Source organism: Martes martes, assembly GCF_963455335.1.
Source record: "Martes martes genome assembly, chromosome: 3".
In the NCBI taxonomy this organism is placed as follows: Eukaryota; Metazoa; Chordata; class Mammalia; order Carnivora; family Mustelidae; genus Martes; species Martes martes.
In genome coordinates this window covers 60,690,491-60,831,271 of record NC_137890.1, presented here as the reverse complement: position 1 = coordinate 60,831,271, position 140,781 = coordinate 60,690,491, and the positions used below count along the sequence as shown (strand labels likewise).

The following is a 140,781-nucleotide window of genomic DNA, read 5'->3' as shown; positions in this document are numbered from 1 at the left end:
TATAAACAATAAAAGAAAAAAATTATCTTTAGCATTCAAAAATACCCCAAAATTCAAATGGAATGACAAGAGGTATGCATCATTATATGTGATGCTTGCAAAGATCATGAAGCAACCTGCAAACTTTTATGACAAAACAAAGTCCAAAAGACCAGAAATGAAAAAATAACAACAACAACAAAAAAGACATGAACTTAACATAGTTACTAGCTAGATCACATTGATGAAGAAAAGGGAAAGACCAAACTAGTGATGACTAGTAACTAAACTAGAAAGATGAAGTGCTAAATGACTTTTTCCCCTAATATCTATTTCCCAAATTTCCTCTATTTTTTTAATGGCTTTTATAATGTCAAAACAGTTTAAAATGCTTAGCGCAAACTTACCCTCACTCCTTCCTATTCCCATTTTGCAAATAAGCTAATTAGAGTTGGGGGTGCAGGGGACTTGCGATCATAGGGCTAAATTAGGAGGAGGCAGGCAGGACCCAGAGCCCCGGGGTCCCTACTCCACGCCGTGCACAGTGGTCAACTGCTCACATGTCCTTTTCTGGACACTGACCCTTTTCTGGAAAGGCAGCCCCAGGCCATTTCCACAGCATCTCTAGGGTAATTTTCTTAAAAGCACCACAGGTTTGGGTGGGAACAAGTACCTCTGGCTTCACAGAGGCAAAGAATACTCATTTCTAAATATTTTAAGGAGAAATGCTGAATTGTGATCAGAGAAAATTTGGACTAGTGGGTGCTTGAGAGATCATCTGGCCCCGAGCATCTCATTTTACAGATGAGAAAACTGCAGCCCAGAAGAGCTAAGGGACCTGCTAAAGAGTGCACAGCAAGTAGGCAATAAGGCCAGGGTATGGTGTCCTGACCCTGTCTTGAAGGGCCCCTTTCCAACCCCCTAGGCTGCCTGGGAGAGAAGCATTTGAAGACTCCGAGACTGTCTCTCAAAATTGCTATTATATTGTAAAGAGTAAACTCAGCAAGACAGGAAGGAAAAGAATAGTCTTATCTTAGGCACTTACTTTGGGCCAGGCCCCCTCCATAATGACCTTATTACAGCGGGATGCTGGCAAGGCAAGTTACTGTCTCTGTGAAGAGTAGGGCAGGATCCAGTAACTGAATAAGCCGTCTGGCCTGGGTGATTCAATCATCTAGGAACACTACGTCTATACCTGGAACTTGGGATTAGTGAGGGAAACTGGATCCCTTTGCTCTGTCACAAACTAGAGGAGCAGGTCAGCCTGCCCAAGGGCTAGTGGCCCCTACCAGGGGGCGGTCAGTCTTAGGAGGAAGAGGAGGAGGGTGGGTGTGGGCGGACCTACAGGGTGGGTGGGGAACCAGCTTGAGAAAGTGGGTACGCACACTGTGAGAAGTCCCCGGATGTGGCTGCGAAGCCCTAGGAAGTCATAGTTGGTTGACTCTGGAGCTACAGGCCTTAGGGCTGAAGCCCAGCTGCCTCCCCTCTAGTCCATGGGACCCTGGGTGCGTCCCTTAACTGCACTGTGACCCAGGTGTTTCAGCAATAAACAAGGACCTAGAAGTCGCTAAGCGATAGGGGCTGTTGCAAGCATTCACCGAGACAGGGCAAACGAGATGCTCAGAAAAAATGTCTGTGTAGTAAGCACTCCACCAATGTGAGGTGTGTGATTGAACGTGAGGGCTGTTGTTGGCTTATTTTCGAGATGTGCGCCCTCGGCTGGGTGGGGGAGAGGGGGAGAGCTGTAGGGTGTGCACTCACACGCCTGCACTGGAGTCCTGGCTCTGGGTTTGGGACTGTGTGTTCTCAAGGAGGCTGTATACCTCTAAAGCTGCTTCCTCATTGAGAGAAGGGGAATAAGGCACCCGTGTTCCAGAGTTCAGAGAGGACTGAGTGGAAACATCGATCCCCAAGTACACAGTAGGTACTCAGTAAGTGCTGTTTCCTCTCAAATATGCAGGTGCAACACTAGAATTAGACCACATTCGACATTAATAGGCATTACTTCGGGGCTGGTCAGGTAGCTATGCCTTCTGTCCTGAAGAGATGATGCTCCTTTAAGATGCTCGCTGTGCCCAGAGAAGGAGACCTGGTGTTCTAATATTAGCATCACTTGGTGGATGGCTTTGACTCTGTTCTTTTTTCAGACTGGTCTCCCCAGCCGCCAGTGTGGGGCACTGTCCAGCCCTGTCTTGGGACCCCCATAAATACTAGTGACCAGCTCATAAGAGAGAAAGGGGGATTGACTTTTGGTGATTGATTTTTGACCCATGATGCTTCTATCATCTCAATTCCTGGTTAGAACTTTTAGCCTCAGCTTATCAGGTGGCCCAGTAGAGTCTGTCCTGCCCAGGAGAAAGGCCAGGGCTCTAGAAATAACTGGAAATAATCTGATAGAGCAGGAGCACTAAGACATGTGTGGAGGTAAGACAATAAATGTGTTCAGTCCGTAGCCGGTGGCCGGCTGAGAGGCGTTGTTCACAGAAGGCTGCTTGTGTGCCCCCACATTATGGAGCAGATGCACCGGGACTAGCTGTGGGAACCCTGATTGGTTAAGATGGTCAGCGTATCTTTGTGAATCCAGGAAAAAATAGGTTTCCATGTGTGAGTAGAGAAAGTGATTTCTTCCTTTTCAGATCCTGCGTGTGCCCTCACTGTGGGAATGATACGTAGATTTCTCTTCCTGCCTGCGAGGAGCGTTTCTCACAGCATAGCCCATCAGGAAGCCCGGCAAGCACAGGAACTCCAGGATGATAGGACACTGGGAGCAGGGGTCCGAAAGAGCACAAGAGAATCAGAGAGAGAGAGATGTCCAGGAACAGAGACCCCAGGGAGGCCATATCTGCAGCTAGGCTTTTACCCCTTTCACTCTTGAAGAACCAACCCTGTGCTTAATTGAGTCTCCAAGGGTATGTTTGCATACACAGCACTAGACACGTACATGACTGCACTGGAAATGCGACCTTAAACCAAAAGCAAAGCCTACCTAACCAGCTCAACCAGCAACAAAAATCGCATCATACTAGAACTCATTAAAAAAAAAAAAACTATAGTGCAGAAAACTCAGCTTATAAAATGCAAATTAAGGCAAGATCATTTGCTGTGCAAAAGGATTTGCCTCAGGCGGCATTTAAATAACAAGTTCCCTGGTGCTTTTAAAATAGAATTTTAGCTGAAAAAGAAAAACCCATCAATTCCTACACAAATTTTTAAGAAGGAATGATTAGGTAAAATGAAGTATGTCTCCAGACTTTATGACAAATTTTATATGAAATAATCAGAAACAGATGTTTCTCCTCCTTTGCTTGCATTGTTTATTTCTCTCTCATATAACCTAGATTTATAGATTTCTAATTATGAACCATTCTTTTATAACCTTCTGGCTAAAATCTTTATCAGGACTTAACAATGAGACACAGCTAATAGGTTGGGAGGAGTAAAGCCTCTGGAATCAGATCAGCCTTTACATTTTGCCTGTATCATTTACTAGCTGTTTGACATGGGCAAGTTTACTTATTCAACAAGTATTTATTTAGCTCCTAGTATGTGCCAAACAGAATTCCTGGCACTGGGAACAGTGGTGAAGGGAACAGATGAGGGTTCTGTTCTCTTGGAATGTGTATTCTAGTGTGGGGTTGGGGGGCAGAAAAAAAGCAAGTATCATGCTAAATGCTGTAAAAATATAGGGTACTTGATAGTGACCAAGGGTGGAAGATGTCAGTTTCTCTGAGATGGTCAGAAAAAGCCTCTCTACCAAGGTGATATTTGAGCTGAGAGGCAGGAAGGAGCCAACTTTGAATTAGGAAAGCATGTGTATTCTAGGCAAAGAGAAGAGCCAGTGCAAAGGTACTGAGGTGGGACTCGGTTTGGTAAACTTGAGACCCAGAAGAAAACTTAGTGTGACTGGAGTATCATGATTGAGATACTGGTAGGAGATGAAAGTGGAGACATGGTTAAGGATCAGAATATATAGGTGGCTAGAGATGGAAAGAAGTGGGAATTTTATTCTGATTGCAATGGGTAACTGAGGTCTCTGAGTCTTGGTGTCCTCACTTTTAAATGGAGATGATAATGGTAGTCACCTCATCCACTTGTGAAGATTAGCATGACTGACACAAGTGAAGCATCTGGAACTTAATGCAGGACATTGCTCACAAGGATCAGCAATTCACTCTGTGAGCTAAAGTTTAAGGAAGTTAGTAAGAGTCAGAGGGAGGCATTAGTAGGATTCACAGAGCTCGACTGCAGAAAGCACAGAGAGACCACTCAGGACATGGAAGCTCCGTGCGCCTCTTTCCATCTCTGTGCCTTTTTTCATGTTCACTCCATTTTCCTGGCTGTCTCTGCACGTTTCTTAGTTTCTGTTTCTTCCGGTTTTTTCTATGTGCCCTTTCAATTTAAGAGATCACAATCACTTGATATAGGCTCAGTTTCTCAGTGTCTCAATACCAGACACCTGAGATAGAGGATTTGCTGGCTGCCTTTGGTCATGTGCCCATACCTAGACCCATCAGGTGGACTTTGGACGGTAGGTCCCTGAGAAGAGGTTCTGGGTAGAGTCACTGTGAATGGTTCTCCACTGTGTAAACAAGCGTGTGGGGGAAGGGATGGAGAGCTGCATGATTTATGTATCCATGAATGGAAGAGGAATAAATGAAGAGTAAATGGAGAGGCTCTGAGAATGTCTGAGATCATCTTTGAAAAGGTGTACACATGTCTGCGTGTATTTTCTGGGCAAAGGGTAGGTGCTATTTCATCAGAATCCCTAAGAGCTCTAGGACCTAAAAATTTCAAGGGCCCCTGCCTCTCCTTTTCTGGGATTTTCTTCTTCCTAAATAAGAAGAGCTCCATGATCTCAAATACACTGAAAACTGAGCCAGAAACAATCGGGAGGGCTCCCATTCACCCTCCTTCTGCTCTGCCTCCTCCATTCCAGCCACTCGCTAAGCCTCGCCCACTCCCTCCATCTTCTCTGCTTTTCCCATAAATATGGTCTCGTTAAAAAGTAGCTGAAAGCAGACAGCTTCTATTTTTTAACTTTTATCAAGGAATGCTGCCTGTCTCCTCACTCCCACTCCTTGAGCCATGAGCACGGTTGCTGATTTATCTGGCTGCCTAAAATCGCGTCATCAGAACCACAAGGGCCTTGAGAAATCAAGTTGGTTAGTAAGTCTCAGTGGGGCGACTTACTCTCCAAAAGATCATACTGGAATATGCAAGGGCTTAGAACATTAAAAAAATATTTAATATTGTGATATTACTATACATACAAAAGAGAAAACTGTTTTTCTAATAAAGGCTGTTGCAAGTCAAGCTTGAGAAACATTTTTGTTTAGCAGGACTACATGGAAGGTAAATTTAGCAAGAGTAGAAAAGATATTATAAGGCCTCAAACTTATGTAATTTGGAGATCCTCTTTTAAAAAATAATATAAAATTACAAATAAAAATTTAGCTACAAAAGTGAGTACTTATTTAGAATGAGGAAAAGTTAAAAGCTGACAGATACCAATAACATCAAAGGTCCAAAAGGTAACGTGTATCCATTATCATTAATTATTGACCCACTTTTATATTTTTCCCTGCTTGTTTGGCTGCTTGTGGCTTGCCTGTTCATGTGACAATGGTGTAATGAGATCATTCTCCATCAAGAGAATGAATAAAAGTTCCTCTAACATGGTTGGCTGAAAATTGTTTTTACTGTGTTTTATTTTTATTGATAGGGACAAATGTCTTTCTGTACATCTATAACTTCCTAGGCAGTTTCTTACAAGGTGTGCCTCTTTGCTGGTGTCAAGTTCTAGGAGAATCCTGGCCCTTCACCTACTTGTGCATGGCTCATCCCTCTGCCCCCAGTTGCCCGCTGCTGGCACTTCTCTGCCAGAAGGTGGCCCCTAGTCAGGGAGTTGCAGCCTCTCCTTCAGATGCCTACTGTGGGGGTCACATGAAGGTCTAGATGCTTTTGAGTCTACCAAGGGGAGGTGGCTCTGGGGGCTGGGTGGCCTGCAGTTCCTCCCAGAGGCACCCAAGACCATCATCAGGGCATATAGGGAGGTCCTTCCACTACCTTCCCAGGCTGGGGTGGCTCCAAACCAGGGAGGCTGGGCAGGGCTGCTGCTTTCCCAGAAGCCTCAGCTTCTTTAGCTCCCAAAGCAAATCTGGTTCACCCTGGGTTTAAGTTAGATGTTCTCAAACAGTTTGGCCTTAGGAAGACTTTTTAATCTTAAAAACAATTGAAGACCCAGAGAGCTTTTATCTATTGGCATTTACTTTACTGGAAATTAAACCAGAGAAATTTTAGTAGATGGTTATTTTTTGACTCGCCTAAAATGGCAATAATAAGTCTATTACATGTGAGTGTCAATAGCCCATTTTTATGAAAAATAACTATCAGCCAAATAAAACAATTAGTGAAAGGAGAGACATTGCTTTATATTTTTTGCAAATTGCTTCCATGTCTGACTTGGTAGAAGATAGCTGGGTTCCATTTTCTGTACTCTATCTGTTGTTATCTGTGGCTTCTGATGAAATTTATGAAGAAAATGTAGAAGGAGGAAGCACTTTCAGGCTCTTTTCAGATCCCTGTGGAGGTTCTTTTAAACCTCACGAAAAGCTCCACTAGTGGTAGTTTCTCCAAGATCAGTGACAATGTTGAGGGCAAATCCTTTGGCCTCTGTTGCACCTTGGAATATCTTTTGCCATTGTTTTGAACAATGGTGCATCAGTCATTTGGAAAATATTAGCGGACTGAGTTATGCAGATCCTATGAATATTGCCATAGTGCATTATACAAGATCAAAATCACATTTGTCAATATCACGACGCTCTCATCAAAGCCTCTAAGAATTGGGAAGCTAATGAGCTCACAGTAGCAGGTGCAAGTTTTCCAAAATTCCAATTCTCGCTTGAGAGCTTGAGCTGTATCATTGGCAACAGATTCTGTCAGTTATTTTCCTTGAAGTGACAAGTTAACTCTGTTCTTTTTTTTAAGAAAATGTCTGCCAAATATCCAATTCTGAATAACCGTTGTCCGTCTGTCAGTGGTTCTTTCAAGTAGAAATGGTGTTCCATGAAAAAAGGGGCAATCATAAATGTGCTTTTCCTTGAGCTGACCATCCTCCTTGTGTAGGCAGTGGAAGTGCTTTTCTGTACTTCCTGCTTCGTCCTGCTGAATGTTCGAAAGATGTAATGAAATCGATCAGTGTTATTGCTTCATTAAGGACGATTTGAAGTGAAACCGGCTTTGTTTTTCTTTACCACGTGTGTGGCCGCGAAGAATGTCATTACTTGGTACAGGTTAGTGCCGCTGCCTGGATTCGTGCCAAGACCCTAACAGGTCTACCTACCAATGCTTTTGAGCCATTAGAACACATTTTAACCAGGAAAAAGAGCAAATAATGTCTTAATTTTATTATGAAAATAGTGTTGACCCCACGGACCCTGAAAAGCTTCCTAGGGTGCCCCCAGGGGTTCCATGGAACACACCTTGAGAACTGCTGGTTTAGGAGCCAGAGTCATTCTCAAGTGAATCACATCGTGTGTTGGCTGGGGAGGGTGGTACATCAAATTCTCTATGGAAATGTTGACCTAACCTGACACTGTCACTGCAAAGATGAAGAAAGGGGGCACAGGGAGATTTGTTTCAAGTCATCCAGATCGACTGTGGTAGGGTCGAGATTTGTTCCCAGGTCTGCTGACTCACATACGGTGGAAACGTACGCCTCTATCAAGCTAGGTCTCTCACCCTTTGTAAACTTCTTATAACTCCCTGTCAGGCTGCTATTGTGTGCCAGATACGATGCTAAGTATTGAAGACGGGAAATCAAATGGTATTTGCCTGCTCTTTGGGGCCCATCATCCAGGAAGCCTGGGGACAGGTACATCAAAGGTTACAGGTACAGCCGGCATTAAGACAGGTAAATAGTGGGGACTCAGGAGCTCAGAGGAGGGGGTGCTGGAATCTGACAGCAGCTCATAATGACCAGAGTAAGTGGGGAAGGAGGAACACAAGTTGGCCAGACTGTTCTTCTGTGGGAAGGAATGGGCCTGGCTGGTCACAGGGTCCTGGAGCACCGTGAGGAATGAGTAGGGGAGGTGGCTGGAGGTGAGGGGGAGGGGGCAGGGGCTAGGTGGCATGTGTTAAACCAACAAGTCTGGACTTGGTCACAAAGGCCTTCGGGAGCTGGAGCAGCTGGCTGGAGACTTGGTTAGAAGGGCAAGCTGGGACTTCTAAATACCATGTGGTCATGAGACCGGGACACCAGGTCATGACGCCGTGTAACTCCTAGGGCCTCTTCTTCTCCAACTACACCTTCAGTCACATGGTTACACACAAGTTTGTAACAGGAATTCCCTACCTACCAGAAAGGAGCTCTTGAAGGAACAATTTCCCATGGCTTAGAATTGATCCCATTTTCTTGGCCTGAAACTTGCTACGACGTGCTATTTATTTTTCCTGTGGGCTTTATGGCTCACTCTGGACTCTTAGAAACCATTACCTCAGTTTTGTAACGCCGAACAATGTAAGATCTATAATTTGTCATGTGTGGCCTTGCCAGACTGAATCCTAGAAAGTGTTTCTGAGCGGTGGTTTCCAAACCTGGAGAGTCCTCTGAGACAAGTGGTTAAATAAATATGGATTTCCAGGCACCACCTCCAGGGCCCAGGAATCTGTATGTTTATTTTGATCCCCAAGTTATTCTGGAATAGGCAGCCTGGCCCTGGTTTCCTGCCCAGTTATTTTGGGTATCTCTAGTTAAAACTAACTAAAAAGTAATATACATTTAATGGCTGACTATTCTAGTTAAATTCTGATTTGTCAGAGCCCCTGAATATGTGTCTATATGGTCACCTCTGTGGTTGGTATTTTTCACCTGATATGAAATGTGCTCCTCTTTGTGTGAGTTGGAAACATCAACTTTATTCCTTTCCCACAATGCTACTCTAACCCCCAATCTCTTCAGAATGTTTTTTTTTTCCCTTTCCTTTCCTTCCCTTCCCTTTCTTTTCTTTTCTTTCTTTCTTTCCTTTTTTGTTTTCTTTTCTTTTTCTCTTCTTTTCTTTTCTTTCTTTTTCTTTCTTTCTTTCTTTCTTGAGAGAGAGAGTGAGAAAGAATGCAAGCAGGGTCAGGGAGGGAGAGGGGTACAGTGAGAGGAAGAAAGAGAATCACAGACAGACTCCCCACTGAGCGTGTGAGCCTGATGACTTGGGCTCAGTCTCACACCCCTGAGATCACGACATGAGACAAAATCTGGAGTGGGTGCTTAACCAACTGAGCCACCCAGGTGCCCCTTCAAAATGTTTTCTGATGGCCATTTTTCTCTTCTTCCCTTCTTATCAGAGGTATTGCCATCTCCCTGGGAAGTCATCACTTGGTTTACTTATTTATTTTTTATTCTTGGTGAACATATTGTCTCACTAGAGCAGTTTGAATGACTGCATATTGCAAATGTACACCAACTCTCTGGGAAGTGTTATACGCAAGATCACGGAGATCAGTAAACAAGGCTAACAATTCCTGTGTGATCATAACAGTCTGGGCACGTCTGGCATCCCAGAAATGTGCAACATATATACAAACCAAATCAATATTTGATGCTAAAGTATTATCAGTTCAGCCTATAGGAAAGAAGAGGTTGCCAGACCCAGGCAGGGAGGAATGGGTTACCCCACCAGAAGCCTGGGAGGTGGCACAGAACTTGTTAACATTTCCAAGGTTCTTGGAGATGACATAATCCCTTCCGGGACCTTCTGAATACATTGTGATACCATGTCAGGCTTCAATTTGGATCTTGCTCATTGTGTTTCTATTTGACTCATAGGCACTGAAGCAAGGTCCACATTTTCACAGAGGCCCAGAGGCCCTGGGGGAGTGGACAGAGGGTGATGACAACATGGCAGAGATCATTGCAAGGGATGGTGGGTAACAGCATCCTTTGTCTGCCCTGGGCCCAGCATTCAGCTTCTCTGAACATCTGATGATGCTTAGAGACCACTGTACAGACAGGGACCCAAATAGAAATCTTGTTGGTAGAGAGAAGCCCAGAGAGCTTCTAGTTCAGTGATGGTCAAGTGCAGGGCAAAGCCCCTATAGGGCCGTTTGAGAAGCTCTAGCAAATGTGTGTGGGGCAGGAAGGGAGCACGGATTAAAAAAAAAAAAAGTTAAAAAACACTGATCTTACCAACTACTTCCCTTACTTTACTGATAAGGAAATCAAGGCCCAAAGAGAGAAAGTAATGTTCCCTCAGAGCTCATTTGTATTAAGGGTAGATTTGGAATCAGGGTGTCTTGGCTCCCGGCTGGGTGGCCCCCGGCACAGCTTGTCATCTCTGTGCTCTCACTACTACATACACTCCCCGCTGCCTCTGTGCGGTGTTTCTCTTTCTTTCTTCTCACTCCCATTATTCTCTTTTATCCTCATCAATACTCCTGTTGGAAGTGTGGGACAAGTGTCACTCTCCCACTTAACAGTGAGGAGGATGAAGTCCAGGGAGATAAAGGAGTAGCTAGCTCAGAGGGGGAAAAAAAGATTTAGGAATGAATAAGGATCTTCAGGTATTAGAGGGCTGGTATCTGGAGGTAGAAGCAGCCCTGTCTGCATGTGCCCAGGGGGCAGATCCAGAACCCGGGAGTGAGATGGCAGGTGGCAAGGTGCTGGAGCTGTGTAGGCTTCAGAGCTCAGAACCCAGGTCCCTCACATGTCAGCGGGGCATCCTGGCCAGACAACCTCTCTGAGCTTCCATTTCCTCCACAGTAAGAGGGATGATCACAAATGATTTGTCATCTCCATGGCCAAAAGCAGATGCCCAATAAATAGAAGGTATTATAAGGGTCTAGAGGTAGGTTTTGGTTCAACATAAGAAAAAAACTTTCTGGGCGCATGGATGGCTCAGTGGGTTAAGCCCCTGCCTTCGGCTCAGGTCATGATCCCAGGGTCCTGGAATCGAGCCCTGCATCGGGCTCTCTGCTCCGCAGGGAGCCTGCTTCCCTCTCTCCCTCTGCTTGCCTCTCTGCCTACTTGTGATCTCTCTCTATTTGTCAAATAAATAAATAAAATCTTTAAAAAAACCCCCAACTTTCTATCAAAGAGAGCAGTCCATAAATGGAATGAGCTGTCTTGCAGAGGAGTGAGCTTCCTGTCACTGGAAACATTTAAGAATAAACTATAAGATTAGCAGTCAGAGGTAGTAAAGAATGGGGAATTGGACAATTAGGAAATGTCATACTTCTACCAATTCTGAGATTCTGTAAAGTGAGCAGGGATAAACTCAAATGTTTTGTATTTTTCTTCGTTCTTCAAACATTCTCTTTGCCACCTTGGAGCCTCTTCGCTCTGTCCAGAATGTTCGTCTTTGCCCATCCATCCTTCAGTCTCAGCAGAACCTCCCTTTCCCAGGAAGCACTCCCTGCCCAGCCTCCTGACCCCTGACTTGCCGGAATTGGTAACTGCAGTTGAATGGTTCATACAAGGAACGAGCCAAGAGGGTGACTCCCAGTTTAAGTCACTTTTTATCAGGTTTGGCTAATCGCTAGAAGACTAAAGTCCATCCATAACTCCTAAAACATAGCTAACCACGTTTTGAAACAGTGAGACTCTCAAGCAGCTGCTCTAGTTGCTTCAGAGAATGAGGCTCCGGGACCGCCGAGCTCCATGTTCACTAGCGTGTACTGGGTTCTTAACGTGTGCCCAGTACAGCACCTCCTGCTGGGGGTTCAAAGATCAATGTAAGTCACAAGCCCATGCTCAAGGAGCACAGTCCAGAGGAGAGACTTGACACCAACTAGGGAAACATCTAGTCTACTGTGGATCCTTGAGAAGAGAGCTCTTGGCCCAAACTGGGGTCCGGGAAGACTTCTTCCACGGCCTCCCATTCCTGGTGATCAAGGGTGTTCTTGCTCTCTCATATCTTCCTCGGTCAGTGGGTATATGCTTGAGGCAGAGCTCCAGCTGCTGGGTTTTCATCGCCCCTTGATTTCTCTTTCAGAGCCTCTGCCGAGGTGCAAGACGCCTTCATGACTTACACGGTGTATGATGACATCATCACCATCAAACTCATCCAAGAGGCCTGCAGAGTTCTGGGTAAGGAGCAAGAGGGCTTGTCGGGGTTTCCTAGGGCTGCCGTCACACAGTACAACTAGTTCTCATCCTCCATCCTGCTCTGTTAAGACCCGGCGAACACCGAGTTAGCAATCTTGAGCCATCGCTCAGGTTCTAACTATAGATCCTTGTTTTGTGTGTTTCTGTTTCAAGATCCCTTATTTCATATATATCGTTAGTATTGGACCCGTGGGCAGGAGCACCATGACTCACACCTGAACGAAGCTTCTCTAACACACATCTTTTGTCTGAAAGGCACATCACACCCTTCTCGTACTTAGAGCACGAGGCAGCCCTTCAATGCTGTTCTTGGGGCATTTTCAGCAGCACACCACCAGCAAAAAAAAGCACAAACATGTAAAAACAGCATGCAAAATGGATTGCAAAAAGGACACTTAATGTACAGTATGAGAAAGGAGACAAGGACGCAGAGCACTGCCTCATCCTTAGCTAGGAACATGCATGCTAGGGGATGAAGAGTTTTTGCTTCTCTGCACCTGCTCCTGAATGACTGCAAACGCCCGGTGGTAGTGATTTTGGGGTTACAGACATGTTTTAGCGAGTGGAAAATGTGCAGTGTTCTGGTGGTCCAGGTCCTCCCTGGAGCAGTGTAACTCCGCTCTCTGCTTCCATCCTCCCGTGCGATCTTCCCCACCGCGTGTCTATGTCTCTATGTCCAAATCTTCCTCTTCTTCTTGCATTGGATTTAGGGCCTGCCCTCATCCTGTCACCTACCCTTTCCATTTGAGTAACCTTGAGCTTCTTACAGACAAAAATCGTGAGGGTCCCTCTCAATGTCAGCATCTGTATCAGCACTCTCATGCCTGGCCTTGATGATGGCCTTGACAGAGATAGTCATACCTTTGAAATGTATCACCATGACGACCTCTGGGTGTCGGGGGGTGGGGGGAACAGCTCTGGGAATCCTCTTAGGCCAACCATGCTTGTGTTTATCTGGAAACAGAGCAGGTGTGTTTTGTGGTGGGGGGGGAGATGCTGAGGGCCTTCTTCCCCATCTGCTCTACCATGGGTCATAATGGGGGGCCCATTGTGGATGGTTCCACTTACAATGTACTTGTACTTCCCAGATGATTCCTCACTGGACATATCAGCAAGGGATGGCTTATTGTATTAACCTGCTCGCTCCCCAGGCCCGGATGGGGAGGGGTTCAGGGCAGAGAGAAAATACAGTCCTGCCTCTTTCTAGTTTAATGACTGAAGACAAGTTACTTACTTGGTTACAGTTTTCTCATTGATCTATGAGAATAATAATATCTACCTGCCAGAGTTATTTTGAGATGAGATGACATATATGAAAATGTCAGAGGTGCTATCTGGCATAATAATAAGCTATCAAAATATATTTCTTTTCTTCCTTCCTTCTCTCTATATTAATTTCCTGTTTCTAAATAAGGTTACATTTGGAGGTTGCAAGGAGATGTGGGTTTTGGGGGACACTTCAAACCAGTACACCCTCCTTTCCTTTACCGTTCCTTCTCACCAGCACGGAGGTGGGGCCTGGAGAGGAAGGAATTTCTACTGTCCCAGGCTCCAGGAGGCTGGGTGCCGGAAGCCGAGAGAGTCCCCTGGTGCTTCCGGGTTCTTAGACAACATCTTCTTCTTGTCCCAGTTGAACTTCCTTAGGCTACTCCTACAGGCACTGTGGCCTTGGGTCGTGGTGAGATGGCATCTAGGGATTACTGCAGGCAGACCCCGTGTCAGCTTCCTCGCCTGGCACCTAGACCCTGGGACAGAATTGTTGAAAGCATGGCTGAGGGCTGGATCCCATGCAGCCCCCAGAGGCTCAGGCAGCCAGGGCTGTGGTTTCCAGCTGTTTGTCATGGAGTCTCTGAGAGTCTTGCAAGTTGGCCTTCTGTCCTTGGGACCTCCTCCAGGGGTGGTCGCAGGTAAAAGTCTGCCTCAGGCACACAGTGACCAGCCCAGCACCGGTGCTGAGGAACACGCCGGGGTGGTTAGTTAACGTGAAGCCTGCAGAGACAGGCGGCTTCCCCAGAACGTGGATGCGTAAAGTGCTGGTGTTGGGTGAGGTCCTGAGTTTATTTCTCTTTCCTCTGACTATTAGGGAAATTCTCTGATTAAAAAAATTGTGCCAGCTTTAACCCCATGCACATGTTTTCCCTTTGTTTCCACACGGCAGTTTGATTGACATCTGTGTCTCTGCTCATGCTCCTGGTCATTCCCCAGATGCAGAAAACCGTTCTTCAGGTATCTGCAGCGGGGAGAAGCCCCAAGTGTTCTCGAAGCTGGGAAGGGGAAGCTCGTGAGGCTCAGGGAGCTGAGCTCCTGGTCACCTGCCAGCCACACCTCTTAACGGAACGAGACAAGATTGTGTCCGAGCCCAGACATCAGGTACCGAAATGAAACATTCACTGGCTCCTGCAGTTCCTGGAGCTTGGGCTCCAGGAGCAGCCAGCATGGCCTGCCTTGCTCTCTAGCGGTCCTTGGAGGCAGGCAGAGGAGGCGGACAGACAGGGCCCACATGGTATCTCAGAATCACAGCTGAGTGCCCACCACCCCTCCCCCTTCCAAAGAGGTTCACAGAGAGAGTTTCTAGGAAGAAGACCCGCCAGGATCTGGGGAACATCAGTGGCACCTGTGAACCTCAGCTCTACCCCGTCTGACCTGTTTAGGGAGCCCCAACTCCTCTGCCTCCCCAACAGCTGATGCCAGGGGAAATGGATGTTGGGCTTGGGCTATCCAACAGTGGGTAGAGTCAGGATTTCAGGAGGAGTCTGACCCCAGTGTGTGTACTCTTCCCAGTGCTGGGCCGCCCACCCTGGGCTGGGAGCCTGGAGACGAACCTTCGAGCCCCAGCTCACCTCCTAGGCAGCAGCCTTCTTGCCGTCACACCACAGCTCGCCCGCACCAGGGTGAGCCTCTCGGCCTTCTTGTTTAACACACTGCCAAAGAGATTGTTGCCTTAAACATTGCTTTTTAATATTTTAGAACATGCGATTATGACATTACAAATGCTTTTCAAACCGTGCGGGCAGACGTCTTCCTTATTCTGATCCGCTCATAGGCGAAGCCCAGCCCTCACCCAGTTTGGCAGGCCGGCGGCCCTGATTCTGAGTGGGGGCTGCTGGGGCTCTGGGGCAAATCTCAGTGTTTACAGTGGCCGCCCTTTTCCCAGCTAAGTCGGGGGAGTGTCCGGTTCCTTTTCTCCCACAGAAGGAATAAAAATCCCCAGGTGAGAGGTGACTCTAGACTTGACCCAAAAGCCGGAGTGTTGACAGAGCTTAGGAAATAGAAGAGCAGCAGAGCTTGAGCTGCGTGGTGGGATGAAGCTCTCCTTCGTCCTTTCTTTGATTTTCTTTCAAGGCTTCCCAGAAGCAGGAGACAGTAGTGGCTACACCAAGCAGGCTCCGTTTGGTTCCGAGCCCTCTGCCAAGAGGGCGTCTAGGCCACATTCTAGGAGTGCCAGGGGTTGGTTTCTGGTGTGACCTTGGGCCAGGGATAGAAATTCATGGAGCGTTGATCTCCTCCTCGAAAAGAAATCATACTGACTTCAAATGGTAATGGAAAGGAAGGGATGAAAGAGACAAGAACGTGAGGCCCTCTGCAACATCCGGGACCCAAAGGAGGTACTCAGAGAATGTCAACTGCATTTGAAGGGGGGCGGGCAGGGACATTTCGAGGTTTGGTGTCTCTGGCTGTTGTCCCTTAAAAGTAGGGCTGAGCTTTGGTGTTTGCCTTAAATGGCTATAGTATAACGTTCTGGGCCCATTCTGAGCAGTGCTTGGTAAACCATACACAGCCCCTGGGCCAAATCTGGCTCCCTGCCTATTTCTGTAAGCAAAATTTTATTGGAACTCAGCTGGGCCCCTGTGTTGACATCTTGTCTCTGGCTGTTTTGAGCTATCGTGGCAGAGTTGAAGCATTGCAGCAGAGACCTGCAAAACTGAAAATACTATCTACCCTTTACAAAACCAGTTCTGTCACCTAAGGCTCTAGAGAATGGATCTGTGTCAAGATTTCTTAAATCCCTTTTTACTTGAGAACTACTATTTATCAAATTATGTTCAACCCCCACCAAATTCATATGTTGAAGCCCGAACCCCCGATGTGGCAGTATCTGGAGAAGGGGCTTTTGGGAGATAATGAGGTTCCCCTGAGGTCACAAAGGTGGAACCTTATGATGGGATTAGTGCCCTCGTAGGAAGAAGTCTCAGACAGCACTCTCTCTCAGGAAGCACGGGCATGTGCTTCCTCTCTCTTTCACACACACATCCCCAGCCCTAATCATGTGAGGACATGTGAGAAGCCAGAAAGAGAACTCTCTAGAACCTGACCACACTGGCACTTGAATCTTGCACTTCAGGCTTCCAGAATTTGGAATAACTGAATTTCTGTGGTTAAGCTGCCAGCTCATAGTATATTGTGACAGCAGCCCGAGCAGAGAAGCAGGAACTTGAGAAAGTTTTCACATCTCCAGAAAGAACTATTTCCTGTGTCTGATATCATGCCCAGGCCATTCTGTAACTGTGTGTGATTATGAACACCACTGGGGGTGGCAGTTCTGTTCGCAGAGAGATGTCTTCCCATGCCTGCCCCTCAGGCTTTCATAGTTCCATACCAACCGATACTTTTGGGAGCAGCAATGATTTTATAGATGTTTGTCGATTTTATAATGTGTGGGGCTTTCTACCAAAAGCCAGAGTCTTTCACTGTGATTCCTCTCTAACTTCTTGTTGCTTATCTCAGTAACATCTCCTGGCCTATACCAAGGTGCATATAAGTATAGTGAGTGTGTTTTCAAATGAAAAGTTGGGATGTGGGATGCCTGGGTGGCTCAGGTCATGATCTAGAGATCCTGGGATCAAGCCCCGCATCAGGCTCCTTGCTCAGTGGGAGCCTGCTTTTCCTTCTGCTTTCTGCTCCCCCTGCTTGTGCTCTCTAACACAAAAATAAATAAAATCTTTAAAAGAAAAAGGTGGGATGCAAATTGAGTAAATAACATGCAGGCGTCTTGGAATCAGGAGGCTCTGGGAAACATGGATTGTAGGTTTCTCTCTCTCTCTCTCTCTCCCGATATATACGTGCACATAAATACACAGACACACTGGTGTATATATTCCATGAATCAGAGAGAGCATGGCCTGCCAGAAGGTAGTCCACAGGAAGGACATTTTTTTTTTTTTAAAGATTTATTTATTTGAGAAACAGAGCACAAGCAGGGGGAGAGGCAGAGGGAGAGGGAGGAGCAGACTCCCTGCTGAGCTGGGAGCCCAAGGTGGGGCTCAATCCCAGGATCTGGAGACCATGACCTGAGCTGAAGGCAGATGCTTAACCATCTGAGGCACCCAGGTGCCCCCAAAGGAAGGACATTTAACTGTTTAACAAAATACACTGGTCAGTTGAGACAAACTCTTCCCTCAGACAAAGGAAAAAAGCACGCTCATTTACCACTGGTCAATGCTTTGCTTTCCAAGTGAGCTCCAGAATGCAATTTCTCTACCTTTAAGCAAATTGTTGGGACTTTTCCAGACCACTCTGCCACTGCATAGCTCTGTGCTTTCAATGAGCAGAATTCGGGATGGGACCAGATGGCAGGTTAAGCATTGCATAAGGAATTGTTCTGGGTATGAATAAGTACCTACTTAGTGTGTAAGTGGGTTATTAGTGATCTGAAGTGACAAAATGCAAAACAGTACACAACAGCCATTTGGCACAGCTGTGTCAGTCTAGACTCTGCTTGCTAAGAGACCGATAGTCAAACACGTTTCAACAGTTAGCAAGCGGCAAATGCCAACAAGCCTTCTCGGCGCTTGCCTCTTTTAAGATAAGAACAACAATGTAAAATTTACAAAGTCCCAAAATCCGGCATTACGATGTTTGATCTTTACCATGACCCTCTGAGGGGGAACCAGTTGCCCCGGAAAGGTGATCCCCCGCCAGGCCCCCAAGGCTGAGGGCTTGACCTCTGGCATGTGGGTTCTGAGGCCAGTTTCCAAGCGCACAGCTCCAAGCAGCTGATGACTGGTGGGCACAGGCTCTCTAGCAAGGACTTTGGGATCAGACGGACTGGGGTGAACCCCCAGCTGTACCATACCCTAATGACTAACGTAACCCGGGCCAAACTCCCCATCGGTAAGCAGCCATGACACCCACGGCCCCTACGTCAGAGGGCCCGTCCTAAAGATGAAGTACAATACCGCAAGCCAACTGCCTCACCCAGAGCAGATACTCCACAGAGCAGACCCTCGCCCTGTCCCCTCCCCCGGCCCTACCTGGGAGGTCCCTGGCTGGGCCAAGGCTCTGCTCCATCCAAAGTTTGCTCGTGATCTGCTGCGGAGGGCCTCCCGCCTGATCTGGTGTCATCTATGGCCCAGCTGGTCTTCCTCTGTGGGCTGGTGAACAGTCCTGCTGCCTCTGGACCCCCACCCTCCGAGTTTAAAGTCTGTTTCCTCCTTGCAACCTGTGGTACTCACATGGGTAGCTGTTTTCTGCTTTTCTTTTCTTTTTTTTTTTTTTTTTAATGATTTTATTTATTTATTTGAGAGAGAGAGAGAGAGAGCACCCTAACAAGAGTGTGAGCTTGACAAGGTGGGTGGGTGGGGGAGGGACAAAAGGAGAGGGAGAAGCAGGCTGGGGGGCTGGATCCCAGAGCCCTGGGATCACGACCTGAGCCACGGAGGGTAGACACTTAGTCCACTGAGCCACCCAGGCGCCCCTCCTGCTTTTCTTAAGCTCCTTCCTCCTACTCACACAAGATTTCTCCTATTATCTCAGGCCTGGCTTTGGTGATGTTATTTGAGAAGGAGAATATTCTAGGTGAATGGCTCTTTCCAGATATCAGAAGCTTATTAGCCTTGGGGAAAAAATTACCCATTTTCGATGGAAAATTTTCTAAAATGTACTGCATACACGTCCCCATCTTGTGGGAGAGCACATGCTTCTCTGGGCCCCTCGGGTGGGTCACTATGAGGAATAGCTCTTGTTCCTGTATCCAGGTGATGGGAGGTGGGCAGGGGTCTTGGGGGTGCGGCCCTGAGTGGGCCCTGTGTCCAGAAGGCCCAGCACAGGCAGCTGTGGCTCTGTGGCCCTTCCTCTGCCCGTCAGCGCTCACCCAGGGTTTGGCAGGTATCATGTCCTCCACCCCGGACAGCCCGCCTCTGCTCTTTCTAGTCCCTTGATCCATCACCCAGGAAGAAGTAACATTTCCTGGTGATGCCGAAGAGCCAGGCTTGTTAAGTCAGAAAATTTGAGTTTAGACATCATTCTAGTTGAAAACCTACTTCAAAGGCTCCATATCTCTTCTGGGGAGCCAAGCATCTAGAAAATGGATACTTCCTGACAGTGATTTTCCTGCCAGCAAAGAAGCCTTCCATTAAAACAACAACAACAAACAACCCTTTTAGCCTCTCTCTCTCTCTCACACACACACAGAACTGTATTCTCAAGCACGTGTGTCCCTCACCCAGCTTCGATAATTATTAATATTTCACCAATCTTGTTCCATCTCTCTGGTCCCTCCACCCTTTTTCTGGTTTTGTTTTTGCTGGAATGTTTTAAAGCAAATCTCAGGTTTCCCATAATTCTACCCATAAATATTTCAGTATGAGTCTCTAACAAGATAAAGACATTTTAAAAACATAATCATAATGCCTTGATTATACCTAACAAAATTCATAATATTACAGAGGCCCAGAATCCAGCTGTATCTCAGCTGGCCCTGGATAAATGTGGTCTTTGTGGTCTTTTTGTATTAGATTTACTAAGGTCTTTTTAGGACAATCAGCAAAAACTTCTACTTTGACATAATTTCAAACTCACAGGAGGTTTGCAAGAATAGCACAAAGAATTCCCATATACTTTTCATCCCTATTCCCCAAATGTTAACATTTTACTATATTGGATCCATCCTTCTCTATCTGTAATTTTTTTTCCCTGAATCGTTATTATGTTGCAGATATGATATCTCGTTAGCCCTAAAAATTCTCTTATGTAACTGTAATACAACTACCAAACTGAGGAAATGAACGTGTATGTAGGGCTATTACATAACCTACAGACATTATTGAGATTTTTCCAGTTGTCTCCGTGGCATCCTTTAGAACAAAGGAAACCTTGGATTGCGGAAGTTGTCACATCTCTTCCGTCTTCTGACATCTGGAGCAGTCCCTGGATCTTTCTTTGGGTTTTGTAACACTGCTATCTTTGGCAAATTCTGGTCAGCTATTTTGTAGGATGCCCTCAACTCAGGCTTATCTGATATTTCCTCTTGATTCAATTCACATTGTGCTTTCTTGGTGGGAAGATCACAGAAGGGATGTTTTGTCCTTCCCAGGTCATCGTAGCAGGGGGCATAGGACATCCTTTTGTTCCATTGTCCCGTTATTGGTGTTAACTTTGATTGCTTGGTTAAGGAGGGATCCGCCAGGTTTCTCTACCACATTGGTCCTGTCTTTTCCTTTGTAATCAGTAGTTTGTGAGAAGATACTTTAAGACTATGCAAATATCTAGTTGCTTCTCAAACTCCTCCCTCCCCAGTTTTAGTACTGATTGGTGATTCTTGCCTGAAATCATTATTACGGTGGTGACCAAATGGTATATCGTTCCTTTTATGTTTATTAGTTGGATTTCTACTGGGAAAGAAAGGATTTTCCCCTCTTCCCCATTTATTTATATCAATATGAACCCTTGACTATTATTTTTTAAATAGGTTATGATCCTTTGATTTCATTATTTCTTTTGATGCTCAAATTCTCCAAGATTGAACCAGTGGGAGCCCCTTTAAGCTGGACTCTTTGTCCTTTTGATTCTTTGGTTATTTCTTTACTTTCTGGGATGACTAGATGTTATAGGCTTGTCTTAGCCCTTCCCTGCCCCAGCTCTGAAATCTACTGTTTCTCCAAGGAGCTCTGACCACACACACACACACACACACACACACACACACACACCGATCAACTGATCAATAGATCTATCCATCCTTCCATCCATCCATCTAATACCATGATGAGTCTTACTGTCTTATTACGGTAGATTTGCTAATCTACCTCACAGACTTATTCTGTTCTTTTCCCTTCCATAACTGTTACTGACTTCTCATACAGTGAGGAACTTGTTCCCCACTTTTCACAATATATTTACTTACACCCTTAATCCTCAAATGTTCAGAAAGTCATTTCAGAATTGCTTACCAACACCATTGTGGGAAGGAAACCTACTAACTACAGTTAAATATTTGTTTACAGTTTTTTGTTCGTTTGTTTGGTTTTGGGTTTAGCCTAAAGACGGAGCAGTGTAAATACTGTGTTCAGATGTTACAGGGTTTTTTTTTCCCCTGGGTAATTAGATTATTCAAAACTGTTCTGTTAATCTGTTTCTTTATGGATTATATCTCGGAGCTTTCCCTATCCTTATTTATACTGTATTTATTTTCTTTATTTTCAGTATATGAGTCATTAACATGATTCCCCAAACCAGAATTGTCGAAATTCTCAGAGCACTGTCAGTCCCCCACCCTCCACAGTTTTTCTAACCTCTCTACCTCATTCCCACCAATGCCCTGTAGGTAAGCAATCCCAAAAGTCCCTGGTTTATCCTTCTGGTGTTTCATTTTGCACAAATAAACAGATAAATGCATATTTCCGTATTTCCCCTCTTCTGTTACACAAAAGATAAAATACTAAGCATACTACAGATTCTCCTTTGCACCATCAAAAAATATGTTAAGGCACCTATGGCTCTTTCAGTTTTCTCATTTTCTTGCCATTTCCTATTTTTCCCCGACTCCCTGTGACTTAGGGAACTCATGGAATCCTAAATTCACTGAGCTGAAACTGTGTAACAACACAACATAATGTTTTAAAAACACTGGTTTTTAAAAGTGACCTGTGCTCTGCTAGACAAGCTCTCTCAGCCAGAAATCTGAGAAGAAGCCCCAGGCCCAGCACGGATGGAAGAGGCCGCACTGAAACTCGAGATCTGTGTTCAAGCACCATTAGTCTCTGAACCAGCCGGCCTCTCCTATGAATAGAGCTGGGTGCCCAGGAACAAAATAATCAGGGTCTGGAACAAGCATCTTCATGGATTTTTAGAGGTTTACAGATTTAAGAGAAAAGTCAGATAGTCTTTCTACACAAGGATGCCACTGTCACTTTGCTCTACCTTGCTTGGTTTGCCGACAGCCCCGTCCTCCTGAGCATGGTTCCCGGGAGAAGGAGGTCTCTGGGATTTGTGCTTTCCTGGCTGGTAACAGGATGCACCTGCTCAGCACTCCAGCCCATGGGACACACAGCACAGTTGCTTTTTCTCAGCTTGCATCAGCCAGATTTAGCAGGAAGGGAGGGGGAAGGGGGAAAGAGGAAAGAATGATTCCACACCTGTCCATGCACTTTTCAGTTCTTCTCCCAGGGGCTCATAAGCAATGGAAAGGACTTGAGTGGAATTTATTTCAGTTGTTTGCGGCTTAGCAGGTGGCCCTTGATTGCTCTTATAGACAAGTCTGCCTGCATCCAGTTCAGGATGGACCCAGAAGCAGAGAACCTAAAAGAGGCAATTAACACAAGCCATTCCCACCTTCTACCCTCCTGTCCCAAGCTTTGTCTTGATTCAAAAGACCTGGGTAATATATTTTTGGAATGTATGTGTAACTCACCCTTGGTAAGACCAGACCAATTCAGAACAGGGCTCTCTCCTGCTCAGATTACAAAACAATTATCTGCCCAAGAGTCTGGGTGTGAACAATGAGCCATAGGGAATCTGCTTCTCTGATCATCTCAAGAAGCAAACAGAGGCTGGGAAGTGCCCAGGCCTCCTCTGAGCCCCTGACACCCCTGCAGGAATTGTCCTTAAGCTCAAGAGACCTGGAAAGCCCCTTGCTGGGAATTCCAGATTCAGCCAGAGCACCACAGAGCCCTGCGAGGATCCAGCCAGGGATTGTGGTGATTGTAAATTCCGCAGGTCTCCAGTGAGCCTGGACATTCCAGACCTTGTCCCAGCCCCCAAGACCTCCCAGAGTCACAGGAAATAAGAGAATGTTCTTTCACAGACACACCAGGCCACCAGCATCAAGGGATGTCCTGTCTCCTGTGTCAGTGATGACAACCCATAAGCAGTCCTTACTCTTGAGAACTCTCGTTTTTTTTTTGCTGCTCTAGAGACTGGGGGATGTGGTATAGAAATCACTGAATGCAGAGCACCTGGCAGGCTCAGTGGGTTAAGTGTCTGCCTTTGGCTTAGGTCATGATCCCGGGGTCCTAGGATGGAGTCCTGCATCGGGCTCCCTGCTCAGTGGAGAGCCTGCTTCTCCCTCTTCTTCTGCCTGCTGCTCCCCCTGCTTGCACTCTCTCTCTCTCTGTCAAATAAATAAGTAAAATCTTAAAAAAAAAAAGGAAAAAGAAATCACCGAATTTAGAGTTAGAGCTTCTGCCTCTGGTTTAGGTCCATTTACAAAGACAACTCTCAATTTCAAAAAGGGGACACCTCACCTGTAAAAAAGGGGACATGATAATAAGATTAGCTAGCTTACAAGGTTTCAGCATGTGCTGAGAAAAATAATTGATGAGTTTGATTAATGAGTACTTAATGATTAATGAGTGTTTCAGGAACTATAAAATTTCTTTAATGAAGACTTCTGCTTCTATAAAGCAAACAATCACATTCTGTCTATTGCAACGGGGCAGACAGTGGCAGCAGCCCCAGCAAAGGCCACCAATCTACCTCTGGGTTTTTATCAAGCCCCTACCTTGTGCCCGGCACAGAAAATGTGTAGAATGAGGTCAGTGCCTCTCAGGAATTTCATAGTTGGGAAGAAGTACCTTAGGAAGAGTACCCAGTGTGACGTGGGCTATTCAGAGAAATCTTTATGGAGGATGCAGTATGCAAACTACACCCCACGGGGAAACCGGGATGGGGAGAGGACAAGAGGAAAAGGGGAGATCGTTGCAAGCATTCGGCATCATTTTCTGGGTAAATCGAGATAGGTTCATCCATATTGTTTCTTAGCTGTGGTATTAGTTCTTTCTCAGAGATAGCTTTTCATTTCATTTACAAGCCGTCGTCTTTAAAGATGTCTAGCGGTGGTAGGGGTGACTGGGGGGGGCATACACAGCCCTGCCCAGAGTGAACTTGGCTCTGGAAGCCAGAGTCAGCCAGTATAGGGATGGGAAGCTGTCGCTTCTGGACTGTAGAGGAATTTATGCCTTGGGGACCGCAGAGAAGACTGGGGTAGGGTTAGAAGAATCTCATGTTCCTGTGTCAGGACTCATGGGCTTTCTCATGGTGGAAGGTGAACCCTTTGGAAGCTGCTCAGTAACGTGTCCCATGGGCAGGATGTGAACGCTTTGGAGCTCAAGGAAGACTGCCCGAATGAGAATGAACACTTTGCAGGTGCTTTTATTTTGGGGCTATGCTTTGGGTTCCACAGGCGTGTCCATGGAAGCCATTCTGAAACTCTTTGGAGAATACTTCTTTAAATTCTGTAAGATGTCTGGCTACGACAGGATGTTACGGACACTGGGTGGAAACCTCACAGAGTTTATTGAAAACCTTGATGCCCTCCACAGTTACCTCGCGCTGTCTTATCAGGTAAGACTATCTGAGGCCGGTCTTGGTGGCTCTAAGGGGGAGCAAATGCCTGAGGCAGTCCTCGGTCATCGTCGCCCTTCCCCCAGGAGGGGTGCAGGTGCAGGGGCGGGCAGAATCCTTGGTACGCGGTGTCTGGAAGGACGGGACAATGAATGCCTGTTGGCCACTTTGATCAGCTGGCTGGCGACAGTCAAAGAAGGACAAGCTGAAGAGGTCAGCTTGGTGACAGAGGCTGGCTTCTTCCAACAGTTGCTGGTGTGGCTTTGGAATGAAATCTGGAAGACTGATCCCAGCAGGAACAAAGGCTGGGAAACAATCAGGTTTCAGTGGATTTGCAAGATCGCTCCTCAGGTTCCCTGGCCTGGATGAAGCTGATAAATAGCTTCTGTAGCCAGATTCATTTTCTCACGTATCAGAAGGAAGGGCTTGACAGGGCCCAGAGCCGAGTCGGAAACCATCCCGCGCTGAGTGACCTGCGGGGTGGCCGCTTGCAGTGTTGAGAAACTAATGTCCCTATTGGGATCTATCCTTCTGGAGTTCTTCCCTTGGTTTTCTTCCTTGTAGACATCATTGGAAATTCAAACGCCTAGACCTCCTTTCCTTTTTTAAGAACAGAAAATGTTCCATTAAATAGGCAAGATGGCACTTAGATGTTTTTTGATAATAGCTTATTTTATATAAAATTACTTATATTTCTTTTTAGGACTCTTGGTAGTTGACCAAGATTTTTCTTCCCTATTTTTATATTTGAGGGCTCATAACTGCCTTTGAAGGGTTGTCATAGGGATAAAATGGGAATATCTAAGCTAAATGCCCCCTCAACCATAAGGCACCCTCCTGCGTGTTCAATGGGAAAGTGATTATTTTCTCTGTTGCTCACTTAAAGAATAAGGAGCTTGGAAGCCTTAACTGACTTCAAGTAGGATGAGTAGGTGGGCTGTCCTGTTGCTATCTTGTGAACTACTCAAGGACAGAGGGAACAGAAGGAGCTCTGACTATGGGGTCATATGGGCCTACCACACTGTCTGACCAGCTGACTAGCTGTGTGGTATCTTCAATGGACCTCTAGCTTCTCACTTATTCGTTTAGTAAGTATGTATTGAGCATCTACTCTGTGCCAAGCCCTTTTTGTAGGCATTGGACAAACACAGAGACAAAAAGCAATGAATAGTTAAAAAAAAAAAAATCCACCCCCATATTATTGTGTGAATTATAAGAGAGCACATGTGGAAGTCCCCCGCATCATGCTCAGTCTAGAAAAGGCATTTCACAAATAATAATAACTTCCTTCTTTTCCCTTTTCTCTCTGTTCCATATGGCCAGTTAAAAAAATGATAATAATTCATATGGCAACTTCCTTTACAATTTCTTAGCTAAAGCACCACAGTTAGGATACAAAGAAATACAGTTGGGCCCCTTCAATAATGTCCCATATTTTAATATAGCATCTTTCACCAGCAAATTTGGCTAATATCTCAAATCACAGTTCTGGAGAATGTTAATGTTCTCCCATTCATTCATTAAACCAAAAAAAAAAAAAAAAATGAAACATCTTTTATGCTCCAGACACTGTGCCCACCATTTACTCCCGCTTTAATGAATAAGGGTGGATGGCACTGAGGGTCTGAAGTCCCAGCCCGTTGTTTGTACACCCAACTCCTAATAATACCTTTCCTCTGGGGTAGCCATCTGGCATTCCTTCACGTGTGCAAACCAATGCTAAAGAATAGAACTTCTGAGGGGTGCCTAGGTGGCTCAGTCAGTTAATTGTCTGACTCTTGGTTTCAGCTCAGGTCATGATCTCAGGATGGTGAGATCGAGCCCCGTGTCAGGCTCTGTGCTCAGCGGGGAGTCTGCTTGAGATTCTCTTTCTCCCTTTGCCTGTGCCTCTCACCCTCTCTCTCTCTCTTTCTCTCTCTCTCAAAATAAATACATAAAATCTTAAAAGAATAGAACTTCTCAGGGTGTAAGTGAGGGTATTTTGCACATGATGACATGAATAAAATATATAAATGTTTTAATATGCAAGTTGTAATTAAACACAGGCAGTGATACCTGATAGCTATTGAGCTTCATACTGGGCAGAACATTCTAGATTGCCTCTCTAGGCACAAGTAAAATAAGATAATGCTGACTTTTCTTTATGTCTGCCTCTAGTCATCTGTCAAAGCCTTAAGGTATACATTTCTGATTATAACTGTGCCTTTAATCTTGTTTTTTTTTTTAGCTAACTTTCATTGGGTGCTAATTATGAGGCAGACGTTGGGCTAAGTAATTTATAATCATTGAATTATCCTCCTTACACTCCTAAGATTAGGTATTCTTATTTTTTCTCATGATATAGATGAGAAAACAGGTCCAGAAAGGTCAAATAATTGCCCCAGTTGCCAGGTTATGGTGGCTGAGCTGAGACGCAACCCCACATAAGCCTGTCTCCCAAAGATCATGCTCTGTCTGCTTCTCATTATTTTCCCTTTGTCCTGATTCTCCACTTCCATAAAACTCTATTTTAATCAAAAAAAACAAAAGTATAATCTTACTATTCAGAGAGTTGGATAGAATTAAAAGCACAGACTTGGAGCAGTGTCTCTGGGAAGTGGCTTAGGCTGGGGGTGAGGACTGAAGGTGGAAGTGGTAGCAAGGGGCTGTGAATTCTCCTTCTAGCCCTTCCGGACTCTGTTATTTTTTTCACTATGCAGGACGTGGGCAAAGTTTTTTAAATAACTTTCAATTTCCTATTTTATTACATGCTTTTTATATGTGTTGCCTCAAATCCTCTTTATATATACATATATATATATTTATTTATTTAATATTCTTAAATTTTTAAAAAAATTCTTTTAAAATTCTTTAAATTTTAAAAAATTCTTTAAATTATACATTTATTTAAATTATTAAAAATTATATATATACACACATATGTGTGTATATATATACATAAATTTTTTAAAAGAAACTCATTTTAACTAGAAACCCTCCCACCATAGAAGAAAGCAAGTATCATGGTAGGAACCCACCTCACTAAGTCTCCTCCCTCACTTGGACCACAGGCTGTAAGCCTGGGTGTTGAACTGCCTGCTAATCAAGGCGGTGGGGGGAGGCTGTTTCTTTTCAGGGACTCCCCCAGGCAACGTCTCCATCTTTATTTCTTGACATACATCTACCATGAGATGGTGCATACTTGAATGTCAACATTTGTTCCCAAAAAAAGATGATCTCTTCCAATGTATTTTGATTTTCCAAATGTGCAATGTTACACTGCAGACAGCATTTTACTTCCAGGATGAGAAATGAACTCTTCTCCAAGTCGCTCTGAGCGCCTGATCTTTCGGAGGGTAAAGATGCCCATGGTCACCTGCTCACAGGCCAAGTGGCTGGCCCGCCCTGGAGTGTGGCTAGCAGCAGCGCGCAGGGTGGGAAGGCTCACTGGGGTCCATATTTGTTGCACCCTTACTTCAGCCTTGACTCCACTGAACTTGTTTATTCCTCTTTAAAAGAGAGCTAATACTTGCCATATAGAGTGGGTTAAGGAATTAGGGATAATATCAAATTCCTGACATGCAGGGGCCAAAACCATGGTGGATTTTATATGATTGGAGGGGGGCTGGAGATACAGCTTTCTGTGTTGTCATGGGTAAGTACTGTTGTTGCACAAAGCCTCAAAAGTATAATCTAAAAAACTTGGGTTTACTGGGAGAAACATGTCATGTCTTTCGAATAGGAGATGAACGCACCATCGTTCCGCGTGGAGAAAGCAGCAGATGGGAAAATGCTTCTCCATTACTACTCTGATAGGAGTGGTCTGTGCCACATCGTACCAGGTATGGGAACACCCTCACCAGCCCCACAGTTACGACGTCTCTGGAGTTGTCCTCACAGACTCTCCAGGATGGCTAATAGCCTGGCCAGCTCTTCCATAATCTGATTCTTTGTCATCTTGATCATTACTCCCAAAGCCTCTGGGCCATTAAAATAAGTTCCCAAGGTGCCAAAAGAAGGAACAGTTTCCATTTTTTATTTTAACATTTTGAACTACATGTTTACATAGTTATGATGACTCTGCGTATATTTTGTATCAACCTTTCTTTGTGTATTCAGCATTATGGAGACAAAGCATCCTTCTATGTTTTCACATGGTCCTTTAAACTCATTTTCAACTGCCGAGTGATAATTCATATTGTAAATAATGAGTCCCCTGTTGTTGAATTTTTAGTTGATACCACTCTTTTGTTATTGCTTTGGTGAACATTTTCATGCACGATTTTCCCATGCTTATATTATAACTCTGGGATAGATTTCCAGAGCACCTCTTTTTAAAACATGGTCCTTAATGCTTTTATAACTAGATTTTGTTTACATTATTTCTAGAGTTGGTTTAGTGAGTTAAATGCCTTCCTGAAATAAACAAACAAATGAATAGATGTTAAACTAGAAATTAGAGTGGCAGGGCTATATTTGTTATGCAGACATATATAATTTTAACCTCTACCCGGAAGTTATTTTATTTTTAATTTTATTAATCTGTCCTCTGTTGCCTGTCTTGATGCAGGGCCTGGGCTTAGTGAACTCTGGGATATTCATCTGAAGTCTAACTTGATTATAACTTTTGGTGACAAAACTGCCTCTTGCCATCCCTCACCGTAAAGTGTCCTTCTGCCGTAGGTATCATTGAGGCTGTGGCCAAAGACTTCTTTGACACTGATGTGACCATGGATATCCTCGACATGCGTAAGGAAGAGGAGAGGACAGGAAAGAAGGAGCATGTTGTGTTTCTGGTTGTGCAGAAGTCTCACAGAGAGATGAGAAGGGCAAAACCAAACCAGAAACAAGACAATCAGGACATCCTGAGAGACCAAGAGGTACTGGGTTTGCTATGTCTTTGGGAAGCACAGATCCTCCTAGTGGTAATGCCAGTCTCAGAACAATCGATGCAAAGAACAGAACCCAATGGACCTTCTAATTGTGGATTTAAGGCAGAGCTTCTCAGCCTCAACACTATTGACATTTTGGGCCAGATAATTCTTTGTTATGATGGGCTGTCTTGTGCACGTCTAGTAGCATTCCTAGCTCACCTACCAGATGCGAGTAGGACCCTGCTTCCCCACTCCTTAGCTGTGGGAATTAAAAATGTCCAGGGCAGTGGTAGGGACAAAATCATTATGGGTTGAGAGCGTCTGGGTTAAGAAAACTTGGATAAACACGGGGACGTTTTCAGGGATGAACTTCAGCCTGGAACATTTTCACCTCTAAAAACACCAATATGAAGGCCAGACATTTGGGTTTGTGGCTTATTTTGCAATCCTTCTAAAATAAATTGACCTTTCAAGCCCTTAGCGCCCACTTCTAGAGCTGGGACCAGTTGGGAGTCTGGAGTCAATTCCTGATCCTGTGATGGCTGCCTCAATTCCAACTTGTAGAGTAAACGTTTTCTACTTAGGTCCTACATATATCCACACAGCTTATGCAAGCATCCCGATGATTCTGTGTCTCCTGGAGCACCCAGTGTTTATGTCTTAGGGCATTCAAAGCCCCCCTCAGAGTCTGTCGGCTATAGAACCTACAACCACAAGAAGAGAAGATGTTCCTATGTGATTTTCCTGCCAGCCCTATCGTGAGATTTGTAAGAAGTCCTTGCTGCCTTTGGCAGAGAAACAACAGGATGATTAACTAGATACAAATCTTAGGGATAAAGAAGTCTTGCTAAGACTGACCTTGCATGACCTTGCTGTTCCACTGGTCCCGATTACAGCGGAATGGGGCTTGTGCACCTCTAGGCACATGACCAGTCCCATGACCAGACACACGTGTTTCTCTTTTTGTCACCTACAGGCCATGGAGGCGGCTTTCCTTAGGATGAAAGAGAAATATTTGAGTGTCTCTGTCTGTCCTGTGAAGAAATCACACTGGGAAATTGTGAGAAGCATAGTCATGTTTGGAAAAGGTGAGTAGGCTGTTTTCCTGACTGTGGCTCTCGGAGCAGAGTAATGGCTTGGTGCACACAAATGGGTCAAGTCTTCCATGATTATGATGTCACTGATTTCTGCAGAGCTTGGATTTGGAGGCAGGATTTTTAACTTTAAAACATCAGACTCTTAACTTTGTCCTTTGTCCCTTTTGTGCTGGGTGACACAGAGACACAGTCTCCCTGATAATCAGGGAAAGCCACTGGAGGGAGGATGGGAATCAGTCCTAGTTGGGAACTGTGTTGAAAGCAAGGAGGATGAGCACTGACATAGTCTCAAAACAATGCATTTTCTGCAGCTTCTCGGGCCTTTGGGACTGGGATGCACTTCTGATCTAGAAGTCTGCAGTTAATAACCATGGTGTCCAGTAGTGCAAAGCACACTGGATCAGGAGCCAAGAAAGCAGATTTCTGGCTCTGTCCCTGAGGCGCTGTATGGCCCTGAACAAGGTCCTCCATCTTCTGCATGAAAAATGAAGGCGTCAGGCTCTGAAGGTGCCCTTGTTGACACCGAGCCCATCCCAGGATCAGCACTAATGACTGAGCCAGAATGGGAGCCCCGCCCCACTGGGAGCCCGGAGCTAGAGCCCTCCCCGTCTTGCCCCATAGGTCCTGGTGACATGCATCTGGGAGGAGGTCTGCAGGGCTCAAAAGGCTGCATTCTGAGTCCCTCAAGCCATGGCAAGCGAGTCAAACACGCAATTGACATCCTTTGTCTGGGAGATTTTCATATCAAAAAGGCTCCATTTCGAATCTCTACCCCCTGCCAAATAGGGCTGTTGGTTAAATTTTCATGTGCCACCCAAAACTGTCAGTCTAAAAAGCTCCATGGCAAATGTCCCTGACGCTGGGCCGGGCACACACGCTCTGCTCTGCTAGCTCATTGTCTGGCTGTCACCGTTTCAATACCGGCTCTGTTTGCATGGCGAGACATACTCAATTGGCCCAGAAACTCTTCAGCGTCGGGCAGAAACTTGGCAGGGGGTAGGGGGGTGCTTCTCAACCCGGTAGCAAGTTTTCTGTTTGTTTTAATTTGGAAGAATTGCTGTGGCCATCTGGAGACGCTAAGGAAGCCTGTGATAGAGAGTGGGGACTGCTCTTTGCCCATGAACGTTTAAGACGCTATCCCGAGCGAGCTCTGCTCTGTGCCAGGTTGGTGGCGTGAGCTGCCTACGAGCAGACCTCTCTTTTTCTACACCCAGGGCATCTCGTGAATACCTTCGTGCCAGTTTATCCTGAGCAGCTCTGGATTGAACAGAAGACGTTCTGCAATGCTTTTCCTTTCCACATTGTGTTTGATGAATCAGTAAGAGGCCCCTTCCCTCTGTCGCTTGGATTAGGGATAAGCTGGGAAGGGAATATGTTGTATAGTCTTTCATGGCTGGTGGGGACTTTCAAGTCCCTGAGGAGTCCCCAGGGTTTGGGAGACGAGGATTTAGCCTGGTGTGACCGACCATTGACTTCTTTTTCATTTTGGCGTCCTCCAGAAACCAGAGTGCAGGATCTTCTCCATACGTATGGGTTGGGGACAGCACCAAGGAGACTAGACTAGGGAGTGCATGGGGTAAAGTTTGTCGTTAGAGAAAAAAGACATGACACCAAAGTTCACGACACTGAGAGATGAAAGAACACAGTAATGACAGGATGATATTTTAGATCAGGGTCCTTGCCGTCCTGTGGCCATTGTGGAAGGCTCAATCCCACCAAGCTTCTCTTTCTACATCTTGAAAGCAGGGGAGAGGTCTGTGCCAACTCATGCCACTGTTTTGTGGGAGCTGTAAGGATGACCGTTAATGGGAAATGTTTGGTTGTTGTCAATTTCCTTGGCTAAAATTATGTCAACTGAATTGATTACAAGCTCATTTAAAGGGCAATGAGGCAAAATAAATTTGGTCAAAAATATCAGTTAAAATGCCTTCAGGTAGTTGTGATTTTCTTTGATACTTATTTGAATGCAGAGACCTGTTGGAATCATCACTTCCAGTGGACTGCTGGATAAGGGTTCAATGAAATTTACTCATTTGAGGGTCTTCTCTGCTTGCAAAGAATTGATCTAACTGAGGAAATCAAACACTCCTGTAAGAAACAACTAGGGAATGATAAAGCAATATGCTTTGGCATTTCCCCGGTGCTATGAGGATATTATTATGGCTACTATTAATGTTTTAAATTCTGATGTATTTGAAAACTCCTTTTTCTTTTTAAGAATCACAGAAAATTTAATGATAGTGATTCTTTTTACGAATCACAGAAAACTTAATGATAGTTATTCTACAATGTTAAGTCAATTTCTGTAGCCTAACAGACAGCCTGGGGTTAGTGATGTTAAGTATTATGGGCAGCTTATGTAGACATTGGACATTTTATGTACAGGAGACTCATTTTGCTTCTTCCTTCTGTGTGTTCCCTGGAGGCAGCAGTGGAAGATATCTCCTCACGTCTGTGATGGACTCCTTCACCTGGGGCCTGGGTGTCAGATCTAAGCTACAGAATTTGCTAGTTTCTTTATTAGTGAATTCTAAAGGGAGGGAAGGCAGAGAGAGTCAAAGACCGGGAGAGACAGAAAGAGACAGAAACAGAGAAATCCCACAGAGTTAGGGAAGAACTGTTAACCCAGTTGAGACTTTGAACATCTGTTTCTTGTTAGTAAGAAATATGCTTTTGAGCACCCTATACTATCCTTCCCTCTTTCAGAGATTAGCTGCAGATTTGATTTTTAAAATAATATTTATTACTTCTATGGTATCTATTCCATTAGTGACCCCTTCTCCTCCTTAGTGAGTCAGAGAGGATACCGAGTGGTATTTCCAAGGGGAAGTGCATGGTGCAGGTTGCTTTCTGTTTCCTGGTCTCACATCTGTCCTCTGTGGATAGCTGAGGGTCAAGCAAGCTGGAGTGAATATTCAGAAGTATGTCCCGGGACTCCAAACCCAGAAGATTCGATTAGATGAGTATTTCTCCATCATTCATCCCCAAGTTACCTTCAACATTTTCAGCATCTGCAAATTTATCAACAGTCAATTTGTCCTGAAGGCACGAAGAGAAAGGATGCCTGAGGCATGGAAAAGTCAGCCCGCACTCAAACTCCGAGGTAAGGAACTGCCCCCTCCCCCCATCGCTCTCTGCCATATGGGCCATTGCTCAGACAGGCACAAGGCAGAGTTTTCGGTTTTTTCAAAAAGTTGCATAGAAAGCGGGAGGCTGCCATGGGAGAGTTGGTGAGAAGCTTTAAAGCCCCACAGGACCCAAGCGGTGGTGCTGGGGTGGTACATGAGGAACAGATTCAGGAAAGAATTAAGGTAGAAGTTGGCAATTGGATGTAGAGGTTGCAAAAGAGAGAGAATACTGAGGCTAATGATAGCTTTCTTGCTTGGGTAACTGAGTGATAAAACTAGGTAACTTGGGTAACTAGCTGAAAAGACATGCTGTGAACTTCTTGGGGTCAGGGACTTGGCCAGTTTGAGTCACTGCTGACTCCTTAATACCTAGAACAGTGTGCCCGGCTCATAGCAGGGGTGAGGGGCAAGGAAATAAGCAGATCTGCAGAGGGGACTGAAGGTGAGTTCAGCTGTAACCATGTGTAAATACTGGTGAGTAGTTTAAAAAAAATCACTGCTGTTGGGAGTATAAATTGTCGCGATCATTTTAGAGGGCATTTTAGCAATATGCATCCAAACACATTAAAAGTGAGCATATTGTTTGTCTCAGTAATTCAGTTTCTAAGATTACATCCTTAACAGAATAGGCATGATTATACACAATGACTTACCTTAAGCTTGGCCATTGCCATGCTGTTTATAGACTGATAAAAGGGACGTAACATAATCAGCGCTAGCTAGTTGCTTGAATAAAACATGGTATAATCAATGCAGCCAGCAAAAAAAGTATGATACATATCTGTATTTATGCTATGGAAGGATATATCTATTATAAATTTAAAATGAAAAATTCAGATTACAAAAAGAAGATGGCAGAAAACCCGCTTTTGGTAATTACCTGAGTGGTGTGATTATGGGCGACTTTTGTTGTTTTCTTTGACTTCTTCATTTTCTACAATAATGCATATTGCTTTTGTAGTGAAATAATAAACGTATCTCTTTTTAAGGAAATATGCAGTTGAGTCCAGGAAGCAAGGTTTCTCTGGGAATTCAGATTCCTCGTCGGCATGATGTAGGGTGCCGCTGTGGTATCCTAAGGGAATACCAAGACAGAACTCTGGGGAACACCAGCATTGAAGGAATGAGCAAAAAAAGACCCTAAAGGGAAAATTGAAAGAAGTCGGGGGGAATCTCAGAGACAAAGCAGTGTCAGGGAAGTCTCTGGAAGTGAGGTTTCAGGGAGGGGGTTTCTGCATGACACTACCCAACAGCCAGGGGGCTCAGGAGGTGAGGGAGACAGACTTGTGTTGGAGTAAGTGGCTTGGAAGCAGGGATGGGGCCACCTCCGAGTAAAAAAGGGCACCCGTGAGACAGGGAAGATGAGTAAGTGGAGACAGGAAGTATGGATAGAGCCCTCAAGAAATGGGGCTGACAGGGAAGGCGTGAGACTGTGCAGGGGATGAAAGGGCGTATTGTGTGGGTGGCGATCTGGTGAGCTGTGTCCCCTGTCGGTGACGTGCTCGGTTGTCGCGTTTTTCTCGGTGACGGGCAGGCCAGATGATCTGGATGGAGGCCGTGGGCTGCATGATATACATGTGCTCCCCGAAGCTCCGCAGCCTGCAGGAGCTGGAGGAACGCGGCATGCACCTCTCCGACATCGCCCCCCATGACACCACCAGGGACCTCATCCTCCTGAACCAGCAGCGACTGGCGGAGATTGAGCTGTCCAACCAGCTGGAGAGGAAGAAGGAGGAGCTGCGGATCCTCTCCAAGCACTTGGCCATAGAAAAGAAGAAAACAGAGACCCTGCTTTATGCCATGTTGCCGGAACACGTGGCCAACCAGCTGAAGGAGGGCAAGAAGGTCGCCGCAGGTAGAGCTTCCCTTCCCTGCGGGGGGACCTCTGCGAGGGAGGTGGTGCGTCCCCGTGGTCAGGGCGCAGGCTCTGAACCCGCACAGATCTAGGGCTGAACTGGGGCTCCGTCCCTCGTTCGTGACATGACCTTGGGCTGGTTATGTAAGCCATGTGGCCTCAGTTTTCTTCTCCCAACAATAAGAATAATGGAAAGAACACGGTTGTGAAATATGGATTAAATAAAAATGCCTGTCAACTATGCCCACCTATATCACACTCTCTAAGACCTGAAAGTGTGGCCTGAGCCTGGCCTGTCTGTTGGAGATCGTGAATAGAGTTCTGTGCTCAGACCGGGAATAACACACCCGCACCTTACATAAGTCATTGGGTGCCTCGAAGGACCAGTCTGGGAGAGTAAGCCATTTATGGAGGAGAGAATGGCGTGTTTACTCTGAACTCCCTTTCCATCTGGCACGGGTGTGTGCTCACCCCCAGACATCCGTGGGAAAACTACTGAATTTCAGGGTGCTGCCCTGTCTCGACCCAAAGGAGTTCACGGTCTTGTGGGTTTGGCAGCTATACGCAGGACCTATTCATGGGGTCAGGGTAACCAAAGGAAAGGAAACTTGTGTGGGTTAAGGAGTCCTGATTGCTCCAGGATCTGGAGTAGACGTTTTCATACAGGCCATTTCATTTAATTTTCTGAATGTTTCTGTGAGGGAGGTGTTATTATCCTAAATAGCTTTGTAAATTTATGTTCACCCCAGTTTATGAGTAAACAAGCTAAAAATCAATCAGAAATCATCTAACTCCAGAATTCATGCTTTGTCTTTCACAAAGGTATGGAAACACAGATGCTAGGGAAGTTAATAATAAGTAGAAGTCGGAGAGAAAGATACAGGGTCAGAGGCTATGAGGCTTTACATGAAGTGTCTGACACTTGAGTTAAACCTTGAGATTCTATTTCAAAAAAAAAGAGAAGAAGAAGGATGAGGCATTGCAGGAGAATGGGATGACAGGAGCAAAGGTGGGGCAGCACGAACACCGTCTGCAGGGGACTGTCCCTAGAATGTGGGGGCACGTAGCAGAGCGGTGCCAGGTGGGGCTGGACACTTAGGTCGAGGCTCAGGGGAGGATCCCCTGAGGTTTCTTTTTCTTAGAAGGAAAGTTTCATGATTAGTTTGATGAATATGATTCTGGCTGCAGGGTAGTGAATACACAAGAGGGAGACAGACAGAAAGCCCGTCCCAGTGCAGGTGAGCAATGGTTAACGCCTGAATTAAGACCCCACACGTGGGAAGGGAATTAGCAGGATTTTCATGACCAAGAAGACAGGAGAAAGGAAGAGGGAGGGGTCAGGGTTGAGTGTGAAGTTTCTAGCATAGAGACACATGGTACATTTATTTTAAGGCCGGATCAGAAAGAAGAGCAGGTTTGAGGGTAGGATGATAAGGTCGGTTTTAGAGCAGCTGAGTTTAAAATGTCTGTGGGATAGTCCATGTAGCGTGACCAGCAGGTAGTTAGGAATTGTAGGGAGAGCTCAATGGAAATTTCCAGGGTAAGCTATCAATCTAAGAGTTGTTGGAGTGTGGGTGGTGGTTAATCACAGGCAGTATGAGTTATAAATAAGGTCATCTGGGGACATGAGGTGAGAAGGAAAGAGGGTTAGGCATTGAAGCTTAGGGAACACCTATTATTTAAGAAGGAAGAAAAACCAGTGGAATATATAAAACAAGATCAGAAAGGTAAGGAGAATCTGAACAGAGAACGGTAGGCCAGAAGCCAAAGGGAAGAGAAAGTTACATGAACGGGAGATTATTACCAGAGGTATAAATAATATAGACAATACCCAACTGTGTTCAAGGAGTCATACATTCAGTTATCTAACAAATATTTACTGAGCATCTACTATGTGCCAGACCCCACTCTAGGGATTGGGAATATAGCAGAGACCAAAATGGTCTCTCATCTCATGGAGCTTATAGTCCAATGAGGAAGACAGGCAATGAGTAAATAAACAATCCCATATAATCCTATATGTAAGGCATACGAGCTTGGGGGCAGCAATGAGGCTAAGAGGACAGGGTCTCGGGACTGTTATTTTAAATAGAGTGGTAAAGGAAGTTCTCATGAGGTGCTTACATGTGAGATGTGAGACAGAGCCCCTTGAATATTTGTGAAAAGAGGGGTCAGGCAGAGAAAGCAACCAGTACAAGGACCCCACGCAGGAGGCACTTGAGAAACCCCAAGGAGGCCAGTGTGGCTGGAGTGGAGTAAACCAGAGAGAGCGTGTGGAGACGTGAAGCCGGAGAGGTGGCAGGGACAGAAGGGGCCCCTTATTGGCCATGGTAAACATTTTCTGTTTTAGTCTCAGTGTGATGGAAGTCATGGATGTAAGGCAGAGGAGTTGGGGGTCTGACTTAAGCAGGTTGTCTAGTTGCTCTACAGAAATTAGCAGGACTGGAAGCAGCCTGACAAGTTGGGAGCACGTGCTGAGGATATGGTGGCCTTCTCGCCATACGCGGAGAGCGGAACCCACCGCCGCATGGTGACCAGTCTCTGCTCTCGTGGTGGGCAGTACTCCACCCTGCCCCTGGGTCTCTGCCTCAGTCCACTTGCCGAGGGCTTCTCTGTAAGCCAGGGCCTGCTCAACCCGTTTCTGCCCTCCCATGCCTCTCCTCACACCTTACAGGGTGTTTGATGACACGCATGTCTCCTCCACTGGACTGCGAGCTCCTCAAGGGCCGAGGTCCTGTCTATTTCATGTTACGTGATTCTCCCTGCATGAAGACTGGCTCGTAGTGGGCACTCGGGGAAGGTCTGCTGGCTGAATGGCATCTGGCTCCTTCTCCCCAAAGCACAGTCAGATTTGGTTCCCAAAGGACACCTGCACCTAGAATTCATAGGATTATTATTCCATATCCTGGGCTGTCACTGACACCTGGTTTATGTTGCAGGGGAGTTTAAAACGTGCACGATTCTTTTCAGTGATGTGGTGACATTTACTAACATCTGTGCTGCCTGTCAACCTATCCAGATAGTGAAGATGCTGAATTCCATGTACTCCAAGTTTGATAGACTAACCAGTGTCCACGAGGTCTACAAAGTAAGTGTCTGCAAACCATGGGGGTGTGTTACCCCCAGAAAGGGCAGGGGCTCCGGACTCAGCCTTCTGGACCCTCCCTGGTCTGCGGTTTAGTATGGATGGGAGTGGGGTGAGCAGGTAGAGCTAAAAGGGGATTGGAGCTATTTTAGGAATTTTAATTTTTGCAGAAATCCTTTTATAATTCTCAGCACTAAAGCATCTTTGAAGGGCACCCTGTTTTCCCAGGGAATAATTCTACCCCTTGAATTCAGCAAAAAGTCCAATCTAAATAACATATGTCTAATACATAGTCATACACTAGCCCAGGAGCTTCATCTTCTCTGGGACTTGTTTCTGCCAGAAGCAGAAAGGCCTTTGGGCTCTCTCATGGTTGCTTGTGGAACCATTTTTCTTCTCACCCCTTCCCTCATGCTCCTCATCCTCCTGGTAAACAACTACCAGCTTTAATACAGTCCTTCTATCAATGCATGGAAAATGACACAAATATTTAGTCATATGTTTAATGCATTAAGGAGACGCTCTGAATGCTTCTTTTCCCCTTCCAGGTGGAAACCATAGGCGATGCCTACATGGTGGTGGGGGGCGTACCGGTGCCTGTTGGAAGCCATGCTCAAAGAGTGGCTAACTTTGCCTTGGGAATGAGAATTTCTGCAAAAGAAGTCATGAATCCTATTACCGGAGAACCCATCCAGGTAGAGAGAAACAGTATTTTGCTGAATACCAAGCATTTCATGCACAAAAAAGTAGAATTCTGCTTATTCGTCTGTTCAGATGGTTACTGGGTATGTTACAGTAGTTAAAATGGGTAATTTCTCCCACCTCTTGTCTTCTCTTGCACATGTTCTAAGTCATTGAGATAATAGTAAGGTTATCATCATCCCAAGTTCTCTTCAATTCCAGAGAAGGCCTTGGAGCTTGGGACTTTCATGTGATTGACCACAAGCTTCTTTGTCTGTAGTGTTGAGCTCAACTCTCCATTTACTCTGCAGGGCTCAATCCATCTTGATAGCTGTTTTTTTTTTTTTTTTGTTTGGTTTTGTTTTTTTTTTAATAATTCCAGGTTTTTAATTTAAGCATCCAGTTCCACAAGTGTTTCAGGTTTACTGAATAGCCTTCCCACCCCAAAGGAAACTGTGTATTCAACATGCCTTCTCGAAGGTTCAGGAGTCAGGCTGAAGGGGGGAAATGCCCTCAGCAGTAGGCTGAGGCACCAGGGTGCCCTGAGATATTTAGAATAGCTTTCCTCTTGCCACGTGGCCCTGAGCGAGACATCTGCTCACCTCTCTCCCAGGAACCTACTCTTCCAAGCATGGAAGTTTGTTCACACTCTAAAAGATGGATAATTTTGGAGATGAAAAGTAAGCATCCTCTTCTGTCTGCTCAGCAGATCCTAGCGGCCCTGAGATGTTTCAGAGCTGTGTTTCTGGGGTTTAAAATTTAATCCCGTCTCTGTTTCTGGCAGTCAGATCTTCAAGATAAGCTACCCAGCCAACTCAGAGTAAATAAAGACAACTATAAGATAGAATACAATTTTTCTCAATTACAGCCCCTCTGTAGGAGATTCTAAAGCCGCATTCCACTCACCCTCGCGATGAATCTGACATTGGGAAATGCTGCAGGTTCTGGTTATCGTGCCCACTGTAGCCTTCTGAACAAAAGCTGGCTTTAGGTGGTTGCAGGAAGGACACATCCACAGTACTCGGCCCATGTAAACACACAGATACATCTGTGGAAAAAAAGGCCCAGTAAAAAATCAAGATGGGAGGGAATGAGGGAATGAGATAAGAAGGTCAGATAAGAGATCCAAGTTTTGGTTAAAGGGCTGTAAATAAAGCCACTGAATTACTGGAAATATACTGCTGTGTAAATAGAGTGTGTGTATAGGGTGTGTGTGTGTGTGTGTGCGCGCGTGCGTATGGGAGTGAGATAGCTACAGAGATGACAGTAATGCTACACCAATAAGAATGAAATTAAACAATGCATTCCTGGAAACTCTCCTGGTGGATTTACCAAGAAGAAAAACAGGAAAAGATGTTACCAAGTTTAAGATAAGAAGAGGGACCTGGTTAGGCGCATCATTGACTCTCCACCAGAAACAACATACCATGTGGGTTTATTTAAGGAAGTAGGGAAAAGGACTTGAAACATTTTGTGCCGCCATTTCAATAATTTTTAAATTAGGACTCTTCGAGATCTTCTATTATTTCACTCATATTGCCTTCAGTATACATGAGGTCGTACTCTGCATGAGGCGGAGGTACTCGGTATTGGACAGGCTCCTCTTCCTGTAGGAACAGGCAAATTCATCTTTGGGAAGAGAAAGAAGAGAGTGGTCACCCCTGCAAGGAGGACTGGAACTTCACTGGAAAGATCATCTTACGAGATCATGAAAGTAGGCTGTGTTTGATTTTCCGTGGTGGCTGCAGGGCTCTATGCTCTTGTCAAAACTCCCGCAGCTAACAACTTGAGATCTTTCTTGTTTGTTTTATATAAATTATACCTTTAAATTATAAATTTAAAAAGAAAAGGAAGAGTATTCAATGGTCTTGTTTCAGTGAGGTTTTCTCTGTGCAGATCAGAGTGGGCATCCACACGGGACCGGTCTTGGCAGGGGTGGTGGGAGACAAGATGCCACGGTACTGCTTGTTTGGTGACACTGTGAACACAGCTTCTAGGATGGAAAGTCACGGGCTCCCCGACAAAGTGCACCTCAGCCCCACTGCCTACAGGTAGCCCTTTGTGCATTCATGCCTTCCTTTGACTTTCCCTAATTCCAGAACACACAGAGCGCCTAGCCGCCATGGGACGCAGGTAGTAAAGGAAAGCCATGGTTCTTCTTCCATGCTGCCCTGGCTTACAGAAGATGCTGTGTCAGACAGTAAATACTCCTGAGCCTCTCCTGTATGACACCTTGGCTCCTAAGGATCTTCTGATCTAAAGCAGGGATTGGCAAAGTGTATGGGATTAAAGCAGGAAATAATAAAGTGGGAAGGTTTTTTCCTTCTGTTTAGGATGGAAGAGACCTTAGCTGGCTAGTAGGTTGAGGGGAGGAAGCAAATGGTGAAAATGAAGAGAAGGGGAGAGGTGGCTGATGTAGCCAGCCCTCAAGGAGATGGGAAGGGAGCAGAGATCAGGCGCCCTTGCACAAGACACCTCAGCCTCAGAGACTGGGGCAAAAGGGGAGTGTGGCCAGGGGGGTGAGAAGCTGTGGGGTCTTGCCTATACGTGGCTGCAATTTTAGAGAAGAATCACAAAGGTCACAAGGGAGGAGGCAGAGTCAGCAACCTGAGAGTGAGGAGACAGGTGCCAAGTGGGGGAACTAGAGGAGCACGGTGAGGGTCTGAAATCTCCATGGAACTGGCCAAGGGCAAGGGAAGGTCAGTGAGTGCCGAGAGCTGCCTGAGGCACCTGCACCTGACCATGAATTTGATACATGGCTGGTTCGCACTGTTCTGTGGTTTCTCTCCAATACCCGGCAGCGACCAGTAAATAAATGAACAAGCAAACATTTTCCAGTTATCCCATAGCTCTGTCTCTTTTCACGGTCCCCTCCCTATATTCCTCCCTTCTGTTCCTTGGCAGCCAGAAGCCATGGAGAAAGCTTGAGGGGTAAGGATGAGCCTGCTGACCACATGGGGTAATGGGGTGCTTGGGGAGGCTGGAAAGGAGAGAGCTGATTTCCAAGGAGCCTCCTGTTTCAGAACCACGCAGGGCTGGTGCAGGCATGGCCAGAGAGGACGTGCAGCTGTGGGTATGAGCAGTGTGTTGGAGGGAGGAAAGGTGGGGTAGAGTCACAGGATTTGGGTGGGTCCCCTGTGCTCTCACTCTGCCACTTTAGGTTCCCTCCTCTCCCCAGCTGCCTCCCTGCCCCACTTAACCAGCCTGGCCAATGTCCTGCGGTCACTCTCCCCTCCCACAATCCATTGTGTGCCCCACAGCCCCGACTTCTCCTGCATCACCCTCTCCTTTGTAGCCAACTCTCAAGTTGCAGACCTCCAATCTTCGGTAACTGGTGCATATTTTACCCTCTCTGTGCAGCGCTCTGGAAAATCAAGGCTTTGAAATAATCGAGAGGGGTGAAATTGAAGTGAAAGGTAAAGGGAAAATGACCACGTACTTTCTGATCCGGAACCTGCACGCCTCAGAGGACGAGATCATGGGCAGATCTCAAAGCCTGCCTGACCAGAAGGGTGAGCATAAAGGAAAAGCCACCTCTCAGTGTTGGATATTTTTTCCACTAACAACTTCGGATGTGTTCAGTGTGGCCCTTAAGTATGCAGGCTCAGCAAGGGTATTATCCCTCGACATCCCAAGGATCAGAGCAACCAGGATGAACCCTTGCATCCTGGCTAGTCTGATGTTCCTTGAGCTGGGCTGATGCGCCCAGCCTAGAGGGTCCCTCCTGTGTTTGTTTTCCAGCTTCTTTCCTGCCCCAGAAAGGGCTCTTCCCGTCAGCCTCTCCTGCATCTGGGGGACAATGTTAGAATCTCTCCCTGTTCCCCAGCCTCAGAATGGGCTTTCCTCACAATCTTCCTCATTTGCTGCTGGCTTCTAAAGCTGGGAAGAAGGACGAGATCTGTGACTCACTCAGCTCCTGGAATGACAGGAGAGGGAGTTTAGGTTAAAACAACGGAGCGCTAAGCCAGCCCGGGGATCACCACTAGGCTCACCGGACTCACACACAGCAGCAGCTGGAATCCGACGAGGAGGTCCCCATTAGCTGCCCTCCACCCCAAGTGGCCGGGGCTCCTTACCATCTGCCCTGGTTAACGCAGGGAGGTGCTGACCCCAGTAGCACAAGGCAAACCTTCCTGAGTTTCCGAAGCAAACTGGAGGAGGAAATGGATTCCTTTAGACAGGAGCTAATCTCTAGCTGATCCAGGGGCCTGCAAAGGAAAATCTCGAAATCCAGAGTTTTCTCGTTGCTAATACATGCAGTATGTCTCTTTGGGACACATGAATCACGGTTACTAGTTCAAAAAGTGAGGCTATACCAGTAAAGAGATGGGTATTGGAAGAACTTTTAGACTTGTTTTCATAGCATTTTGGCGCATGTTAATATCCCCGTGGGCTGCGATGGGTTTTGGCCACATTTTAGTGCTAAAGACACTGAGATAGAAAGATGTAAACTAAAAATTAGAAATAACTTTGGTTACTAAAGACCAGAAGAAGCCACTCTTAACAGAGTGTTTGGCCTCTGAATTTCTAGGCTTGGGATGCCTCGCCCATGACATCACCTTCTCCCTGTCCACAGGGAGGACAGATAGGAAGGGATGAGCAATTTCTTTGTTGTCAAAACTGGACAATGTAAATGGGGAGAGGTGTTCTACCACCTGATTGTGGGAGAGATGAGACAGAGCTGGAGGCTTTCGCACCAGGACAGGGCAGAATTCTACTCAGAAGGTGCCCCCGGCTCAAACTGGATACCACTTTCTCCTGTTCCCCCTGCAGGGGTCCTCAAATGGGAAAGTCTGACAAACAGGTTTCTAGAACATGGTGTGGGTCAGTAGACTCCAACCCACTTTTCTGAGCTGGAAAAACCAAACAGAACAAAAATAACTGACAGTAGAATATGAGTAAGCTTGTTTCAGTTAAAGATCTCAATATGGACCCTGAGACAGAGGAGAAAGGATCTGAAGGAGGGGCAGGGTTAGCCCCTTCTGGACCCTAACCAGCTTCTCTGTGCAAGCTGGGAAAAGGCCCACTTTGGGTAGGTAACCCTCCGGGTATGGCTTATGATAAAGGAAAGTCACCTGCTCCTCTGGGCTGATGTCAGCTCCCAGCCTGAACTTCTTGGCCAGGAATCTCTGTGCAGAGAAAGGGCACAACCCTGTGTGCAGAACCTGGAAAGATCTCGGCCTCTTTTCTTTTCTTTCCATGCTTCTCTTGGCTTCCCTTGCCCCTTTCCGCATCAGGTGAGGGTCTCCTGCAATAAGCCTCAGCTGTCTGGCCCTGGGGAAGGCACTGACTGTCCCTCCCATCCCCACTGCAGTGCGGTGCTGGGGCCCCAAGAACGGGAGCCCCATTTACTTACAGAGACCAATGGACTTTGTCCTACACAGCAAGACTGAGTCTTTCAAAGCCAGGGATGGAGGATGGGGATGCAGAAACACTAATATGCACGCTAATGTTCTTCCCATACTGGCCTCTTTCCTCCGAGGATCTTCTGTAAGAGACACACACTGGCTTCTTCGGGTGATTTGGGGGAGGTGTGGGAGGAAGACCAAGAAAATGAGTGTGAGCAGATTGGAACTGCAGCCAGCACTCAACCGTGGGTAGACGGCAGGGGGGCAGGGTGAGGGGGCCTCAGCAGTGACCCTCCTGTGCTCTCATCAGCCCACGCTCCTCACCCACCTGGCATGAGGGGACACCCAGGAAGTGACAGAAGCAAGAAGGGACGGCACCCCGGAGTGCTCTTCCTCAAACCATTCTCCTTTCTCCCCTTTGCTCTCAAAAGCAGGTGCATTTGCTCCTTCATCTTCTAGCTGCTGAAGGCATTAGGCATGTTAAATGTCCTGCGTCCCCCCAAGAAGCTGGAACCACTGTCCAGTTGGTACTTCATACAACGGGCACCCAAGGAAATACCCAATGGGAGGCTGATGTTCAGAGGCATCAAAGAAAGTCCCCCCATCTCTGCAGCTCATGAAGCCGGCTAGCCATTCTCACTGTCCTTCCCCACATGCCTGTTTGCAGACACAAGTGCTCCAGGAGGTCAAGACAGCAAGACTGTTGCCATCATGCGGTATGAGGACAGTGACCCGCTGCCCCCGACGAGCCACAAGGCAGACGGTGAGTATGCGGAGCGTTCCATATACCCGCAGCGCTGTGGTGCATGGAGGGGAAACCGTTGGACTTGGAGGTGTGGCTCAGAGCCAGATGGGGACAGATGGAGTTTGGGGTCCTGAGGCAGGATGTTCTGATGGTTGCTCATTGCATCTTGAACACAACCCACCCACCTCCCCACCCCAAGTGTGTCGGGGGGCCCTCATTCTGGAAGGGTTCTCTATGCCCCCCTCCAAACGAATGTTTAGTGCTCAGGAAAACATACTGGTCTCTCGGTATCCATGAAACAAGGCTTGTCTGGACACCACGCTCTCAGTTGCACCTCCCTGTGAACAAGGAGTGCCAGAGATTTCTGCACTGTTCCATTATAGGGTGAGTCAGAGCGAACTCGGAGCAGTGACAAAGTGTAGGCCCTGTGACTCTCTTCTCTGGTTGTCCCTGAAGGTGGTAGGAATGGGAGGTTTCCTTCCACCTATGCCTACTCTTAACTGCCCGGGTGAGCCACTCAGCTTCCTCAAGAGCCGTTTGCAGCACTGACTCCCCCGGGTTTGGAGGATGGGAACACAGAGCGGTGATTAAGGACTAGGGATGGGTCTGCAGAAGGAACTGCTATAGGGGCAGCCCCCCCTCCCCCAACTTGTCCTCTCTAGCTATGTGCAGCCACTGCCGCCCTCCTGCTTTCTGGAAACCTCATGCAAGAGGGTCCAGTGGGGATTAAGCTTTTGAGGCAAGGCAGAAGCGTCTGTCTGTTAAAGAGCTGGTTATTTTTATTAGATAGTATCTTTTGAGACATTATGGTTATGTTTATTAGACAGTATCTTTTGAGTTTTGCCTGAGCTCTTGGCCTTGGCATTGGATGCTGTCCCGATGCCTGAAGACTTCCTTCCAGTTCAGTCCCATAATCTGAAGTCGAGGGAATGATCAGCACCCTTCCATTCATTTCTGAGAGGAGATAGGGTCAAACAACTCTTACTCTGATCGGGGCTCCCGGGGAATCATGGACTTTGGAGCATGAGAATCTCTAAGCAGACTTTCCGCCATTACTGGGAGGCATTGCCCTCCCCGCCCCATTGCCTCCCTTCCTACAGTTGTGTGGCTCTGAGTGATGTTTGCTCTTTGATGTTATTATAGTATGTTATTACGGCATGGGATTGTAATGTTCATCTTACATATGGGATTATAATTCATAGGTTCATTTAACAGCGTCTCTTAGAAAACTGCTGAGGTTCCAGGGAGACAGAGAGTGGAGGCCAGGCCCTAGGTTGGGATCTGTCAGTGCTCGCTGAACTAAAGACATGAGTCCCTGACTCATTTGGCCTGCATTTTAGTATGGAAGATAGACAACATGTAGGAAAATGAGATCACTTTAGATAGTGACAAACGTTAGCAAGAAAATAAACTGAGTGATGGAGAAGAGAGGGCCAATGAGGGCTTCTTTGGGCTGAAGCATTTGAGCTGAAGTGTGCAAGAAAGACCAGAGCCGGCCATGAGGCTATCATGGGAGCTTCCAGATAGCTCCATGGCTGAAGGCAAACATGAGCTTAGCAAGTTCAAAGAAGACTAAGGAGGCCATGTGTCTAAAGAGGGGTCGAAGGGGAAGGGAGCGGTAGGGGAGGAAGTCAGAGTGGTCTTGAGCATTCCTAGCCACATACAGAAAGACTGAGAATAAGTAAGAGGCAAGGTAAGGAGCTGCTGGGACTCCATGGGAACGTTCCCCAGGAGAAGGTCTCTGGCACTTGCATTCTGAAATGACCGCTCCGTCACCAGCTCAGGATGGGAGGTCTAAGAACTCTTCGTGCTCCAAGAAGATGAACAAATTCATTTTTCAGACTTGTGCTACATGGGGATCCCTCCACAGAGGAAACCAACAGGTCTGGGCAGGGCTGGGCTTCTTGCTTAAAAAGAAGAAGTTTCTCAGGCAGGCCCCTGATTTAGTAGCTCCTGCAGCTGCTACTTCCCTGGACATAAACCAATATCAACAACCACAGAAGGAGAAACTGAGGCCACTTCAGTTTGGGGGTGAAAACTGGATGGGTAGAAAAGAGGCATTTGTTGGGCAACTAGTTAGTGCTGGGCATTTTACCCACTTTATCTCACTTGATGCAACAGTCCCTTGACTATCCCTGTAACAGAGGTAAGAAACCTGAAGTTCAGAAAGGTGGTGTCATTCAGACGAAGTCAATGAAAGAAGTAGGACTGGATCTTCATGCTTATTTGTCTCAGGCAGCCCATGTCCATGTGAGCAATGGGCCAGAAGGACTTCAGTTTCCCCTGGTGTTAGGCTGCTGCGTGTGGGCCCCTGGGCTTCATAGCGGCTCCGCCCACGTTACTCTGGGATCCTCCGGGCCCCAGGTGAGCAGCTTTCTGGTTGTTGCGTGTGATCCGCAGGCCTCTTAGTGAGGACCAACTCATACCCTGAGGGTCAGTGATAAACTGTGGTGTGAGCCAGAGGCTTGGAAAGGAGGACAAAGCCAGCCGGGCCATTGAACCTCACTCAGGCTGCCCAAACTCAGACCTACCAAATCAGAAATGGCTTTTCACAGCTTCCCCAGGGAATTTTGAGTTTCGTTTTACCATGGCACAGGCTTCTTCCTTATCTGTGATGATTGGCAGCAGACCTAGAATCTCACCTTGAAGGATTCATGTCACCTGTTCCTGGGGTCTGCCTTGTCCTTGTGATTTAGATCTCAGTTCTCGTAGGTTTTGGGTTGCATCTCACGATGTCATGCTTAGCTCTGATGGAGGGGAGGGCTGTTAGACGGTCACTGCAGGAGCCCCCATTCTTACCTCCAGCCTTGGGGTCATCCCACCTGGCCCCTATGTGGGTCCCGTTATGGGACAGTGCTTCCATGAGTAGCCAAAACCTGTCAGGACCCCGAAGATTAGGCTGCTGGCTCTTGCTGCCTCCGAGATCTGCCTGCTGCCCAACCTCTAAGCATTCGGGAGGACACTCTAGGCTCACCTCATCCATCACGTCGGCCATCAGCCTCACAAATTTGCCAAACTTAGGATTCCTTTCCGGGGGCACGCATTTCCCTCTGACTTGGTTCCCAGATTCGGGAAGCAGGCATCCCCTCGACTCCCGCTCCCCGTGAGGACCACCACTCCTGAAACATATATTCCGGCCTTAGCAGCACAGGGAGCTGCAGAGGCGAGATGCGAACCCCAGAGACCCCTCTCTGAGGGCCAGCTGTGATGTGATGCTCACCACTTGGCCCTCTTGCAAAGGCGGGGCTCACTGCATCTCTGCAGGAAGTGTCTGCCCTGGTGATAGGAAACCCTCCAGCAGGACCCAGGCCTGCAGGCTGCACCCAGGACCTCATTTGCACTTCAATACCATGCTTTTCTTTGACTCCACTATGGAATTGGGTGTTAGATGTGTCGGTGGGGGAGACTCCCCGGGGCAATTAACCGGGAGTATTGAGCCAGAGAGAAATCAGTGTGTGTTGACTCAGATATTTGAGCGACCACCTTTCAGTATTGACTCAAAAATTGGCCTTCCAGCTGTCCCTGCTGGCAGGCTCTTCTGGCATCTCGTCAGACCCCTGTTAATGTGTTTTTCAAATTTCAACTTGCTTCAACTTGTCTCCTAACTGATTCTCCCGACAATTAGAATAATGGGTTCCAGGCGGACCTGCGCGCAGCACTCAGGCACGTGGCGCAGGCTCCTCTCTGGAGGTGACCCCTTCTTATAAATCAGTCCAAGGGGGTCCCCTTGCTGGGCTCATGGCAGGCTAGGTCGGTTTTGGAGGACTTCTTACACCCGATCCTAATTGTTCCTCTGGAGCGTGTTAGTAGTGGAAGTCTCTGTCGGAGTTCAGTGGTATACCTGCTGCGGGCTTTGCCGAGTCCCTCAAATCCTAATGGAAAGAACTTCCCCACCCCCAGCAAGCCCCCTGGGGAGTGAGTCTTGCCTGAGTTTTCGGCCACTTAATCAGCAGGTCCCTGTCCCTTGCTTTGCAGCCTTTTGACAATACAAGTGCCTTTCCCAGACACGTCTGGGGAGCTGGGGCCCGGCTGGTTGGGAGCCAGGCAGCGTAAGGAGGCTGGGCCTGTATTCCTGGCCCCCAGGCTTTTCAGCAGCAGCCTTGCTAAGGCCTTCATAAGCTTGGCTGTCAGGTCTTCCGACCTTTTCTACTCAGGGCTGACGAATGGCAGAGTTGTTTTGTTCGTTTTTGCCAGAGGACTGGTCTTCATATTTATTAATATGGAACTAGAGTTGACACACAATGCCACCTCAGCTTTAGGGGTACACCACAGTGATTGGACAAGGGTATATGTTACACTGTGCTCACCCCTGTGTAGCCCGTCTGTCACCAGGCTGTGTTATTACAGTACCATTGACGATAGTCCCTATGCAGTACCTTTTATCCCCGAGGCACAGCTGTTTTTAACCTCAGTCTTTCTAGAAGTTGAGTTGTTAACCCACCAATGTTCTGAGAAGAAGATCTTGGGACGTATGAACCAATTCTGGGCAAATGAGGAGTTTACTAATGGAAGGACACTGTCAGCAGCAGGGAGGTCTTCTAAAGTCCTTTGTTGTTGGGCTTGGTATCATAGATGGGGATGTGGCCTCGGGAGTCGGTTGGCATGGGAGGGCAATGGGTGGCAAGGTGTCAGACTCAGATGGCTGGGCCTCTCCCCAGAAGTGACTCAGAAGGCTTAGAGAGAGTCTGTCAACTCTGGTTTATTAGTTAACCATCTCCAAAGGGCATTTTGATGAGCTGCCAGGCTAGGGGACCACCATCATAATGGAATGAGAATTAGCTTGAAATCAGAATTCCTGGGCCCATGTCCACGGCTTGCTGCCCAGTAACCAACTGTGTCACTTTGGGCAAGTCCTCTTTGCTTCACTTTCTCAACCCGAAAGCAGAATGCCTGCTTTACGCAGTCTCTTTGAGGAATGTATGAGATGCTGTGTATTATCTGGAAGCTGTGAAGTGTGGAAGACATGACCCGTGCGCCAACCGCTTTGTCAATTAGGGACCCTAATATTGGGAATTCACTCGCTTAACAAATATGTGATGGCAGGAACAGGCAGATCAACGGGGTGGCCTCTGTGCTGATCTCTGGAGAATGCAGGGGCTTCTGGAAGCTGGAGATTTGGTTCCTCCAGGTCATGGCCCCTTTTGCCCATGGATAGAAATAGGAGAAAAAGGGGAGGGTGATTCTAGAATTGGCAACCATTCTCACCAAACCTGGAGACCCCATTGCACCATTTGTATAACAAGGTTAAAATTCTCTCACTGGTGGAGTTTCCCCTCAAAAAGATCACTTCTAGAATTCGTGGCCCCTTTCTCTGTTCACACCTACAAACAGTATGGTGTGGTGAGCCTGACCTTCCCTCCAGAGCAGGTGGATTCATTGGAAAATAAATCCAGATGGAACCAAGTCAGAGGAGATAAAGTGTTTCTGCACACATGAAAACCATTCAGAGTAAAGGCCGGAAAGGGTGCAGGGTGAGAGGCACAGGTGGGAGGGGACCTCTGATGGCAGGACCCATGTGGGAAGCATCCAAATGGGGTGAAGTCTGGAGGATGACTGAGAAGACCCAACAGAGAGTCAGACTTAAGTTTCAAGCCGAAGACCTCACCCCCATAATGGAAAATCAGTACTGAAACCAAGACTCAGTTTCCCACATCTTACTCTATCTAGGAGGTTAGATACAGATGAAGAATGCAGACCAGGAATTATTGCCATCACAAATGTAAGAATTCCTTCTTATAACCCCATGTCATACCCTTTATGAGTCATAGAGTCCTGTCTGTAATGACCAGCCAGTGACCCAACGTACTCGTGTATTTCCCAAGGCAGCAACCTTTCCCCAAACTCCTCTTTGTTCTCACCGCTGCACTATGACATCCCCCAATTTCATATTTGACAACACTGCCTAAGCAATGGTTGTTTTCCAAACAGGGGAAGATGACTTCTACCACAACTTAATTCATTTTTAATAGCTATTGAAGTGGGTTTCTGTGCTGCTTTTAGTACTTTCTTGGGCTGTGTTGGTTTGCTCAACTGAAGATTATTTGTTCATTTATATTATAGACAGAATGCTGAATTATTATGACTATCTTAAAACCAAAAAGTGCAGATAAATCCAAAGAAGAAAGCAAAATCACCCATAATTCCATCACCTGGAGAGACTAATACCAAATTTTGGGGGCCTATCTGCCAAACTTATGTATGTGAGGGTCCCATGGTGCATGTGTGATTGGGATTGTCACACATACACTGTTTTGTAACTTGGGAGGTCATGAATTTCTTTCCTTTGGACATTTAAACACATTTCAAAACAGAAGAGGGAAACTAAGAAGACACGATGTGCCCAATGTGGTACAGTTTTTTCCCATGTGACTCATGCTGTTTGTTGCACATCTCAAGTCACATTTTGCATCGCATCAAGTGGAAACTCCAATTATTTTGCACTTCTGCAAATTTGTAATACATCTGGGATGTCTCTGATGTTCTGTGAGTCTTAAAGTTGCCTCTGAATTTTCCGAGAGAGACTAATCGAGTTCAACCTGAGTTTTAGTGTTTAGATAGAAGATGTACACTGGAATTCTCAATCAGAAAACTTAATTAATGATGACACCACATTTTATAAGTATGCCCAATAATGAGCTTTAACTGTAGCAAGATGGTGGTACTAATAGGCTGTCCTTGGGGGTTGTGAGCCATGGTCTTCTAAGAGTAAAAGATGATGAGTGAGAATTCATCTCCAGCAAACAAGGAAATTCTTCCACCATCTGGAGTGTGGAATTGATTGGGGTAAAATGTCAAATATATATATGTGTAGAAATTCCAGGAGAGTCTTGCAATTCCATACTGATCAAGTCTTTTTTGAATCATCAGGTGGCATTGGCTCAAATTGACAAGGTCATGTTCGGTCAGTTAGCTTTCAGTAATGCTGTCGCTATTCTCCCAACACCAGGCTAGCTGGCCATTTTTTTCTTCTTGTCCATCAGGGACTTTTTCCTCAAGGACAGAAAAGGGAAAGAAGCGAGTTTAATAAAAGTGCAAGGGAAACATGGGTAGACATGGAAGAGAAAGAGGACCACAATTAAGACAAAAGTGAGGAAGTAAAAAAAAAAAGGCCTGGTTAGAGGAAAGAAAAATATGCTGTGGGAGCAAGAGACACGAAGGGGTGGCGGGGGGAGGGGGGTAAGTTGAAAACTTTTTGAGAAGAGAAATTAGGAGAAAGGAAAACGTGAGAAAGTGTTGAATAACAGGGAGGCTAAAGGGTCTGTGAGATATTCTTTCCTAGTGTTGAGTTTAATTCCAAAATTCTGTGTGAGAGGTAAAGCCAGAAAACAGATGAGTTGTCTTCACCACAAAGCAATTGTGGTGCTTTCTGGAAGCAGGGGCACATCATACACAGAGCCTGACTGTGGATAACTAAAGAAAAAGGTTTCCTTTGTTGGAATCCCTTGTTTTAGTGACTCCAACCCCTTCTTGTTTGGTTTGTATTTTTGTTTGGGTGACCCTGCTTTTTGTACAATTCCAAAGACACAAACCACATTTTGGCACTCACAATACTATCTTGTGGAGGTGTTCTCTTATAGGTTCTCATAACAACTCTAGGAGTTCAGTGGAAGGCAGATGTATGGTGCAGTAATCCTTTTACATCTGGAGAAACTGAGGCATGGAGTGACGTTAGATGGGGAGAGTTCAGTTGCCCCTTTTAGTGCTGATGGGCTGTGACAGAGCAGGGGCAGCCATGTCTTCTCAACAGAAATAGTTACATTTCTACCTGTAATCAACTCTTGTCCCCTCTGTTTGCCGTGATACCACAATGAAACCAATCGCAAACTTTTCAAACACACTGTCCTTATCACTAATCTTGCATATTTCAATTTTGGAAAAATTGTGTACCTTTAAAAATGGTAATAGTGCTTATTTTTCAAAGTAAAGCCATATCACAATAAACTTTGATTCAAAGTGAAAGGGATAAACGGTTTGGGAATAATAAAACTCATAGAGAATTAGCAAAAAAACAAAAGCACCCATATAATTAACAGTTTTCCAAAGAGCATAAAATATTGCTAACCATGATTCAGTATTTTGCAATTCAGGAGGAGGAGGGGGAGGACATACTACAGAGCTCAAATGAATATGCAGCCAGTGACATCTCACTGAAGGAACACCCCTTTGGCCATACTCTATAAAAATGCCACATTTTAGGCATTTAGGGTCTTCCGAACCCTGATTCCTTGTCAGAGTAGCCCTAACGTATGCATGAGTGGCATACTCCATATGACTCATCACGCAGAGTTGGCCCAGTGAGCTGGTTCTAGGTGGCCCATGATCTCCCTCCTTGTGTGCTCCAGGCTCCTTTCCCAAATTCTCAGTTAATCCTGGGCTAGGGAGAGGGGAGAGACTGGGGACAGGCCCAGCAGCCCCAATTTTCCCACATGTGCCTTAGGGACTAGGACCTTAGCAAATTATTTGTGCTGAAGACTAACCATAGCTTTTAGGATCTGAAAACAAGGTGAATTACTGATCCGGTTTCTAGAAGTCTGAAGTGCTAAGGGCCCCTTCTGGTGAAAGATGTCATTCATTAATCTGGGAACATATGGCTGATGTGAGAAGCTCTTCCTGCGTTTCTTGATTTCTAGAGCACTAGAGCCACAAATCTATTATGTGAACCTCTCTGAACTCAAATGTCTCTGGAACAATGATCAGTGTAAAAAAAAAAAAAAAAAGAAAGAAAGAAAGAAAAGCAGGAATGATACATGACTTGAAAATCTTAGATGCTAACCTTTCCAAATGAAACCGCAGGGCAAGCAGGATGAAGTGGAGACAGTCTTCCAATAGCCTTCTCCTTTCCGTTTTTTGCTCCGAGTCCTGCTCTCTCCCTCCCTCCTTCCTTGTGTGACTCTGTCCCTGAGGTAGTTCTTTTTCAGTGCCTTCTCTCTGGTCTCCCTTCCAAACTTAGAATAAGAACCAGCATCTTGAGTTTGTACTCTGTCTTATCATTGTTTATCACTTTCTGTAAATCATCTGCTTTGCTTATTACCACAACCTGGGGAGGTAGGTGTAATTATCATCTCCCCACTTACCAGATGAGGACAAATGAGGCCCAAAGGGGTTAAGCGTAACTGTGGCCAGGCTGGGTGTGATCCTTGGCCTGTGTGATTCTGGTGCTCGGACTTCACAGACAGTCACAGGGCCAGCAAAGTCTGGAGGCTTGGGGCTGTTCTGTGAGTTATGTCCAAGTAAAGAGCTGGTCTATGACCAACAAGATGACACAATGTGGGACAAAAGAAATACGATGCCGACGAGGCTGAGGTCTGCATGGACTTCTTCTTCCAAAGACGATTTCCTGCTCAGAAGGTAGGAGAGGAAGCCCAGGGTGGCCACAATGTTTGCTGGGGTCTGGCTGGGACAGAAACCCCCTGACCACCGAGACCAGTCTGAAGTTTGACTGACCGGCTCACCTCATTGTCTCGTTTCAGCTTCTGAGGAACCAACCCCTGAAGGGAGTTCAGTGACAGGGCAGGATTCCATGGAGGCCGCTGAGAGACAACCGTCTTCAGAGCGGACAGAGATACCTCACTTTCCTAACGATGCTCTGCCATCTGCTTTCTGTGCTCTGTTGTGATGCAGGAAAAACGAACCCCCGGCTTCACTTCTCCCCTACTCGGTTTTATGGAGACAAAGAAAAGTAACTTCTTTTCATTTTTCAGCTCAAAACTTCTTAAGCTGCGTCTCTTCCTCATGGTCCCTTTGAGAATAAAAGTCTAGAAATGAAACACAATCCTGACAAGTTTGGAAAATGTGCTTTTACAATTCTCAGTTCAAAGCCAACCCCCTCCCCCGACGTTGAGACCGAGTCCTGTTTGTTCCCACAGATGATAAGTCCGGCTATGGGGCCTCTTTTCTGTTTTCTTCTACCGGGGTGAATGGCTTTCATGCTCTCATTGCTATGGTTCCACTGAATCTTCGCCTCTGAGCGAAAGCCCCAGTGGCCAACTTCAGAGGACATCCTGACCTCTGAGCGCCTCGTGTGCAATGTCTTGTTTTAAATGATGGTGGGAGGGCAGGGGGAAGAGGAGGCGGGGGAAAGAGCCCTAGACCCCGCAGTTTATAAATCACCCCGTAACACAGCCGGGATGTGAAAGGCACCCGGCCAGGGGTTGTGAAAGGAAATAATTTTCATTCCCAGCCCTGGGAATTATGTGAAGCAATAGAACAAAAGCGGCATTCCCCAGGGCTTTTCTGAGAGTAAGATGGAGGGGAAAATGTAAAAATCACAGGAAAGGCAGAGCTAGGAAAGATAGGGAAGCAAAGCAGAACGCAGCCAGACACCCAGCTTCCTCGGCCAGCTGCCTTCAGGGCCCAGAAGGCTCCTCTAGGTGTCTCGCTGTGGGAATGGAAACATGTTCTGCCTGGAAGAGTTTTGGGATGTTCTCAGAGGCTTGGTGAGGGGAGCGGACGGGAAGCGGAGATGTGGGTACGGGCTATGCATCTGCATTTGGGGACGACCAGAAAATTGCTTCTATTTTACCTAAATAATAAAGGAAAGCTGACGGCACACGTGATGCTGTGATTCACCCTTGCTAGGACCTTACTTGCCCAAGAGGCATTAAGTGTTTTCAGCCATTCCCAGGAAGGCAAGGGTAGGACCTGACTGCCCCCAGCTAATCCCAGGGGCAGAAGGGGAAGGGAAAGCAACAAGAGTTGAATTCCCTGCCCAGGGCTTCCGGGAGGCAACTGTGTCTTGTGTCTGGAAACAGGTAGGTGTGACCCACAGTTCAGCAAGGTTACTGCGAGTCAGGGTATGCTGAGTGCAAGGGGCAGAGTCAAGAGATGTGGGTTCTTGTCCTGACTCTACTGCTCAGCATCTTGGTAACTCAGCCTCACCCACTATGAAACAGGCTTAGTGACCACAGTCCTACCTCCCTCCAAGGTTTTCTTGGTGAAGATTCAGTAAAATATAAGAGCACAAATAGGACCACGAGACTCAGAGTAATAGTCACTACTACTAATTATTAATCATCAAACACATGCTAGGCCTCATACATGTTACACATTACTTCTTTTCCTGGCAATAATCCCATACTAAGTCAGCTCTTCCAGGCCCTACTCCACAGATGAAGAAACAAATTCAGGGAGATCTAGTAGCCTGAAACCACAAGGCTGACTGCTGGCCAAGTGCCCGAGCAAGATCTATGCTGATCGATGTTAGGACATCAAAACATGCAGGACAGCCCAGAGGGATGGACCCTGGAGCCGCGTAGAGCCAGCTTTCAACCCTGGCCCTACCACTTACCAGCTGTGTGAGTTTAGGAATGTTGCTTAACATCTCTGTGCCTCAGTGTCCCCATTGTAAAATGGGGATAATTAGAGGACCTGCCTTGTAGGGATGTCAGATATATACACAAAGCATTTAGAAGAGTTATCCACACTTTGCAAGCCCTTTTCAAGAGCTAGGATTTTTTTTTTTTTTTTTAATGCTCTTAGTAAGTGATTTCCCTGCTAGAGCAGGGACAAGGGAAAATGATCCAGCTCGTGATTCTTGTTACCTCCCCTGTGTACTTCCCTTCAAAGTCCTTTAGCTCAGCTGTAAGCAAGAACCCACCCAAGACCATGAACCCTGGTAGGTGGTAGCACTGTTGGAGAGAGGAGCCGAACAGTTGTTTGGTAGAGTGGCAGCTTTTTGTTTTGTTTTTGGGAGAAGAGCAGGAGCCTGCAGCCTGGGCTCCCAGCCGGCAGTTTGCCTTGCTTCCTTGGCCCATAGAATATGCCACTTAACTGCCTAGTTATACCCAAGATGGCCAGAAATTGGGAAGCAGGTGCCCTTGCCCTGGTTGAAAATGGAGCGGATTCTGTTCAGTGTTTATTATGACTGGAATCATTATTTCCAGCTCTAAATGAATGACCACATCCTGCACTGGGTATCCTTCTGGAGGCTACTGTTGACTCCGGAGTAAACACTGGCGGAGACCAACTTCAGGTGCCCAGGGAAACCCAGCCAGGCTGCTGACATGCTCTGTGAGCCCCTGGCACTCTCAAGAGAGCCTTCCTTCTTGGATGCGCTTCTCTGTGTGGGAGCCCTCAGGAGCCCACATGCCAAGCTGGGGGGTGTGAACATCCATGAGGAGGGCAGCTCAGCATGGGGATGGCTGCACCCCTGCACGCTGCTGTAAGGGCTACGCTCCAACAACATCTGGTGGTCGGCCTGATGTCCATCCATTGAACATCTGGCTGTCACTCCAGAAACAGACTGTTGTTTATAGGCCAGGGAAGGGAAGGGGCAGGGAAGGTGCGATGAGTCCACGCTGAGCCCCCTCTAGGCTGTAGGACCTTGGAGGAGAGGCACCCCCCCACACACACACCTAAAGCCTGTTAGGTTCATTTCAGGCAGCAAACCCATCTGGCTCGAGCCCCTCAGCTCCCTGCACTCCAGGCCATGGTCCTGGGCACAGCAGACTCAGACCCAGGCAGATGGCGGGTCCGGCTTCCAAGCTGGTCTGGCTAGCCAAGCACTGTTACAGAATCACTGGCCTCTAGCCCACCAAGAGAGGTGGACACATTCATTAGTAAGAACTTGAAAACATCATCCACCTTCCTTCCCTAAGGAGCCCAGGGCTTAATGGAGAGCTGCTACAGCCAGTCCCGCCCCACCTCCCAACCCTTGTACACCAAGTCTCTGGAGATGAAGTTCATGGACGTGGGTGGAGGGGACACCAATACACCAGGATGTCCCTTCTGCTGCCCTTGACCCCATCTACCCGGCTTTCTCTCGGGTCATCTGAGCCTGGTTTCTGAATGCTGGGGGCCTGGCAGGGGCTGGGGTCTCGCCCCTCCTCCAGGTACCACTGCTAATTCTTTACAGTGAGCCAGACTCCCCACCCCTTCTTTCTCACCCTGTCTTTTTTTCCAACTTTCCTTCAGCTGGAGCTGTATGTGAGAGAAAGAAGGCGGATCATGTGCCTGGCTGAGGAATGAGATCATTTCTCTCCCCTCTTAGCAGGCTTGCTGTCTGCTAGTCGGGGTTACTGGAAGAAAGCGGGAAAGCTTGATTTCCACAGAGAGCCATCTGGCTCCACCAGACTCACGCTGATGCTAATCTGTGGGTTTCTTTTTCTTTATTCTTTTTTTTTGTAAAATTTTTACATTTTTTGTTCCTGGGCATACTTCATCCACAGCTGCACTCAGACCTGGTCCATCTGAAGGCAAGCATGCATTCGGTGCCTGTGTTTTTTACACCATTACGCACGCCCTGTCCCCTTGTAGGTGTCAGGACACCATTGTTACCAATGGTGGGTCTATGTAGTTGTAATGTCAGTGCTGTACTTTCAAATGGAAATCAGGCAATTATGCTCCCCATGGAGAAATCTGACAGATGCAGAAGTTTTATACCGCTGGCTCTGCTGTGGGGACAAAGGCGACCCACGCTCCCAGGAGATGGGGAAATCAACAGAATATGCTTTAAGGGTGCAGAAAAATCTAGGAACTGTGGGATGGGAGTTCATAGATCCTGTGGCTGTTTAATTTCCAAACAGGATCATGATAGGTCGATGAGCCGCTGAACCCATCCTTGTGAAGGCGGCATTAGCAACCCGGGTACAACGTGCATTCAGACACCGGTGGACCTTGGTCTGTGTGTCTGTTTCTCTGTCTCCAAATGCACAGCTTCAGAGTGTTTGCCCTTGTTTTGCTTCCCTCTCACAGGGGGCTCAGGTTGGCCTATAGAGAAGAGGACCCGCTTGCAGCCCAAGGTCTGTGGGATGGAGCCGCTTCCTGTCAACATTCAGTGTTAGATAGGCAGGTGCTCATGCTGGAAAATGTGGCGGCTATGTTATCGTGGCTGGAACTGGTCGTGTACTTGGTATGTGCCCAGCCCCAGCCAAGTGCTCTGGTCCTATGAGCATGAGGTAGGTACCCGATTTTACAGGTGGGGAAAGAGGAACAGGGCTGCCTGGATGGCTCAGTCAGTTAAGTGTCTGCCTTCGGCTCAGGTCATGATCCCGGGATCCTGGGATCGAGCCCCGCATCGGGCTCCCAGCTCTGCGGGGAGCCTGCTTCTCCCTTTACCTCTCTCTCTTTCATGAATAAATAAAATCTTTTAAAAATGAAAGAAAGAGGGACAGAGCTAAGTGCAAGAACTGGGCTTTAGTTCTAGACCCCTCCCTACCCCCCACCACACCCCACACCACCTCTGGTCTTGGCTCTGGAGGTTTGGCTGCAGCCTCACTAATGGTTCAACAGAGAGTGGCGGGGGTGGGGGTGTGTGGGGTGGGTGGAGAGGCACACTCGCTCATGTGCCCTTGACAAAGCCCGTGATGTCAGACACATATAGTTGGAGCGAACCAAATAGGAGAGACCTAAATAAAAGTTAAAACTTAATGTTTCCCAGTAGATATCCAGCAGTGGAAATGAATGATTTGTTTGGAGCCTGAAACATACAGTAAGATTCATCACTCAATGTGTCTAAAAATGAGTTTAAATTCACTTCTATTACCGAAAAGTGAAGTGCCCCCAGATCCTGGTCATTGCTTTCTTCTGCAGAGGAAGAAACAACTAGCAGCAGGCTTTGGCTCATGGCTTTGGACTTCAGGAGTCCCTGAATTTCCCTACCATGTGGCTGCCTTGGACTAACATGAAAGCTGATGACAAACATAATCGAGAGAAAAGGGAAGACATTTTATTTTTCTGAAAATGTATTTGTAAACTAAGCATATGATAAAATTAATAAAACAGCTGTATATAGTAAGTGCTGCTACTTTTCCAGATCAACAGGTGCCATTTTGAAAGTCCACGAAACACCACTGCAGGGAGAAAACATTAATGGAACAAAACCAGAGGTTTCAGGAGACGAAATATTTACTAATTGGCTAGTGACTAATAAACGGCAGTCACACACCTGGCACTCTCTGATTACCTTATCCAAGGGTGGAAAAACTAAGGGGATTCAAAACTTTTTAGACTGTTAGCTTTGTCTTAAGTTGGGAAAGAAATTAAATATCTGCTTATGGAAAAATTAGTTTTACTTTTTCCATCTCTATTGAGTACATTTGATTGAAAATGCAAGAATAATAAGCTTGCATTGCAGAAATGAAAAGTATCGTTAAAGTAGTCTCATACATAAAGACCTTAATCCAAAAGGGTTGAAGACACTAGTGACAAGCATAAGAGACTGAAGCCACAAATCACTCAAGAACAGATCACTTAGGAGCCCAAAAAAGCAGCAGGAGCCTTACCCCATGGGGGGCTGGATGAGCCAAGCTGAGTAACCCCCAACACCAGCCCGGCCTTGTGTCATAGAGACCAACAAGCACTAAGGACCCAAAGGATTAAAAATAGGAGCAAAGAAAATGGGAAACCCATTTAAAAATTGGGAATTAAAAATTTTGAAAATCCAAAAGAACTAAAGCAGAGGTTAATTAGCCTCAAAATATATGTCATAGCTAATGTCATTCAATTTGTTAGTGTCCAAGATCAGTTATTAGCATATAATATCTTTCCATAAAGAACTTGGCTTAATGTCTTCATCATAAGTTCTTTACATACCAAAAAGTATTTTTAATTAAACATCTGACAAAAAATAAATCAGTTCAGAGAAATCTCTAAAAAATGTTCAGATTCAACCATTTGCCATACGAATTTTTTTTTAAAACCTCTGATTGAAGAGGAGTTTGGTTTGTTTTGCTTTTTTCTTCTCTTTAACACATTTATTTGAAAATATTATTGTAATCTTGTGATTGTGACATTTTCAAAGTGAGTATGATTGGCAAAATCAGAATTGATTTTGACCCAACTCTTCCAAAAACTAGTGTGTGTGTGTGTGTGTGTGTGTGTGTGTGTGTGTGTGTGTGTTTTTGAATATGAACCTGGCTCTCAGGTAACATGTATTGTAAATGTATTGTAACTCTGTATGTGACTTTGTGTGTATATCACCACAGTACTTAGCATCTTAAGAAAAGTAAAGCAGGTTGCTATCCAAAAAGGGTACAGTAGAAATGTGACAGTGCAGGAGAGCTTTCCACCAACCAATCTAGCAAAAACATATCAAATTTCTTTATACCTGATTATGGACAATATGCACTTTGAAAAACCATGCCATTTATTAGAAGAGGAAATAAATGAGACAGTGAGCAGACCATATAAAAAAAACACATGTGGGATTTTTCAGATTACACCTTTCACACCCTCGAGAAAAATCTTTTCAGTTACTCATGAGTCACAGACCTCAGCTGGACTGAGTTGAAGGAATGACTGAAGGCCATTGGTTTAGATCAAAATGGTAACGGTAGTCATCTTTGGAAGCTAGAATTACGGGTGACTTCATTTTTCTTAATCATGAGTTTCTGAGTTTTCCAAGTAATAATGTGAAGCATTTACAGCATGATGCTTAAATGAGTGGGCACTGGAGCCAAGCCATGAGATTTGGAGTCTGGCTTTATGGCTCATTGGCTTATTCAAAGCATCTTTCACCTTTGGGCTCTCCGTTTCATCTCTGAAGAATGGAAACCATCATAGGGTCTATTTCAAAAGTTGCTAGGATGACCAGTGAGATAATGCTTGCAGAACACCTAGTGTCTTCCACGTGTAAGTAACTGTGCAATAAATGTTAACTATTTAAGAAAAATCCTTTCCTGGTCCACGTCTGTACAGTTTCTTACAGAAAGAGAGAAAGTGGAAACCCTGTCTCATTTATGAAGTCAGTATAATTTCCATATACCATCTCCCCTGATCCCTAGTGTACGTGAGCACCCCTTCTGTTCCTTCTCTTCTACAGTTACCTGTGTTTTTCATTCATACATTCATTGCAACCTGACACTAGTTTATTTGTTTATGTGTTCTGGAAGGAGCCGCCATGGTCGATTTCAAGCTACCAGTGGTTTAACAAATGGCTTGGAAAACCCCTGAATATTTAACAATTAGCATATCACCAGCTAATCTTCTATTTTGACAATTTTGATATATTGAAAATTGCATTTGAAATGGCACTTCGGGTTTGACAATGAGGAAAAATAACACCCTTCTCCATACTCTCAGACCATCACAAATAGGACAATTAATTTGTAGGCAGTATTACGAGTGGGAGCCATTGGCTGTAACTAAACAGATGACCAAATGGACTATTTTCTGGGTTGATTTTTATTATTGTGATGGTGAAATGAAGATTTCTTGGAAACCAATGGGACTGTCAAAATAGAGCCCATCACATGGATCCCCAAACAGCTCCAGCACCCTGAGGAAATGAGCAGGGTTGAGCAACTTTGCATTTCTTTCTTTCTTTTTTTTTTATTTTTTATTTATGTATTTGACACAGAGAGAGAGAGAGATAGATCACAAGTAGGCAGAGAGGCAGGCAGAGGGGGAGGGGGAGGCAGGCTCCCCGCTGAGCAGAGAGCCCGATGCGGGGCTCGATCCCAGGACCCTGAGACCATGACCCGAGCTGAAGGCAGAGGTTTAACCCACTGAGTCACCCAGGTGCCCCCAACTTTGCATTTCTTTAAGATTTCCAAGTATTTTGTTTTCCAAATCCAAAAGTCAAAGTAACATAAAGAGTCATATATTAAGATTTTTTTTCCTATCTCTGAATCTATCCACCCATTGCTCTCATTATAGATAAGCATTTTTAACTGATTTCTTGTTAATTTTTTTAAAGAAAATAGCCACAAAACACACATGGGTGTTTTTATTCCCCGCACTTACCGACTTTACACAGAAGATGTGTTCTACACTTCGTTTTTTCACTTAATAATAGAACCTGACATTTTTCCCCATCAGTATATAGAGAACATCCTCACTCTTCTTTATAGCTGCACATTTTCATTATGTGACACATTAAAGACAGCCCCATTTTCTTTGTTCCTCTTCCCCATCGAGAGGTAGATTCTACTTCCCTCCGCTTGAATATGTGTTGGTCTAAAATGATTCATTCAATTAGCAGAATACAGTGCAAGTGAGCCTGTGTGTGGAGGTTAGGAATGCAGCGGCCGGCTGCCTCCACCTTCTGACACTCCCCTGGGAGAAAGATGCTGGGGGAGAAATTGGCACTCCCCTGAGACCATCATGCTGTGTGGAAGCCAAGCTAGCCTCGTGGACAGACCACGTGTGGAGAGGTGTTTGGCCAGTCCCTGGCTATTTTAGCCATGCCAGCCTGTGTGCCAGACATGGCAGTGAAGACCGTGGAGGCCTCCCATGATCTCAGCCCAGCCAACATCTGACTCTAACCCCATGAGAAAGTCCAGATGAGTCCAGCCAACCCACAGAACACTGAGCGAAGATGATGCATTTTTGTTCTAATCACTATATTTTGAGGTCTTTTGCTACATAGCAATTGGTAACCTGAACACAATATGCAGATGCACATAATTCACTTAATTAGCCCCTTCTAGATCAACATTTGGGTTGTTTCCGATCTTTTGATATGTCAATCAGTGATGTCATGAATAATCTTACCTATATATTGTTTTGCACATGTGCACGTTTATAAATTCCCAAAACTGGAATTAGTAAGTCAAAGGACATGCATTTGCAATTTGGTGCATTTTCATTCATTTAAAGTGCCAAATCCTTGCCCATTTCCCTACTGGTTTGTTCTTTTATATCTCAGTTTCTAGAAAATGGGCTCTTTGATATGAGGTACAAATAGTTTTCCCCACTTATCTTGTCTTTTGACTTTGCTTATATTGATTTTTGCTAGGAAGAATTTTATTTTTAAGTCTCTCATATTTTTTCCATTTCTTTTATCTTTTACCATTTGATCTTTGATCCATTTAGAATTCATCCCGATGCATCTAACTTTGTTTTCTAAATTAGTACTTTTGAAATTACATATTAAATAGGTTCATATTTTTGTTACTGATTTAAAATGTTACTTTTATCATATTCTAAATTTTAGTATGCATTTAGGTCTATCTGTAGTATTTTTATTCTGATTCTTTGTCTATTCATTTGATATAACACTCTTAATTTTTGTAACCAAAAACTATCATTTAATATGCGAGATGGCTAGTATGTGCCTTGTTAGTCTTGTTTCAAAGAATTCTTCTGAATAGTCTTCCTAATTAATTTTCTCATGTGAGCTTTAGAATCAACTTGTTGAGTCACAGAATAATCTGGCAGTATACTAATTGGAATTACACACAGGGAGATTTAATTTAGGGAGACTTGCCATCTTTAGGAGGGTCACTCCTTTTATCCAAGCATATGGTATGCCTGCTTTTGTTTAAAACTGCTTTTGTATCTTTCAAGATCAGTTTAAAATTTTTGTTTCATAAAGATCTGGAACATTACTCTTGGTTATTTAGCTTTTTTGTTGTTATTCTAAGTATAAAAAGGTCTTCCATTACATCTCCTAACCAGTTGTTTAAATGTATAAAAGCTTTTAAAACTATTTATTGATTTTATGTTAAGCGATTTCATTAAATTCTTTTTTTTTTGTAGTCGTTTTCAGATGATCAATCTTACTGGGTCATCCAAGCATACAAATATTTAATTTGCAAATAATGATAATTTTATATCTTTTCAATTCTTATGGGCCTAATTTCTCTTTTCTGTTTATAACATTTTTAGCTTATTCTTGAATTTACTAGGAATGCTGTTGGTATTTCTCCTTTAAACATAATGTTGACTTTCAACTTGGTTTATGTTAGCAAGTACACATCTGTTCCTATGTCACTGATTTTTTTTTTTTTAGGTCAATAATGGAAGTTGAATTTTACTACACATCTTCAAATCATCTAAAGAGATAAATACATAGTTTTTTCTTTGGTCATTTATATGGGAATTCATATAAGTAGATTTCCTAAAATTGAACCATCTTTGCCTGGAATAAATCGCACTTGTCACATTATTACTATTCTTTTAATGTGTCGCTTGAGTCTATTTGGTAGAATTTTGCTTTGTATTTTTAAATAGCTTTGGTTTTTAAAAGTTGTACAATTATTACCAGGTTTTTGTATCAATCTTATGCTCAGTTCTCGTGTTTTGTTTAATAAATCTTTCCTACACCCATATCAATTTCATTTTGTTCAGTTTTCTCATTTTTTTATCCTCTAAGGTCCTTACTCTGTTTTATCATTGTCTATTTTCTCTCTCAATTCATCTTCATTTCTTTGACGGTTTATTTTTTCTCCCATTTCTACCCTGAATCTCTCCAGCTCACTCTTGGTCTCTTGTCTTGCTGTCACTGCCATTGGGTAGGACAGTCCCGCCTCTCCTTTGTGCTCTGGCTTTGTAGAGGCGGGCACAAACATTTATGACTGTGCCATTAAATATTTCACATCTGTAGTAAAATACATTTTACTATTTTTTTTAATTTATTTATTTGACAGACAGAGATCACAAGTAAGGAGAGAGGCAGGCAGAGAGAGAGGAAGGGAAGCAGGCTCCCCGCTGAGCAGAGAGCCAGATGCGGGGCTCGATCCCAGGACCCTGAGATCATGACCTGAGCTGAAGGCAGAGGCTTTAACCCACTGAGCCACCCAGGCGCCCCACCTTTTACTATTTTTATCTGCTCTTTGGCAACACTTCACCTGCCATTTGCTTTTCCTGATCTTTCTCTTGTTTTATTTCTTGAATCTCTAAAATAATTTCGGTAGGTTATTTTTAATGTTTCACCTTGGAGGCCAGCGAGTTTTTCTTGGACCAAATATTTGCAGGATCACATCCTAGCCTAGTAGGGATTTTCGTTATGGGTCAAGGTTTTGTGCATGAGTTTTAGATCTATTGTCCCCAGCCAATAAAGACAGGCAGCTAAGGGGGTTTTCAAAAAGCACCTCTCTTCTTTTTTGCTGCTTGCAGATAGGGCTTTCCAGGCAAGTAAGTGTGCGTGTGTGTGTGTGTGTGTGTGTGTGTCTGTTTTCATCTCGTCATTTCTACTTTTCACAACTAAATTGGGTCCAGAAAGTTCTTGCTGCCCTTATTTGTGCATTGTTTCCTCTGTAGTGACACATGAAACTCAGATTCTCCTCCTCACCTCATCTCTCCCTTTGTATGAAGGTATTTTTCTGACTCATCTTGATTTCTGAAGCCATACACTCTTCTCTCCTCTTTTTCATGCGCCAGCCTGCTCCCCTGCTGTGTGGGAAGCTATTTTCTTTCTTTCTTTTTTTTTTTTCTGTTTTTGTTTTTGCTATTTTGCTGTTCTTCATTTTGGATCCCTCTTAGTTTTGCTGAAAATGGATATTTTATTTTCATTTTTTATTTTCCTTTTGCCTTCCACAACTTCAAAGAAGGGGAGAGACAACTCTCCCATTTTTATACTCAAACCGGGAAAAGTCCATGGACATTCATATTTCAAATTCAATGTGAACAGTCTAAAGGACTGAAGCCGTGAATTTGGTGAAAATCTTCTAAAGGAGAACAATATGCGATTTACTTTCCAGAGCATGGAGATGTTTTGAAGCCTAGGATGGATTTGAAGTATTCAGGATATTTTCCTGGTTTATCACTGGGGCAAATCATTTCTCCGGACCTCATTTCTCCAACGAAGGGAAGGATTTCTAAAGCCTTATGACAGAGTGTACAACCCTAGGTTTAACTCTAAGAAACGAATCACAGATGGTGGAAATTAGGCTCAAGGATACTTAGAGGGGGTAGAAGACCTTCCTGGTCTAGGAGCCCAGTGTTCTTCCCTAAACAATTCTCTTCCATGTGCTGGCCTGTTCTGCCAGAAATGCATGGACTATGGTAACATTTCCAGTCCCCAAGCCCTTCGGCTCCCCTGCCTTCCTTCCTATCTCCGTGGCACTTATTTAAAAACCAGACATTTTAATACACATTGTATTGATACAATCAAGAATACAACCACGATAATTAGATCCACTCTGCTATTAATCCCCCAATGACCAAATCCAGGGTGTGTTACGGTAACTACATTCTGTCTGTTCAGGCTAGTGCTCTGGAAACTATACTCCAAACAAAGGGGTATTCATTTACTCAAACTTTAATCAAATAATTGTAGGCAAATTAGCCATTTTTAAAACGGACAAAACACGTCTTTTACCAGCTTATCTTTTAAAACAAGACAAAACAAACAAACAAAAAAACCATTCGTACTTTTGATCACGTTTTAAAAACTTAACCCTGCATTTCAACCATTTTCCACTGTTCACTAATGAAATCAATGCAAATAACCTTTATATTTGTTAAAAGACAAAAAAAAGGTGAAAAATTCATTTCCCAAAGATATATTTGCTTAGAAATTCTTTTTACCTTATGAACTTCCTTGGCCTTATAAACCTGTCAGCAGAGCAAACTGGGAGCCAGTTTCCTGCGGCCATAAACCCCACCACCCGTTTTTACGAGTCTTTATTCTTTGGAAATGTAAACACTTGTGCTGAAAAGCATTTACTGGGAAGATAAATGAGTAGTAGAATGATAGTGCCCATTTAATGATTTCTTACCTCTGGGCTGGTTGACAAGGGAGACCTGGACAAATGGGCTTTGAAAGCTGACTTCCTCTCCGCACCTGGGTAGATGGGGGTCTTCCTGGGGCCTTGCTTGGGCCTGCTGACCCCAGGGCCTCTGCACAGCTGCTCCTGGCAGGACTCTTAGTCTTTGTGGTGTCTCCTTGGAGCGCACCTTCTAACCACAACTTATCTTGAAACCTGTCTGCCATCTTCTGGCCACGGCACCAGGGAAGGGAAATGATATCCTGAAGAGATTCTTCACACCCCTTAGGAGCTGAGACTGTGTCCTCCTACGACCTCACCTGCTTCTCCTTCTGAGGAAGGGGCGGGTCCTTCCGCCTCCTGGCGCCTCGCCTCAGGCCACGCCCACCTAGATCTTAATCATTCCAGTTCAGGAGCACCTGCGGGTCTCTCCTCTGCCCCCTCCTCCCCGCTCCCCCTCTGCCCCCCATCCCCGCTCCCCCTCTGCCCCCCCATCCCCAACGCTCTCTCTCTTTTTTTTTTTTAAAGACTTTATTCATTTATTTGACACAGAGAGAAATCACAAGTAGGCAGAGAAGCAGGCAGAGAGAGAGGGGGAAGCAGGCTCCCCACTGAGCAGAGAGCCCGAGGCAGAGCTCGATCCCAGGACCCTGGCATCATGACCTGAGCCGAAGGCAGACGCTTAACGCACTGAGCCACCCAGGCGCCCCACCAACGCTCCCTTTCTGCGGCTCTTCTCTTCTTTTGGTGAAGCTACATTTCCTGCCATTCGACACCCCGCAATCCCCATGTCTCCCTTTCTGGGGCTCTGCTCTTCTCATGTGAAGCTACATTTCCATCCGCTTCCAAGACCTCCACCGGGCTTTCAGGCTTCCGTCACCCAGCTGACCTCGTGCCGCTCCTGGATTCCCTGAGCAGACATGCCTGGGGGCTGCGAAGTTAGGATCGCTCACAGCTCCGCCAATTAACAGCTGATGGGCTTCCGAGCCTGCAGTCTTCCCCGGAGAAAAGTTTAAAGATGGCAAATGGATGGGCTCACATTTGAAGGAAGAGAGGGCTTCCCCAAGACAGTAGGCACCATATGCATGCTCATTACTGAGAATGAGCTCTTGCCAAATATTCAAAATCAGTATTAAAATTGATTGGCCTCAGCTTATATATGTCAAGCGACACGCGTAAAACCGAGCGTGGTACCAAGAGATGGTGTAGACTGCGGTCATGGTTGAACACATCGTTCTCAGGAATGACGGCACCAGGATATTCTTAGGAGGGACCCACTCTGAAATCACCCTGATTTTTATGGTTTTGAGTTCTTCTGTTTGTCCTAACTGGTCCCCTCTTCTCATGCTGTTGAGATAAAAAGGTGGTGTTTTTCTTATCAGTGTGCCTGCCCACTGGCTGTGAGCTAGGAAACCAGAAACGAGTTTTAGGAAGTCTTTGAAAATAAGAATAAATTGGCCTTGAGTGGAAGCCTGGACCTTGTGAAATACAGTTTTCAAAGGCAGGGTCTGGCTTGGAAGGGCAGGGCAGTGGGGGTGTTGGGAGGGGCTGCACCTTGAAATCCCAGTGCCCAGACACTGCAGACCAATTCTATCAGACTTTGTAGGGGAGAGGCCCTAGTGTGAGTGTTTTTCAAAACTTCCAGATAACTCCCAACGTGCAGCCAAGGTTGAGAAGCCTTCCCTGGTGCCCATACTTTGTGTCACCCTATGTGATGGAATTACCCAACCTGGGGTGGGGGAGTGGGGAGATGGGGAAAGACAGGGAGCTTGCATCCAGGCCATTGCTCCCTGTGTCTCCCCCACTTCAGCTGCAGAAAATTCTTAAGAAAAAAGGTTGACTGGCTTTGACTGTATTAATTTTCCTGTATCATTTTTTATTCTGCTTTTTGGGGAAGAATGTACATTCTTTATTTGTGTCATGGGGATGTAGTTAATCAATTGTTATATTTCTTAGTTCTTTGGAGAATTTTCACAGGATAGATTTAACTCCAGCCCGCTGAAGTTGTTTTCACTTTCCTTAAAAAATAGGTAATAAACCACTTCATAAATGTCAAGTACCGTGCAATGGTGGGGACACAATGGTAGGTTGAAGGGTCCTGCAGACAACTCCCATGTTTGGATATCTGCCGTAAGGACTCACAGGAGTTGTCAAATAGTTGGATTCACAGCTTAGATTTCTTACAGTGGTGTACTAAGGGTATACAGCCAGAGCACAAGGGACAGAGACACCGGTGGAGTGGGGAGCAATCACGTACTGTCTCCTTAAGCTCTCTCTCCCTCCCTCTCCTTCCCGTGAGGGGTCACAGAGTATAGCTAAATCTTTGCACACATTCCTGATCGTCTCCTATATTTCTAACAGTAGGTATAGCTGAAGCAAAGATACTACAGCATTTTAAGGCTTTTGATATATTTTTCCCCAACTTGGCCTCCAGAAGTTGCCCTTTTTTTATATCCTTCCTAGCAGTGGCTCGTTTTCCACATCCTCTCTGGCTCTAAGCAGGATTGTTTTCTAGAAGTCCTTGACCATCTGACAAGGAAGGAGTATCTCATTTTATTGGGGTATCAGTGACCCACGTGTTGAGGGTGAAACACGTAAGGCCAATTCATCTCTATGGAAACTAGAGACACAGGCCATATGGTCTCTGCCCTCCAGGCTGCTGACAGGGCAGGTGGGGAAGGGCCTTACGCTGTGGCAGCAGGCATGCAGAGGAATGGGGTCTTTGGAAAGGACTGGGGTCTTATTGCTATTGATCTACTTTTAGTTTTCCTGTGAAGTATTTCTGAAGGAGGAATCAATAGAATCATATATCATATAATATAACATATATAAATATATACCAATTTAATAAAACAATATAGGTAAAATAATAGAGTAGTTTACAGAAAGTGGGGGGCTGCCAGCTAGAAAAAGAATAGAAACTGGATATTGGAAATTGGATGACTAAGAAAAGAAGCAGATTCAGGGCCAAGGAAACAGTACCTAGAGGGGCCTGAGCAAAGGTAGGGGTAGGGCTCATTTTTGCCTATGCTTGTCTTTTTAACTTTTGGGGGGACTATATCATGAATTACTGTGTAAAGATTTAAAAAGTCATGAATTTTTTATAATTTAGGTGTGTTGAATTTAAAGTGTTAGTAGTTCTTTTAAGTTCAGAGGCCAATGGAGTATGAGGTTGGGGCACAGGTAAGAGTGGGGCTTCCTGTGACAACTCAGGTGTCACCAGTATTCGGTGACTTTGGTCACTAAGGAGTGGGCTACATTTGAGGCAGTAAGTGAGTGAGCGAGTGTGTGTGTGTGTGTGTGTGTGTGTGTAGAGGTGGGGAGTGGGGAGGGGGAGAGAGAGAGAGAGAAAGGAAGCAGTAGGCCAAAGACACAATTGGTCAGTGGAGCCAGTGGAAGACACAGAACTGTTCCAACAAGCCTTTCTGAAGTTGGGGCAGCCTTATACCTGTGGGAACATGGTGCCCACACAGAGGTTTCCCAGAAGTGTCTTTCTGGAGGAGAAAGAGATAAGGGATAGCCAACACAGCTGGTTCTCCTGCCCTGAAATGAGGTCCTGAGAGGCAAACCGATTTGCACAAGGAGGCACACCACACTTGACAGTAAATCTCGAGCGTGGGCAGTTGCTTTGGGCCAAAATATACACCGGCCTCCAATGACTGGGCTTGGGATGATGCAAGGAGAGGACAGAAAAGGCTAGATCTTAACTCCACAACTGTATGCTGCACTCGGTGTCAGGCTCTTGGTTCTTACCCAAATGGCCAGGAGTCCAAACAGGCGATTTCTGCTGAGTACTCCCTCTTGGAAGCCTGTCATACACCTGATTTCCACAGCAGGCTCTCAGAGTTGTGTTTTTGAAGAGGAGGGTTCATGTATCAACTACAGAGCATCAACTATAGAAATATTAAAAGGTCTTTGATGTTAAAGCAAATTTCTCTGTGTGAAAGGAGGTGTGGAAAAAACAACAGAGCACTTTCCAGAATGAGGTTCTACTTACCTGCTGGAATTAGAGAACCAGAACAAAGTCGTTTCTGGAAGAAGAGGTTTGGGGTCCTGAGCGAATGCAGGAAGATGACTGAGTGGGTTCTATCCTACTCCTCTTGTGTGTCATGTGGATGAGCCAGCTCAAATCTCTGGGTATTTTTGCACAAATCTCTTTACTACCGCCCCCTCTCCCCCCAATGTATACACTGTGCATCAGAATTCCCCACTAACTTACTTTTTGGTCTCTACTTTCAACTTTCCCATGTCTTATGCCCTTACTTAAAAAAAACACACACACGCACACACATACTAGACTTCTTTTAAAAATGAATCAGTGTTTATACCTCCAGCAGATTGTAAAATGTACATGTCCAGGTATCATTTTAAATTAGTAGCTGCCAAACTTATAAGGAGTAAAGAAAAGTCAGGCTTTTTCTTTTTTCTTTTAAGTCAGGGTAGGAAGTTGGCTCGTCAAAGTTTTTACTGTGCAATCAAGTTTTGATAGTCAGCACACATACCTACCCCACGCTCATCTAGCCCCAGGAGGGGACACAGGCCAACAGGGTCAGGTTTCAGAAAGGACCCCCATTTCACCACGTACCTTTCTCTCCCACTGTTTTGAAATGAGAAGCATGATACTGTACCATGGGAGACAGGCCAGGGCTGAGGGGTGACAAGGCTTGAGTTCTCAGACTCTGGGCACTCTGGGGGTGCATTCAAGTTCCATGACAGAGTGGCCTCAAGGACAAAAGGCCATTCATTACCCACATGCACTAGTGGTGTTAATCAAAGAAGTAAATCATTACTGGTTAGTTCTTTAAAGTACATCTTTTGGCATATGCAGAATTTCTAGAAGGTGCAGAAGAAAAAGTCTTAGCCCCTTGAGAGTGTCTTAAGTTATAGAAGAAGCAGCCCGGCTTTGCGTTGGACCTGCTGTCACTCTGTCACTTGCCCCTTTTCTGTCTTTGTGCTGCCACCTAGAGAGAAAAGGAAAACATGTTGTATTCTGGCAAGCCGAAGTAGTCACCTTAAACCCCAAGCACTAGCTGCACCTTCTAGAACAAAGAAGCAGGGTGCGCTGTTTTAGTTCTGAGAAATAGCAGCCTTACACTTTTGCTTCTGAGGGAAGACTTCAGGTAAGGGGTGGGGTCCCCGTCCTGGCCAGCCTCCCTTCCTGAGCTCATCGGGGGCTAGGAATAGTCTCCTGGAGGAGCGTGCATGGGTAGGAAGCATATTTTCTTTCCACTGTGCAAAGGGAGTGAAATACAAAACCTTTATGTCACTCAGATTTGTGGAATGAACACCATCATTTCAGAAGAAAACCAAAGATATAAGAAACATATGAAAACAAGGTTCTAAGTTGAGTAATTCTTTTTTTTTCATAATCTATTTTTTTTTAAGATTTTATTTATTTATTTGACAGAGAGAAAGAGAGATCACAAGTAGGCAGAGAGGCAGGCAGAGAGAGAGAGGGGAAGCAGGCTCCCCGCCGAGCAGAAAGCCCGACGCGGGGCTCGATCCCAGGACCCTGAGACCATGACCCAAGCCGAAGGCAGAGGCTTTAACCCACTGAGCCACCCAGGCGCCCCTAAGTTGAGTAATTCTTAAACCCTCTTTCTACTCACTTCCTTTTTCTTTCATTTTGAAAGACAGATGTTTTTTTTTTTCCTCTAAAAAGTAGAAGGCCAATGTATAAAAAATAGATAAATGTAGATTTGCTGGGAGCAGTAGTGTCATTAGTGGCCCCTAATGTTGCTCTAAAGAATGCCTTTAATGCGTTTAATGATGACATGCAGCTTTCTGACTGTATACAAGGTCAAACATAATTTACTCTGCAGCTATTATGTTCTCAAAAACATTTTTTTTAAGTTGATTGATATTTCTATGCCATAATGTGGAGGAGTTGAGGTCAGACCTTCCCTAACCAGCTGCCTCTGCAGGACCCTGTCACCCTCTGCTCAGCCTTTTCCATAGACCCCCCCACCCCCACTCCTAGAGCAGAAACTTCTTGAAGGGAGGTGCTTTTGTGGGCCACACTGACAGTTGCATTTCTAGTGCCTAGAACATTTGGCATGTAGCAGGTGCTTGGTATAAAGTCTTAAAGGGATACATGAATCTGAGCTTGTCCCTGGGCTTTTTTTCTTTAGAAAAGAACAAATCACAAGACTAACTTTACTTGTATACATATTCTGATTAAAACACATGTGTAAGATTAACAATTCTTTGAACATCTATGAAGTCAGTTCCTCTATAAATCATATTTGGTGATCCTTCCCTCTCAAATAGGCTTGATTAATGTGAGACCATCAAAATAACATTACCAAAAGTACAGTAAATGCGAAAAGGCTGACAGCTGAATTAAAGATCTGACATGCAAATACACCAGCTGAGTAGCTTTACTTCAATTCTGGCCCATCACTGTCGAGGATAAATTGACCAGCAGAATTCATTTTGAATAGAGCAAGACGATATAGCACAGTAAATCTGATTTTTCCTTCCTTAAAATAAAATTCACAATTAAAACAGACTTGTGAGGGAAAAATGGCCATAAAGCTACACACACAATGGTATGAATAAGAAGCTTAGGTCAGTCAGCAGAAAGGAAAGAATCCCGGGCTTGAGGGTAAAAGGGCAGCGGTGGAGCCTGCCACTTTCAGTCCGCGCCACCTACTTTCACCAATGTGGAACGGGGTACACCCCCTTTCCGATCTACCTCAGGGGTTTGTTGTGAAGATCAGTGTTGCTACTGATAAGTGGTTGCAGCAGACACCGTAAAGGACTATTAAACATAAAGTAGGGAACCTCTTTGTCAGTCTAATGACCCTGAAGAGTGTATGAATCCCAGCATAGGAAAGGTGAAGGTGTATAAATCTTGTCATTTCTTGCCGTTATTCAGACGAGTCAAAGCCAGTGGCCATCTTCCAAGGACATTAAGAAAATGCCAGTGCCCTTCCCATCCTGGACTGGGAGCTCTCTGTCTTCCACGAAGAGACTGACTGCATCTAACTCTGGTGCTCTCCAAAGCTTGGATTAGTCCTGAAGAGAGGGCTATTTGGGAGGACGTATGTGATACCAGGTGTCTAGTCAAGCTAGGTCATCTTTAATAGCAGATGGTGTGACTTCCCAGGTGTAATGGAAGTCAGTTCCTCTGGGGAGAGGGAGTTTGGTGTGGAGAGTCTGGGAGTCAGAGCTCCTGAGCTGACCTTCTGGTTCAGCTCTTTATTAGCTGTGTGACCTTGGGCTTTCAACTGTAAAATGGGGAAATAATACCAATGGTGCCATACTGTTTCTGGAAGGAGTAATCACATAAATTCATGTGAAAAGTGCTTAAAACCTGCAAAGCACTTGGTCAGCCTTTGTTAGTACTTCCCGATAATTGTGCTCTTCACATTTCTTTTTACTACAAGGAAATGTAATCTATGGAAAATGAAGAAAAGATGAGAGAGCCTGAGAGCCAGAGTATGGGGAAAATTTAAATTGAAGATAAACCAGACATACAAAGAAAAGAATGTTGGTAATCTGAGATCCGTTTCAGAAATATGTATGGTTTGACGAAAATGATGGAGGTGTGTGTACATAGCGGTTTTCTAGTTCGAAGAAAGTTCTAGAAGCCTACCCCATATCAGTACATTAATCAAAAAGATAAACGATGTAAGTAAGAGAAGCAAAGGGCCAAGGGATTTAAGCAAGCCCTTTGGGTTGGCTGTCACTATCCTGGCTGCTATGGTGTCCACCCTATTACTCTAGCTGTTGTGGGGGTTAAAGGACTTACATGTAGAGCAAAGAGCTCAGAACAGTACTACTCCAAGAAGGTGGTAGATTGGTTAATAGTATTGCATTATTGTAAATTTCCTGGGCTTGATAATTATACTATGGTTATGTCAGGTGTTAACGTTAGAGGAAGCTGGGTTAAAAGTATATGGATACTCTACTGTTTTTGCAACTTTCCTGTACATCTAAAATTATCTCGAAGTAAAAAATAAAGAAAAAAAGAAAGAAAGAGAAAGAGACCCAGAAGTGACAGCGATGATGCAACCAGTAGACATTTATGGAGTTATTGTAACTATAATGAAATATTTAAAGAAAACACAATGAGAGAAATGGAAAGACATAAAAAAGAACCAAACAGAGCATCTAGAACTGAAAATTCCCATATTTGAAATAAAAATTCACTAGCTAAGGTTAATGGAAAATGAAACACTACAAGATGAAGTAAACTTGAAAATACAAGAAAACTGTCTAACATGAACATAAAATAAAACAAAACCCAGAAACTCAGTGAAAGGATGGTGGAGTATTATCAAGTGGTCTAACATACATGTAAATGAAGTCCTGGAAGCTGAGGGGGTGAGAAGAAAAAAAGCAGAAAAATATTTAAAGAAACACTGGCCAGAAATTTTCCAAATTTGATAAAAATTACAAACTCAAAGATTCAAGAAGCTCAATATACCCACAACAAGTTAACACAAAGAAAACCACATCAACACATCATAATCAACTTGCTGAAAACTAGTAGTAAAGAAAAAAATCTTAAAAGAAGCCCAGGAGGAAAGGGGACACCCTTTAATATAAAGTAGAAGAAATACAAAAAGTATCACAGATGTCTCATCAGAAATAACATGAGCCACAAGACAATGATTCTCTGACAGGATCAAAGAAGTTAAAAAATATCCAGCTAGATTAACTAAGAAAACAAAAAAGATACACATGACCAACCAGGTATGAAAAAAGAAATGACTACAGATCCACAGGTATAAAAAAGATACTAAAAATATGAGAAATAAGTTATGCCAATAAATTTGACAACACAGATGAAACAAACACATTTCTTAAAAGACATAAATTACTAAAACTGGCATATACACATGCAAAAGAAAATTGGAATAGCTCTATGTCAATTACAGAAATTGAATTAGTAATTAAAAACTTTCTCAGAAAGAAAATTCCAGGCCCAAATGGCTTCATTTGTTGAATTCTGTCCAATATAAAAGGAAGAAACAATTACTAATCTCATATAAACTCAGAAAATAGATGATGAGAGGATATTTCTCAATTCATTTTCTGAGGTCAGTTTTGTTCTGATACCAAAACTAGACAGAATTATTACAAGTAAGGAAAACCACAGACCAACATTCTTCATGAATGGAGATATAAAAACCCTTAACAAAATATTAGGAAGTAAAACACAATACTGTATATGAAAAGAATAATACACTATAGACCAAGTAGGATTTATCCCAGGAATGTAATGGCATTTTAACTGTCAAAAATCAATCATTGTACTTCACATATTAAAAGACAATCTGTTATTAAAGGAAAGCTACATGAGCATCTCAATAAATGAGGAAAAAATATGTGACAAAATTCATATCCATTCCTGATCAAAACTCTTGGTGAACTGGGAATAGGAGAGAAATCTACAAAGACCACACACATTGATGGATAGAAGGAATGAGCACGTCCTGTGCCTAGATTTTGGTTTCTAAATATCATTCTCCATGAAAAGGAACCTTGGCTGTTTAGGAGAAAGGCTGATTCACAGCTTGAGCAGAAACAGTACAAGCGCCTGGAAGACCCTGGCACAGAAGAAGAAACCCACTGGACAAAATACAAAATCTACAATTCCATACTGATGTAAGTTCATAAATGAATAAATAAGTAGAGAAAGAAAGCTATTCCTCTTAAAGAAAATGTCAGCTAAATATGAAAGAAATAAATAAAGACAAAATGAAGGAATTAGAAAAATCACCAGTTGATTCTAAACCTTGTCAGTGAATGTTTGATAAGGAACAGCATACTTTAAAGTCCCTGAGTATTTCCCACAAATTGCCTATTAATTACAAAGAAAAAAGTAGTAACTCTACAGTGGATAAACCTGTATCAAAGTGAATGCAAGTGAATGTCACTGGAAGTGGGTCACACTAGGGCTCCTGAGATAGTTCACTGAGAAAGACACATTGTTACCTCTGTGCGTGCCCATAAGGTATCGCTTGATTCTAGTCAAGACGAAATATCAGGCAAACTCAAAGTGCAGAACATTCTGCCAAGTAACTAGCTTGTACTCTTCAGTAATGTCAAGGTCCAGTAAGACAAAGACCAGGTGAGAAATTCTCCAGATTAAAGACTGTAACAATAACGAAAAATAAGTCTCAGTGCTAAACAGTTTTACCATTTTCTTAAATATGGCCCAATAATAGAGTGTTCCTATGCAAAATTATTCCTTCCAGAACACTGGTCAAAATGGGAAGGTTAGCACGATTCTAACACTAAAACCTAACAGCAATATTGCTTTTGAATACAAAAGAGAAAATTCTAAGTAAAAGCCCAGAAAAACGAATTAACAGCTAGATTTGACATGGCTAGCCCAGAAGCATACACTGTGGTATTCTTTATACAATGTCAGGGAGGGTTTATCATGGAACTCAAGCACAGTTCAACAGTGATAAAAACGCCCTCATCACCTTAAGAGGCGCTAGAAACATATTTGATAACAACCAACACCAATTACTAATTAAAACTTTAAGGAAACTAAGTATGAAAGGAAATATCAAAAATAGATATTCTTTATCATATTAACAACAGCTAGTGTCAGAATTAATGGTAACGTACATTAATCAAATCACAAATCAGACCGATTGACTACTATTATTACTCTTCAACACTGTTCCAGGTATTATCTCCCATGTAAAAGGATATAAAGGATATCAAAGAGGTATAACTATTAGAATTGAACCCATTTTTTTCCAAGATTACATACCTTATGTATCAAAACCCCAATATGAATATAATAAAGTTAAATTAATAGTTCAGTAAATTGGTTATTAAAAGATAAATATGTAAAAATAGAGAAGTTTGCCACAAAATATCCAGTTAGAAGATTTGACTAAAAAATAGATTTCATTACTAGACAAAAATACCTAGATATATGCCTAAAAAGAAGTATTTAGAACCTATATGAAGATGAAGAGCAAAATGGAAGCGGAAGGTATGGTTAGGATTTTAGCAAATATAGAGAAATCCTACATTCCTAAATAGCAAAAAGGAATTTTATAAACATGTCTGTTTTTCCCCCAAATAATTTATATGTCTAACAAAAATCTCAATAAAAAATCCCATTGGAACTTAGTCTTGAACCCTGACAAAATAATTTTAGAGATCTAATGGAAAAATCAACAGGTAAGAAAACAATCAAATTAGAGCTTTATCTCACAGCATATTTAAATACAAATTTTGCAGATGATTTAAGTAATTAAATATAAAACAAAAAATTAATTATTAAAAAATCAGAAGTGGTGACTGGTTAACTTTCCTGCAAAGGAAATGTATGTAAATCGATGTAAAGGAAAAGTTTATCTATATCTATATCTATATCTATATCTATATCTATATCTAGAGATATAAGTATCTATCTATCTATATATAGTGGTATGTTACCATATACACACACACACACATACATATATATGTGTGTATCTACATAAAAACCAAAAACATCTGCATGACAAAAAAAATCATACACAAAATTGAAGACAATTTGCAGACCAAGAAAAAATTTACATGAATACAGTAGACAGAAACTAATGTCTTTAAGTTATAGAATATCTCTAGAGTTCATAAGAAAAACACTGACACTGCCACAATTTAACAGAGGACATACACAGATAATTCTTTAGAAGATGATGAATGGTTAAGTAAGTGTGAAAAATGCTCAACATTATTACTAATGGGGAAATGTGAATTAAAATGACAATAACATGCCTTTCCCCCCACTTATTTGCAAAGCTAACATTCAAAGTTAACAAGGGGGCAGTGAATAAGATAAGAACTGAAACGACCATGTGTTACAGTGTAAGATCCTGTATGCTTTCTATGAAAGATCTACCCACAAATGTGTATTTGGACAATTCTGTTATAAACTGGGAAGCCCACATCTCAAATCCATTCTAAGGGATCAATAAAAGTTGTGAACCAAACATTGACTTGTAATCTGATTCTTCAAAGAGTGAACACTTGTAAGCAATTTAAATGTCCAAAATAGGGTCATGGACATTAAATAATCACATATCCAAATAATTTAAAAAGGACCATCATTAAAAAAGCATATTTATGAAGAATACTTTAGTAGCCTGGGAAAATGCTCACAAAATGATGCTGCCAAGAAAGATGATAAAATTATTATTACAATTCCTTAAAAAAATTATTATTACAAGAACATGTGCCATATGATCTTTGGGTAATGTCATGTTGGGTGATTACAATTTTAATATTATGCATTTCTCTATTTTCTACAACAAACACAGAGTCATAGGACAGAAAATACTCAACAGAAGATTTACTAAAAACTCAAGGCTTTGAAAAAGTAGTGGTTTCTCTGATAGTGGTTATCGGATTTCTGTCAGTATGCTGAAAATCATATTGTTGTCACTTCCATGTGGCAGAGTGGCTTAAAAGAACAGGCATACACTCAAATATTGTCACACGCCAGTTTATTGAGGAAACTGTGATGCTAGCTAGAGGTTAACTCTATTCACTTGATCACTTTTCATGATGTCAAACAAGAGTCTGAAGGCTACAAGCCATGAAGTTACACAATGACTTTCCCATATTTTGTTCAGAAACACAGAAATCAAATGCCAAGAAATGTTTGACTCTGAATATTGCCCTCTTTTTTTTTTTTTTCAAAAGGTGGTAGTTAAGGGTCAGGAGGCACAGTGGTGTGGGGGAAGGACAAAAATGGAACATGTAATAGGCAAATATTTTGGCTAGATTTCATTTTCCAAAGTTTCAGATCTCTCCAATTTTTTTTTTATTTTTTGTAGCGAAAAAGGAATCAATACTTTTCATTCCACTCTTGTCAACTTTAGCCAAAGCCTTCTGAGCTGCAGTCATTTTGCTATTTTTCTGTTAAGGGAAATAAGAGAAGAATTATTACAAATGTAACTAACCTTTATAAATCGTACATGCAAATCAAAGAAGACCGTGCATGCATGTCTCAAGGTTCATGAAGAGAACTATTGGCTGCTAACATGCTTCATAAGGGAGTGATGATAATGATGATTATTATTATTTTTAAATCTGATTTCCATTCAGAATTCAGACCTAAGACACAAAATCCAGTAAAAGAGGCAGGAGACCAAACTGCCGCCTTCTAAGGAGTGGAATGCTACAGCCAACGGTTTACTTTATGGGGATAATTCTGGAGGGTGTATGAAGTACAATAACACCAACAAAGGAGCTGACACAGGCGCGACCATCAGAGAGGAATGCCAGCCTGGCGGATCTGCGCGATGAATAATTCACCACCATGGGCTGGTGCATTTTACTCATAGGCTCTACGGGAAACCAAGGACAACACTATTATATTAAAAAAATAACCCGTACTGAAGAGCATCCTGGACCAGCAGGATGACTGCCCCAGTTTTCCTCCAACAGAGAAATGCTTGTCAAAAACCTGACTTCAAGTAACTCTGCCTTTGAAATTCCTGGTCCCTGTGTTTTGTTTGTTTGTTTTGCTTTGGTTTGGTTTTATGCCATATCCTGAACTAGCACTGCCGGCAGGTGAACAGCCGCTGACTCTGCTTCAGTGCATCTCACCTTCTCCAGCAGAAGCAAACCTGATGGGACTCAGCAAAGGGAAAAACTCATCTGTCTCCCTGAGAACAGGGAGACAAAGTCACTGTCTAAGAACCTTTTACAGGCACAGTATATGATCCCTGAAATCTTGCTTTACATTCTGTCACTTATATCTTAGGAGGTTTATTTTTTGGCTGGATGGTGAGAAGTGATGGCTCTTTGTGACCAGTTATCCTCAGTATTTAACTGACACATCATGGCCCAGCCCCTATTTCCCTGGGGCTGTGCCCAAGTAGATATAACAAAAAGCCACAGCTACAAGGGTGGGGCAGAATTAGCACTCACAGAGAAACTCAACTTCCCTGCTTAGGAAGCCATGGAGATAACCAGCTATCTTGCCAAATCTCAGCTGGGATTATCCCCCTGACATCACATGACCAGATAAATTACATATAGATCAAAGAATAAAATCTATAAGAAAACATTAAATGCTAAGGAGAAAGCATTGTTGTTAAAATCTAAGAGGAAGTGAATTTATCTTGGGATAGACAAAGTCTATGCATAAAAATAATGAGAAAGTCACAAGGAAAAACAATTCCTACATTTCATCCTCAGAAAAACTTAAAACTTAAAAAAATCGAATGAAAGGCTAAACACAAATTAGAAAGTTATTTGTACCCTATATGTCATGAAGTGTTAATAATTCCTAATCTAGAATGAGCTCTTAAAAATCAACAAGAAAAACACTACTATCCCAATACAAAAAACGGCCAAGGGACATGAACTGACAACTTCTAAAAAGGCAAACAGGCAATAAGCATTTGGAAAAACAACTAACCTTTCTCATCGGAGAAATGTACCCTAATTAGACAGCCAAAAATTTTCAAGAATAAAAATAATATTTAGTGTTGTCAAGAAAGCAAGATGAGCAATCTTGCAGCAATAATGGTTGGGAATACAAATTGCTATATTTTTGGAAAGCATTTTACATATACATTGTGTACACACACATATAATCAATCATATATATGATTATATATGATATATATCATATATAGTCATTTATATGACAATACATGATAAAATATATATGATAAAATCATATATATTATTATATATGATATAATATATAGGATAAAATCAGAATCATACACACACACACACACACACATTCTCTCAATAATCATGGAAAGAGCTCATGTTTCCTAAGCCCTTACTCTTAGTTCTAAATTGTGTGTAATAAAATAATCAGAGATACAGACTATAAATAAAATGTCTATCATTTCATTAAAACAAAGAATGAAAAAGGCAGAAGTAACCTATGTGTCCAAAAACAGGGGAATGACTAAATAGATTATATGCCCTATGGTGAAATAAAATAACACAACTGACTGAATATCATGAAACCATTAATAATTTGTCAAAGAATGCCTAATGACATGAGAACATTTTCACAATATACTACTAACTGAAGAGGACAGAACCCCCAAACTATAAATATATTAAAATGCCAATTTAAAAAGTTATATATATATATTTATAATGTATGTATTAGATAAAACTTTGTAAGAAAGGTTATAAAAATATTTGCTGGCGTGATTGCTGAATGGTAGGGTTATTAATAATTACTGTCATCATCATAAGTTCAGAGAAGCTTCCAGACAGTAGTTGACAAAAAATGACCTGTGGAGGCTCCCTCCCTCTGTTCCCCCCCCACTCTGAATACACAGCAAAGTATAGGCATGCTCTTGCTAAGTATAGTGCCTTGCCTTGATTCAGAAAAAGTCTTCCTGGCATGACATATTCATTATCATTCATAATTTTGAATTAATTATGAGTCACAGAAAGGCAAGTTCACAATCCTTTGTGGTTAAAATTGTAACATCAGAATCAAGCATGAAATCACTCCCAGATGTCCTCAGGGCCACCTACTGAATCCAGGAATATGCCACTCCGGCTGGACACACATACCTTTTCAGTCTTCAAATCTTTCCTGTTAAACTTAGTGTAATCTTCTTTTGCTTCTACAGGCTCATCAGATAACTTTACTTTCTGCAATATTAGAGCAGTGAAGTGATGTCAAATGTCACCTTGACACGTCAATCCATTTTTTAAAAAACAGTGGGGTCCATTTGGATCTGCATCAGGGCCAAATGGAACAGCAGAGCCTGCAAAGGGCTTACTCTGCATTTTGTCAATTACCTGGGGAAGCCACATATCCCTCTGAGAAGCAGCATCAGTGGTGGGGGGACATGCTAGGGTGAGTCCGTGACCGAGTCCGTGACCCAGCCCGTTGGGCAGTCTAGCAGTACTGAGAACATATTTTGTATGTACTGGGACTGGGAGGCATTTAGGAGACTGCTGACTTACAGACAGTCTCAAGGGGTGAAGGCAGGCACAAAAGTCAAAGATAAAAATTTCCTCTAAGGGGGCCAGGAGTCCAGCCAGAAACCCCACTTCATTCACCTTCTGGGCTGGTGTACTGTCCATTTAGGAATAAGGTACAACATTATTCTGTTATTACTATTTTCATATTCTTACCTCCTTTCAATTCAACTATCTCATTTTGTCCACACAGGGACAACCCTGCAAGGCAAGCAGCCAGCGGGAGAAGGAAGCACAGAGAGAGTAAACAAATGACTTAAGCCCACTTAGCAGAGGACAAGGCGTGAGATCTCCATTTCTGGACAAGAGCTCTTTCCATGAGGCCCAGTACAACTAAGTCCACCTTTACTTCATGTTTTCACCTTTCACATGGGCATTCTGTACCAATGAACGTGAGACCCTTGTCAAAAGCTAGACTGTGGCCCTAATGTTCACATTATGGAAGGAACTGTGACACATTTACTATGTAAAAGGCACATAACAGGGCAGGTAAGTCTTGATGTTTAACATAGAGAATTGACTCCATGTGACCACAACTTGGATTTCTGCAGATCTTCAAGCTCTTTGTGGAGACACCAGGATTGAAAGACCCAATGTGGATCTTCCCTAGGAAATGCAGATTTATTCCCAGCCTCCCTCTTCATAACCCAGCATTTCCAAAAAAAGAGCTGTGGAATTAGTTTTAAAACGTGCCATGGCACATGTCTAAAACCCAAAGGGATAACACAACGTGTCTTGAAATTTTTCACTGTAAAGAAACAGGGGGGCCTCCTGGAAATATAGAACATCATGAGGTAACACTTTCTCTTGGTCACACAGCAATCTCCAGCAAATGAATCTTCAAGAGAAAAAGACTAGCTTATCACGAATGAACTACTACCAGCAAATTAGGTATATAAGCAACTTTCTTAAGAATATGTTTCTACTTAAAAATTAAGATCAGTAAAGGGCGTTTAGGTGATGCATAATTTTACTAGAAAAGTATCTTCAACCAGGAGAGTGGAACTCACAGGTCGTAATGACGAAGGCTATAATTGTCTCAAACTGCAAAAAGCTTAAAGTTATCAGATGGTTTGCTCTCCTCTGTGGCAAAATGTTCTACTATAGATGTCATTATAAATGCTTGGGCATAGTCACTTTTTGCTGGTAAGTCAAATGAAAAATGTTCAAGACAAGAGCTATAGATGAAAAGTGCTTCTTTATAAGTATACAGAGGTGTCACATATACAGAGATGATGACTTGTTCAGGTGTTTTAATAGCTCCTATCAAACAGGATACCGGTAATCAGGGCTCACAAAAAAGATGACTGTGGTTAGCCTCTGCACTGAACTTTTTCTAATGTTACAGCACATGCTGAATATGTTTGAAACAATCACAATTGTTACACTTATTTGAACTGTTCTTATTTAAAAGACCAAATAGGGGCGTGTAGAGTCCAACTCTTGATGTCAGCTCAGGTCTCTGTCTCAGGGTTGTGTGTTTAAGGCCCGCATTGGGCTCTGTGTTAGGCTCCATGCTGGGCACGGAGCCTACTTTCAAGAAAAAAAAAAAAAAAGACCAAATCACTACAGATCTGGGGGGGAATGTTTCAGAAGAAACAGAAAAGGGCTCAGAAAGACAGTAACAAAGGCTGCGACTGAATGGACGCAGTTCTGGCAAGAGAAGAGCCAAGAGCAGAGCACCACAGGAATTAATGCCAGGACGGGTCTTATTCTTCCAGATGATCTGCGGGAAGGAACTCCAGAGTATCTCCAGTCCACTGACTGCACTCAGCTCTGCCAGTGACAAATGCAAACGATGGAAAAGCACGGGGGCTGGAGGCTGAGCGTCGACACAGGCAAACATGGGATAGTAAGAAAATAATGCAAAACATATTAAGGATGCCAGGCTTTATGCTATCTTATACACAGATACAAAGATACCTAATAGCCACTGGAACGGATTTGCTGAAAACCATCAACTATATGACTGTAAAAATCGATCAAATCCCGGACACAGACAAGAAGGCTGGCAGAAGATGTTATCCTAAGCTTGTTTATAGTATGGTACATCACCCAGTCCAGTTTGCATTCCAGACACTAGAGCCCCAGCCAGACATCACGGACTGGGAGACCTCAAACAGCAACTAAGCAGCCCAGGTTGAGGCTGAGGTTTAGGAGAAGCAGGACTGTGAGATCTAGATCAGGGCTTGGCAAACCGCCCGCCAGCCCAGGCCCGCTGGCCGCCTGTTTTTATAAATGAAGTTTGGCTGGAACGCCACCACCCGCATCTGTTCAGAAATCGTCCGCAGCGGTCTCTGTGCTCCCACAGCGGAGCTGAGGAGCTGTGATACAGACCATCTGCCTTGTGAGGCCTCCAACTGTCACTATGTGGCCTTTACAGGAAAAGCCTGCCGACCCCTGATCTGAATCATACTCTATGACATCACAAACCATTTAAAGTTTGGAAATTAAAATAGGCAAACAGAAAACCGGGTTAAAAGTAAACGTAGGAAATGCATTACCCTGAATGGTATCAAAGGCCAAACCTTCAAGAACAGGTTTTGATCCTTCATGAATGATCTCTAAGTTACTAAGGAAGACAGATATTTGGGAGAGAGAAAGATGCTTCGTTTCTGGAAGGAGAGAAGTAAGAGAGGAACAAATATGCCCATCTTCTTAGTTCCAGCAAGGCAAGCATGCCTCTGTCCTCCAGAGCTACTGTCAGAGATGAACTATGAGACTGGAAGAAATGTGAGTCTGACCTAGAAGGACCTTAGGCCTTACAGCAGCTGACCTCTGCCCAGCGCTATTCCTCCCAAAGGAAAAGGATGGCGCTCCTTTGACAGCCTGCTGAAAATGGCCACCGCTAAGGTTGACGCACTTGAAATTTTCTGTCCTTCTCATAAGTCAAGGTAATGAGTGCTTTCAGAGCTGCCACAACCTCCAAAAACAGGACATGAGACAAAAAAAAAAAAAAAAAAATCCAAGCATGTTGGCCACCTTGAAGGCCAGGAGAGAGGAAAGTTCTTCAACATGCACTTTCCAGTCTCAAGGCATCCATTATTCTGTTGGCAAGAGAATGGTCTCACGGACGAGCTGGTGCGTGTATTTATTTCCCTGTCTCTGAGCAGAGCTCACTTGTCTGAGATCAGGCCTGGACTGAGGGACCCTGCGGTTTGCCATCAGGTGCGGCTTACCACTGGCTTCTCTGCTCTCCGCATCTGGGAGACAAAAACAAGCTGCGGCCCACGGGGCCGAGGAGCTGTGGGTGGCAGTTTGAGAACATCTGGAAGAGGAAGGGTTTTTTGCAAGACACAAGTTGCTCTGCTCATTCCTAGCACAGAAAGAAAAAGTTTGGCTATCCTTGCTCAAAGGATTCTTTGTGTGGCAAAGTCATGCTCTGTTCGCCTCTACGCCCTTAACAGTTGGATCGGGCAAAATGAGTTGTAGTTATCCGTCGAGTATTCCTGATGATTAATCAGGGTAATTGCGGGACCCGGCTAACTCAAAGAAGGCTGAATCTCAATTATGTATCTATGAGACCTTTAGGTAGGTATCTGGTACAACCAACTCTTACCTGGTTTTCTCAGCACTACAAAAAAAATCTACAAAATCTACAAATCTACAAAAATAAAAAAATACTGATGGAGAGCTCCTTACAACCTTTAATCCACACAACATCACTCCACCCAAGGAGGATTTAGTATGCTTTAAGATGGACTAGAGCGCACTAAACCTATGTGGTAAAAATGTACTATTTTTCCAAGTCCCCCAAAGATATCTTAGTCACAGCTCCTTACCTTTGATGGAGGGTTTGGCAATGACGCTGAAGTTTCTGGAAGCCTATGGAGTAAAAAATAAGAATCAGTCATGGTTTTTCATAGACAAGCAAACAGAGACTGGGCCAATGGACTTAGCAAGTGCTACTTTCATGGACTAGCTTCACCTCCATGTGTCCTCCTGGACTATCACCTCAGCATCAAGAATGACATTTCTCTAAATGAAGAAATCTTTATTTACTTCACATTGGAATTGTCTGAACTAAAAAAAGTAATATTAGAACTCATTTGTTGCAATGGAACTGCTTTTCTTTAGCCTCTATAAATTTACATTTTGGCATTGTAGTATTTTTTTTCCTTCGTAAATGACAAATCCAGCATATGTATATTTTTTATTTAAATACAATTTAGTTAACATAGAGTGGAATCCAGCATCTATTTAAAAGTAAAAATTATTTTAACTGTTGACAAAAAGTCAGACAAACTTGACTTTTCTTCAATTAAAGAGAAGTTTAATTGACATATCTTTCTACCTGAATCTTTAACCAAAAGCTAATCACTTCAGAGGAAAGAAAAGAATCTAAAAAATAACGGGAGTACAAAGACATAGGTCACGAATGAGATAAACAGGCACAGAGGAACCCAGGGAAATATTAAACAGAAAGACAGGGTTATCAATTTGAAGCAGGCTTTCAAACACTTCAACTACTTTAGAAACCAGTTTCCACTAATTGTTTTTTAAAGTAGGACCTATGCAATTTGCTAAAAACAGCCACTATATATCTATTAAGAAGCCACTTAAAAAAAAAAAAAAGAAGCCACTTTATCTTCATATATCAGAGTTGAGAAAGCTATTATAAGAATCAGGAAAAGCTATTATCACACCCATAAAATCTTAACAATAGTTGCTAAAATCGAGAAAAGAAACACATTCTTTTCAGCCTAAGGTAAAGTCGTTCTATTATATTAAATATCTTTATGAAGGACATAACACAAATCAAATCATTCATAAACCCATTTTCTGCCCTCAGACACAGATTGTGTTTCATCCTTTGAGTTCCAAGTGCTGGGCATAATTAAGGTACTTTGCAAACATCTAATGAAAGTGAAAATGGTATAAAACCTTTAAATGTAACTTTCAAAAATATTCTAGGGGCACCTGGGTGGCTCAGTTGGTTAAGCATCTGCCTTTGGCTCTGGTCATGATCTCAGAGTCCCGGGATCGAGTCTGGCACTGGGCTCCTTGCTCAGTGGGGAGTTGCTTCTCCCACTCCTTCTGTCCCTCCCCTCCACCTTCCCCACCCCCCACTCTTACTCTCTCTCTCTCAAATTAAAAACAAAAATCTTTAAAAAAAAAATTCTACATGCCATCTCTTATTTTCTTCTAATCTTTATCTCTCTTAAAATGATCACAGTGCTCGCTTCGGCAGCACATATACTAAAATGATCACAAAAAACCACATTAGTGAAGTCTAACTGGGGATAAAATTGTATACCGTTTACACTCTAAAATCACACCAACCCATAATTCCAATCCTAATACTCACCAGTTTCTGTAATCAGTATCCACCAAATCATTTTGTTCCAATAAGTCAGTGTCTATTAAAAACCACCTTCAACCATAGAGTCTAGGAGGTAACTCAAGAATAATTTATGAGAAGCAGTGATGTGATAGAGCCATTAAGGAACCTATTGCTGGGAAACCAAGAAGCACCAAGGTACTTCCTAATTATGGCTAAAGATGAACAATACTTACTTTAAATATTTTGCTAAGTCATCACTTAATTCTTTAGGGATGTAATCAGATATCAGGCCATGAGCATAACGAATATAATCCTCTGAAAGAAACAGAATGGAGAGTGCAAGAAAAAAAAATCAGTTGCAATTATGGTAATTTTAGTCAAATTGATCAGAGTTAAAGTTCTGGCTCTCTCTGGCCTTAGAGACTCACTTAAGCTCTTGGCCTCCATTTTCCCATTTGTAAAAATGGGGATGTTAATATCCATGGTTACAGAAGTGAGTGATTTCATGGATGTGATATGACAGAATATAGCAGATGCCCACCAAATGATAGTTAAAACAAAAATTCAGGGTCTTTTTCTTAGTTGAGGCCTTTGAATACAAATAAAGCTGAAAATCAGCTATAACAGTATGACATATTCATGCTAAAGACTAATTTTTTTAGGTCTATTTCAATATAGAATGAATCTAATTACTGAATAGTAATGAATACATTCATTTAAGAGACGTCATATATGATATGCTTCTGTCAAGTACCTGAACATTATATATACTCTCAAACTAATAAAAATGTCTTCAAAAATGGAAAAAACTAAGCTCAGCAGAATGTATGATCATTAATTCCAAAGCACATGGACACTCAGTACTAAAATGAAGCCGTGGTATGGATGAGATGCAGTTATGGAAGTCAGAATCTGTTTTAAAGCCCTGTTTTTTAATTCATATTTTATGTAGAGTACTAGAGGATAATCAAACTTAATATATGGGATGATCACACGGGGAATATAAGCTACCAAAAGGACCATCTCAGGTTTGTTGCTGGGATATTCGTTTGCTTCTTTTTTTCTTTCTCTTCTGCCTTCAAACTAAGACAATAATTTGCCTGAGCATTAAAGTGACTGCTTTCTGGAGCACATAACCTCAAAGTCTTCAGTGAGAGACCATGACTACCAACATAGTAAAGTTATTTACTGAAAGTTATTTACTGATAACTGAAAGTTATCACTGGGCCCTTCTTAAAATGTGCTCTTGGTTCTAGGTTAGTATTTATCCAATAAGTCATGAATAGACAAAGGAATTAAGAAAGCCAACACGTTATTCGTTTGCCACTTCTGGTGGCTTACTAAGCTAAAGATCTAAAAAAAGGAAAGCTTACTTTATGGCTAGGCCTTAAATGGCAATATAGCTTTGCCCAGACTGTTATGTTTAGAGACTGGCACAAACACTGGATTCAGAGCAGAAGATGTGGCCTCCTAGCTAGGACTGGTGACCTTGGATAAGTCATCTATTCTCTGAGACCACAGTTCTTTACTTTTAAAATGAGATCTGCCTAAATAATCTCTAACATGAGAGCTGGTAAACTCGGGATGGCCAAAGCTGTCCACCATTTCCAGAATGGTGGGAGTCCTCTACCATCTATATGTGCAAGGTGTTTTAAGCTAGATTTCTGCAAATCAAGGACTGCCTGAATTACCTTCAATCACAAACAGGCCCCTGGTCCTAGTTTTATTTGTTTTAATGATGACACTCAGGTGCTTTGGAATTGTACACCCACAAAAGGGGAACACTGAATTGGAGCTTATAGTCAGAAAAGTTTCTGTCCCACCATTTGGGAATGTTAATTGCATTATATAGTTGTTTTTATTCAACTATACATATAAAAACAAGAGGACACATACTAGAAAAAGCAAAAGAATGTACATTAATAACCTAAAAGAAAAAAATTGCCAAGGGAATCGATTTTCACCTAAAATCGACATACTAAGACCAATAGTAGGACATATACTTTTTTTTTTTTTAAAGATTTAATTTATTTATTTGACAGACAGAGATCACAGGTAGGCAGAGAGGCAGGCAGAGAGAGAGGAAGGGAAGCAGGCTCCCCGCTGAGCAGATGTGGGGCTGGATCCCAGGACCCTGAGATCATGACCTGAGCCGAAGGCAGAGGCTTTAACCCACTGAGCCACCCAGGCGCCCCAGGACATATACTTCTTGAGAGTAAGATGCAGAGAGGTGCAGCCCCTTGGAAACCCAGGGCCACACAAACAGTAGGACAAAAACAGAAGCGTGTGGGCTTCAGAGTCAGGCAATCTCCATGGGTCGCTCAGCTTCACCACTCACTCACTGTGGGACTCCGGGTGCAGCCTCCAGACTCTCACTGTCAGATGAGACTTACAGGGAGGGTCAGCTGACATCCTGTGTGTCCACAGGCTACTCAGGCAAAGGGCTTGGCACACAGAACACCCTCAATAAATGATAGCCAGAGCTGTTAGGCTGGTTATTGCTATTAGTGCAAAATAGTATATGTGCCGAAGGCATGATTTAAGTATCAATTAGTGACAGAAATGATCGACGGTAGAAATATTCCTGGGTTCTGAACTGAAATGCACATATGCCACAAGATCTAAGAGAACACAAGGGCAAGATAGCGAAGCTTCTGAGACACTAAGACAGTAAAATCGGGGACGCCTGAGTGGCTCAGCCAGTTAAGCGTCTGCCTGCAGCTCAGGTCATGATCTCAGGCTCCTGGGTTCAAGTCCCATGGTGGGCTTCCTGCTCAGCAAGGGGTCTGCTTGTCCCTCTTCCTCTTCCACTCCCCTCCTCCATACTCATGCATGTGCCCCCCCCCTCTCTCTCAAATAAATAAAATCTTAAAAAAAAAAGATTTTAAAATCATAAGACAGGCATTTATACACCAGCAACTTACTTCAGGCAAAAATGATTTCTGACAAAATGACTTACTTACCTTCCTTGTCACTGGAAACCTGGTCCCCAAAGAAAAATGCATTTGCCTGCACCCGGGCACTGACATTTATGTTACTGGTTTTTAAGGCTGATACAGTCTGATGAACCTGTGAAGTAACCAAAAAGGAAACATCAGGGTATTTCCAAATGATGTTAGAAATCCACCACCTCCCAAATGGTTCTCAATCCATTTAAGATGCAGGAAGAATATCTGAGGATCTAGAAATGTCTTCACCAGGTATCAGACTTGAAGAGAGATGGCCACAGCATTTTGGCATGATGTCATGACATGGACTTCTTAAGGCCTACACAATATGAGAGCACTGGCTCTGGAGTTGGGCCGCTTGGGTATGCTTTGTGACCATGGACTACCTACTTAACCTCTCTGTGCCTCTATCTAATGGGGACATGAGTAGTATCTAATGCATAGTACAGCTGTGAGCATTAAATGAGTTCATGTAAAGCCCTTAGAACAGAACCCGGCACAAAGTTAATATGCAATCATTTTTCTAAATAGAATAAATCATAAATTTCCTGCTTCCTAGGAATTTAAGAAAAGAGACACAATCAATAAGTATAAAACTAACTTTGCTATTCATGTCATTATCATTTGCTAAGGACAAAAACTAAATGCCAAGATCCTTCTCAGGACTTACCCTGATTCTTCACTTACTACTAATGCAGATAAGGGTGAATGGTGGGGGCACTTTTGAAATCCTTCCACTACTTCGGATAGGAGCGACCTAACTCTGCAAGGTTCATTTCCATGCTTCCAGGTTCTCCATGTGCCCCATAACATGATATGACAAGCATGTTTTTACATACAAGATAGATTAGGAATCTGTACTATACTGGTATTCACTGAACTTGAAAAACTTTGTTATCAAGAGACTTGGTCTGGTGAGATTTTTTTTTTTTTTTAAAGATTTTATTTATTTGACAGACAGAGATCACAAGTAGGCAGAAAGGCAGACAGAGAGAGAGGGGGAAGCAGGCTCCCCGCTGAGCAGAGAGCCCGATGTGGGGCTCGATCCCAGGACCCTGAGACCATGACCTGAGCCGAAGGCAGCGGCTTAACCCACTGAGCCACCCAGGTGCCCCCGGTCTGGTGAGATTCTTAATGAGTGTCAGAGTACACAATTTTCTTAGACCAGTGGCTTTCACAGTGGTTTGTTTGTTTGTATTATAAGCACAGCAAGAAATACACAGCAACCCAATAAACACATATATAAATATATGTTTCAAAGAATCATACTTAATACTTGTCTTTACTCTGTGCTATATTTTAATACATCCCATCCGATCCCATCCCATCTCATCCCATCCCATCCCATCCCATTCCAAGAGAAATACTGGTTGTGACCCACTAAACATGTTTGAAAAACACTGCCCTAGACCTTATATTAGTTCTAGCATTTTAGGATCACTAAAATCCCTCGAGCAACCAGACAATGAGAGTGAGGCACACTTCCTCTAAGCCTGGATCCTGCCTGCCTCAGACCCCTACCTTGCTGTGTGAACAACGATACCTCTGAGACAACAGCAGGACTAATAGCAGCAAATGTGCATCCCGCCTCACATTACCTGGCGTGAAAGACACAAATCTACATCACCAAGTAGTGAGAAATTCTTTCGTCCAGAGGTGAGGATCACAGGCAATGGGGATGCAGGTTAAAGGAAAATGTCAAGCTAACTCCAGAGATGAGTTAGGGAGGATGAAAAGTAAAAGATTTCTTTTCATATTTGGATATCTTTATACAAGTTTTCTCTTTTAGCTGGATATATTAGGTGGCCATTCGAGTCACACTTAGCACCTTCTCTGAACAGTTTTTTAAAAAAGAGCATTAAACTTTTTCTGCCATAAGGTACTGGAGATGTGCTATACCTTTTTTTCCAGCCACTTTATTGTCTTCTCTTTGCTGTACTTGTAGTATTTCTTTTTGTCTATTTCTGGATTAAAGAGAAAAAAACAGAAAAGTGTATTAAAAAATAAATTAATAAAGCTATATACAAGAGATATATATACACACACACACACACACACATATATATATAATATCAACAATTTAAAAATGTTTCATAACAGTTTATACTCTTGAAAAACTCAATTTATAAGCCTGAGAGCATACTTGAGAGGTTAAAAAAAATCCCCAAACAGAACTTAGGTGACTCAGGTTTTATTCAACCATCAAATGAATGGGAATTTAAGCAAATCATCAAATAATACTACAGTTCTCATCCCAAAGAGAAATTTTTCTCTTCTCTTTTTATTACATCTTTATGAGATGACAGATGTTAATTAAACTTATTGTGGTGATCAATTCATCAAACCTGTGAGTCAAACTATTATGCCTTACACCTTAGACAATGATGTCTATCAATTACTTCTTAATAAAACTAGAAAAAAGTATACAAACAAATCTGTAGAAAATCTCTAATTTTTACAACTCAGCAAATTAACATGCCAAGGAACCTTCATTTTTGGAACTGATTTGAAGCTTAGCTCAGTATTTTCAATGAAAGTTCTTTTCTAAAATAAGGATGGAAATCCCAAGAAAGGAAACTGAAACTAAATGCAGACGCGCTGCAGACACCGAGGGAAAAAATCTTGTTAACTACTTGGTCCTCTCCTGGTGGGATTAGTGAGAAAGAAGAAAAGATATGCCTATCTTTGAATGCGTTACCAGTATAACCATGACTATGTTTCAGGAGAATTTGGATTTACGATAGGCTTGACCTGGCCCTTTTTGGGGATAAAAGTGCCACCTCTTCTAAGTTACACTTCTGCCCTTCACAATCCACCTAGCTTTACATACTGTGACATGAGCTGTTATTTCCTCGGTAACACTTCATTCATGGAGTTTCTTGCTTTCTGTGCAGTCGACAGAGGCAGAGGCCTGCGCTTCCAGTCTCCTGCCTCATGCGGGAGTGATCTTTGGGACCCCTGGAAATCCTAGGGCCCGATGCAAACTCCCCCCACGTGACTTGGCTAGCCATGTAGAATGGCGTTTTTTCTTTCCTCCATATTCGTCATGGGAGATGGAAATGCTTATTCAGGGATCATTTTCGGCAGTCTTTTACGTTGCTTGCCTTCCACGAAATGGTTTATATATATGGGATAGGGGCTGGCCTTAGCTCCTGTACGTGTCCTTCCCCATTCCAGCCTGTGGTTGTTAACACTGTGGGCGATAGGAGGCAAGATGGAGGAAGGGCTGGGCCTCTGCACCCATCTCCTTGGGATGTGTCACTGGAATCATGGAGGAGAGACAGTTGCAAATGGCGTTGTCAGAGTTTGAGAATTCCAAGGGGCAACAGCTGCTGTGCGGGAGCCAGGGGCAAACCTGGGCAAAGAGCCCGCTGTGGAACCAAGGCAGGTAAGACTGGACTCAACTTCCCTGGAGACAGTGTCCCGCCCAGGTACAAAAATAAGGGGAATTCTAAGAGCACACAGCAATCACTCAATAAATGTACACTGTTGTGTGGGTTAAAACTTCTAAAGAAGCTCCCTTCATTGCCTGAGATAAATCTCCAAAGAAGTTCAGTGTAGAGGCCTCTCCTAAGAAATCCCACCTAGACTCTTCTACTCACTTCTCTCTTGCCTCTGATGTCCATATTTCTTGAAAGGATGTCCTTCCTCTCTCGTACTCCCTGAGCCCCTTGTAGGCCCTTCCTTAATCCTCTTGAAAATGCTCTGTTGGTAGAAGTGGAGACCGCAGGCTCTGGGCCATACTGCCTGGGCTCCGACACACCCAGTGCAGATTGATTTTCTATTGTTCAACCAACTCTGCATTCCTGAGATAAATTCCACTTGGTTATAATATGTTATCCTTTCTATACACTTGATTTGCTAATATTTTATTAGGAATTTTTCAGCCTATGATCATAATGGATATTGGCCTGGTTTTCTTTCAAAAGTAATTTGGTACTGGGATAATTCTGGCTTCATAAAATTAGTTGGGAAATATTCTTTTCTCATGTAATTTCTGAAAGGGTTTGCATAAGTATCATTTTTTGAGTATTAGTTCTATCTTAAGGTATGGCAGAATTCATCAGTGATGCTAATTGGGCCTGGAGGTTTTTTCCTAGGAAGTTTTAAATTGTCAGTTTATTTCTAACTGAATACTCCCTGGCCAAGAACAAGCACTAAGAAATATCCAACTTGGATATCCCAGAATGCTACGAAAGGACCAAGTGCAAAAACTGCTTAACTTTGAAATTCGCAAATTTCGATAAGGGGGTTCAAAATATTCATGAATGCCATGGGTTACCCAAAATTATGAAAAATACCATGTTTGTTCATGTCTTAAATTTAATATTCGCAAGAGTTGGTGAGTTAGATAATATGTGCATATGCTGGAAAGGTTTCTTTCCTTAATGTGTCTGGTGCCTATAAAACTGGTCTCAAACATCTGGAAAGATTGGGTTTACAAAATAAAGATGGAATAAAAGTGAGTCCACAATTAAATAACATATTCAGCAATTGGGTAATCGGCTCACAATCCTGAATTTCCCTGATGTATTATTGAACAAACTGCCTAGAGCACATTTTCACATCTACTTTCCCAATGTTTTCCATAACAGAAACTCATAGTCTCTTTTTTTTTCCCTGCCTCCTGGGGACAGAAACTTGGCAACTGTACTTGGGGTATTTTAATCAGGTAAGTTTTCCTGGCTCTTCTTGTTAATCATATCGGACAGCCCATATTGCAGCTCTGGCTTGCAATATGAAACAGTGTTACACTCAAGATGAAGTTCATAACCCTTTATTAGGCCCTTCCCCTGTCATCCCTCCACTGAATGTGAGCTTCTTCGGCAAGAAGTGTACTGAGCCCCAGAGCTAGCAAACACAGACACATCATCTCCTTCACTAATAGAGCAGGCAGTGCTAACTAAGGTCACTGCCATCGTCATTTAGGATACAAACAACTGGGGCTGGGTTTACTGGGCAGGGATGAGGTGGGTAGGGGGAGGTGCTCATAAACCTACAGGCTTAACCAGATCTTTAATGCCACAGACTTTTGAGCAGCATCTGAAGTTTAATATTGAAACAGCTGGCTGGGGAATCTGAGTGTTTCAGGTTTTACTCTATCTGTAGGGTGCCTATGGAGAGAATGGACGTTAGAGACCGTCAGCTCTCTCCTTCATCTTTGCTCCCTTTCCTGGATATCACCTGACCACTCCTTAGCAGTCCTCTTTGTTTATTTTGAAAATCCTAGCAATAAAATATGGAATGGAACCAAACAGTAATTTATAAATGGACAGTAAGCTAAATTTGAGTAGGCAGCTGGGACTATTCGAATAGGCAGTCGCTGAAAGGAGGGAAATGGGTGCCTGAGAATAGAAAGCTCACTGCCGGGATGAGAATCGTCTTTTCCTTATGTTATCATAGTTCTCCGTCTTTCCTGTCTCTCTCTTTTTGCCTCACAAAGGGAAATTATGAAGACGGGATATACAAGATTTTTTTTTAAATAAGTTTCTATCTTCACATGAGATACCACCTAACAATTCTACCCGAGTGTTCTGGAAGGTGTGGCACAGTTGCAAGAAGGAGAGGAAAGAATGGCTATCAGACACAGGCTCCAGTTCTGGTTCCCCGGCTTCTACTTCTGTGACACTAGTCCAGTAACTTCACCTCTTTGAGACTTGGTCTCCTCATTTGTAAAAATGCAGGTTGTAACAATAACGAGAGGCAATTACTGAAAGGATACGATGATATATAACTTCACATTAGATAGTAGGTATTTTTATTATTACCACTTATCTCCATTCTACTTAAACCACTTCAGTACCTATTTAGCAATGGACCATCAAACAGATGTGTATGGGTGTGCCCAGTACTTACACATCAGCAAAGAATTAATAATTTCTAATTCAGAAGTCTTAACAGTACTTATATTTACTGAGCTTTTACTGTCTATCCAGTACTCTCTGGGTATTGATTAACCTGTATTACATAATTTAATTCCAGAAGCATCTCTTTATGGTAGACACCAGATACTATTAACTGCAATACTTAAATAATGTTCACATCCTGGTTACTCAATAATTTCAACACTATAAAGCTAAAAGAATAAAATCATTGCTTTATTTTAAGATCTAGAACAACTTTGCAAAGTACTAATTATAATGTATGGGGGATACTCTCAACCCTTCAAACTCTTCATCTGAGAGATCAAGGATGTTGAAAAGTTTGAATGATTTCTTCAAAACTGTATAGCAAATATACTTTGAATTTTCCTTGCAAGCCATCAGATCCTGCGATCAGATTACCAGACTGTTCTTAAAGAAATTCTCTCCCCAAAAAGAAATGAAGCAAATATAATAAAATATTAACATTGGTTGATCATTGGATTGAGTATTAAATAATATTTGCAGTTTTTTTTTAAAGATTTTATTTATTTATTTGACAGAGATCACAAGTAGGCAGAGAGGCAGGCAGAGAGAGAGGGGGAAGCAGGCTCCCTGCTGAGAAGAGAGCCCAATATGGGGCTTGATCCCAGGACCCTGAGATCGTGACCTGAGCTGAAGGCAGAGGCTTTAACCCACTGAGCCACCCAGGTGCCCCTATTTGCAGTTTTTTTATTTGAATTTTTTGTATCTTTAATTTTCTTAAGTTAAAATAATTGTTTTACCAGTCCATGTACTTTCATTTTCAAAGCAGATATATTATCAGCCTATATATTTTTCAGGTTTCTAACACACTAGGCCTCAAATTTTTCTTTCTTTCTTTTTTAGTGATAGTAAGGCAAAACATAAAGTGATAATTCAGCTTAAATTTCATATAGTAAAAGATGTATGCAATTCTTTCTAAAAGTCTTGACAGTTTCTTCATAATCAAATTCTTCTCCTAATAAATGACATCTGTATATCCTAAAATAATGGAAGGTTTAAAAACAAAACCAAAAATTTTAAAAATGAGAAAAAAAATAGGATCTCTTACATCTCTTAAAAATGCATCATCCTGAAAAAGTCCTCTTCATCAAAATACACATAAACAATCTCACATTACTTGCCTTACCCCTTAACCCAGAACACAAATATGTGAAATATTTTATGTCAGTTCTGTATACAAGGTCAGCATACTGAGATAGAAATCTTTTCCCATGAAGATCCAAAGAGAAATTCATAGTAGTTTGAAGTTTATTTAGAGCTGGTCAAACAAGATAAGCATAGGACATGCACTTTCTCCAGCGGCCGAACTCCAGCCGTCAGACAATGTTGAGGAGTGAAAGAGATTAGGATAGGAGTTCAGATAATGATTTAATCAATGGTCAGGGGTTCCGAGTGAAAGAAGGAAGGAACGAGAGAGAGGGAAGCTCTTGTTTTGAAATGCAGGTTATAAGCTAACAAATGCCAGTGCATTAACACTGTTTCTGAATCTGGGTTTCTGGGTTTTGGTTTAAGATAACTGTTCTTTATATAGCTCATGTAAGCATTTGGGATAATGAATTAATTGCATTTTCAATTTACGTTAGCTTGGCAAAATTGAAATGACTTACACTTATCCCTTATTATTTGAGCTTTCAGAAATGGCTATAAGCCACTTCATTTGTTCACCCACAAAAAGATTGTCATCTCCTCCAAGCTCAAGCATCGGGGAATGTCTTTAATGGGACTGTTTTGATAAAACCTTGGTGCCACATTCCAAATCCAAAATGGAGCCCGAAGCTTGGTCAAGGGTGATTTAGCTGAACTTAAAATGTAAAATGTAATCAGCGAGGTTCTCCCCTTTCCCACTGTAAGCTTACACTTCTTGGAACCGCCACTTTGTTGGGCTCAGAACTGTTACGGTTGCCAAACCAACCATGAACAACCACAGCTCATCAGCCTGTTGGTTCGGTTCCCACACTCTATGTCCATGTTAACCCTGAAGCTACTTGGATGACTTTTTGGAGTCACGGATGCTAAGTTTGTATAGTGTTTCCAACTTAACAAGACATAGTCACATATGCTCACATATGCTTCACTTCCTTCTCTCAAAATTCAAATGAAAAGTATCTACAACCCCTCTCTTCGGTAGCCTCAGCCTCCTCCCACCCGTGTCCTCAGGAGGCCACCCTCCCTGCAGATTAGGGCACAGCTCAACAGTCATCCCTGATTCCTCTGCTGTCTTGACTACCACCCAATACCGAATGATGCTGGTTCTGCCTCTTGGGGCTACTGTCTGCTAGTTCCGGGGCTAAGTTCAGACTACCATCATTTTACTACGGCAGCCTCCGTGGACCTGACCTTCGATTCTCTAGTAGGTTTTCCACATTATAGCCCTGCCCTGCTCAAACTCTGCTGACGCTCCGCTACCATTACACAAAGTCAGACACACATCAGGCCCTTCATCATCTGAACCTTGCCCTGCATGGGCAAGGGTGGGAACCTCTTTCCTTCTTTCCCGACCTTCATGTACCCCTGGCATTCTATACTCTGGCTAACCTGAACTCCTTAGAGGTTCTTACACATGACGAACTTTCCCATACATCCATGCCTCCGTTATGCTGCTACTCTGACTCACCCTTTAAGGCTCCACTTAGAGGCCCTCTCCCCCAGGACAGCAACACCATAGCCAACTCCCCACACTCCCCACCCTCCAGGTTATAAATCTGTCCTGTGCATCCCCAGAAAGCCAGAAGTTCACTTTGATTACTCTCTGCTGTCATCGCCCTATTTGCATTTGTCCCCAATAGACTCAAAGCCTAGTAAGGGAAAGGATAATGTCTTATTTATAACTAGTTTAATTCTAGTGATCAACATATGCTTCTTAGCAGCCATTCAATAAACACTTCTTGATTTAATGAAGGTACAGGCTTTATGTAATTTTACAAGAGAGAAATCTGAGGCAGAAAGCAGTCAAGGAACTTAACTGAAGTCACAGACTAGTTCAAAGAAGAATTGAGACCGAAGCCCAAGCCTCGTGATTTCTGGCCCTGTGGGAGACAGGTCCCTGTATTCCACTGGTCAGAATTTCCAACACTGAACAGTCCAGTGCAACAGAGGACTAGCACTGACAAGTGGAAGCAAGTCTGAATGACAGCTTCCTCTCTGACTGACATAGAACAGGCCTTATATTCAGAGGGACAGGCGCCCAGCCTTTCCAGCAGCCATAAGCCTGATTTCAAAGGCCACATACTCTACCTTTCTCCTCTGTCACATGTCGAAGTAACTTCTCAAGATCAGGAAGTTTCAGCAACAAGACGCAATTTGGAAACATGTCATCCACCACAACTTGATTTAGGGGCTGGAATTTTCCCTGAAAAAAGACTTCATTCAGTCAGAAGGCAAGCACTCCAGTCAGCAAACTCACACATTATTAAAAAAAGAAAAAGATATATCATCTCATAGCTGGACCTTTAAACTGAGTTCAAAGTCACTTGTCTCACCTAAAGAACCCCTCCACTGGGATAGGCTCCAGAACGGATTCTCAGGTCCCTCTAGGAAGCTCTTGAAAGCCCTGGGGTTCCAACCAGCATACCACCCATATCAAAAGTACAGTCACAGGAGGGCCAAGTTCTAGAAGAGTGCTAGAAGCCGTGGAAGCTTATGGAAATGGTAGAGATTGCATTGGGCTGGTCCAACCCATTCACTGTAAGGAAGAACCAACTGAGGTCACAGAGCAGGGGTCCTAACCATCACACAGGAAAAAGCCCAGATCACACACAGAGCAAATAGCTTCCCTCCCTATCCTTACCCCAGGGCTGAAGAAAGAGATGCTACAGCAAGGAGAAAATTACCAAAATGAATCTGCTCCTGCCAGAACTGTCTGATAGTGCTTCCAAATGTAGACCATGATAAAAGAAAAGATAGCCAGAGGGATAAGTACAAGGAAGCTATACACATATTAAATCAGGCCCATCTACAGAGGTGTGCAAGGCCTGCTAGCCAATGGGCCAGAATTCAGAACACAGAAGTTCAGAATATTCTTCTTCTCAATCAGGTTATTTTTACTTAACTGTGCAGGAGCATAGAGTCTGTCTAAATCATTACTTCCCTGACTTGGAAATAGTGGACTTTATAAAAAAATGTATGGTTCTGCCCATGTCCCACTTTTAGCTCACTCTGCTTTTCTGTTTTGGTGACAACTCCATTTGGAGACAAAGAAACCGTCTGATCAGTTTTCTTTCTGCAAATGCAGCTTTCTTTGGTTTGAAGGGTGAAATCTCATTCATTCAGTAGCATATGTCAAAGCTTGTCATACTTTCTGTTAAGTCAACAAGTGGCAAGAAATGCCTCAATTTCAATGCTGTCTTCCTCCTTCAGATAGTAACAATATCCACACATTTTCCAAGTCTGCCTGTCTTTAGATATCTACCTTAATCTATGTTCTTTCATGGTCAACAAATATTTTAAGTATTTAGCAATTTAAAACAATAATCATATACAATGAACTGCCACACAATTATGTTAATTTCATAAGTAATTAATATTTCATTCTCACTTTCTTTACCATATATACTCAAAAAGGAAATACAAGAAGCAACTTGTTTTGAATATAAAGTTAGTAACAGTTGGGATAGCTAGAAATTCTAGAAGAACTTTTCTGATGTTAAATCTTATGATTAAAAAAGACTAGGTCAACATTTCAAAAGTGCATACCAATATCCTTTAACTCAATAAGAAAATATCGTGTCTAACATGCAGGGAAGGAAATACCTAAATGTTTCATGTGTTATTTTATAGTGTACTTCAAGTATTTGAGAAGAAAAAGTAAGATGGTTTACAGTGAAAGCCAACCACCACTCTGCTTCATCCTGTGTCTGTCGACTTGAAACGGCCCTCAGGACTCCCAAGAGGCTCAGGGTGAGGGTAATTCACCATGGTCATGGTCTCTGTGGGACACAGGGAAACAGCCCCACAACATGGGGGGAGGGGCTTTAAATGTGCATCAGTACAGGTGCTAAGGCTGGCTGGTGACTTTCCCTCTGTTAATATAACCTAGAAAACAAATGGGAGCCAACTGAAGTATTCAACTGAATACTACCAGATCCTTGCTTCTGGTGGTGACCAGATCATTTCCGTTCATTTAGAGATGAAGACTTACTGACCTCGCTGTTCATATACCCTAAATATGCTGGCTCCATGGTAGCTTCCAGAGAACGAGCACCATGAATAAAGTAAGGAATAAAACTTCACCAATCCACAGTGACGGACAGAGGATGTAGGAAAGGAGGGAAAGAAAAGCTGAGCTGCTTCCAGAGACAGCATGACTTCAAGTTTGAAGTCCGTTTTATTGCTTTCGGTTTTTACAGCAAATTAAACTGATATACCCACTGTATGGAAGTTTTGGAAATTTGGTGTAAGGACTAAATAAGATGAGCCCATAAACATTTAAACTATAAGCAAATATCAGAGTACGAAGACCCAGATTCTTCTAAGCAGTTTAAAATAACACTTATTCCTGAAAATCGTTAATTCACAGATTTTCAGACTGTGGTTGGTAGATGCTGGGGGATCTCTCACACCCTTTCAGGGGGTCCAGAGCTCAATACTATTTTCTCAATAATGCTAGGATGCTATCTGTATCTGCATCTTCACTGTGCTGACATGTGCACGGCCAAGGGAGGAAGAACTGCAGGCTTCTTAGCACCAGTCATGGCCACGACACCAACCTGTCCTGCAGCTCCCGTGCTCTTCACTGCCAGGCAGGGCAGGTAAAAAAAAAAAAAAAAAGAAAGAAAGAAAGCCAGTGTCACTTCAGGATACCCTTGATCAAGGAGTAAAAGCAATTACTTTTAGTTAAACCTTGACCCTGAGTGCAAATCTTTTAAATATTCTGTGTTAAAAGTGATGCTGAAGCCCCTTTTACTGTTACCCAGGCACAGTAATCACCCCAAGGAAAAGTGCTTGCATCACTGAATTAAAGGCAAAAATAACTACTTTTTGTGGGATACCATTTTTAACTGAAAAAACCACTACAGACTACTGCTGTTCAGACTTGGGTATTTGATAGAACATAAAAGAAGTGAGCCTGTGACTTCAAGGAAAAGACTGAAAGTACTTGCAGCCGGTGATATAATTTTAACTTCCAAGCAAAAATTAGAATTGTAGAAAAGTTGTATCTGCTAGAACAGCTTCCCAATATATAGTTTTCTGATGAGATCAGTGGTGATATTAACAGAGGAGGGAGAGAGAAAAATGAGATGTGTTAACATTTGGAAGATATGCAGAAATCAGTGGACCAATATTTTCCAAATGGCCAAGACATGGTATTACAAAGTCCTACATGGGTAAAAAATCCATTCTCGGTGCAAGGCAGACCAGTGGATTCTCATGTAAACAGAACATAGGAAATTCACTGACAGGGTTTCAGATTCTACATTGCAACGGAGTTTTAAGAAACCACTTCCCCTTGTTGATTTTTAGATTAGTATCAAAGAATACAGTTGTCTGAAAGTGCTATTGTACCGTCCTCCCTTTTCTGACTCCATGTCTGTGTGAGGCTGCATTTTCTTCATATACCTCCATGGAAGCAAATACATGGAAATGGACCGAATGCAGAAACAGATAGGAGAATCTCGATGTCCTCTATTCAGCCAGACATCAACAAGATTTGCAAAAATGGAAAACATGCCACAGTCTTCACTGAATTTTGCTATTTGTTTCATTAAAAATATGTTATTTATGTTAACATGTAATGGGCTCATTATTTTTATTTCAAAATAAATTAATAAAGCTATTTTAAGTTTCTCAGTTTTAATTTCTAATGCAGTAAATATTGATAGATAAAACCCGCAGGGACAAAAAGCTTTTGGGGATCCTAAAACATTTTTAGAAGTATAAAGGTATCCTAAAACCAAAATGTTTTAGAACCTCTGACTGAAACGATTACTGTTAATGAACTCTTTTATTGGAAGGGTATATTTCATCTACATAGGATTCCTTAAGTCGCAAGTACAGCTTCCAGGTTAATGAGCTTTCACTAGGTACACCCCAACTGACCTATTTAACATCTCACAGTAAGAAAATGAAAGAAAATGTATTCTTTCCTCTCTTAAGGGCCAGGGTCAGTTTCTTAACATTTGTATTGTATTTCAAAACGAATGAGTACTTAACGATAAAATCCTCCTCATCCTTAGGCTTTTCGTCAAACAAGTAAGTCATGGGGCATAGAGGACTAGGCCAGTCTTAAAAGTCACAGGTAAACCAGTCAGAGATTAGTGCAGGTACTCAGGTTTGTGTCAGTGCTCTAACCCATCCCAGCACATGTGATACAGGTGTTCTAGACCAAATCTACCAACCTGAATCAAACTAAATTATATCTGAATTGTTGGGACTCTACATTTGGGTCATTAAAAAGAGAGAGAGAAGATCAAGCAAAAAATGATCTATTCTGTTCCGTCACTGTTAAAGTCCCAAACAGAGAAACTCACCTCTTTACCAGTCTTTCTGAGGTAGTGGAGAAGCAGAAATAGAGGGTCCATGGGTGTGGCAAAGTGGAGAAGACCTCCTACAGATTAAAAAGAGAACAAAAGGAATTAAATGTCTTAGAAAGACAACTTAGTTATTTCATCTTAATCCCAATATGGAAACCATTCCTTAAAAAATATATGTGAAATTCTAAAATTCAGAAGTTCTTCTTACACAGGCGCATGATTCTACATGACTCTTTTGAAAGGCAGAATGTGCTACGGTAAGTGTAGTCACCATCTGTCAGCACACAATGTTATTACAGTCTTACTGATAGACTCTTTGCTGTACTTTTCACTTTTGTGACTTATTTATTTTACAACCGGAAGTCTGTACCTTTTCATCTCCTTTATTTATTTCAGCCACCCCCCAACCCACCTTCCCTCTGGCAATAACCAGTTTGCCCTTTGTATTTAAGAGTCTGTTTTTTGGGAAGTGCCTGGGTGGCTCAGTCAGTTAGGCATCTGCCTTTGGCTCAGGTCATGATGGGGGTGGGTGCCTGGGATTAAGCCCCGTGTTGGGCTCCCTGATCAGTGGGGAGTCTGTGTGTCCCTATCCCCAACTTGTGCTCTCTCTCAAATAAAGAAAATCTTTAAAAAAAAAAAAGAAGAATTTAAAAAAAAATTTGTTTCTTTTTTATTGTTTGGTTTCTTAAATTCCATTTATAAAGTGAAATCATATGGTATTTGTTTTTCTGTCTGGCCTATTTCATGTAGCATTATACCCTCTAGGTCCATCCATGTTGTCACAAATGGCCAGATCGCATTCCTTTTTATGGCTGAGTAATAATCCATTTTAAGTGTAAGTGTGTCTGTGTGTATCTATCTATCTATATATACATATAGATATAGATATCTATATAATGTAGATATAGATAGCTTCCAGGTTAATGAGCTTTTACTAGGCACATCCCAGCTGACATATTTAACATCTCACAGAAAGAAAATGTATTCTTTCCTCTCTTAAGGGCCAGGGTCAGTTTCTTAACATTTGTATTGTATTTCAAAACGAATGAGTACTTAACGATAAAATCCTCCTCATCCTTAGGCTTTATAGATATAGATATCTATCTATATGTATATATATAGATATAGATATGATATAGATATAGATATCTATATCTATAGATATCTACATCTATAGATATAGATATCTATATCTATATATGTACATATAGATAGATAGATATAGATATATATCTCCTCAGGCAAGGGAAACAAAAGCAAAAATGAACCATTGGAACTACACCAAAAAAAAAAAAAAAGAAGATCTGCAGTGAAGGAAGCCATCAACCAAAGGAAAAAGGCAACTACTGAATGGAAAAAGATATTTGCGGATGATATATCCCATAAAGGGTTAATACCCAAAATACATAAAGAACTTATATAACTCAATGCCAGAAAAACAAATAATTTGATTAAAAATGGGCCAAAGACTTGAATAGACATTTTTCCAGAGAAGACATACATGACCAACAGACCCATGAAAAGATGCCCAACATCACTCATCATCAGGGAAACGCAAATCAAAACCACAATGAGATATCAACTCCCACCTGTTAGAATGGCTAAAATCAAATACAAGAAATAATAATAATAAATAAAAATAATAAAAATATAATAAATAACAAGTGTTGACAAGGATGTAGAGAAAAAGGAACCCTTGAGCACTATTGGCAGGAATGCAAACTGGTTCAGCCACTGTGGAAAACAGTATGGAGGTTCCTCAGAAAAGGAAAAATAGAAATATCATATGATCCAGTAATTCCACTACTGGGTATTTACCCAAAGAAAATAAAAACACTAATTCAAAAAGATATATGCGCCCTGATGTTTATTGCAGCATTATTTACAATAGCCAAGGGATGGGAACAATCTTAAGTGTCCACTGAAGGATGAATGAATAAAGAAGATATGAAATATTTAGAAGTCATTTTTTATTGTGTCTTTATTGTGTTATGTTAGTCATCATTAGTTTTTGATGTAGTGTTTTGTGATTCATTGTTTGCATGTAACACCCAGTGCTCATTGCAATATGTGCACTCCTTAATACCCACCACCAGGCTAACCCATCCCTCCAGCCCCTTCCCCTCTGAAACCCTCAGTTCGTTTCCCAGAGTCCATAAAAATCATTTTTAACAGAGGTCCTCCTACCACCCCAAAAAAAGGCAAAGTTGGGGGAAATAGTGACAGAACGTGAACCAGGCAAACATTAGGAGACCTGTATGTGTAAGTTTATCTATAAAGCTGCAGTAAAATGTCATTTCCCATATGTTTGAGGATGAAGCCATGGGCAAGCAATATGATTCTCTCCATGAGTAGCTCCTTCTATGGTCTGTGGGTTCACAGCTTGGAATTGCCAATAATTCAAAGCTGAGAAGGTGGTTCCCCACCTGAGACCCCACCCGAGACCCCACCCTATTCAGACCTTACGTATCCTCCTACTCCCTAAGGAAAAGGCAAGAGGAAAGAAGTCTAACAAGACTGAACATAAGGAACAGGAAACTCTGTAGTAAGATTACTATCCAGGCTAGAAGGAAAAGAGGCAAATCAAGAAAACTAGCTACCTATTCCCCACTCTTCCTTCCTTTATCACAGCCTGTCTAAGCTCCTTCTTACAGACTCCTTCTTCCATGGAGGTGAACGAGAAGAGATATTTCATCACATGGAACAATAAACAATTCCTTTATTCTTATACTTATTTTGGTTTCAGGAAACATACGTACTTTCTTTTACTCCCTAACAGAGCAACCTACCCATACAGCCAAGAAATTCTAACCCTAAATTATATATATGATTCCAATTCACAGAAAGTAAAAAAAGTTAGGAAAGTAATTTCATATTGTGATATTACTTGATTATTTTTTTAAAGTAGAAGAGAAACTTATGAAAACAACCTATCAGAAGCTCTAAGCTCATTTTATATGAGGCATCCGTGATAGAAATTAGGAACAGGTTTCTAGGTCTGAAAACAATATCCTGGTGGCTATTCTTAAAAGCAGCTCTTTCTTCAAGGCTAAGTTTAAAAAGAAGACAATGATGAAAAAAGCAGGCACCTTTGCTATGAACATAAAACCACTCAAATAAATAAGGTCTATTAAAAAGAAAAAAAAGCAGGTACCAACTCAGACAGTCCAGGAGAGGTGATCAATCACTGCCTCCCAATATTTCCCAGTTTCATCAGGATATTATTGTGTCTACCTAGCTAAACCCAACTGCAAGTGTATTACGTTAGAAGTCAGAACTCTCGTACTTTGCCAAACGAATAAGCATAGCAGCGACAATAAAAGGGAATATATACTTTCCACCTGCCAGTCTATATCACAGTCTGCCATTGCATTTTGGCAACTGAAAGCCATTTCAAATATTTTCATGCACACAGGTATATGAAATTTATCACCAGCAATAAACTCTTGTTCTGGAAAGTCCTAGAAGAAAGACAAAGCGGCCTTTCTACATTAGCTCTAAGTGGAGACATACACTGTCAACAGAAAGCAGAGGGCTTACAAAGAAATAGAAAATACTCTCAGAAAACAATGAGAACATAGGTAGAGGGAATGTAGAATGGCCTCAACTATCGCTGCCTCCCCCTTCCCCCGACTCCTTGAACCATCAGAACATGTGAAATCCTTTCTCCTTCTGAGTCAACACTGCCGCCAAATTAGAGGAACATTAAAAGAATCAGAACTTTGGTGTTGGTATGTGTGTTGGGGGGGTGAAGGGTGGGGACAGTAGTAATTTTATGACAACACGTTAAAAAAATCTTTGTTATATTCTATTTCATTCTAGAAGTGCATCCATTTGCACAGAAATAAGACGTTAACACTTGAAGATCCTCAAAAGTGCCTAAAAGAAGAACAAAGAGTTCCCAGGCCACACAATGTACGCTCCCGTGTTAGAAAAATGACCTAGGGGCGCCTGGGTGGCTCAGTGGGTTAAATCTCTGCCTTTGGCTCAGATCATGATCTCAGGGTCCTGGGATCGAGCCCCGCACCGGGCTCTCTGCTCAGCGGGGAGCCTGCTTCCCCCTCTCTCTCTGCCTGACTCTCTGCCTACTTGTGATCTCTCTGTCAAATAAATAAATAAAATCTTTAAAAAAAAAAAAAAAAGAAAGAAAAATGACCTAATTCCCGACCAGGGAGGCATCTGTGTTTTAGGAGACAAAGTGGAGTTACTAGTTTAAATGTGCCTACTATCTAAGATACATAGATACTGATTTAAACTTGTTCAAACTATCTTTCCTTTCCCCCTGATTAAATCCTGCTCTGATGCCAAGGAAGGCTAAAACATGGACCAGACTCCAAACTGGGCAGACAGGCCTACACTCCAATGCATGAAGGATGGAAAAGCTAGAGTATGTGTTTAGTTAACAGAAACATATACACTAGTCACTTACCTGATTGGACTGATTGATTTATAAACCAAGAATGGTGTTTTTCCTTGAAAACTTTTATTTCAAACAGCTGCTGTTGACACATATTGAACAAGTAAATGGTTCCTTCCCCTGTTAAGACAAATCTGTTTCTTATTTGTAAGTTTTCACACACACACACAAAATCAAAAGGCTGTCCAATAGTTCTGAGGAATGTTCCTAATATGGACATAAACATACTTAGATATATTCTATACAAACTGACTCCGAGGAACGTTTATAGCTATTATATACAGATACTTGTTTCTCAGCTCTATAATCCTCATTGAACTTAAACCAATAAATTTTTAAAAAAACGCAATCATTCATCTTAACTGCTACAAAGCCTCTCATTGACTCCTCCGTTAGATTGCAAGGGGAAACCAGTTCTTAAACTACCCAAGCCTGACGCTTCCGCCAGATGAACTGAGCTTGCATGTGGGTCCTGTCACCAGAGGGCCCAAGATAGACCCCGAGGGCCAGCACTAAGTGAGAAAGGCAAGGGCCCTTTGATGCATGAAATTTTTTTCTAAACACAGCACTATCAAGGACCCTGAGTTTGAATCTATGTGGACCACATGTTGGGGGTGTGCCCTTGGGGAAGTTGTGCAAACCTTTGTGTGCCTCTGTTTCCATATCTGTAAAATGGAAGCAATAGGGAACCTACCTCAAAGGGTTTTGTAAGGATTAGAAAGGCAGAACACATGTAAAGTTCCTAAAATAGTAAATGCTCAGCACATGTTAGCCTTTATTTTTCCACAGTCAATGTAGTAAATGCGAACATTTGTTCATCTGTTGTTTATGGACATGTAGATAAAACAGAAATTTTACAAGAAGCCTGACTTTTTTGTATACCTTTACTTTCACTAAATGCTTTACAACCTTTACTGCTACCTAAGACTTCTCTAGAAAAAATGTGCTTGCCTCAACTTAGTCTCATGTATAACTACAAGTTCAAGATAATAGGAATTTTCAATTCAAATTCAATTCCATCTTGAGGAAAAGGAAACTGGAAGAAGCCAGGACTTTTTGCCTTTTTTGTGGCTTCTCTTTATTTCTTTCCATCAACAACAATAACAAGGCACTACCCAATAAATTTCTCTTGCTTTTACTATTCAATATTATACCTGCGAGCACAATGTTCTAATTTGCTAAGTATCAGATGTCTACACAAAATCTTACAAAATTATTAACAACCCTATATAACATAAATCTTGTGAAATAAGTTAACAAAAAAAAACCCACATAGAGATAAATATCAGTATTACTATATTTTATGGTATATTTTAATATTTTTGCCTAAAAATTAGGAAACAAAATGCATTGAATATAAAGTCAAAATGAAATTAGTTGCAATAAAATATGTATCTGTATACAATACTTTTAATATAAAAAAAATCACCTCTTGAATGGGAACAAATATATCACCTTTTGGTTAGAACAAAATAAGGAAAGTACCACTAAAAATGAAAACACTCAAAATCTTGGCATGTCAAGTAAAAACTCTACTTTTTCTTTTTTACTCTGGCTGTTTATTTTACAACATAAAATGAATGTAAGTGGACATTAATATTGGATAACTATTTAAGAAGAATTGGCTTAAGAAAGCTAAAGAAAATCAGTCTGTTTTCAGAGAGAAGCCAAACACACCACTTTCTGTCTTGTATGGATTTCTGATGAGTGACTAGTTCTATGGATTTAAATTAGAAGAAGAAATAAACAAAATTTAGGCCAAGCTCGCTGTTGTCACCCAGCAATGCCATCTTACTTTTAAAACCTATTAAGGAAGAACAAACGTACAAAGGTAAATAAGTATATACACTTTTTATGCGCAATGTTTAAAAAATATTAAAGTTACTGTAATTGGAAGAGAAGGGGGGAGGAAAGCTTACCTGAACACGGGTTAACCAATTTTACAAATATAAGCCCACTTTTCATCTTCTTTGAAGCATCTTTTAAATATTCTGAAAAGAAATGATGAATTTGTTAAATTAAAAGACATTTGCTTTCTTGCTCACCTTATTTACCTTATTCTCTCTCTCTCTTTTTTTTCCTTCTGTTTGAATGATTTTTCTTTGTAAACTCTCTAACTCCAATTTGGTTGTACCCTCTGTGTCATACTTAAAAAGGCCCTCTCTCCCTCAAGCCTATATGAATCACTTACATTTTCTCCCAACAACGTTGTTATCTTTAATCTATCTGAAATATAGCTGGGTTTAAGGTATGGAGAGGGGATCCAAGTTTTTTTTTTTTTTTTTCAATGAATTGTCCGGTTGTACCAACGCTATCTTCTGAATAACGCATGCCTGAAATAATTCCTTTATGCTGAATGTTTAAACCACATTTATAAGTCTGCCTATGGAAATTCTATTTTGGTCTACTAGTCTGTGTCAATATTAGCATTACTACTTCAATATTTTGATTATTATAGCTTTAAAATACATTTTAATATCTACCGAAGTAAGTTCTCTCATTATGTTTCCTCTACAATATTTTACTGTTGAAGTTTTAATGGTGTAGATCAAAACACAAAGACCATGACCATTTCATTTATAACATCTTCCATACATTTTGAATGCACATTCATAGAACGCATTTGGCGACTCTCTCTCTCCAAAAGGAACAAAGGGGTCTCATAATCCAGCAGATCAATAACCTACCAAAGAGTAAATCAGAGAGCTTTGGGGTAAGGAGTGGCACTTCATTGTTTTTATTTTCTGTGCCCCTCCTTCACCCCACTTCAGATTTTCATAAACCTGAATACAAACAAGCATGATTAGAAATCGGCTTACACATAAATGGTTAAAACACAACTTTCTTCTTCAAATAAGAGGAATATTCAATAAGCAAAAGAAAAAATAAACCCCAATTTTGAGATTTCCAATCGCAACTAAATGGAATACCAAGTACTTTACTTACCCTCCCACCTAAAACCATCAATGACAACAACAACAACAAAACATAGGAAACTATTATGTTCATGACACGGGGCATTGAGCCATACAGGACAGTGATCCCTGAGAGATGGGCGACAAGTAAGGTGACTGCTACGAATGCCCCTGAGTATTGCTGTGAGGAGTTTCCACTTGCCCGGGGGGAGGCTGGCAGACACCCTGCATTGACAAGGTGGGGCTGCAAGTTCACTGGGCGGCGCACAGGAAAGGAGAGAGGTACAGAGAAAGAAAACCCTAGAGCAAAGGACGCTGCCTGAGTATCCAACCGAGAACTGATCAGTACATGCAGGTGACGAAACTACCCGAGGGCTAGGAGATGAGAGGGGAGACTACCTCACGTTCATGCAGGGCTCGGAACTCCAGACAGATGGGGAAGCCTCTTGATTCTGAGGACACAAAAGGGTCTTGCCTCAGCAGCAGGGAACAAAGAACCCTAGCCTGAATGCTGCTGTGGTACCAAGAAACTAATGTTATTTAAAAAGCAATACTAAAAAAAAAAAAAAAAAAAGGAAGACCTAGGGGCACCTGGGTGGCTCAGTGGGTTAAAGCCTCTGCCTTCGGCTTACGTCATGATCCCAGAGTCCTGGGATAGAGCCCCACATTGGGCTCTCTGCCCCGCGGGGAGCCTGCTTCTTCCTGTCTCTCTGCCTGCCTCTCTGCCTACTTGTAGTCTCTGCCTGTCAAATAAATAAATAAAATCTTAAGGAAAAAAAAAAAAAAAGCAAGACCTAAAAGGATCAAACTGTTTCTGAGTACCTTCACTGGGCCCCAGAATGAAGCTCAAGATTATTTACAGGAATACAAAAATATTCCTTGGCCAAAAAGGTAAAATTCACAATGTCTGGCATCTAAGCAAATATTACTGGGCATTCAAAGAATTAGAAAAATATGGCCTGAAATGAGAAAAATGAAGAACCCAATTATTGAGAGAGGGGTCCTGATTATTAGACACAGATGTTCAAATGAACAGGCAGGAGCATAAGGACGGTATTCCTCATGCACAAAAAATTAAGTAGAGACACATAAGTTTTCTCAAAAGACCCAAGTTGAAATGAAAAATACACTAGATGGGATTAATGGCGGAAGAAAAGATTAATGAACTGAAGACATAGCAATAGAAACTATGTGAAATGAAAACACAGAGAAAAAAGAATGAAAAATAAATAGACATTAGTGAACTGTGGGACAACTTCAAGCATCCTAATACATGTGTCTGAAAGAGAGGATGTGGGAACGGAAAAAATATTTGAAGAAATTATAGCCAAGTATTTTCAAATCTGATGAAAACAATAAACCTACACGTCCAAGAAGTTCAATAAAGCCAAAACACAAGAAATAGGAATAAACTATATATCACGATTAATACTTCAAAGCCAGTAATAAAGAGACAGATCTTAAAAGCAGACAGAGTTAAAGAAGACACACTATGTACAGAGGAACAAAACTAAGAATGACAGCAAGTTTCTTCATTGGAAACAATGCAAGCCAGAAGACATCTGTAAAGTACTGAAAGAAAACATGATGATCCCAGAGAAATTACCCTTGAAAAAATAAAGGTGATAAATAGACTTTTTCAGACATGTAGGAGCTGAGAGCAATAACCACCAACAGACCCACACTACCAGGAATGCTAAAGGAAGTCCTGGCAGAAGGAATAGGCTACCAGATGAAAATAAGAATTTAAACAAAGAAACGAGAAGCACTGGTAATGGTGACTACAGGGGTAAATCAATAACAATTTTTTTTTCTATTACTTAAATCTCTTTAAAGATCACTGACTAAACAAAAATAACAAGTTAGTGTGCGGTTTACAACATACATATAAATAAAGTACATGAGAAGATAGCATGAAGGCCAGGACAGGGGAAAGGAAAGTATACTACTGTATGTTTCATCCTACTGTGAGTTTCTTCTGCCATCTGTGGAATGATGTGACATCACCTGAAGGTAGATGCGATCGATATACATGTGCAACAAACCCCAAAGTGGCCACGAAATTAAGGAAAAATGCTGTCACTAATAAGACAATATAGGAGATGAAATAGAACCATAAAAAAAAAAAATTCAATCCAAAAAGAAAAAGGCAGAAGGGGAATGAAAGAAGTTAAAAAGGACAGAAGAGACAAACAGAAAACAAACAGCAAAATGACAGACTCAAACCTAACCCTATCAATAATCACACACAATGTAAATGTCTATACATCCTAATTCAAAGGCAGAAATTTTCAGATTAGTTAAAAAAGTAAGGCAATCCTCTATGCTGCATACAGAAACACTTGAAAGCTGCAAGTAGATTAAAAGGAAGAAGATACGCTTTTCATGCTAACACTAGCACGCTTTTCATGCTAACACTAATTAAAAGAAAGACGGAATGACTCTGTTAATAACAGAACATTACCGGTAATAAAGAAGGTCATCCCACTGACTGACTGCACTTAGCATCATACCCTCTAGCTCCATCCATGCTGCTGCAAATGGCGATTTCATTTCTTTTTTATGGCTAAGTAATAGTCCATCGTGTATTCACACACCACCTCTTCTATATCCATTCAGCTATTGATGGACACATGGGTTGCTTCCCTATCTTGGCTATTTTTTTTTTTTTTAAAGATTTATTTATTCGACAGATCACAAGCAGGCAGAGAGAGAGGAGGAAGCAGGCTACCCGCGGAGCAGAGAGCCCGATATGGGGCTCGATCCCAGGACCCCGGGACCATGACCTGAGCCGAAGACAGAGGCTTTAACCCACTGAGCCACCCAGGTGCCCCCCTATCTTGGCTATTATAAATGATGCTGCAGTAAACATAGGAGTGCACGTATCTTTTCAAGTTAGTGTTCTCATTTCTTTGAGTAAATACCCAGTAGTGGAATTACTGGATCATATGGCAATTCTAGTTTTAATTTTTTTGAGGAGCTCCATACTGTTCCATACAATTTCACTCCTATTTGGAATTTAAGAAACAAAACATACGAATAAAGAAAAAAGAAACAAACAGTAAAACAGACTCGACTATAGAGAACTGGTGGTTCCCAGAGGGGAAGGTGGGTGGGGGGATGGGTGAAACAGGTGAAAGGGATCAAGAGTGCCCTCATCGTGATGAGCACTGAATGGTGGACTGTGGAATCACTGTATCATACACCTGAAACTAATATATGAATGTTACTTATACAGGAATTAAAGAAGTAAAAAATTTTTTAAAAAGGATGTGATTTCCTAATGATGAAAGGGTCAAGAGGAAATCATTCTAAATGTTTAAGCTCACAGACATAGAGCTTCAGGATGCACTAGGTGAAAGCTCATAGAACCCTCTGCCCCAACTCCAACCCCTGGCAACCGCTAATCTGTTCTCCATCTCTACAGTTTCGTGATTTTGAGAATGTTATAGAAATGGACACATACAGATTCAATTTTAAGAGTCTTTTAAGACTTTCCTTTCTGCAACTTATAAAAATGTGAAGGATAAAGTTTAGCACTGTTAAAAACTTTTCCACAAGACTAAAACAGGTTGCGGTTTTCCCTCCTTCGCCCTATTTCTCACTATTTCAGCATCACTGTCTCCATTATGTCAAGGCACGGAAAAGGCGACCTCTCTCCTTCAGCAATACACCTGTGATTTTACTTCAGTACTATAGTAAACCTTTCAACTTGAACTTGGTGAATCATTTTGATTTTTTTGTTTCCTTTTTTTCAATAGAAAGTTCTAGTTCTAGCGATTCTCGCCAGCTCTCCTTCAGCCTTCCCATTCTTCCAGCGCTTAAATTATTAAAATTTATAAATACTAAAAGTCTAAAACATATATTCTTAACAACTATACAAGGGAAGCAGTGTTTCCATTTTTCTCAGGAAGAGCACTAAATCCAGAGGATTAACTATAGCCTAAAATGTCAAACTGTAAACTTTGGAATTACTAAGTACAAATAAATACTGACATTAATGTGTTCTGCTGCAAATGCCAGGGTTCTCTGAAATACACTTTGAGATGTATTAGTGTAGATAATGCTGAAATGTCTACGTAGTATGGGAAAAAAGACATCTTTTCTCAGTTGTGCCAATAAAATAACCTGCAGTTGTATTGAATATTTCAACACAGAATTCCAAGCGAGATGCTATTCTCAGGTTGTTTTACCTCTTTAACAATAGAATGGATTTTAAAATTAATCTCTCCTGCCTACTTCACTCATTCACTTTTTAACTATTAATTAGCAAAGCAGACCCGGCCTGTTCCCATGAGGAACTTTTGGATGTTCCCTGGAAGAAACAGATACTGAGTCAAACAATCATACAAAGGTAGACTCCAAATGTAACAGCTACTAAGAAGAAGAAATACATGGAATTTGAGAACTTAAGATAGAGGACAAACCATGGACGAGTAGGTCTGAGAAGGCTTCCTGTGCCTCACATTAAGTTCTTCGCTGTGAAGGCTAAGAAGTCAAGGGAATTATGCTTTCACTTCACCAGGGAAATCTTCAGGAGGCTCCTGGGCCAAACTCAAGCCACAGAAGGGTTTTCTTTGATGTGCACATTTGAAAAAATTTGAATTTAGGTGCCAATATTTGGAAATTGGGTGATTTTACATAAAGGGCGCACTTCAAATATGTGCTCCCTAGATATGAAAAAAAATCACTAGGCAAAGATTTTGCCTTGTACAATCAAACCTGGCAACAACAAACTAACTTTGTCAAACTCCCAACTACCACTTTCTAGTTCCCCTTAGTCCTCTGTCCCATCTCGTATACCCATCGCATGGTTGGGGGATTATCAGATGCCATGTACGATCTCACTAAACCATGTTTTTATCTGCTAGAATCTCTGGACCCACGGCACCAAGTATCAGATGCTGAATATAGAACCATTCACTAATAAACACCACCCTCTTACTGAATCTTTTTTTTTAAATTACCAATCTTTATTTTATTACCAATTTTCTGTTCCCAGTACTATCCTAGGCACTAAGGATACAGCTGTGAATAAAACAAAGCCCCCTGCTCTCACAGCAAGACTGCATTCATAAGGGATCTTTATCTGCCCCACCCCCACCCTTCACCCCCATCTTCTCCAGTCCACTTCCTCAGTCTCCATGCTCTACCCTCCATGCTTCACCCTCCCCTTTCAATCAACCAGTCTTACAGGACAGGGAATAGGGCCCAGATCTACCAGACCCTGGAGGCCCAGGGTGCAGAACATAAAATTAATTCCACAAAGGTGAGCACTTATAAAATTTAAAATTTGCTAGGAGACACATTAAACATAGGTAAAATAAGTGTCAATAATATATTTTACTTAACCCAATAGGCATTTTCATTTCAACATGTAAAGAAAATCTCATATGAAATGTGTTAGCATGATAGTACCTGGGGATTTTTTATAGATGCCCTCTATCAGATTGAGAAAGTTCCCTATTCCTAATTTTTGGACTGTTGTTTAGGATGATATAGTGTCATATTTTCTCAAACGCTATTTCTGTGGCTGTTAAGATGGTTATGTGGTTTGGGGCTTTTATTTTATTACAATGGTATATTATATTGATTGATTTTAGTATGTTGAATCAACATTGCATTCTTAGGATAAATCTCACTTGGTCAAAGTGTATAATGCTTTTTACATACTTCTGGATTTGGTTTGTTAGTTGTTGAGGTCTTTTGCATCTATGCTCGTAAGGGATATTGATCTGTATTTTTCCTATGCTTTTGACTAGTGTTGGTATGAAAGCAATACTGGCCTTGTAGAATTTGTTGGGAAATGTTCTCTCTCTTTCCTATTTTGGGGAAAACTTTGTAAAAGATTCATATTAATATGCTCAATGTTTAGTGGAATTTACCAGTGAAACTATGTAAAGATTCGGCTTTTTTTTTCCGTCCCTGTGGGAAACTTTCAATTTAACTTAATTTCTTTACTTGCTATGGGTCCATTCGGATTGTCTATTTCCTCCTGAGTTGGTTTTGGTAATTTATGCCATACTAGAGCTTTGTCCATTTAATCTAAGCTATCTATTTCCTTGGTATACAGTTGTTTGTAGTGTCCCCCATGATCCTTTTTAATTTCTGTAAGGTCAGTAGTGATGTCCCCTCTTTCATTCCTGATTTTAGTAATTTGAAATTTCTTTTTTTCCCATTTTAATGAAAGATTTGGTAATTTTGTTGATGTTTTCAAAAGGACCAACTTTGGTTTCACTGATTTTTCTCTCTGTTGTTTTTCTATTCCCTACTTTCTTTATTTCTACTCTAATTTTCATTCCCTTCCTTTCTATTTGCTTTAGGTTTGATTTGTTTTCCTTTTTCTAGTTTCTTAAACTGGAAGTTTAGGTTATTTGAGACCTTTCTCCTTTAGGCATCTGCAACTACATATTTTGCTCTGAACACTGATTTACTTGCATCCTTTATGTTTTTTATATATTTTGTGTCATTTTCACTCATTGCATTCACTTTGATCCATTGGTTATTTTAAAGGTGTGTCACTTAATTTCCACATTTGTGAAGTCCCCAAATTTCCTTCTGTTATTGCTTTCTATTTTCATTTTAGTGTTTTTGGAGAGCATATATTGTATAATTTTAATCCTTTTAAATGTAGTGAGGTTTGTTATGGCCTGTGATGTTTTTTTCTAGAGAATGTTTCATATTCATTTAGGGAGAGTATGTATCCCATTGCTGAGTGGAGTGTTCTTACAGATGTCTCTTAAGTCTAGTCACTGTATAGTGTTGCTCAAGTCTTCTGTTTCCTTGATAATTTTCCTCTTAGTTGTTTTAGCCAATTGGAAAAGGGTTATTTAAATCTCCTCCTACTATTATTAAATTGTGTATATTTACCTTCAATTCTGTCAGGTTTTGGTTCATGTGTTTTGGGGCTCTGTCATTAGGTGTATATATGATTGTTATATCTTCCTAATATACTAACACTGTTATCATTTAAAAATATCCCTTTTTGTGTTCAGCAACAATTTTTGTCTTAAAGTCTATTTTATATGATATTAGTATAGCCACTCCAACTCTCCTTTGGTTACTGTTTGCATGGTATATCTTTTCCATCTGTTTATTTTCAACCTATTTGTGTCTTTTAATTTAAAGTGTGCATCTTTTAAATAACATACAGGTGGGTCATGCCCCTACACACACACACACACACACACACACACACACACACATTGTGCCAATCTCTGCCTTTTATTAGGAAAGTTTAATGCATTTACCTTTAATGTGATTACAGATAGGTAGGATTTACATCTGCCACTTAACTTTATTTTCTATATGCCATAAGGTTTGTTCCTCTATTCCTCTATTACTGCCTTCTATTATGTTTAATAGATTTTTTTTCTAGTGCATTGTTTTAATTCTCTTTTCATTTCTTTTACTATATTTTGGGGGAGTTATTTTCTCAGTCATTATCTTGAGAATTATACTTAGTAACTTAACTTACAATAATGTAGTTCAGATTAATATTAACTTGAAAACTTCAATAGTAACCAGAAACTTTCCTGTAATACATTCCTTTTCCTCCCCCTCCTTTGTGCTAGTATTCTGTGCCATATACATACATATATACACAGGCATATACACACACACACAAATTATATCTTTATATAAGCCCATTAACCATTTTATATCTTTTGCCTTATGAAGTTGTATTTTAAAAAAATTTTTAAAAGATATTTATTTATTTTAGAGAGAGAGAGAGTGAGAGCATGAATGGGAGGGGTAGAAGGAAGGGGAGAGAATCTTAAGCAGACTCCAGACTGAGCCCAAAACTTGACACAGGACTTGATCTCACAACAATGAGATTATGACCTGAGCCAAAACCAAGAGTCCAACACTCAACTGACTGTCACCCAGGTGCCCCTGAAGTTGTATTTTAAATCAGATAGAAAAGAGTCACAAACAAAAATAACATTGTACTGTCTTTTATAGTTCGCTATGTATTATCTTTACTGGTGCTCTGAATATCTCGTGTGGATTCAAGTTACCATCTAGTTTCTTTTCCTTTCAATCTGAAGGACTCCCTTCATGATTTTTGAGGGTCACATTTGCTAGTGATGAATTCCCTCAGTTCTTCTGTATCTGAGAATGCCTTAGTTTCTCCCTCAGTTTTTTTTTTTTTTAAGATTTTATTTATTTATTTGAGAGAGACTAGGGGAGAGAGAGAGAGAAGAGCAAACATGAGTCAGGGGAGAGGGAAAGGGAGAAGAAGACTCCCCCTGAGCAGGGAGCCCAATGCTGGGCTCAATCCTGGGACTCCAGGATCATGACCTGAACCAAAGGCAGATGCTTCACCGACTGAGCCACCCAAGTGCCCCCTCCCTCAGTTTTGAAAGATAGTTTTGCCAGATATAGAATTCTTGGTTCAGTATCTTTTTCTTTAAGTATCTTGAATATGCCCTCCAATTAACTTCTGGCCTCTATGATTTCTAATGAGAAGTCAGCAGTTTATTTTATTGAGGATCTCTGTACTTGATAAGTCATATTCTCTTGCTACTTTCAAGATTCTCTCTTTGTCTTTATCATTTGACAGTTTGACTATGTGTGTGTAGGTATGGATCTCTTTCAGTTTATCCTACTTGGAGTTTATTGAGGTTCTTGAATATGTAATGTTTTTCATCAAATTTGGGAGGTGTTTGTCCAATCTTCAAATATTCTTTTTGCTCCTTTTTCTCTCTCTTCTCCTTCTGGACCTCCCCCATACATATGTTAGTGTGCTTGGTGGTGTACCACAGGTATATGAGATTATGTTCTATTTTCTTACTGCTTTTTTCTTTCTGTTCCTCAGGCCAGCTAATCTTAATTGACCTGTCTTCAAGTTTGCTGTTTCTCTTCTCTGCCAGTCCAAATATGCTATTGAGCCTGCTAATGAATTTTTCATTTCAGTTATTGTACTTTTAAACTCCAGAATTTATATATTCTTTATAAATTTCTATTTCTCTTTATTGATATACTCTATTTTGTAAGGTTTCATTATCATACTTCTCATTAATTTTTAAGACATATTTTGCTTTAGTTCTTTAAATATATTTATAATAGCTGATTAAAATCTTTGCAGAGTAAGTCCAACAACTTGGCCCCCACAGGGACAGGTTTTATTTACTACTTTTTTTCTCCTGTGTATAAACCTACCTTCCTTTTTCTTCAGGTGTCCCACACCTTTAAAAAAAACAAACAAACTAGACATATTAGAAATGTAATAATTAATGTGACAATTCTGGAAATCAGACTCCCCTACCCCAACTCTCCAAGATTTATTGTTATTGCTGTTTTTTGTCATCATTGCAGTTGTTGCTATTTGTTTAGTGACCTTCCTGGACTAATCCTATAAAGTCTGTATGCTCTGTAACCACTGATGCCTCAGTTAGTTTACTGGATAGCTAATGATTAGCCTGAGATTTCGTAAATGTTTTGAACAAATCAGTCTCCCAACATTTGCTGAGGAATTCTGCATGTGTTTTGGGATACTCCTGCAACACTCAAGTAATTTAAACTTCTGCCTTAGCTTTTATTAACTGCTTGCCTAGGACCTCAAAATCAGTCAGAGGCGAGAGATTAGGGCCTTCTCAGGTCTTTCCTGGGCATGCACACAGTCCTGAATATGTGCTCAGTCTTTTAATGTCCTAGGACTATGTCAGAGCTTCTAAAAGTCCCTTAGGGAGATACCTTATCCCCATGTCTCACTTTTTTGACCAGGTCCTTATTTGTCCAACTGCTATTGCCCCCTCAGCAGCTGATCTATTAAACAATTGCCACTGATCATTTTTGACAAATGCCCTGAGGGCAAGATATTTCCTGCAGAGCAAGTTCTAAGCTCCCATCAAGCTTTTCCAGGGAACTGCAAGACAGGTCAAACAGGGACAATGCTCTGGGAACGGGACTTCTTAAGAAGCTCCAGTTGGGGCCTGTCCAGCCCAATGGTTGCAATGCTGCTGGTTTTTACAAGCACCATGTTTGCAAGACTGCTATTTTTCAAGGTTACTGTAGACCTGAAGAGAGGGATATGTGAGCAGTTCAAGTTACAATGCCACAAAGACTGCTTAATGAGATTCAGCAGTTTTTCCTGAATAAACACTTCTCAGATTGTTGGAAGACTTTGGCTAATTTCAAGAGTTTTGAAAAAGTTGATTTTGGCCATCTTTGCCAATGTTTTCATTGCCTTTATGGAGGATTTACCCCCACTGGATTTTGATGGCTTAGCATAAGTAAAGAACTTATATTGCTATAAGACTTCTGATAAATTCTTTAGTCTATACCTGGCCTTAGGCACACAAAAGTACTTGTGACTATAAATTAAAGGCTCTATGAAAGTTAAGGGTTTTTGCTGCTGTTGTTGTTGTTGTGTTTTGTTTTATTTTTTTAAATTTTCATTTAAATCTAGAAAATCCTGTATCATCCCATGGACCAGTTTCTCATCCAAAGGCTTAGAAGCTCCATCTTTTTTCTAACTTTTACCTACATCTAGCAGAGCTAAAGGATAGCTAAATTAATTAAGGAAGAAAAAAAATCTGTTTTTAGAATAATGGGAAGGAATCTGAAGAGTAAGAGAGTGGGAGTGTGGTGAAGGCTTCTCCTCTATTAACCCAGTTTTAGCTGAGGCCTATTTCTTTGATAATGTCTGCATAGAAAGAGCACAAGATCTGGAGACAGAGAAGTCCACAATCGACTCACAGCTCCCCTTCTCAGCAGTATGAGCTTGGGCATGATACTCAGACTCTGTTGCCTCAGCTGCCTCATTTATAAAATGTGCATAATAATAATTATTTTATAGGTTTTTCTTAAGCTTAAATATAATATATATGAAAGTGCCTAGAATACGTAATAAGCACTCAGTTGAAAACCAGTTTTCTTTCTCTCAATAATATGGAAACATTAAGAATATGTAGGGAATAATAAGATCAAAGTATAAAAGTTGAAGAAATTTTAAGCACAAAATTATCTAAGGGCCTAACAATTAGCTTTCCAAGAAGAGATTACATTAGGACCGAGATTTTTTTTTTTAATCCAAATATAATGCATTTTACGTGTGGAAATTAAGATTGTATATAGTAAAATACCCAGTTTTTGGCACATGTGACATGCTCAACAAATGTTACATGAATGTGTTCTTTGATTTTAGAAAAATCTCAGTAAGAAATGGTAAAACAAGTTTTGATACTTAGCAAGCTAAACTTCATTTATCCAGAAAATTGACTTATATGAAACACCTTCTTCTAAAACTATGCTGAATAAAGTAAGACTTCAAATTATATTTTTTTTAAAGAGTAGGCTTTACATTTTCTTTCTTTCTTCTTCTTCTTTTTTTTTTTCTTTGACTGTTTTCTCTTACAGAAGAGAAGACATAAACCATGCTGGCCAAAAGAGTGTTTTCACAAAAATAAAAGAATTCAGACAAATCAGAAGCAGGTACTCAGTCTTTTCAGTCATTTCGGACTCAGAAATATCTTAAACTTCCCAATAGTCTCTAGCCCTGCCAGTCTAGCTTCTTAGGCCTAACCAATTCCATAGCAGTTTTCTCATGGTCTTTGTGTTTTCTATAAAAGTCCAATTTTACGTCCCACTGGTCACCATTAACTCTAGCAGCAAATCTTCCATCTGTTTACCATCCTGATCTAAGTACCTCAACAGAAAGGAAAGTCTGATTGCTTCTTTCCTGACATTTGAACTTTAAAGAAAACATACCAGCGATAAAGAGACAACGGTGTCCAATGAATGTAAAACAACGAACAGTGGCTAATATGTATTGGGCATTTACTACATACTGGGCAATGTCCTTGATATAAGTTACATAATATTATCCTTATAACAACTCTATGAAGTAGGTATTATTTGGGATTCCCGCTTTTTCGCGTGAGAAAGTTTCCCAAAGTTAAGAAACCAGGTCGCAGAGCTATTTAACTATACGTAGAGCCAAGAATAAACTCAGGCAACCAACAGTTTAAACTATGATACTTCAGAGAAACTCTTAATCTCCCATCTCATCCGTCTCAACTCAAAAAACAGAAGCTGCAGCTCTGAAGCACAAGAACTAGCTCGTACAACTGTTCTCTCACAACACAGATGTCCCAGACTCCTCCGTCTCCTCTTGTTGTGTCCTGCCCGGCCTTGAGGACCAGAAAGTCATCCAGTCAGCTGCCCCCACTTCAGTGCGGCCAGAATCCCACACTGCCAGGGCTGCATGCAGCAGAAGGAAAACGGGAAAGGGAGAAAGAGAAAAGGGCTAGATCAAAAGAGACATAAATAAAGGATGAGAGAAATCTGTTGTGGGACACAAGAAACCTCAAGTGATAACCAGATGGAGTCAAGCTTGACCAAATGCGAGAAAGGGAAACTGATCTTCCTGTTAGAGAATGCAATATCCCATACGTAGCCACATACACCCCCGAGATTTCCGTGATAACCTGAGTATGGATCAAGGCATGGACTTAACCATTCTGTAACACCGGCAAGTTAGTCAGGAGCTCTTGTAGAAGGCAAAAGAGAACGTTATTTTTCATCTTCAGACTACATGGTATGGGTTGTACAGCTGATATGAAGTTAGTTATCAACCAGTGTTTAAACTTGGCAGGTCTTTCTTATCCCTCTCTTGGTTAAGACAAGTTTCTCCGTATCGTTTAAAGTTCAAAGACATGAGACAGGAGGGAAAGTCACCTTTTTGCCAAGTGTTCTTATGACTTGGAAGCAATGGACATTTGTTCATGGCCCTGTCTGATTTCTGGCACACAGCAGATAAGCTCTGAGAAACACACACCCACTGTTACATGGAAAAGAAAGAACAGACATCAAAGCATCACTTACTTTATTTTTAGATACCGTATCAAGGGTATTCCATTTTCTTAAGAAGGTCCAATAGGGAAAAAAAAAAGGATGAGAACATCACTCTCATGCTCATGCAATACAGTGATCTAAATAGGTTCCAGTTCATTTTCTGTAGTCATCGGCCATTAGAACACATTCAACCCCCTTGGTTCCGTCTGTTCCATTGCCAGGGATAGCTCCTTGGAAACACTTGGTTAGGACACAAATACAATGCATGCAAGACAAGTCAGCATAATTTTCAAGTCACTCGCTACTTCCAGGAATGCTAATTTCAGCATTAACTCTATGTCTTCCCTTCCCAAGATGCTACCACTGCCATCAAAGAGCTCTGGGTCACGTTCCTGGCTTTGAAGCTTTCAGCTTCCTTGAACACTACAGGAGGCAAACCAAGAAAGCTAGAGAGAGGCATGCACCAGAGAAATAATTTTCAAGTTATGGGTTCCTCTAAGAATATCTTTTTAATTTTGAAGCTTTGAAGAAAGAAGAAAAAATAAAAAATGAAAACTGACCTTCACCAAAACCAGAGAAGATAAAATCTCCATTTTCTCGGGGCTGCCCCTACCCATAGCCATGTTTTTGGGATTGGTCTCTGTGCTAAAGAAGAAACTGATGAAAAAACTTCAGGTGTGCAGACAATTCAGAGCCACAGAGACCGACAATACATCAAGATGGAGCTCTCCAAATATCTAGGAAGCAGGAAAATTCTGGAGGGGTTGAAAGGACAGACCTGACTGGGATGTCCAACCATAACCAGGCTGGCTCCAGAATAGGAGGTGTGCTTGGTCCCTGGTCATCAACCTGACAAGAGAGGGAACCCCAGCCCTTTCTGATCCTTCCAGCTCTCCTACCCTGGTGAGGTAGCACCATTCAGTCAGCAGAGTGGCCTCTGGCACATGGCAGGGGTCCCAGAGGACCGGGGAGAGCCTGGAATCTCAGCCATTTCATTCCTGTTGAGTGTTGGTCAGATGATCTGACTTCTCCAAGTCTTGTGAAATGGTGATAATAAAGCTTGCCTTGACTACTTCCAAAGGCCACGGAGACGGTCACCTACAGTAACATACATCAAAGTGTAGTGTGAAGGTATAGGGGCTAGAAGATACAAACCCTAGAAGATGGGCTTCCTAAAAATTACATAAACCCTGGGTAAAAGAAGGAGCTGCCCCACCTGTCTGCCACCCTGTCAAAGAGACCACTAGTACCTGAGAAGCTGGGCATGCTCGGCTGAGACAAGCCCAGCACACTGGTGAGTGTGGGCCGCGGTTGGCTTTGTGCTACTGAGCCTCACCTTTCCTTCTTCTGGAGAAGCGCTCCTTACCCTCAGGTACCCCTCCGTCCTCCCAGTCCCACCTGGTGCTGTAGTGGAGCTGGCCCTCAAGGCTACAGCTAATAGGGGGTGAGGCTGGGCTTGCATGAGAGCTCAGTGGGGCCAGTCAGAAGGCTGTCTTGAAACTAGAAACAAGAGAAGAGGGGCAGCTTCTCCCAGCAGACACCAGGAGATCTGAGGCTGGTGCAATGGAGGAAGCTGGTTTGAGAAGAGGAAGTGAACTCTCAGAGAGGCAGACACTCTGGACTTCCCGGTGCTGCGAGGCGTGTTTCCGATGTTCTCAGACTCTCTGCCCTGCCCCTGCCCCCGACACCCAGCTGGCCCCTCCTAGGAAGAGATGACCCAGCCAGGAAACTCCTAAAGGAGTACGGCCGGGTTTTGTAACACAAGTCGGATAGACTGACTCTACGTGAAGCAAACAGTAATTTCCATACCAAGGCAGACTGACTCATGGTCCATTCAAACTGTCATCCTATTTATGGCAAGCGTCCCAACGGATGTTTGCAGGAGGTCATGGTTGTCCTAAAAAATCAACCTTGAATGGCTTTTAAGAAATCCCAACTTGCCATTGAGTCCACTAGGGTTCTGTGAATCTATGCTCACCTTCTGGCATCCATTTGTATTTTCAGTCTTTACCCACTCTTAAAGATAATCCATCCAAAATATGTATGCTGTGAAGTAGTACTTATTTTGTATATTTGTTACAATAGAAAAAAATTTGCATGTAGAAAAAGTAAATAGTGAAATACGGGTAAAAATAGAAAAAATGAGAAAAAAATTAAGAACACTGACTTCGTACTGGGATACACACAGGATAAAAAGACTGGAAAGAAATATTTCCAAAATTGGTATTTCCCAGTGGCAAGATGATAGATAATTTTCTTCTTTATGTTTTTGTGTCTTACTAAAGGGTATATATTACTATTCTAATAAAAGAAGTTACTGGGCGCCTGGGTGGCTCATTTGGTTAAGCAACTGCCTTCGGTTTCGGTCATGATCCTGGAAATGCAGGATCGAGTCCTGCTTCCGGCTTCCTACTCAGAGGGCAGTCTGCTTCACCCTCTGACCCTTCCCCCTCTCATGTACTCTCTCATTCTCTCTCTCTCAAATAAACAAATAAATAAATAAAATCTTTAAAATGAAGAAAATAAAAAGTTACTAAAAAAATATTGGGAGAAAAATGTCTAAATGAAGATTTAAGTGCTCGAAATTGAGCAATGGATACCACAGAACCTCACCAAATGTCTTAGGCTCCTGCAGGAAATCAGCTCTGGCTATAGACCGTGGCCAACTTGGATCCTAGTTGTTTTAGGGGCAGATAATAAAACAGTCCTCAGAACATATAGATCTGACCCTTTCGGCACACAGCCCATTCCACTTTAGCAACAGTCACACCTGGAAAGTAAAGTTATCTTTTAAAGATATTTAAAAGGCCCATACAAAGGACTTCTGAAAAAAAAGGCTGGAAGTCCTAAGTGGCATGCTCTGCTTCCAGAGACACTGGACAAGGGTGGGCTCTGAAGCTTAAGGCCAAGGCACCCAGCATTCAGAAGCCAGTGGTGGTGACGCAGGACGTACACACCTGGATTCTCTCCAGCTGCTGGCATGTACTGGGGGTTCACTACATCTTTATATGAAAATGATCGTGAACTGGGGCACCTGGGTGGCTCAGTTGGTTAAGTGTCCAACTCTTGATTTCAGCTTAGGTCATGATCTCAGGGTCATGAGTTTAAGCCCTGCTCCACGCCCCACCCCCCCCAAAGATAGTGAATTGAATAATCATGGCGAAATGCATAGATAGGTCCAAGAGGTACCACTAGCTTGCACACTAACAGTGGGGAGGCTCAGAGGGAAGATGTCTTGGAAGAGTCATGGGCTAAGTTTAAAGGATAAGGAGGCATTTGTCAGGCAGAGAATGTGGAGAAGAGCAGCCAGAGGTCTAGGCAGACCCAAAGTCACTGGGAATTCAAAGAAAGAGACATAGTATAACCCCAATAACCCTCAGTATTTTAGTGAGTGTTACAGTGAATAAGTAGTATGAGTACATAGTGAAATAAAAGGCAGAAACAGAAAAATGAGAAAAATTTAAGAATACTGGAATTCATTTTGTGATCCATACAATAGCTTGGCTTTGTAGAAACTAAAGTTGAACTGAGCCTTTAAGAAAGGCTAGAATTTGGACAGAAGTGGAAAAGGAGGACAAAGTGCAGTGTAACAAAGACTAGAGGGAAAAAATGGAATGTGAGACATTTTTCCTTTCAGTGAATGTTTTTTCAATGCTTACTCTGTCCCAAGTCTGGGGCTAAGAGCTTGGGGTGCAAGGAAGAGCTTTGGAGGCTGGGACAGTGCTCCCCACTGTAAAGATGAAGAAATTGAGACTTTACAAAGAGGATGCAACTTGTTGGAGGACATGGAGCCAAGAAAAAGCACAAGCCCAGTTTTAGCTGTGTTTTATTATAACATGTTAGAAAATACGGATGAGTTGTTTGTTATCATGGTGAAAGCTTAGAGGATATGGGGGAAATCCATGCAGCCCCTTTTCTGCTATTCAAATTAAACATTATGTTTTATTTAGGTAAATACCCAGTACTAGAATTACTAGATCATATGGTAGTCCTACTTTTGAGGAACCTCCATCCTGTTTTCCACAGGGGCTGCACCACCTTAAAGGCATTCCCACCAACAGTGCACGGGAGTTCCTTTTTCTCCACCTCCTCACCAACACTTATTACTTTCTCTTTTTTGATTGTAGCCATTCTGAAAAGGTAAGGGAATATCTCATGGTGGTTTTGCTTTGCATTTCCCTGATGATGAGTGATGTTGAGCACCTTTTCATGTATCTTTTGGCCACCTGGATGTCTTCTCTGGAAAAGTGTCTATTCAGGTCTTCTGCCCATTTTTTGAGGTTTATTTTATGTTGAGTTATATAAGTTCTTTATATATTTTGGAAATTAACCCCTTATTGGATATAATGTTTGCAAATATATTCTCCTATTCAGTAGGTTGCTTTTTTTGTTTTATGGGTTTCCTTCACTATGCAGAAGCTTTTTACTTTGAGGCAGTCAAAATTTTTTTAAAAAGCTTTTTATTTTGATGTGCTTTTGTTTCCCTTACCTTAGGAGACATATCTAGACAAAAGTTGTTATGGCCATCCCTATGTTTATTGCAGCATTATTTACAATAGCCAAGATATGGAATCCACGTGTCTATCAGTAGATGAATGTATAAAGAGGAAGTTGATATCTCAAAACACACACACACACACACACACACACACACAATTGAATATTACTCAGCCATAAAAAGGAGAAGACTTTGCTATGGATGGACCTAGAGTGTTTTATACTAAATGAAATAAGTCAGACAGAGAAGAATACCATGATTTCACTTATATGTGTAATATAAAAACAAAACAAAATAAACAAAAAGCAGAAACAGACCTATAAATAGAGAACAAACTGATGGTCACCACAAGAGGGGAGGCAGGGAGAAGGACAAAATGCGTGAAGGGGAGAGGGAGATACAGGCTTTCAGTTACGGTATGAGTAAGTCATGGGGATAAAAGGTATAGCTAGAAAGTACAGAGTCAGTGGTATTGTAATAGCCTTGCATGGTGACAGATGGTAGCTACAGTTGTGGTGAGCATGACATAAGGTACGAGTTGTTGAATTATTATGTTGTGTACCTAAAACTAAGGTAACATCATGTGTCAACTATACTCAAATGAAAAAAAAAATATTTCTTACTCTCGTTTTATGAAAATTTATTTCTGCCTCAGAGGATAAATACATGAGAGTTATAAGTTCTTGTAAGTGTCCTAAATCTTTCAGAACAATTACTAGCAGGACAGCATCAGGCTCAGCTTGATCACACCAACTGACAACTGACTAAGCCTATCCCCTCCAGAACGTGCTCCGCAAGCAAAGGGAGCAGATCTAATGACCATCTGAGAAAGGTCAGTGGGGCTCCCACCAAAAACAACTTTGTAAAGACAAAACCAGCCTCAGGATTTGTGTGGGAAATACTACACGTGCTCCATGTGGGGGAGTTTAGAGACTCCCACCCCTCAGAAGGCCTGCAGAAGACTACTCAGCAAAAGACACATCTTCCAAGAAGCTGAGCTTCACTACTCAGAGGTTGTCTACAATCAGCGCTTGAATTGTTCCCCATCCCTCACCAAGCTAAGTACAGTTTCCTCCCCTGTGAATAAGCTCTTCTGAAAGTAAGGAAACTTTCAGCTCACAGGCTGGATTTCCAAACACAAACATGCACACATGCAAACAATGCTGCCAAAGAACAAAAAAACCCACTGACATTTTTCTTTTGAGATTAACCTTGTGCCTTGTACATACAGTTAGTTATATGTACTGGATGTACCTTGTATACAGTTATGTGTACTGTATGTACCTTGTACATACAGTTATATGTACTGTTTTTAGGGTCACTGAAAAGTTATTTAGGTCTATAGCAATTCTTCCTTTACCACATACTTTCAACTGTTACTTTTTTCCAAATAAGAGGTGCTTCTTGTGGGCTTACAAAAAAGCTACAGGACTCTAATCAGAAATAACATTAATATAAATTGTCTCTACCATTAAATAGGAAAATCAGTTTTGCCTTTTCAATTTGATTTCTTTTTCAATCATTTAATTAGAACATAGTTCTAAAGCCTGCATTCATACAATGCTTTCAAAACTATTTTTGTATCCTATTTGGAGAGACAAATCTGATATTATTTGTGAATATATGCTCTCGCTCATAAAAGGCTCCTTAATCTTTCTGGGATGACTAAGGGAGGCAGGCCACCTGTGATTCTTATTTCCCCAAAATCAAACCATCCTCTAACCTCACAAAAACAGGCACTATTCATGCTGTGGGGAAATAAATAACAAATATGATTTTACCTCAAAATACTTGTCAACGTGTATTTTTTTAAGATAAAGGGGAATAACGTCATTGCAAAATTTGCCTACAGCTGAAGATGTGATGTGGTCTACTTTGATCTGGGGGGCTGTTTAATCAGGGGGCCGACTGAGACATGCTTTCAGACCAAGCTAACCCAAATGAATTTAGTGGTCCTGAGATCATTTCTGTCCTTCCTTTTATCCTTCACAGAACATTAGGGTTTCCCAGTGTTTTGACATCTCCTTGGAGCTGATGCAGTGACAAGGTTCAGCCATGCCAGCAATCCACACAATCTTGTATCCTACTAGGCTCAATGGACCTGTTCCCAGCCCACCTCTCACGTTAGGGCAGATTTCAACTTAGTAGAACTGACCAGTGTAGAAAACGTGGAGTAGAGAAAAATGTTAAAAAATATGACTTAAAAATTTTTACTTTTGGGGTAGCAAAGAAGGATAGAAACTTACACCAAATTCTAAAAAATAGAGATGTTGATGGTCTCTTACAGTAACTAAAACTGCAAATAGGGTAGTACCCACAGACCATTTTGGAGAAACATTTAAGACCATTCCAAACCACAAGAAATGCCTACCTTGCTTAAACGGGAGGCAGTTCTGTCCCCACTGGCCTATGAAAATCAAGTCCCTAAGTCAGACTACTTCACAAGTATCCCTTCCAAGTTCCAGCTTTTGTTTTTCTGGGACATTCGACTTCTCTAAAGAAATTGAAAATAAGAGGCCTACATAGTGCTTTTTAATATATTCTTCAACATATAACACAATGTTATTGTAGGCAACTTGATAAACAACGGGAATTAAATGGCGGGAAAGAAGTATCATGCCAAGGTCCAGTGGCTTTGCATTTGTCTCATGGATAAATCTCTGAAGTTCTATTTGCCTCTTGGCTAATGCGCTTATGTTCCAGTACACAGAGTAAGCTCTTCAGAACCCAGAAATTTTCTAAAACTGAATACAAACTGCTTCCACCAAATGCTTTTGAAAAATTCTTATACAAATTTTTGTTTTCTTTCTTAAGGGCCCAGCTTCACTATAGCTATGGTGCTCACTCCAACCAAGATGTAGTCTCCTTCTCTCAAACATACAACTTACTGGGGCTGATTTCTCATCTGCTAGAAACAACAACAATGACAACAAATGTGTATTTGTGAAGACAGGCCTCACAGCCTGTGCTTCCATGTGCACCCCTGATGATACTAATTCTGGCCCCCACAAAGAGAGCTAAACCTGAGGCTGGCTAATCCTGCCTCCCGGCTCACTACCAAGGGCTGTCCCTGTGCAGGGCTTCCTGGTGGTGTCCGTACAACAGCAGCATCACCATCACCTGGGAACTTGTTTGAAATGCTCATTCCCGAGCCCCATCCCAGAGTCACATTATCAAATACTCTGGGGGTGGGGCCCAGTTGCCCAGGTGACCAAAGCCCTCAAGTTTGAGAAGCATTGTTGCCTGGCAGGAATGATCAATCCACCAATGTTTGTACACTCAAAGCCTGCAGGTGGCAGTAAAGGCCGGCTAGAAGGACAGGAGCAGGCAACAAGTTGTTTCAGAACGCGCCTGCCTGATAACACCCGGCCCCAGCCGCCTGCTAGGCCACTCCAGTAAGCTCAAAGGTCATAGGACATCTCAGTTTGGAACAGGAAGCTGACTGAAATTCTCATAGCGCAGCAGTAAACACATCAAACCTAGGATTGTCAGGATGCAATCAATATTTAACTATTTTTAAAGTTTTTGTGTTTAATACAGTGAGGCTACAAACACACCTCAAGAATGAAAATGTCAAAACTGATCAAACAGAACAAAGATCAAACAGAAAATAAGAAACGCAAAGTATCATCGGCCCTTGTATGTATCTGAATCATAAGAATGCCCTTCATTCTGCAAGAATGATTAGAGTTCCTGCCCTTAATATCTCATTGAATTGATGTGACAAAAGCAAGAGGATTTTTCCTAACATAAAGCATGTATACAGGTAAGCCTTTGCTAGATTCTGCCAAAACCCAAATTTTGCTTTGATGGCTTTAATATACAGACATCTATAGGGAGGACGTGGACCAATGGGAACTCTCATACACCGCTGGTGGGAGTATTAATCAGTACAACCACTTCGGAAAACCGTTAAGCAGCATCTGCTAAAGTTGCACACACAGGTACCCAGAAGCAACAGTTCCACTCCTGGGTATATACACCCCAGGGAAATGAGTGTCTCCTTCTACCAAAAGCCTCATAAAAGCATGTTCTTAGAAGTATAACTCACAATAGTTACAAACTGGAAACATTCCAAACGCCCACCCACAGTAGAGGAAATAAACATGGAAGTTCATACAATAAGACACACACAGCAATGAAAACACAAACGACCCGAAAAACCAAACCACTGCTACACACAACATGGATGAATTTTAGAGATATAAGGCTGAGTAAAAGAATCCAGACCTAAAGGAGTACACACTTATCCAAACAGGCAAAACAAATCTCTAGTGACAGAGGTCAGTATAAAGGCTACTAAGGCTATCTAACAACAGGCATGAGCTTGCTGGAAAAGTTCTATATCTTGACTTGGGGGATCGTTACAGGGGTATATACACATGTATACATGATGAAAACACAGGGGTGTATTCACTGAAATGCACACTTAAATTTGTATACAGTTTATACCTCTTTATAAAGGGAGAAAAAGTTAAACACACACATACACAAATTATACTTGACAGACTGTCACATAATAATTTTCAATATTCATCATAAAAGTCTAGGTTCCTGGGTAACTATCACATCATCAGAGTATTATCTGCTGTAAAAATAATGCATTTACTGAGCTAAATCTAAAATTAAATACAGTGAACAAAGGATATTCCTTATTTCCAATGTTATGCCATCATATCAATGTATCTACTACAACGGGGTCAAACTTCTCCAACTTGCTCTCCTTAGTCCCAAACCCCTTTCATTCTGACATTTACTGGAGTCCATCATGTTTGGAAACTGACTATCCATTATCCCAAGCCCCTGCAGACTCCAAATGGTTCCTCATCACCCAGGGGGTGGCTGAAGAGGCCTGGCTCCAGCATTCCTGTCATGATCTACCCACCCGAATGTCTTTGAACCACCTTTGTCCTAACCCCTACCACCACCTGGCTTCCCTCCTGCCTCCTTCCCTCCACCTAGGGCCTGGCCCAGGGCTGGGACCCTATAAAAAAGTGCAGGATCCGATCCAGTGGGAACCCAGAGGCTGGACCAGCTGCCGAGTGCAAGAGTGCGGAAGAGCTAACTGCACCCCAAAGCAGACACTCCAGGGCCCCACTGCGTGCCCCGAGACCGTGAGCCCATGTCGCTGCGCGCAGGCCTGGGCCCCTTCGGCGGCCCACCCTAGCAGAGGCAAGACGGTCGGTCCGTTTCTGCGCTTTCGCACTTGGGTTGTGAAAACGGCAGCTAGCTGTAACGAACGACCAAGATGAGGAGCAACAATCTGGGAAGGAATCCCGTTCCGAACCCGGGTCCGAGGGGCGCGCGGCACCAGTACCCACCGCGCCGGGGGGCGCGACCCGCTGGGGTGCGCGCGTCAGGCCGCGGGGGCCGAGGGCCGACGGGGGGCGCGCCCCGCCGCTCCAAGTGGAAGTCCGGCCGTGCGCCGTCCCCGTCCGCCGCTCCGCGCTCTCGGGCCCGGCCGCCCGGGGCCGGGCGGGCAAGAGGTCGGGCAAGGCGCGCCGCCGTCCCGGGAGGCTGTGTTTACCTGGCAGCAGGAACACGTGTTGCCGGGCGCGAGCCCCGTTCCCGCAGTCCATGCCTGCCGCCTTCTCCGGGGGCGCGAGCCCGACGCCTGCAGGCCCGGCGGCTGCAGGCTTCACCCGCGGGGCGCAGGGCCTGCCACGAGCCGGCGGAAAATGGCGGGAGAAGGGTCTATTCCGGGGAGCGCGGCGCGCCGAGGCGCCGCCAGAGCCCGGGAGGCGGCCCGCGGGACGAAATTACTTTCGTTTCCGGAGCCAGCCAGCTGCGCCGGTTAAGTTTTTAAATTTAGCGCCAGGCCGAGCGACCCGAGGGATGGCGCGTCGCCCGCCGCCCGGGGAAGGGTCGCGGCCTCTCCCCTCCGCGGCGCGGCCAGTGGTAGGTGCTCGCCGAAGGCGCCGAGTGACGCGGCGCGCAGGGCGGCTGCCCTGGGACGCGGCGGCGGGAGGGGTCGCCTGGGCCCGCCGAGTGGTGGCGCGGCCGGCGGGGAGAGTCCCGGGGCGAGAGCCGGGTCCCCGGGGAGCGGAGCCCCAGGACAGAGGAACCTCCACCCCCGAGGGCTGGAGCATTCGCGCCCACCCGGCGGGGAGCAAGAGCCTGCAGCAGGTTCCCTGTTGAGGGCGACCTCTATCCGATCCTAATCCTGAGGTCGCTCTTGTCAGTGTATCTTGTTCAGCAGTCGCGTTCTGCCTTGGTCTTAATGTCAGAATATTTTGTTTCGTGATTCATAACGCAATGTAAGCAGTCCTCAAACTGGGTTTAGCCCTTACCACTAAAAAGAAGTTAGTGTACGATTTGAGGCTCAAAATACGAATTTGTTATTTTGGAAGACTCTTGGTAATGAGTTAAAAATTGCATTTGAAAAATGATGTTTAAAAAGAGTCATGAAATTTGGGGATTTAAACTTTGAAAAATAAAATTTTGTTTGAAAAAGGAATGCCTGGTACATGGTCTTTAAAAAGGAGGATAATAAATACTTCCCTCATAACTTTAAAGAAGGATAGGTTCCCCCCCCCCCCCGCCATTTCCAGTCCCCCTCCCTGGGGGCAATTACTGTTAACAGTTTATCCTCTGTTCTTCCAAAAATTTTCCTTGCACCATACAAGTCCATGTCTTATTTTTTTGCACAAGTGGAAGAATAATATTACATAACTTTTAATGCACTTCACTTTTCTGGAAGATAGTTAAATCTGGCAGTACTAGATCTCAGTCTTCCGAAAGGGGTTTTAACTTCAATTCCATTTCCCACGGGGGGGGGGGGGTGGCAAATGCAGTTGAAGTTGACTGCAGAACACCCCTCTCTGGCTGAGGAGGGACATCGAAATGCCAGCGCTGGAACAGGCAGCAGATTAGTATTGCTCTGATCTCTTCCCTCCCCCAATATTATACCATGGGAAAAGTTATGGTGTGTAAGCTAAATCCCTAGGCACACCGTAATCATTACTAACAGCTACGAAAGAAACGTTACCCACAGTTCCTTCTCTCTGACATGCAGAGTTGTTTTCATTCTTCTCTGATCCTTTCCAGCCCTTGGGTGTATGAATATGTATTTGTTATGTGGTTGTTTCACAGAGTAAAGACAATTTTGTCTGCTTGTCTCCCTTAACGTTGTATAAATGGGTTTTCCACGGCATCCAGAATATTGTTAATGGAGACATTATTTCACACTGTTAATGTACCAAGATTACTTAACCATTCCCTAGTGATCAATATTTAGATGATTTTAAACTGTTATTATAAATAGCAAAGAACTAGATGTACACATAGCAACATGGGTGCTTCATATCAAGAGAAAAAAAAAGTTAGAGATAGGACTAGATTCACAGCAGAATACCAAGTAGATAAATTAAAAACACACATAAAACAACATTGTATCTTTTATAAGGGTACATGTACCTTTAAGAGCGTGTATCAGACACATAAGGAAAGGTCTTCAAAATGGAGGAGAATGGGATAAGGGACAGATAAGGAATGAGGGGGCAAGAAAAATCAAATAAGAGAGGGGCCAGGGCACACATGGGCAACTGTCACTATGTCTTATGAACTGGAGAGTATAATTAATCCTCTGACATTTAGGTCCAGGGACAAAAACTTTTTTTTAAATGTGTTGCAACAAACATTTCTAAAAAATTTCCTTTATCCACTTAAAAAAATTATTTAAGTACTTTCTTAGAAGGTTACCAGTGGTGATATAGGAAACTGACTCCAGATTCCTGTTGCCCTTGGGGTAAATAAAGTCCAAGGTAGTAACCTTGGAACACAGGGACCCTGAGATCTGGTCTGCCCTTGCCTCACCAGCCACACTTCCCATTGCCTCCCCTCCCTGTCCACAGTGTGGCCACGAGGACCTGCCCTTGCCACACCTAGCGCTTGACGCTGTTCCCAATGCTGGGATGCCCCTGCCCCCCACTAGCCTCATTCTTTCACCTTCTCTCTCACCCTCCACCACTTAGCCAACTTCTACTCATCAACTGGGTCTTAGACAATTCCTTCTCTACAGCACTTCTGCTGCCCCACACTTTCCTAAGAATGAGAGAGATGCCTCCAGTCTTCCCAGTTATGTTACTAAGTAGTGGAGCCCAATCCTCCTTCAGTTTCTTGAGGAAGGATAGTATCTAGTAACTCACCACTTTATCCTCAAAAAATAACAATGGCTCTCTCTCAGCACTAACTATGACAACACCGTGCTCAATACTTAACTCAGAAGATCCCTTTCCATCCTCTAACAGCCTAAAGGGGAAGTATTAGTGTGATCCTCACAGTTTACAGAGGAAGAATGTAAAGTTTAGAGAGATCAACTAATCACCCAAGAATGCCCAACCAACAAGGGCAGAGTGGGCATACCAACCCAGAAATAGCTTTTCACCCTCCCTCCCTCCTTCCCTAGTGTCCAAGCCTAGGGCAGAGCTTACCAGCACCGCATGAGCTTAGCATGGATCTTTTGAATAAACACATTTGTGGATAGATAGGCAGTTATGGCCCAGTCTGGCTTGTGGCATCCCTACGTTTGATAAATAAGAACAAACTGATTATACGGAGTATACCATAAAATTTTCCATAAATTAATTTTTGTACCAGTTACACTAACATGCAAAGAGACAAGTAGGTCATTTCTCAAAGAATAAGAAACAGCAAGTAGAAAATTGTGTGGAGAATCACAGAAGCTCTTCTACATGCCGGAAGCAGAGATGTTCATTTTCTAGTTAGGGGGAAAAAAAAGGAACTGGGGGAAAAATTAGTTCAGAGTCAGAATTTTAGCGATGCTTCGTGATGACCAAAGCAGAAAAAGTTCTAACTAAGGGTAGAGAAAGGATTCCTCTCTCTCAGAGATTATTAAAAACTTATGAGAATGCTTCTTTCAAAACAAAATGCAAATGAAAAGTCACATTTATCATCACTTTTAGCATGAGAAAAGATTGTTGCTTTGTGTTTGCCTTATTGCCAAATATTCATCTAGTGACAGTAAAGAAGGCATCAGCAAGCATAAGCTGGGGAGGAGAAAAGGATCAGCTCTCAAAAGAGCCAATTGTTTAGAAAGGGGGCCACTGAGTACTAGTGAACCATCATTTCTGGGGAGAATATTTCCTTTATGTTCGTTCACTCTCTTAACCTACCCAAACTAAAATTGGATTGTGCTTGTTGCAGAGAGGCAGTGGGGCTCACATAAACTAGTGAGATCTGCGGGTTCTAGAATAAGAATGACTGAAGCTGTTAAGAAAGGAAGAAGAGCAATCCCTGATATGGAGAAGCTGGCCCTGGGGCTCACAGCTAGACCATGTGACTGTACCAGGAGACAGAAAAAATTTCCCAGAATACCAGCCTCACACAAGGCTGCCCTGAGACCAGAATAAAATGAGAGAAAGCCAGGCTGCCTCATGATTTCGGCAAAGCGCAGAAAAAAACGGGTCATTGTGGCACCCACAAAATGCCACCCACCTCCCTGCTTAGCCAAAATGAGTGCTGCTTCTTTACTATGTACGGCTCCTCATTCCGGCTTCCCCTCCCTGTAGATAAGATTCCCTGAGATACCCAATCATGAATTGCCCCACTTTCCAACAGCACCCAGTCTGGACGTGGTTCTCACTTCCTTTGACTCTCCCTGCAAGTCACACAACCAAAGCCCAACCCTCCAAACCTTCCTTCTAACACCCTCTTTGTAAGACTCATGATTTTCCATGGCATGAATTCACCCTCCCTGCAGCAGATAACAAACCGAATTTGTTCCACTATCCGTGTATTCCTCGTAGTTTTTGACTGAAGCCTACTGACACCACGTTTATACATTTCAGTCTGTGTGTGTGTGTGTATACAGTTATAAACATTACATGTATTTACATAAAATCAAAGTAGCAAGAAAATTCAGGCAACTCAAGCTCCTTAGAGAAATCTTCTGAAATATCTGTAGAGTATTGAGCAAATGAGTCAGATAATCAGACCATTACATCTTTGGCTGTATGAAAGCCTGAACAATTACCATACACTTCAGAAAATTTTAATAACTCAGTGCCCTAGTTATTCACTTAATTTGCTTTTATATACGCCGTTAATATTTTCTACAGTGCAGTGCTTTTGAGATGTGTTTTTTAAGCCATGAATTACCTGGCAAGTCAATTAATTGAGAAATGCTAAAATGTTGGCTACTTTTCATTAAAATATTTATTTTCAAAAGCAGAATACACACTCCTATACAAAGTATGGCCACAACTAAGAAGAAAAAAAAAAGAGTGGTAACTAAAATCTAAACATAGTTGTCCTTTAATTATTTCAGTTAATATTTCAATTTGATAATAGAAATATTATTAATTTCTAGTTTCACTTTACTCTGTAATTCCTCCTATCTGTTTAAACAATAATATTCTGGTTCCCTTTTGGTCCTGCTTCCTTTCACCACTGGTCTCACAATTAAGAGGCTTAAGGATACACATTCACTGATAACATCAAAGCAGAACATTTCTGTGGTTTTCTGCCTACAAGTAAAATACTCTTCAAATAGTAATGAGATACTCTATTAACTCACTCTGTCAAACGATCTGAAAGTAGGACCCACAACTGCTAAATATAGGTAATGTATTGCAAAAGAGTAACAATTTTTCCTGGTAGTGTGACTTCCACCCAACGTTTTGCTCCAGAGCAAAAATTAGTAATATTGATTATTTAAAGAGGAACTTCTGCATTCTGTACAGAACATTTAATTTTACAGTAACTGTTCTACTTACATTGACTATGTAACTTTTCTGAGATCTTAGAGTCTTCTTTGTAAGTCCATGAAAAATCCTTCATTCTTT

The 140,781-nt window shown here is 42.6% G+C and overlaps 2 protein-coding genes across 4 annotated transcripts; one reads left to right on the top strand and one right to left on the bottom strand.

The window, feature by feature from the left end:
• Nucleotides 1-11,991: 11,991 nt before the first annotated feature.
• Nucleotides 11,992-45,926, top strand: LOC308340228 (guanylate cyclase soluble subunit beta-2-like; the record flags this gene model as incomplete). The annotated part of the gene is made up of 14 exons (XM_080799388.1): nt 11,992-12,058; nt 24,474-24,634; nt 28,356-28,455; nt 29,297-29,493; nt 30,464-30,575; nt 31,799-31,902; nt 33,471-33,687; nt 35,247-35,567; nt 38,507-38,655; nt 39,201-39,347; nt 41,230-41,384; nt 42,694-42,845; nt 45,349-45,444; nt 45,883-45,926. The coding sequence occupies 14 exons, from the start codon at nt 11,992-11,994 to the stop codon at nt 45,924-45,926; spliced, it is 2,022 nt and encodes a 673-aa protein (XP_080655514.1).
• A 26,163-nt stretch (nt 45,927-72,089) lies between these two features.
• On the bottom strand, nt 72,090-136,140 carry RNASEH2B (ribonuclease H2 subunit B). Of its 3 annotated transcripts, none has more exons than XM_080798006.1 (11): nt 135,504-136,140; nt 111,682-111,753; nt 109,775-109,882; nt 105,343-105,419; nt 101,111-101,225; nt 93,870-93,934; nt 91,986-92,091; nt 89,256-89,337; nt 87,521-87,563; nt 83,325-83,405; nt 80,250-80,681 (listed from the first exon to the last, which is right to left on the bottom strand). In XM_080798006.1, the coding sequence occupies exons 1-11, from the start codon at nt 135,553-135,555 to the stop codon at nt 80,565-80,567; spliced, it is 918 nt and encodes a 305-aa protein (XP_080654132.1). In that variant the 5' UTR covers nt 135,556-136,140; the 3' UTR covers nt 80,250-80,564. The 3 variants fall into 3 exon arrangements, with proteins under 3 accessions (XP_080654134.1, XP_080654132.1, XP_080654133.1); XM_080798007.1 differs by having other exon boundaries at nt 80,254-80,681; nt 109,775-109,896; XM_080798008.1 differs by lacking the exons at nt 80,250-80,681; nt 83,325-83,405 and adding an exon at nt 72,090-72,757 and having other exon boundaries at nt 135,504-135,896.
• Nucleotides 136,141-140,781: the final 4,641 nt, after the last annotated feature.

Bases quoted from the DNA above. Each gene is read 5' to 3' on its own strand.
- RNASEH2B (XM_080798006.1), bottom strand. From the start codon at position 135,555: ATGGACTGCGGGAACGGGGCTCGCGCCCGGCAACACGTGTTCCTGCTG. The intron at 101,226-105,342 runs GTGAGTTTCTCT...GTCTTTTTTCAG, and splicing joins TCAGAAAGACTGGTAAAGAG to GGAAAATTCCAGCCCCTAAA. The intron at 93,935-101,110 runs GTAGAGTATGTG...TCTTTAATCCAG, and splicing joins ACATGTGACAGAGGAGAAAG to AAATAGACAAAAAGAAATAC.